The 129418-nt window shown below is 57.3% G+C and overlaps 1 protein-coding gene and 1 long non-coding RNA gene across 10 annotated transcripts; one reads left to right on the top strand and one right to left on the bottom strand.

The window, feature by feature from the left end:
- Positions 1 to 17561: 17561 nt before the first annotated feature.
- On the bottom strand, positions 17562 to 92162 carry SHISAL1 (shisa like 1). 3 transcript variants are annotated; one of them, XR_012039101.1, is made up of 5 exons: positions 66301 to 66396; positions 62500 to 62713; positions 52687 to 53004; positions 21405 to 23035; positions 17562 to 21312 (listed from the first exon to the last, which is right to left on the bottom strand). XR_012039101.1 is itself a non-coding variant. In XM_072843592.1 (5 exons), coding segments are annotated over exons 2-5 (600 nt in total). In that variant the 5' UTR covers positions 66368 to 66396; positions 92065 to 92162; the 3' UTR covers positions 17562 to 23034. The 3 variants fall into 3 exon arrangements, 2 of the variants coding, with proteins under 2 accessions (XP_072699693.1, XP_072699692.1); XM_072843592.1 differs by adding an exon at positions 92065 to 92162 and having other exon boundaries at positions 17562 to 23035; XM_072843591.1 differs by adding an exon at positions 91436 to 91590 and having other exon boundaries at positions 17562 to 23035.
- An 11775-nt stretch (positions 92163 to 103937) lies between these two features.
- LOC140642685 (uncharacterized) lies at positions 103938 to 114858 on the top strand. 7 transcript variants are annotated; one of them, XR_012039100.1, is made up of 5 exons: positions 104024 to 104513; positions 105369 to 105734; positions 106282 to 113136; positions 113372 to 113940; positions 114052 to 114858. It is a non-coding gene; the product is annotated as an uncharacterized lncRNA (long non-coding RNA). The 7 variants fall into 7 exon arrangements; XR_012039098.1 differs by having other exon boundaries at positions 104025 to 104513; positions 106282 to 110486; positions 112425 to 113940; XR_012039097.1 differs by having other exon boundaries at positions 104027 to 104513; positions 107380 to 108939; positions 110312 to 113940.
- Positions 114859 to 129418: the final 14560 nt, after the last annotated feature.

Below are 129418 nucleotides of genomic sequence, written 5' to 3'. Positions count from 1 at the left end.
CAGGCTGGACGCCTGGGGGTCCCAGCTGGTGCTTGGCTGTCACAGAGGAGACCAGGGAGGGGGACAGGGAGCCCTTCCCTCAGTTTAGCCTGCTATCTCCAGCCCTGACCCCCCACCCCCTCCACCCCGGGGGAGTCCGACTCCTGCAGAGGTTGCGGGGGAAGTAGGAAGCAGGATGATGACAGTGGCTGAAAGGGAGGACGTGCAGGCCTGAGAAGGAGCTGGCAGTCTGGGGCTGGGTGTGCAAACAGCTTCAGAGTGACGGGAAATGCCTCGAAGGAAGGCCGGGGTGCTGCGGAGTTGAGCCGCTTCCCAAAATAATCCAGGGGGCAGCTGTCTCGGATTCTGAAACTGGGTCTGGCTCCCTGAGCTGCAGGAAGCCCCGGGCCCCACACCAGCCCCAGTCTGGGAACAGATGGCTCTGGGAATATTTTTTCTTTTACCAAAGTCAGCTGGTAAGCGAACAGCTTGTCTGGAGACAAGTGTGTTTCTCCCCTCTCTCTCTTTGGCAACAGATCAAAGCTGCTGCCTCCCCTCCTCCAGTCCCGGCCCCTGTGGGCTTTCTCTCCCTGTAGGACCCGGGTGCCGAGGCTGGGGGGCATCGCAGGCCTTCCTCACCTGGGAGCTCACGGGGTCCCCACCCACGGGTGGCTCTGACCTCGGGAGCGGCCAGGGCTCCTTGATTCGTGGGGGCCTGGGCTGAGCTGAGGCAGCAGGTTCTGGGAGGCCTGGCTGGTTAGAAAGTGGTTCGTGGGGATGTCCCAGACATGATTCTTCCAGGAAGAGCCAGCCAACTGCTCTGGCTCGGCCAACAACTGCATGAATCCATTCATTTATCCACAAGCGTGTCAAATCGATCGGTATGCTTATTGCTTGTAAAGGTGATGCATTAAGGCACTGGTGAGATTTTACATCTGGACAAATCATCACGCACAAGCCGTTCCTAATAGACCCTCCCCGGACACCTACCAGTATGTGGGGTCTGGGTTCAGAGCAGGGGATAGAGGAGCCGTCTTGGGGGCCCTGTCCTAGAGGAGCTCAGCGGCCCATCCGAGGAGGCAGGGTGGTGCAGGGGTTACAGTGCAATGCTTGAGTCAGATTCTGGGGTGGGAATCCTGGGTGCATCCTTCTCCTGCTCTGTGATGCAGGATGAATCACTCACCTCCCTGGGTCTCAGTTTCCTTCTCTGTCAAATGGAAGCAAAAGAATCTGCTTTTTTGTCAGGTTACAGTGAATGTTAAAGGATTGATTCCATCTAACATTGAAGCATTGCTGGACAGATAGCATTCAATAATGTCAGATGACATCACCACTGTCACCACCACCATCACTGTCCTCACCATCACCGCTATGACCATCACCACCGCCACCATCACCATCGTCATCACCATCACTCCTGTTATCACCACCACCATCATCACCATCATTTTCACCATCACTACTATCATCATCATCACCACCATCATTATCACCACCATCACCATCTTCACCATTATCATTATCACCATCATCATCACCACCATTACTGTCATCACCACACCATCATCACCACCATCACCACCACCACCACCACTACCACCATCATCACCATCCCCATTACCATCACCACCATCATCACCACCATAACCATCATCACCATTACCAACATCACCATCACTATACCAACAAAAGCAGAACGGAAAGTCCCTCCCTCTGTGGATTTTGGTGAGAATGCCATCACATGAGGTCAGAGCCCCAGCACATAGTCTGAGTTTAGGGCTAGGCACTCAAGAGCTAGCTCAACAGGTACCCCGACCTGGATTTTGCATGTCTCCAGCTCCCAGGGTCTGCTTTTGAAACCCACAGCACTACTCAGCACCCCAGAGGCGCTGGATAAATCTTTACTGCCTGACCCACTCACAGGAACCTCTTAGCTGTACTGTGGTGAGGCAGATGCAGACCTGCTGCCTCCACTTGGGCCCACCCTCGGGCCCAAGCTGGCCACCCTGATGCCCCAGGAAGCCACTGTTAAAGCTCAACTCTAAATGTCTAGAGTGTCTAGAGCTCAAATCTAGACTCAGTGCTCTGACCTCCAGCTGGTTTCCTCGGCCTCTGGGTTCACTGGTCCCTAGGCTGCTGGGTTGACTGGCTCAGCTGAAAACACAGAGGCATACGGGGGACCTCTGGCTCCATGATCTCTCCCTCTCCTTTCCCCTTGTTATCTCCAGACAAAGGCAACAATGTGATGTCGAGGGAAGTCCTGGACTCCAATCCCAACTGGTACATCTCAGCAGCAGGGTATGCCTGGGCGAGTCATGCCCGTCTCTCAGCATGAGTTTCTTTCTTTGTAAAATGGGAAAGATCTTCCCTGCTTAGCTTAATCCCCAGGGTGGGAGTCAGGAGGATTGACTGAAATAATAATGGGCTGGGCTTTCAAGAGTGCACTTAGCGCATTACTAGCTGTGGCTCACATTGACTGGACCTTCAGACTTCTTCACCTGCTGTGGTCCAGGTGGCCTGGCTGCTCACCAAACCTGCTCTCTCTCCCTGCTGGGCACACAGCTAGACCACATTTCCCAGCCATGTAACTGAGTCCTAGTCACTGAAACGTGAGTGGAGGGAGATGCAACATGGCAGGGCCTGGTCCCCAAACCTGGTCCCTGTACGGCCCTTGGTGCTCCAGGATGCCTGGGAGCAATGTGGTGGCATTGGTAGCCATGTGCTGAGGATGGTGGAGCCACAGATGGACTCATTCTGGGGCGAGAGCTGCCTGCCGGTCAGGAGCACCTGCTTTGAACTGTACATGAGCAAGAAATGTTTGAACTCCTCTCTGATGCATTGTTGCAGTAGGTGGGGGCACCTTGACCACAACAGCTCCATCGAGTCTGCTGGTCACTCCATTCACTTTATTTCAGTGACATAGTTTTTTGTTGCTACAGGTTTTATTTGCTTCCTTTTCAGAATTTCATGGCCATTTTATAGTCTTTTCTTCCTTATTCATATTTTTTATCTCTTCTTTTAATTCCTTAGGCATCTTTATGTTAGGACCTGCGTCTGATGAGCCCGTCTTTGCCGTCTCATGCTGCTGCCCGTTGTCTTGCGCTGACACTTGTTCATGGTGCTTTTTTCCCTTACGTGTCTCCTGTGAGCTTTGCCGGTGGTCCTCTCTACCCAATCATCAGTAGTAATTCTTCGAAGCCTATGTCGAAGATGAGAACCTCCAGAGATAATTCACATCTGCTCGAGTCAGATACCGATGGTCGCTCCAATTGGGCTCCCTTTAAATTAAAGTCTTAAGTCTGAGTTTTGAGGGCCACACAGCTGGTGTGATACCCACATTAGGGGCTGGCTTGTGGTTATGACTTCAGGGGAGAGTTTTTTCCTTTCTTCCCATGCCAGGATTGATAAAGGCAAGCGTCCTCTTTAGGTTTTCCCCTTAACTTATTTCAACAGTGACAGCACAGCCTTTTGGAGACCACAGCTTTACGTGGACCCCTTGAGCAGGCTTTGCTCCCACGCCAGAGCCACACGTGGTCATGACGAAGGAAGGTCAGGTGACTGGGCTGAGCAGCTGCGGCCTACCTCTAGGAAATTCCAATTCTACTTTTAGTCCCCTGACTCGTGAGGGTTAGCCCTGTTCTTGCTTGCCCCGCGTGATGTGTGTTAATCCGTACATTACACATATCTGTACGTGTATAGGCATATATATTAGAATAGCTTCGTACATGCATATACACACATGACTTTTCTGTTGCTCTGCAGGGTGACGACTGCTCAGTGGAATGGTCCATCATACTGTGGGACATGGGAGTCGTTCTCTGGCTTCACATCATAGATTTCTAACAGGCAACGATGCATCTTTACAATTCTCTCTCTCCATTTCAGGCTCTTCCTCGCATCCCCACCTGGAGGTTGTCAAGATCCCCCTTGGCCCTGTCCTGTCTCCCATCCTGGACCCTGACCCGGGCAGCATCTTGTCCATGGATCAGCTTCCCCGCCACACCAGTAGATGCCACCGGTAAAAGCCTTTGGGTCTCTTCTTCTAGGGACAAAATTTGTGTGGGTCTGCTAGGGAGAGGGAATGTTCTAGGGGACAGGACCTGCCTGGAGGCGCAGAGTGGGCCTAGAGTTCCCAGGCAGAGGGCAACAAGAAACAGGTGCAGAGGAGCTGATGGCCTGAAGTGGAGGCAAGGCCCCAGCTGCTTACCTGGGGGAGGCAGAGGCCCCAGGTGCCAACGGCCAAGAGATTCTGTATCAGATCAGATGGAGCTTTCTAAGAGGCCAGGCCATGCCAGGGTGATGTGGGCTGCCTTAGAGGTGCTGCCCACCATTGGGCTGTCTGCACAGGGTTCCGGCATCCTCCGGGAAGGTGGAATAGAGCATTCCTAATGGGCTAAGTGCGGCACACAGGCCTTGCTCAGACCACCAGGGTTGCCAAAGTCTGGGCCTACCAGCTGATGTCATCCACCACACAGGGCCGACGGGGACAGTAGACGCTGGGTCTTATACACCAGGCACCTGCTCAGGATTTACATCATCTGGGTGCTTGATGCAGATTCGGCCTTGCTAACAAGCTCTGGCCATCTGGATGCTGCTGGTCCACGGACCACCCTTTGAGAGGCAGCTCTAGGACAGTGGTTCTCGTCCTGGCTCCACTTGGATTCCCCATCCTGGGTCTCACCGTAGATGTTCCCAGTCCCTGGTCCAGGTGCGGTTTGGACACTGGGAGGTCTAGACCCCATTCAGGTGATTAGAATAGGCAGCTGAGTCTCAGAACCACAAAGAAATGGGAGCCCGTAGGCCCTCCTGTTCGTCTGTCATTTTGATGGAGGTGTGGATATGGAGAAAGGCCTGTCCTCTCTGGGAAGAACAGCATGGTGCAGCGGTAAAGCAGAGACAGGCTGGCTAGGATAGGAGGCCAGGGAGAATCGGAGGCACAGAGAGGGGGCCCTCATGGACCCTCCAGAGCCTCGGGTGGCCACTGTGAACAGAAAGGAAAGGGAGGAAGGGGCCCTCAGGTCTGGCTGGGGCTTATCTCCTTGTTGCCTGTTCTAGGCTCCCCTGACCTGGTTCCGTTCTTGTCCTACCATCTCTGGGCCAATGGTCAGTTCTTGCTCTCCTTCCTTCCATCCTCTTCCTCCTCCTCTCCCCCCTCTCTTCCTTCTCCCCTCTTCCACGCCCTTTTCCTGTCTTTCAGACTCCTTCCCCCCTTTCATGCAACAACCCCACAAGGCATGATGTTAGGGGAACGCCAAAGCAGACAGACTAGCCCCTAACCTCAGGGGTTCTTGGTCCTGGGGACAAGACCCTTCCCCTGAGGCTCCCCACCTTTAGGGCCAGGTGCTCTGACCTCGGGACTCCAGTGGGGTCCCTCTCCCTGCTCTGGAGCTCTTAAACAGGCCCTCCCACCCCATCTCATGTACTGTGAATGGCCAAGTTTCCCAGACCCAGTGTTGTGGGGAGCAGCAGGCCACCAGCCGGATTTTTTTTGGGGGGGGGGGCAATGCCATCTGTGATGTGGTTTAGACAGTGTAGTGACAAATCCTGGGTGACACAGTGATGGTTTCTGGAACAAGGGGCAGCCTTTTAAAAAAGGCAGAGTGGATTTCCTGGGAGGGAGGGCAGGGGGGAGCCTCATGGTCCACCCCTTCCCTGGGTGCCTTCCAAGGTGCTGGGAGGGTCCTATGTCTCAGTACAGTTTGCAAGCGGAAACTACTTTCATGTTCCTTTTTGTTAAAGCACCCCTGCCCCCCACCCCATAACACCTGGACTGGGCGCTGCTGAAACGGGGCTGCTCCAGAAAACCGAGCCTTGCGACCCCCAGGCCTGGCGACCGCTTCCTCTGCATGAAAGTCCCGCCCAGTCTGGCTCTGGGCCTTCTCCGCCTTCTGCTCAGAGCCCCCACACCCTGCCTTCCCACAGCCTAGTGGGGTGGGGGGGCTACACACCTAACCCAGTCCCTTGACTCAACCATCAGACTGGAGCTTTCTAAGTCCTATTGCCTCATTTTAGGTGGTGGCGGGGGTGCAGTCTACTGATAACACTTCTTACTGGCCAGGTTCCGGAACTGTCTGGTGAACCCCAGCTTACCCGCCGGTCAACACAGCAGCAAGCGAGAGCCCCGTTGTGGCGCTCCTGGCCTCTGGAGGGGGTGGGGGGCAGCTCAGCTCTGCAGTGTGAGAGCCCCAGGAGGAAGGCTAGGGAGGCTGGGGTGCTCAGAGCTATGCAAGGTGTCCCTCGGGCTTGTCTGGTCCCAGGCCGGGCCTTGCTGGCTCCGCTGACCGACCAGCGCCTGAGTACTGTGGCTGCTGGGTGCACCTCGGGCTTCTCACGGCAGGAGGGCCGGGCTCTGAGTGTCCCAGGAGGAGGCTGGTGGCCTTTGGTGACCCAGACTGGAGGTCCTGCGGCGGGAGTCCACCGTGCTCTGTAGCTGATGCATCACAAGCTGCCGTGGGCTCGGCCCTGCTGGGCCTGAGATGCGCGGGGCAGGTGTTTCTCCAGGGCGCAGGCAGGAAGGAGCAGAGACCCCCGGGGACACACGCAGAGCAAAAGGGGCTGGAGGCAGTCTCGGCCTGAGATGAGCCAAGCCAGCGAGCCCAGCAGGGGAAGGCGCCTCCGACAGGACCCATGGGCAGCTGAGCTGTGTCAGGCTGTTTTCTGATGGGCAACAACCCAGGTCCTGTCTTGGGTGAGGACAGAGAAGATTTTATTTTATTTTTTTAAATTTTAAATTTTATTTATTTATTCATGAGAGACACAGAGACAGAGAGGGGCAGAGACACAGGCAGAGGGAGAAGCAGGCTCCATGCACGTAGCCCGACGTGGGACTCAATCCCGGGACCCTGGGCTCATGCCCTGGGCTGAAGGCAGATGCTCAACCACTGAGCCACCCAGTTGTCCCAACAGAGAAGATTTTAAAGGTGGCTTTCCTCGACAGCACGGCTTCTCCTGGGCCAATTTGGCACGTCCAGCGGGAGCCAGGAGGAGCGGGATCGGACGCCCACATGGAGAGAGAGCCTGGCCTTGGCGGGTGCAGGGGGTCAGGGTCTGGGGCTACAGCCTGTGGTCAGGTGTGGCGGCGACATGTTCCCCTCCCCGCCCTCCAGGACGTATGGTCTGACAAAGGACATCCCCACTCCAGTTTGTGAATGAGTTTTCAGAGAAAGCCTCACACAAGTGTAAAATTCCTTAAATACCTTTAGCTACGCATCCTACCAGCTGCCACTATTGATAAGAATAAAATTGCATATAAGAAGTATCGGTTTCAGGCAAAAAATACCCTCCGATCAGCACATGTTTGTTTGGTCACTGGCTGTTGAGACTTGAAGGCGCCCCGAGGGGCTTGTACTTAGCAGCAGCTCCCTGGGCGTCTACTGGGTGCCGGCTCCTAGCTGTATGGCTGGTAACGGCTCATATCCTCAGGATACCCTGAAATGGGGGTTCTCACCCAGTCATTTGGCAGGAGCCCAGAGAGGGTGATGACATGCTCCGGGCCACACAACTGCAGCCTCAGAGCCAGGAGAGCCGAGTATGAGAGCCCGTGGGTGGCCCAGGCCGGGACTGGGGGCTGGACCCAGCCGCTCAGAGCCACGTGGGCTCGGGGTGTTGGCAGAAAGAGGAGGCCCGGGGAGAGGGCCCCACGCTGCCCTGGGCCTGGTCCCCATCTTAGTCCCTGCATCTTGCACGCTCTGCAGACTCTGCACCTGAACGGCCGCCAGTCTTTCCGGAGCTCCCTGGGGCTGTCCTGCGGCACCGCCACCCACGGGGTGGCTTAATACGACAGGGGTGTCTTGTCTCCATCTCAGATCAGAGTCCTGGAGCAAGATGCGGGTGGCTGGCTCCTTCTGGAGGCTCGGAGGGACAGTCCGCCCCAGGCTTCCCGCGGTTCCCTGGCTGTGGCTGCGCCCCCTGCTCTCCCTGCCCCCACAGGGGGTTCCCTCTGGGTCTCTTCTGTGTCTGCGTCTCAAATATCCCTCTTCTTTCTCTTAGGAGGACGCCGGTCATCGTGGGGCCCAGCCGAAATCTAGGATGACCTCATTTTAATTATATCTGCAAAGACCCTCTGTCCGAATAAGGCCACATTCACAGATCCTGGGGGTTAGGACTCAGACGTATCCAAAAACGGGACTCTCTTCAGCACACAACAGGGGCAGGACCTTCTATGGGGCTGACCCACAGCAGGAACTAGTCATGAGGGTCCCCGGGGAGGGGGGGTGAGGCAGCTGGAGCCTGGCTTGATGCAGGAGAGGCTTCTAGAATAGTCCAATAAGCCCAAGCTGGGGCTTCCAAGGCTGCCGGGAAGGGGGTTCTCCAGGGGTAGGAGTGGGGGCAGGTTCTGCTCAGAGGGAGATCCAGAGGGGGTGGGGTCGGGGATGCCTGGGGGTGGGGTGCCTGGAGAGGAAGAGCATGGCCCGCAGGTAGCACACAGTCCCTCTAGGCTCAGAAAGGAGGTGCAGCGCCCTGCTGCCAATGGCCCAATGGGCCCCATCCCATTTCTGCTCCTGGGACTAACCCTCCCCCAACAAGGACATTGAAGATAACCATCCACATCCGGGGTGGTCCCCATCCTCAGAGGCTGCCACGGCCCCTGGTCACCCCCGTGACCTGCCCTGTCACTGTCTCAGCCGGCCCTCCCGCCTCTGCATGAACTATGTCCTCCCTCGTCTCCTGCTCTCTGTGTGGGTTCCTGTTGGTCCACTGAGGGCAGGGACCCTGGAGGTCTTAGTCACTGCATCCTGTGTCTAGAACAGTGGTCAACACGGTTTGTCCAATGGAAGAACTTTGTGACATTTTGAGCCATCTCACAGAGAAATGGGCTGCTTGTGATAGTGAGCGCCCCGTCGTTGGTGGTATTCAAGCAGTAGTTGGATGAGTGCTTATTGGGATAGGAAGGATGAAAGCAGCAGGTAAAGCAGAAGCTGAGGGCGGCCCCACATGCCCTCCAAGGGGCTCTGACCCTGCCCAGCTCCCCTCCCTGTCCGTGGCCACCTTTCTGTGCGATGCTGGGCGCCAGCCTCCCCTTCCGGGACCCCTGCCTCCCCACTGTGCTAGAAAACAAGAGGTGGCCGCGTCTATCTGATTGAACCACCCAAATGGAAAAAGCTGCAGAAGGAAAGACCAATATTTATTCGTTACATATGCAGAAATTAGGCTCGGGAGCCACCAGTAGACATTTTGAACAAGCGCCCCTGGGCCTCGCCTCTCGGATTCCTCGTCGTCGCTGTCGCCCTGTCAGCCCTGTCACGTCTTGCTGCCTCCTGTGCTGGAGTTTGGCTCAAATATTTGCCAGCCGCTCCGGGTATTTTCTGGGGCGATGAGTGGGAAGGTGGGAAGGGGTGGGGGTCGAAAGCCATGCGGGGTGCGAGCGATCCCTGGCAGGCCCCCCCCCCCCCCCCCCCCCCCCCCCGGGTGCTGAGCCTCTGTGTGTGGTCCAGGGCCCCCCCCCCGCCCCCCGCCGCAGGGCCCCCCCCCGCCCCCCGCCGGGAGGGGATGAACCAGGGCAGGTGGAGTGAGGGTGCGGCTCGGGACGGGGGTGGGGGGGGCGGGGGGGGGCTCAGCATGCAAGCTTCCAGCTCTTTCTCCCTGTCTCAGCAGGCCTTTGGCCCCACGTCCGCCCTCCACGGCTTTCTTCTTCCCTCCCTTGATAGCAGAGCTCCCCGAAAGAGCAAAACCCTCCCCATCTTTCTTGAAACCCCCCTCCCCAGGGCGCTCCAGGCAGGCTCTTCACCCCACGGATTCCCTGAAAAGCTCTGGATGAACTCAGCAGGGCCCCATCCCTACTGTCACCCCTTGGCCTCGGACTCTGTGGGTGGGTCCCCCTTTCCTCCCGGCTGCCCCCCCAACCCGGCCCCCCGACTCACTCCCTTGCCATTGCTTCCTGTGTGCTTGACCTTGAGCACAGGGCGGTGTCCGGGGACTCAGCCCTCGGACGGTGCCTCCTCTCATGACCACAGGTTCCCTTCGCGATCCGGTCCCATGGATCTAAGCACCATGGAGATGCCAACGACTCCCACCTTATCCTCCAGCCTGGTCCTCTGTCCTGACCTCCAGCCGGGTTTTCCAGATGCTTCCATCATGCTCCTCTGGGATGTGAGCCGCCTCTTCCCAAGCTCAACACGTCCACCGCTGACGTCCCACTGAGGTCCCACAGCCTCGCCGCCTTTCTTGCTCTGGCCAAGTCCCTGCGCCCGTCTCACAGCCCCTGTGCGATCTGCAGGAGGTCGTGTTGTCTGCCTCCCAGGCTCTCCACGCCGCCCGCAGCCCCATCCTGACGCCCGGCCATCTGTCCTCAGCACGGGGCTCAACAACCCTTTACAAACAGGAAGCAGGGGGCACCTGCCTGGCTAAGTCGGTCGAGTGTGGACTCCTGACCTTGCCGGTTGTGAGTTTGAGCCCCATACTGGGGCGTAGAGTTTGCTTAAAACATAAAGAAATAAAATATTTTTCTTTAAAAAAAGATTTTTAAAAAGATTTTATTTATTTATTTATTCATGACAGACACAGAGAGAGGCAGAGACACAGGCAGAGGGAGAAGCAGGGTCCCTGTGGGAACCTGATGCAGGACTCGATCCAGGGATCTCGGGATCACGCCCTGAGCTGAAGGCAGACACTCAACCGCTGAGCCACCCAGGTGCCCCCTAAATAAATAAAATCTTAAACAAAACAAAACAGGAAGCCAGAATTAGTCACTCCTTTGGTCAAAACCTTACAAAATCCCACATTTCACCTGAAATGCAAATCGAAGCCCTTGCAAGCCCTGCAAATCCCCATATAATTTTCCTGGACTTTCTTCTGCACCCCCCACTCCTCCTCTGCACCCGGTCACCATGCCGTGAGGAAGCCCGAGCAGCCACGTGGAGGCAACCACGTGCAGACAGCTTGTGGCCATCCTTGGGTCAGGGTGGGGTGACCGTGCGTAACTCCCCAGCCTTCCCAATGCCCCAGAAAACCCACACTCTAAGCCTGGGGAATTGTCACAGTGAATGTTATTGGCTTTTTAAGCTACTACGTTTCTGGGGGCAGGTTGTTACGCAACGATGGGTAACCTAACAACCGTCCCGCCGAGGACCTGGTTTAAAGTGTACTTTAATGACATGAACACATACGTGCATATATTATGCATAAATGCCAGAATGTGTTAGCATATGTGCAATTTGTTTTATTGGCAGTCTTTTTGTTCTGTTTTCCTATTTTGCTTGGCTCCCTTCCCTCTCTCCTACACATCACACCCTATGTCCTCAAACCACGTCGCCTTATTCTTCAGAAGTACTCGTGCAACCACCAATTAAGGTGTACACATGCAGGTACGCCGCTTTCGTTGGGGGCGGTCATTGTGCTGCAAAAATGGGATCGATATTATACTCTCTTGTCTGTATTTTGCTTTTATTTGGCAATTCTTTGCAAAAATCTCTCCAAATCCTCTGTGGAACTCCAATTCATTCTTGTGAATACTTGCATAAAATTCTACTGCGTGGCCACTCCATGGTAGTCAGCCATTCCCAGGGGTGTGCTGGAGCCAGCACATACCGCCTCGTGAGAGTCTATTGTTAATTTTTCAGGAATTTTGTGAGCCGGTTATTAAATGGAGTCGGTAAAAAAAAATGAAATTCCAAAAAATACATATTAAATACATTCTATTAAAAAACAAAGATGATAAAACCATCACTTCCTAATTATTTTACTAGCACTAATGCTCAGGTTATGAGCATCTATTGTCATATAATACAACAGCATGCTCTTGTGTGTCTCTCTCCGAGCTGTGATCGGACACGTCACACAGGTTGTTCACAGGTGGCCGTGGTGAGAGGGTGCACACCACGGAAATTGCCACGCATTACAAATTAGGGCTTGATTTATTGTCTTGTTGGTCGTCTAGCACTTAAGAAACACTAACATCGATAATGTGAATCAATATCGAAGTGTGTCAGGTTTGTAGCTCTTGTGTTGGGAATAGCGCACACACACACACACACACACACACACACACACACAGAGAAACATTCCCCAAAGGACTTGAAAGCTTATTTAACTGGACAAAGAGGGCATTCACGCCATGGACAGGAGAGTGAAGTCTCAACACGTCTGGGCCTCACTTCCTTCTTCCTCTTTCATGAAAATGGACCCATCAGTGAACGTTCCCGTTGGAATTACGCTTGCTCGTTGGTTGCAACCATCAGTGGGCGCCAGGTACAAGACTTTGGCAAAAATCAGCAAAAGCACTCTGAGAATTATTAGACTGTATAAAATTGATCACCAAGAGTGTCGTATATTTTATTATTACTTGTAAACTGTGCCACACGTCCTTTATGTTAGTAGATTTTACGATAAATAAAAAAATGCGTGCTTTTTTGTTCCCCCCTTGGAGACTGGATGGTCTATCACTTAGCAGCGTGCCACGGAGTCTGTCCCCTGTTGATGAGCATCATTTTGTTCCTTTTCCCATGTGGAATTCCATTCTAGCCACGCTGGGTCAAATGGGGTATGGCTTTTTAATTTAATAGATATTTGCAGATTGCTTCCAACAAAGGTGAGGGTGGTTCCCTTTCTAGCATCAGCGCATGACAGCACCCTCTTCTCTCAGGGCTCCCAACGACAGATTTATAGATTTATTTTTTGCCAGTCTGATGGGGGTGCAATGGCAACTCTTTATTTCACTTTGCTCCCCTGCCCCATGTCTGTGTGTCTGAAGGTCTTTTCATATGTTTGTTGCCATTTGGATCAGTTCCGTGAATTGCATCTTGGTGTCCTTTTATCTTTTTCTAGAATTTGGGTTGTTTATTCCCTCTCTGTGGATTTGTCCGTACTGTCTATAAATTAAATATAAGCCTTGTATGTGTTCTCCGTGATTAAATCTCTTGTTTACATTTTAACTCTGTGTTGTCTTTTGCCAAAAAAATTAATTTTTTTGTTTTATTAATCGCTTCTTCTTTAGCTTTACCAAGTATCCGGTCCTGGGTGGGGACTTTCCTACATTGAGAATTTCTTGCTGAATTGTTATTGTTTTATTTCAGTCTCTAATAGGAAGTTGGTTTTCACATATGTCTAAAATCGGGCTCCACTTTTATTTTCCTCAGGATGGGTAGCTAGTCAGTGTCACTCATAAATACTATGGCTTAGTCAAACAGTGATAATAATTATATATTAATTAATAATTTCTCACTGTATTGAAGCACTACTTTTGTTATATTAAGTAGCCTATACACTCACTTCTATTTCTGTATTCTAATCTATTTGTCTATTCTCAAGCCAGCAGCATATTGTTTTGATCATAATGTCTTTACAGGATGTTTGCATATGGAGGGCTTTAGGAAGACAGTACATAACACTGGGATGAGGTCACCAAGAATGCTTCTTTATCTCGGAGCACTTGGGTGGCTCAGTTGGTTAAATGTCTGCCTTTGGCTCAGGTCATGATTCTGAAGTCTTGGGATTGAGCCCCACATTAGGCTCCCTGCTCAGCTGGGAGTCTGCTTCTCCCTCTCCCTCTGCCTGCTGCTCCTCCTGCTTGTGTTCTCTCTCTCTGTCAAATAAATAAAATCTTGAAAAAAAAAAAAAAAAGAATGCTTCTTCATCTCTCTATTCCTTCCCAGTGCATTCATATCCAGAAAGCTCCTAATAAAAACCATAGAGACACAAGATGGAAGTGGTTGGATCCCTGAGTCACTATGTGGAGTGGAGCTTCCCTGCAACATGGTCTGATTACATCACATGTGCACGAGGGATGGATAGCCCTTTATTCTGACTTCCATATAGCCTTATCCTGTCCTGACTTACATCAGTGTTAAGGCATCAAAAAGCTAAAAGATACAGCATTAGCTTAGCACCTGGTGGCAGGTGCCATGGAAACACTGGATCTGAGGGGTGGGGGTCAGGCTGTGGATGGTGACACAGTCACTTAAATCAGTCTGCATGAACCTACAGCCTGTTGAACTTGCAACACTACAATGAGAGGGGAGAGAGCAGGAGAGCAGACGTGTGTCTTGGCTGTTGATGACACTCAACAGGATATAGCAAGAAAGAAGTGAGCTCAGGAAAGAAGTGGCTATTTGTGAGCAGAAATAAAGAGAATAGAGAAATTCCAGAAATCTGGGGCTTAGCAAGATTGGAAAGCCAAAAATAACTTGATAAGGGATTTAGGAAGTGTTTGAACAACAAAGGCTTGAACTATCTCAGGGCAAAATGCAGATTAAAAAGATCCAGATATGGGCACCTGGGGGTTAGTGGTTGAGTGTCTGCCTTCGGCTCAGGTCGTGACCCTGGGGTCCTGGGATAGAGTCCTGCATTTGGCTCCCCGCAGGGAGCCTTCTTCTCCCTCTGCCGTGTCTCTGCCTCTCTCTCTCTCTGTGTCTCTCCTGAATAAATAAATAAAATCTTTAAAAGGAAGTATTTGACTGTTGACTGCTCACTGGCCCCCAGTCTTCTGGGGTCAGAGAGCAGCTGAGAATTACATGGCCCCCAAAGTGCATACTCTCTCATGTCCATTTCAAGGTGTGGCCAAGGAGCCAGATGGCAGGACATAGTCAAGGGCCAGAGATAATGACAAGATACTTTCTTGGGTGAAGCCTAATGAAGAAAGCTTGGCCACCCCAGGGTAGGGGCCTTGGCCCCAGGTAGATTCTACAGAGCAGAGATGGCCACGGGTCTCCATTGTCTCCGCGTGGAAGTGTTCATTACACTTGTCACAACCCTGCTCCATCATGGAATATGGGGTCAGTATAGGAGGCGGGGAATGTCTCTTTCAGTTTGTAGGCGCCCAGAGCAAGAGGAGGTGGGCACGGCCTCTCTGGAGAGCACTGTGCTGGTCACTTGCTCCAAGAGCAGAGATTTCAAGCTGGATTCAGTGACCATGGCAGTTGGGTTGTCTCTCTTGAGGGGGTATGAGTGTGCCCTGGATGTGGGACAAAGCTTGACTTGAATATTTTGGGGCCCACAGGAAGACTACTCTTCTTAGCTTCCTGGCAGTTAAGTGGGGCCGTGTGACTGGTTCCAACCAATGAAATGTGAGCAGAAGTGACACTTATTATCTCCAGCCTGAAGTGTTGAAGAGCTGATGAGTTACCCTCACAGTCTAGTCCTTCCTGGTCGTGGTGATCCTGGAGGCTTTTGGGGTGAGACAATGATGAACAGGTCAGAACATTCCTAGGCCCCTGAGTGAGATGTACAATAGAGTGTTCTCAGCAAACCACATCAGATTTTGTTTGAATTATATATAACATGCTTGGCTGCTGGGTTTAATTTAAATTAGATTATTTTGGATTTCCTACCTCTACAATCGTAACATTTTGAAAGGTGGCATTTTAATTTATTCTGTTTTAATCCTCACAATCCTTTGATTCCTTGTCCCTGCCTCACAGTACTGCTGGGAGTCCTTATACACTGTTGGACACAAGAGCTGAGAACAGGTGTCAGGGGCTCGTTTCTGATCTGAAAGGAAAGCTTTCAAGATTTTAAGCTTCAGAATCCATAAGGTGTTTTCTGTACATTTGTCATGGGTAGCTGCTATCTGGTTCAAGGATGTCCTTTGTGCCCCAGCATTTTTAAAATTGACCCGATGTTGACATTTGTTTTTTTTTTTTTCTGTGCCTATTGAAGTGATCATACATTTTTTTCTCTTTATGCTGCTGATGCTGTGGATCATAGCTATTATAGTCTGATGTTCAACCAACCTGACATTTCTGGGATATAGCTGATCAGGTCATGCTTGATGCCCTGTGCTGCATTTTGATTGGGATTTTTGCATCTGTGTTGATGACTTTGCCAGGTTTGGGTATCAGGGTTCCTCTGGCCCCCCCAAAATGAATTGAGGCCATTTCATACTCTTGTATACTTATTTTTCCCCTCCGGTTCTCCAGAAGAGCTTGCATAAGATGGGCTTGCTTTCTTCCTTGTAGGTTTGGTTGAAATTTGCAGGGCCCGGAGTTTTCTTAGTGGGAATAATTTGCTTATGGATTCAATTTATCGAATAATTATAGGGCTCTTTAGAGTTCTATTTTCTACTGTTGGTTTTGGGAACTTGTAATGCTTTAAAGAAAATTATCCATTTCTTTTCAATTTTCAGGTGTTTGGATACGATTTTTCCTAAGTTCATTATCTTTGATATATTTTTTGAATATGTAGAGGCGACTTCTTTTTAATTTCTGGTATCGGCAACTGAAGACATCTCCTCTTTGTTCCAAGCCTGCCCATGGCACTCCATTGACCAATGGAGTCCAGACTGGGCACCCGAGACCCTGAGGGAATCTGAGGCCAATCTCTGTCCCTTCGCCTGTGGTTACCCTGCTCCCAGCAGAAGAGACAACTGGGGGGAAGAGGGCAGCTTTCCAGGAGGATAGTCTTCATTCAGAGAGGTTATCCTAACCCCGCTCTAGAGCCAAGCAGGGAAGGTACATGAGTGTGTGTGTGTGTGTGTGTATGGTGTCTAGGGATGGTATTTTGAGATGACCAGTCACAAAGATGTGGGGGGCCTGCAGGGAGAAAGGCATTGGCACTTCCTTCCTACTTGGTCTGCTCAGCCAGTGGACCTGCAGCCCTGCCTGAGCCCCCAGCCAGGGGCAGAGAGGATGGGAGGGCCAGGGGCTGAGGAAGGAGAGGTTGGAGACAGGGGGCCTTCTCACCTAGCTCTGCAGAGGGCAGGAAGCTTCCATGGGGGACTAGGTGGCTGCCTGGGAGCAGGGGGGGGGGGCCTCAACAGTGAGGCTGGTTTGCCATTGGAAGACCACAAGTCCCGTGTGTGAGTGTGAGTGCACGTGCACAAATGGCTGCATCCTGGCCTGGTCCTCCTTGCTGGGAAGAGGGGCAGGGGGAGACCCCATACGGCTCTCCCAAAGAAGCCTCAATGCACCCCAAGAACATGCCCGCAGAACGTGCCCGCAGCAGCAAAAACAGTGACATGAAACCAGCTCCCTCCCACCCCCTTTTTTGGTCCCTTAACTCCGCTCCAGCCCAGACCCTGGCCACCCTGGGGAGCAGGGAAAGGGTGGGAGGCAGAGCTCTGAATGGTGTTTGAGACTGGAGCTTTGACTTGAACTGGACATGGTCCTAGTGTCTGTAGAGCCTGTTCTGGCCAAATTGTTGGTAGGGCTGAGACCTGGCGGGAAGAGGGTCCGACGTGGCCCCCAGGGGCGGCAGTATCGGAGGCACAGAGCCCCCATTTGCCCAATAAGCATGTCTGTTGCTCCTGGAGAGCAGGGGCCTGGCCCTCCTCTGAGAACCCGCGGGATGGCACTCCATCATGTAGGGCCACCTTCCAAGCCAGGTACGAGACTACACCCCCCACCCCGGGAAGGGCGGCCTCCGCTGCCCCAGCCCAGGCCCAGGGTTAACTGAGGTAACAAAGCAGCAGGCCAACACACCAGGCAATTGTCCCCGGCCGGCCTGCCTGCGTGCTCACAGCTCCTGGTCCCCGTCCGGCCTCCTATCTGTCCTTGGGGCCGGACCCCGAGCGCCACCCTGGACGACTCCTCAGCCCTCAGGGGAGGGCCTCAGGCCCTCCTCTGCCGGCCTCCCAGGCTGAGTGTGACCGACCACGAGGGCAGGTTCCCTCCAGTGCGTTTGGACGCATTAAAGCAAGTTTTCACACGGGGAACAGTTGACAAGACACTCCTTTATTAAAACCTAAGGACATCTTTATAAAAACTACTGTATATAAAGACAAAAGCAGCGTAGCACAGTCAGTGTAAAATACATCATTATTATTACATTATTATTATTATCAGGAATATTATTGGTTTTTGGTTTTCCCAGTTATCAGCTCTCAGGGAGACCCTGTGCCTGCCCAAGGGAAGTCGGGGTGCACAGGAGAGGGGATGTGCTCGGGCCCACCCTCACCTGTGTGCCCTTGTGTGACGGACCCCAAGGTGGACATGCCAGCCCGGGGGGGGGCATCCTGCCTTGTTACCGAGACCGAGCCCCTCTTGGCCGGCGCCCCACGGGTTATTGCACATCACCCAGACTGCTTGCTGACCTGGGGCGCATCCCACCAGCGTGAACATACAGAATCGGGGAGAGACGGAGAGAACACACGCGGGAACCCAGGCCAGGTTCATTCAGGTCACCAGTTTGGTCCCACTGGGGGCCCGCGGTGGCAGCGCCACCCGCGACTTGCAATCACGAGCCCCAGCGATCCCCCCGACCCGGGTTCGTCTGACTGCCGTGGGCTCCTGCACGTTTCGGAGGGTGGTGTGGGGGCCATTCACAGGGCACCCCGTTGCACAGACCCAGGGGATGCTGCTCCCACTGCAGTCCAAAGAAACGGGGTTCCTGGGAGCCCATTACCATTTCTATGACAGCATTGCCAGTGGTGCCTCCTGGAGGGGGGCCCCTGCATTTCACTGTGTGAAGGGCAAGTACATCGGGGTTTTAATGTAAAGGTAGGAGTTTTGGGGGGCAGTACAGTGTGACTACGGGTGAAAGCGGCTCACTCACCAAGCATCTATCTAGCACCAACTATCTGGTGGGGTCTGGTACTGGGAATTTGAGAGCTGGGGACAGTGCCACCTCCAAGGTCACTATCAGGGAGGGGATAGGGAAGTGTCGCCTATTTGCTCTGTGGATCTGGGTGTTCGATCTGTTAGGCACCGCGAGTCACTTCTCAGGTGATCGCAACCTCTCCTACGGACACGGCGCGTCCCCGGACACCTCCGTGATTGGCAAGTGCTCGCAGAGGCGCACTGGGTTCAGAGCTGGAGAATATTAGTTGGACAGATGAATGAACGCATGCATGAACGAATGGCTTTGCTAGGATGTTCTCTCTCGCGCGCCTGACTGACTGCTCAGCAACCACATCTGCGTTCACCGGACTGCCATCTGGGGCGGTTTGTGCCGCGAGGCAGGCCGGGGAGCCCCGTGCGGCATTGGTCACACCGCTGGTGAGCGGTGTCTGCGATCTGGAGGGTAAAGGGCATCGCCCCAGCTTGGGGATGGGCTCTGAGGCCACAGGTAACAATGAGCATGGTGTCACCATCCCTGGAGGGGGGCAGGGGGAGTGGCTGCCCCCCTGACCTTACAAATGTTTCCTGGGGACCAGATAAGCGGTAAGCTCAAGAATTTCCGCAGGTCACTCCTATCATCCCAGCCTTCGGGTTCCCATAGCAGACGACAGGGGCGGACAGGGCAGGGCACGGACATGTCCTGTGATGAGCACTGACCAGAAATGCCCCCCCAGTAACTCTACTTGGGGCTGTGACGTGAATCTGGATAGTAGAGGGAGCTGCGTAAACCACTAAAACACTTTTTGGACGCCTGCTACTCTGGGAAACTCGTCCCCTTTTACAGCAGAGACTCCAGGAGACACAGTGGATGGGGTGTCAGCTGAGCGGGCAGACGGGGCCCCGGGCGGGAGGGATGGCCCAGGGCCAGGATCCCCACCTGGTGTGGACAAGGGTCTGGGGGGCCTCAGGGGGGTGGGAACAGTGCCAGGCACGGCCACGCACACGGCCTCGTTGTGACTGAAATGATCTCAGGAGAGCTTCGGATTGGATGGCGAGCCGGGAAGTGTCCCCTCGCAATCTGTCACCCCCACTCCTGACCGTGTTGTCCTGGATCCCGTCACCTCCAACCCGCCCCAGCCCTTCCTTCTGGCCCCGGGGCTCCATGTGCCTGAGCCGTGTGTTCTGGGAGATGAAGGGGAGCACCACCCACCTTAGCTAGCTGCCCACCTGTTCCTTCTAAAGGATCAGGGACCGCCAGAGGGACTGGATCCCGCTGCGTGTGCGCACGTGTGCATGGTTGCCTGTGTGCGTGCACGTGCGTGTGTTTTCCATTAAGGCCTGTTTCAAACTGGTCCTGGTCGGTGTCAGATGCTCCCCTGGGCGGCTCCTTGAGGCTCAGGACAACTGCGGATGTTAAGGTGAGGGCGGAGGGCCCGAGGGTGCACCGGGTACTGGTTCTGGGTCGATTCCGAACCACACCAATCACACCAGATGCAGGCGAGAGTTAAAGCGTTGAGCTGCCCGTCAACGCCAGGCCGTTCCCAGTGGGAGGGGGTGCTTACCGACTGGGGTCAGGACACAGACCGCCCGGCGGGACAAACCCCCCAGTAAGGTACGCTGTCGTCTTCTTCCTCTGCTATTTATTTCTCTTTTTTTGTACTGTTACTATTGTTATTTTTACATATTACGTGGTGATAGCCAGAAGCTCACAGTAAGAAGTAAACATAGGCAGCTTGAAAAACCGGGTTTGGGAGTCACTAGGAAACACTAACTCTGTAAATCTCTACTTGAACTTGTCACGACCCCGTGTCTTATTCTCAGGGACACTCTACTGACTGGCACGGGAGCCTGTCACAGTAGGGTGGGATGGGTTTTCGCTGGGCTCCTGCAGGGTTTTGAGGGGCCCTTGACATGGTGGGGGGATGGCCCTGTGCACACCTGCCCTGCACTCAGGGTTCTCACACCTGGCGCCCCGTCTCACCCCTCAGCTGGCCCCCCGTCTGTCTGCCGAGCCACACGTGGGAGGCCCCCACACAAACAGGATGTTCCATCCTGAGCCCCATAGGGTTTACTGGTCTCCCCGGTGAGACTGCTGGCAGGGGCCGGATGCTGAGTCCTACAAGCTGCAGCTCTGTGAGCGTCACCCAGGACCACAGGAAGCCAGAGGTGCAAGCCCCCTAAATACCTGGTCTGACTCCTTCCTCTTAACCCAGGGGGATCCTGAGGACAGAGAAGGCACAGGACTGGCCCGAGGTCACACGGCTCTTAGTGCAGAGCTGATGTCAGAATCCGGGTCTGGTGCCTCCCCGTCCCCCTCTACCCTCCCCGCTCTCAACCCTCAAGTTCTCCGGATTCCCCAGGCTCTGCACCCCAGATGCAGGTGACAGCTGATCCTCCTGGGCTGGGCGGCTGCCAAGCCCCACTCCCCAAGGCTCCCCACAGCGGCCTGGGCAAAGGAAGACAGGCCCATCCCTACTCAAGACCCCAACAAAGTCTTCCCCCTCTGCAGCTGCGAGCCATGTGCTTGGGTGCCGCTGTCTGGGGGAGAAGCACGAAGCCGCGGGCTTGGTCCGCCACAGGTGAACGGGCGCAAGTCACGGGGCCCCTCTGCATCTTGGTTTCCTAGGCCATGAAATGGGGAGCTGGAGAGCCAGGTTGCCTGGAAAATCCTTTATCAGAGGATGGGGAGTTGTGTCTGTGCGGCCTTCCAGAGCTGGACTCCCTGCCTTCAACTCCTTCTGTCCTCCCTCTGGGTCCCAGCCATCCTGGATCCCGGATTTCTTTGGTTCTTTGAAACACTCAAGCGTGCTGCTGCCCCAGGGCCTTTGTGCTGGGATGCTCTTCCCCTGCCTTCCAGGCCCATGGCTGGCTCTTGCTTATCATCCAGATTTGGGCTTCCGGTCACCTGCTCAGAAAGGCATTCTCAGACCCAGACTGCGCAACCTCAACACCCTCCGCAACAGATTGTTCTGGCTGAAATCTCGGCGGGGCACTCACCACTACAGCTGCATCCTGACTCTCCACTCACTTCTCGTCCTCTCTCCCCAACTGGAAAACCAGCCCCACGAACAGGAGCCTCGCCGCTCACTGCTGCGCCTGAAGAGCAGTCTGTGTGCAAGAGCACTGGGTCTGGCTAAGCAAGGAACACGCCATCAGAGGGACACACGTTTATTGAGCAGGGTCCCCCGTGCTAAAAGCTGGGGGGAGACCTGGTTATTACTAACACAAGTGGAATGAGTGTGTCTACACTGGCAGTGTGGCCCTTGAGGATTTATGACATCATTTCCCGGGCAATGCCCTTCCATGTGTATGCCCTGGGCCCGCGGGGTGGGTGGCGGGTGGGGGAGCTCTGGGGAATGGATGTTAGAGGCATCCGGGTTTGCATGGGACCCTGAAGTGGAATGGTTTCTAGACACTTCCCCCTGGGGCTTCTGCAGAACCTCATCACCGTATCCAGCACAGATCTGTCTGTCTGTCCCACCCCCCGCCCTCAGGGCAGGGACAAGGCCTGCCTGACTCAGGGCTAGTCCCCATCACTGCCCAGCCTGGGGCCTGACACAGCAGATACATAACCAGAATGCGCCGTGTGGATGAGGGCTGCAGGGCAGTGACGGCAGAGAACGCAGGGCAACGGCCAGTCTGCTGAGAAATCACTGGGGAGATGTCCCAGGGACTGTGCGGGGGGTACCTTGGACTTTGGGTTCTACACCCCTAAGATCAAACAGAGGGGCTGGTCTCCTCCTGGCTGTGTGACCCTGGGCACCTTCCCTGCTCAGAGCCATTTCTGCAAGGGGTTCACCACAGCCCTCTCCCAGGCGGTGAGAGAGGGAGCGCATGAAGACACGCAGCCCAGTGCCTGCCCCATGGACGGCCCAAGATGCGTGGCCTCCTTTCATGACACTGCTATGGGAACAAATTCCATAAGAACAAACCCTCATGAGCATTTTCAAATCCCCAGCACCCTCTGAGACCTCGGGGGGCTGTGCCCCAGGCTCGCTGGCTCACAGCTGCCAGCTGCAGCAAGAAGCTTGAACCGGGACGCTGGCAAGGGCCCCCACTACCGGTGACCTGTGCCCATCAGAGGACTCGGGGGGACTCCAATAGAAACCAATCAATCAAACAAAAAGAACACCTCAAATCACACGCACACGCGTGCACGCGTGCACACACACACACGCATACACACGTGCACACACACACTCACATTTGGTATCCTGACACAGGCCCACAGGCCACAACTGGACGGAGTAGAGACAAGGGGCCCACAGGAACGATGCACAGGCCTAATCCCTACGGCTTGAATTAGCCAGAGCAGCTTTGTGTTGGTCATCCTGAGTCCACAACGGCATCACCTCTCAGAAGCCACCAGCCCAGAATGGGACTATTGCTTGCAGACGGGTGGCTCAAGACCCCCTCCCTTACAACCCCTGGCCCCCACCCCTGAGTTTGCTCCTAATCTTGGAAGTCCATGGAAGGGGATTGTGGGCACAGGTGGCATTTCTTCCTCTGCCACTGCTGCAGCCACCTTGGCTCTCCCGGGGGTCTCTGTTGAAGCTGTTCTTCCTGGAGGCTGGGCCGGTTGCTTCGGGTCTCACCTCCCCCATCCTGAGGCACGGCAAAAGGGTTTTCTGGGGAAGCAGAAGGAAACAAAATATCACATGGTGTCTCCTCCATGGGGACTCACTGAGGACATTTCTCTTGGGCCTCAGTGCCCGGAGAAGCCAGGTTTTCCCTGAGTGCATGACTTCTGGATATTGAGAGCCATTTTTTTTCCTCTTCTCAAATTATTTATTTGAGAGAGCAGAGTGAGAGTGAGAGCAAGAGAGAGCACAGGCTGGGGTAAGGGGAAAAGGGAGAGGGAGAAGCAGCCTCTCCACTGAGCAGGGAGCCTAATGCGGGGCTGGATTCAAGACACCAGGATTATGACCTGAGCTGAAGGCAGATGCTTAACCAATTGAGCCACCTAGGTGCCCCTGGATATTGAGATCGACTTGACTTTAAGACTGGAAGCAAGATAAGCAAGCCTGCTGCCACCATGGCTCCATTCTGTACCAGCACTCGTGGCCCATGTAATAAGACAAGAAAAAAATATAGCATCTTAGGAGTGGAAGAGAAGAAACTGAGTTACAATTAATGGCAGATAATGTACACAGAAAATCCAAGAGAATCAACAGGCTAATTATTAGAACAGAGTGCAAATACAGAGATACGATCTTCAATCCAGGAGATAATCAGATTAATTTACAAAACCCAACGGTGTTCATCTATCTCAACAATTACCGACTAATTATGTGTCTTAGCTTGCGTCATTCCAGTTAACACCTGTTGTCCTGACATAATTTTTAATATTGTTCCCCTTATCTGCTAATAAGTATTTTGATTTGGATTTTAAATGATATGGTCACCCTTGCTATAAAAAAAAAAAAAGAAAATATTAGGGTGCTTAGTTGGCTCAGTCAGATAAGGGTCTCCCTTTGGCTCAGGTCATGATCCTGGCATCCTGGGATCCAGCCCTGCACTGGGCTCCCTGCTCAGTGGGGAGTCTGCTTCTCCCTCTGCCTTTGCCCCTCACCCCCCCCCCATGCTCTCTGTGTCTCAAATAAATGAAGTCTTTAAAAAAAACCTAGAAAATATTAACAGATACAGATACCATTCATAATTATAATAAAAACCATTATGAATCTTGAAATCACATCACTGGATTGATCGTATCCTACAAAGCCATGGAAGGGAAACGAGGGTGCTCTTAGCACAGGGATGTGCTCAGGAGACCAATGGAGCAGAGCCAGGTTGGTAAACACTGGCCCATGGGGCGCTTGCAGCCTCGACTGGCAGAGTCGAGATGGCACTGTGAGTCCCCTGTCCTATGTCCAATTATAGGGGCAACTGCTCAGTCACAAATACTTACCTTTCCAGACCTCCTTGCAGATGGGGTGGTCACATGACCCAGTCTTGTATAAGTACAAGTCCACTAGGAAGGGGACATGAATCCAGATAAGAGCATGAGAAGGAGAGACACTTACTAATGCAGGTGAAGTAGAAAGCAGGGAGAAACCTGGTTCTGGTGGTGGCATCACCACCTCTGGTGGAGGTGACTGCTCATCTCCATATTAGTGCAGCTGGATCTCTGCTACTTGCATCTCATTATAGCTCTTCACTGATAAACCATCTTCAACCAAGCTGCAGGGCATGTTAGGAGGGGCGGTGGCGGGGGCAGCGGGGAGTGGATGGAGGGGCTCTGACAAAGCCAGCACAGCCCATCTTTCCAGAGCAGGTGAGAATCCCAGAAGTAGAGCCAACCTCCCCACTCTGCATCAGTAGGAACGTGTGCATGGGCTCAGGGCTGGGATTCCACAGAGCCTTCTCTGCTCTTTCCCAGAACAAAGGCAGGTCCAGTGATCCCCCACCATCTGCTTTATCTTTCTCCATAGCTTCCATCTCTGTTCAGGACACCACAGATTTTACTTCCTGGTCTAGTTTGCTGTTTGTCTCCCCCAACTAGAAAGTAAGCTACAAGAGGGCCAAAGTGTGTGCTTTGTTCTCTGCTGTGTTGCTGGGGGCTGGAGCAGTAACCTGCACATAGATAGCAGGGGCTTCATAAATATTGGCTGAATGAATGAATGAACCAGGAACTTAAAACCCAGATGGACCATCTTTCAAGTTTAACATCAACAGAAACACTTTTTGAGCCTATTTTTGAAATATAATCCCCATGATTACAATATACATTGTATACATTGTATACAATATAAATTACAAGAGGACACACTTAGGGTAAACCAAGGCCAAACGGGCTGAGTTTGGTGAGGGCACAAGCAGTGAGAATCTATTCAACGGTAGGACTGTCTGAAACAAATCCAAGGACTGTGACTATCCTAGGCAAGATTGGGAGAGAAAAGCAGAGGCCTGGTGTAAATAACAATAGGATGGTAGAGGTTAGAAGGAGGGAGGGAATTTAAGATTATGTCTTCATCGCTTTTATTTAGGGATCTCAATCTTTCAGAGGTTTAGGTAAAATTAGAGGTAGGACAGTAAACAGAAAAAATATAAAATAGAATGGACTAAAGTCATTTGGTGGAAGGGAGAGAAGGAAGGAAAACAGATATATTCTAATTTGGACATTCTTCATATGTAGGGAGAAAATAAACACTGTCTAAAGAAATAGAGAATTAAGGGCATCATATCACAGTATAATTATAAAGATAACCACAGGATTAAAAACACAGCTTTGCAAATTGTCAGAAGACATATACACAAAAAATAAAACAAAGAAAACAGAGACCATATGGTGAAAATTGACAACCCCCACAAAAGCTCTAAAAGCAGAAAGCATATCACAAACCATGACAAAAGTAACACCAAATGTATCTGTCATGTCCGTAAATGTTAATGAGCCATACACACTTGCTTAGAAAAAAAAAAAGACTCTCAGTCCAGATTACAAACAAAATCTACTGAAGGTGGGATGAGTCACACAGGTTTTACATAAAAGGGTGGACGGATGATGAAAACATCCCCTGGACTGTCGTACAACAGCGGCGATGTACTTAAGGCCACTGACCTTTACACTTCAGGTGGTCACCATGGTAAATTTTATATTATGACATTTTTTTTAAAGATTTTATTTATTTATTCATGAAAGAGACAGAGAGAGAGAGAGGCAGACACACTGGCAGAGGAAGAAGCAGGCTCCATGCAGGGAGCCCAATGCAGGACTCGATCCCGGGTCTCCAGGATCAGGCCCTGGACTGAAGGCAGCGCTAAACCGCTGAGCCACCTGGGCTGCCCCTGTTATGACTTGTACCACAGTTATATATATATGTATATATATATATAAAAAGATGGGTAGAAACATAACAAACAAATGCAAATGAAGAGAATTCTATTTATTAGATAAAGCTGAAGTCAGAGCAAGAAACAGTGAATGGGAAAAAGAAGGGTGCTGTATGGGGATCAAGGATGAGAGTCATCATGAGGATCTCAAATTAATGAACGTCTGTGCACCAAATAACATAGCCTCTGCATTGCAGAGCAAGAACTGCTGGAAATGAAGGAAGAAAAAGACGGAGTATGCTGGTATTTGTGTATTCTAGGTCCTTCACGGATAAAGTTGACCAAAAACATGAATAAAAACATAGCTGGCCAAATATCTAATTAATAACATACTGTGTGTGCACGTGCACACGTGTGTGTTTGTGCACCTGTGTATGCGTGTACATGTGTGTACATGCAGGTGTGTGTGCAGGTGTGTGCATTAAACAGAATTCAATTTGAATCGAATCCTATTCAAATGTTCTTGAAAAAAAGGACACACAGGAAATGCCTGTCAGGCCACAAAGAACATGAATTCCAAAATTTAAAAACTGGATAACGTTCTCTGATCACGATACACTAGAATTTGAAAATACTTATAACAAAAACCGCACAACAGAACAAACTCTACCACCAAGAAGCTTAAAAACTCTAAAATAACTTGTGAGTCCGAGAGACAGCCAAAAAAATTAAAATCTCAGAGTATGGAGATAATAATAAAAATAAAAATACCATATCTCGGAATCTGTGGGATGTTTGGGCAATGCTCAGAGGAAAATGTATGGCTTTAAATGCTGATATTCATAAAGAGGACATGAATTAACTTCTCCAACTCAGAAAGTTAGAAATGGCCAGATAAGCTCAAGGAAGGCATAGGAAAGCGAGCGATAAATTAAAACTGAAATGAAGTTAAAAACAAGGGAAGGAAGGAAGAAAGAAACCCGATTTCTGGTTCTCTGAAAAACCATGGAACGTTAGCTGTTGGTGGATCTAGGGGCGGAAGGAGGAGGCGAGCACGTGGCAGTGGCCTGTGCTTCCGTTTTCTCCTTCTGCTTCTCCACCGTCCCTCAGTCCTTCCACACGGGCTTCGACTCCAGCGATTGTGCAGAATTCGCCCTTGCCAAGGTCACCAAGGGCCTCTGTGTCACTAAATCCAGCTGTGAGATCTCAGTCCCTTTCTGGCTCGGCCCCCTCGGCACCGTTGACCCAGGGGATCACTCCTCCTGCCTCCGGGACCCGGCGGACCCTCTCCTGGTTCCCCTCCTGTTTCTCTGGCCACCGCTGCTCAGGCTCCTCTCTGGGAACCTCCCCATCTGCCCGTCTCCTTTCCTCTCCATCCCCGCTCATGTCCTCCCAGGGACCCAGAGGCTCCCTCCGTCGACGACTCCCTGGCCTCAAGCTCTCACATGATCTCCAACACTGTCCGCTTGACGTGGCCAGTCGGAGACTTACCACCCATCTCAAACTTAACCTTCTCAGAACTACAACCCGGATCTTCTCTCCCAGTCAGCCTTCCCACGATTGTCCCGACCTCACTTCTGGCTGCGTGCATCAGAGCCCCAGGGCCACCTCCGGCCCCCCTCTTCCTCTCCAAGCCCACTGCGATCCATCAGCGAGCCCCGCTGGCTCTGCCTTCTGCTGCATCTGTGAACCGCTGCTTCCTGCACCCTCGTCTCCCACCACAGGCCAAGCCCACGGGGCTCCTGCAGTGGCTCTGGGGTAGCCGGGTTATGTCCCTGCTCAGCTCAAAACACCCAGTGGCCCTCATCCCACCACAGGGGAAGCCAAAACCTTCCTCTCCATCTTCTCTGATCACGTCCCTGTCTTCTCTCTTTTATTCACTCCAGTCCATCCCTGGTGGCTCATTTTATGGGCCAGCTTGACTGGGCCAATGGGCGTGGGGCCAGAGAGCTGGTCTTGTATGATTCTGAGTGCGTCTGGGAGGGTGCTTCTGGGCAGGAGACTCACATCTGGATCAGATGACCGTGTAGAGCAGACAGCCCTTCCCGGTCCGTTGAAAACCGGAATAGAACAAACCGACTCTGGGAAAATTCCCTCTTTGCCAGGCTGTCTTTGGACCGGGATGTCGGTCTTCTCCTGCCTTCAGACTTGGCCCATACTGGCTGTCCTGGCTCTCCTGATTGCCAACTGCACATCGTGGGACTGCCCAGCTTCCAAGACTGCATGAGCCAACTCCTTCAGTAAATCTCTTTATACACACGTACGTATACCTACGGGGTGTCAGTATCTATCTCTACAGCATATCTACATACCTAGAGGCTGTCTATATCGACATCTATGGCATTTCTAGGTATCTACAGCGTTTCTAGGTATCTACAGCACGTCTATATCTATGGCATGTCTGTATCTATATCTACAGCATGTCTATATCTACATCTACCTGTCCCTATACACGTGTCTATATCTGTAACTGCGGTGTGTCTCTATCTACAGTGTACTTGTATTTATATCTACAGCGTGTCTATATCTCTGGTGTGTCTGTATTTATACCTACAGCATACGTATATCTACAGCATATCTGTATCTATATAGTATATGTATATCTACAGCGTACCTATATCTAAGGTGTGTCTCTCTCTATCTACAGCAGGTCTATACCTACAGGCTATCTAGATCTGTAGCATGTCTGTATCTACGTGTCTCTATACACGTATCTATATCTGTAACTGCAGCGTATCTCTATCTACAGCGTGCCTGTATTTAGGACTACAGTGTGTCTATGCATCTACAGCAGTCCATGTCTATAGTGTGTCTGTATCTATATCTACAGCGTGTCTATGTCTACAGCGTATCTATGTCTAAGGTGTATCTATCTATATTCACTGCATGTCTATATCTATATCTCCGTGTCTCTATACGCGTGTCTATATCTGTAACTGCAACGTATCTCTATCTACAGAGCATAACTGCAGCGTGCCTGTATTAAGAACTACAGCGCGACTGTATCTATATCTACAGCATGTTTATGTCTACAGCACGCCTGTATCGATACCTACAGCAGGTCTATATCCACAGTATGTCTATAGCTACAGCTACAGCGTATCTATATTGGCATTTCCAGTGTATCAATATCTACTTCTACATCTGTCCACTAGTTTTGTGTTTCTAGAAGACCCAGATTAATGCACCACCTGCACCCATCTCTTCTCTGAGATAAACACATGGCTTTTCCCTCACGGACTTCAAGTCATCTGTGGCTACCCCACCAAGTTTACACTCTTTCTCGAACTCCTTCCCCGTTCTCATACTGCTTTTCTCTCTAGCACATACAACATCCTAACAGTACACAGGTTTGCCATACGTATTTTTTAAAAAATCCTCCGTACATAATAGTAGTACTTTTCATTGGCTTTTTGGTGCATGACCACATCCCCAGGGATGCTGGATGCAGACAGAGCAGGTGCTCGTAAAATGAAGTAACTGGACAAATAGCGAGAGAAGAGTGAGGGACCCTACCCACTCAACTCTGTCCGACTCGATCAGAAAACCTTGACGAAATGAGTGAATTTCCAACAAAAGAGAAATTATCCCAAGGATCCAGGAGTTGAGAATCTAAACAGACCAATTGCCAAGAAGGAAAACTATCAGATCGCAAATCCAAAGTCTAAAATAAGAGCAATGCCAACCAAAGCCCTCACGAGACGGCGTTCTGGAGCACGAACAACAGGACGCTTCCACATCCTGCCCTCGTCACATCGGCAAAGCTCTAGACGGCTGAGCGCTCCGGGAGTCGCCTGGGTTGTGGGGCGGGGAGAGCCTCTGCTTCACGGCTCCTGGGAGGGAAGCAAGGTCATTTCTGGAAGGCAGTTTGACGCGCGGCAAAGTTACGGGTGCATGTGCCCTCCGACCCAGCGACTCCACTTGACAGTCATCCTCCAAATATGCGCACAAGGGCAAAGCGCACACGGGCTCGCTCGTCGCAGCGACGCGGGCAATAGTGGAGATTAGGCCCAGTGGAATGTCCGCCCGCAGGGCGCTGCTGCCAAAGCAAAGGCTCCCCATTCGTGATGGACGCAGATACCAGGAAGGCCCAGGCAGCTGTCCGGGAGCGCTGGCAGCCCCATCCTCACACGCCTCTCGTCCCGCTGTCCAGTCCCTGTCCCAGCTGTCCTCGGGATTTGTGACTCTAATCCTGTCCACACACCGGGGACTCTTCCCTGAACTGTAGTCTCTCAAACACCCAGCCACCTCTGGGATATCCTCCTCGCGTGCCTAGTAGGCAGCTCATTCCTGACACGGCCCGAACCGAACTCCTATGCTACCTTCTAAATCCGTTCCCCTTCAAGACCCCCCTCTCAGCTGATGGTGGCTCCATCCTTCCCGTAGCTCAGGTCAAAAGACTGGGAGCTGGCTGTCCTTGACTTGCTTGCTCTCACGCCCAGGTCCAACCCCTCAGCCCATCTCACCATTCAAAACACACGCAGAATCTCACCACTTCTCACCGCTCCCACCATCACCGCCACAGTCCAAGCCACCGTCCTCGAGGATTTCAATCCTCTTAACCGAGTTCTCTGCCCTCGCCTCCTTACAGTATATTCTCAACACAGAAGCCAGAGTTCTCTTTTTATATATTTTTTAAATATATAGAAAAATTTTTTACATATTTAAAAAAATATATCTTAAATCTTTTCTTCTTGAAACTCTCTAATGGCTTCTTATCACCAAAGCTCTGGTGACTCCCTCCATGCTGCCCCCGCATACTTCTCTGCCATGGTCTCCTGCCATGTCCTTTTGTCTTCCTCTCCAGCCACATGGGGCTCTTTGCTGTGCCTCCAACATTCCTGGGTGCTCCTGCCTCAGGGCCTTTGTACTTGCTGTGCCCTCTGCCTAGGCATCTGTGCACAGCTCATTTTCTCAGCAATCTCAGGTGTGGGTGCAGACGGCTCTTTAGGGAGGCCTTCCTGACTCCCCTGCACCCCCCCCAACGCCCTGCTCACTGCTCACTGCCATGCTCCTCACAAGCAGGGAAGTGCTGAGACAGAGGAAGCCCCAGGGACTAAGGGAAGAGGAAAGTCAGGGGAAGCTTACAGAGGAAGCCCAGGTACTTGCCTAGACTTTGCTTGGCTCCCCCCGGGGTGCAGGAACCGAGGGTGTGAAATGATGCTCCCAGGCACTTTGCAGGTGCCCTGGCTCCTCATCGCCAGCAGCCCGGAGAAACTGGGGCTGGGGCCGCCAGCGTTCCTTTCACTCAGGACCAATGTCAGGGCCTCCTCCGAGGCCCTTCTGGAAGCTCTTACTGCTGGCATCTTTTGCTGGGCCTGGGTTGGGTGCTGGGGGCACAGGCCTGAGTCAGGTGGGAGCCCTGTCCTTGAGGGCTCTCCACTGGTGGGGGAGCCACGTGGGGACTCCCAAACAGGAGCAGGAGGTGCATCAGGGGTGAGTGTCTGGGGCCCAGGGGTGTGGCTTGGACAGAGGCGATGGGATAGGGGTTGGGGGTGCTCGGGGAAAGCTCTCAGGGAGCTGGTGGCGAGAGGGGGCCTGAGCAGGGCCGGTAGGACGAGGAGGCCGGCCATTCGGAGGCTCTCAGCGGGCGGCATGAGATGCTCCTGGCGGCGGCGAGTCTGGAGAGTGGCAGCCACCAAGCAGTCCCCCCGCCAGGCAGAGGCCCTGGACGTGATCCTAGGGCTCGGGGCACAGACCTGGACGCTGCTTCCTCATTCTAATAGAGGCTGGGGTCTGGGCTGATGTGCTGGGTGTTTCTTCTGTGCACTCACTTTCCTTTTTTTTTTTTTTTAAGATTTTATTTATTTATTCATGAGAGACACAGAGAGAGAGGGAGAAGCAGGCTCCTCACTATGAGCCCGATGCGGGACTCGATCCCAGGACCCTGGGATCACGCCCTGAGCCTAAGGCAGACACTCAACCGTTGGGCCACCCGGGGGTCCCTGTGCACACACTTCCCACGCACGGTCTCCCGGAGCTCTCAGCCCTGCGAGTCAGGCACGTTATTCCCCCCACGTACAGATGGGGACACTGAGGCTCGGCGGGGGTGGGGGGGTCACGGGTCCGGTTAGTGGCAGCGCTGGGAGCGTGGTCTGGGCTGCCAGCCCCTGTGCGCGGCTGTGGCTCTGGGGCAGGGCCGGGGCCTGGTGGGTTGGGCGCAGGGAGGTGGCTGGGTGGTGGCCCAGGGGAGAGGCAGGGGAGAGGTGAGGGCCTGGATCCCGGGGGCCCACCGGGAAGGATGAGGGGTGTCCCAGCTGGTGTCTGCAACCTCACTGGGGAAGATAGAGAAGCACCTGGTGATTTGAATCACAATGCAGGCTTCCAGAAGGCTGAGTGAGTCTGTGACAGTGGCAGTTGGCTGACAAGAGCAGACGAATCACAAGGCCCAACATGACTAATTGCCAGGTGAGATGCAGACAACGTGCCCCTCAGCAGTGATGAGAGCTCAGTTTGTGAGGCGCTGACTCTACGCCAGGCGTGGGGCGGGGAGCGTGCAGCACGCCTTCCAGCGCATTCCCACGGCCCCCAGAGAGGTGGGGACTCTAGCATCCAGGTCTTACAAGGAGCAAACGGGGCAGGCATCCCAAATGAACCGTGCTGGGTAAGACAGCAGTCCCATGGAGGTGACGGCAGCGTTCCCCCCCCAACCCCCACCAGGGCAGAGCTCTTAAGCCACGAAGGAGGCGGTCTTTGAAGGCTGCCTGGAGGAGGTGCGCTTGTGTGACACAAGCGTTGGGATGATGTGACATAAAGCTACGATGAGTTGCCCCTGCGCACACCCCCCGGAACCAACTGACATGTAAAAGCCTGGCCACCCGAGGGCTGGGGAGGGAGCCTAGCGGCGGGACGTCACATCCCCCGACTCCCGGGGCCGGAGAGGGTACAAAGTGGGCCGCTTGGGAAAGTGGCTGGCAGGACGTCCTATCCTAACGCGGAACATAGGCCTACGCTGTGAGTCTGACCTGTGCACACCCGGGCAGGCACGACGGGCCCCAGAAGCGGCGAGTGTGGCCTCACACCCGGAAAGGGAGACACTGCTGTGGGAGCTGGGGACCCTGAGATGGGCAGATGGTCCCGGATTCTGCAGGCGGGCCTGGTGGCACAACCAGGGTCCAACAGAGAGGGGCGGCGGCAGGGCCAGAGTCAGACAAGCAAAGGTGGGGACAGAAACAGCTCAGAGCAGAGCCACGAAGCCACAGAACCCAGACGCTTCTGGAAACGGGAAAACGGGGAAGCAGGTCCTCCCCTAGATCCTCCCGAGGGAGCCGACACCTGGATAGCAGGCATCCCTAAGACCCACCCTGAACTTCGGGATTCCGGCTTCACGTCGTCCTCCCTTGCTTTAGGCGGGCGCCGAAGGCGAGCACGGGCGCGGGTCCCGGCTCCGAGTGCCCGTGTGGACCCAGCCCGTGGCAGGTGACACGGCGGGCGGCCCTCCCCCTGCAAAGTGCCCCTGGGGAGCCCAGGTATTTGCTGCTCACTGGGGCGCCGGGAGAGCTGAGAAGCTGCCCCAACAAAGATCTTCTCGTGGACGAATTGGAATAATTTGGTGTTGTGTAGGACGCTGTGTCATTCAAAAGAATTTAATGTGAGACCTCACTTTCCTTCCCTTGGAAAGAAGACGGCTGTCATCCCGGGGAACGGAGAGGCCAGACGGAGGGCGGAGGGAAGGACGATGCTGCGGTGTCGGCTTCCACAGACAAGACGCTGTGTCTGTGTTTCAAGGAGCACACGGACGACATTGGGGGGCAGGATGGGGACACGGGGGGTGTGCATCGTGGGAGCGACAGGCAAAGGGCAGGGCATCTGGTCCTGGCATCCGAGGCCAGGCCCCCACATCCCTTTGGCTGCCCCCTGCTCCTCTCTTTCAGCCCCTGGACCCCGCGACTCCGGGCTTCCTCCTGCCTCAGGGGCTGCCCCTCTCACCACTGCGTCACCTGTCCCCTTCCCTCCCCCGCCAACAGCACCCACACACTTCACCAGGCGACCCCAGCCCCTCAGATTCCATGACCAGCACCCTCGGCTAAGTCCAAGCTGGGCTGCAGCCTGGGCCGTCGTCTAAGATCCTCCTCGACGTGTCTGTGGCCCTAACGTCATCCTTGATGCTCACGGGCATCTCTAACTTAAGGCGTCCCATGCAGCTGGTACCCGAAGCCGCCCCCGCCTCTGGGTTCCCATCTCAGAAAATCCCATCAGTATATCCCCAGCGGCTGGGTCCAGGGTCCCCCCTCTTCCTTACCATCCCACAGCCAGTCTCGAGGGTGCTGCCCCTGCTTCACCCCCTCCTCTCCCTACACTCCTGCGCCCCGACCTTCCTTCTGATGCACGAAGGCACCAGCTCTCTCTGCCTCAGTGGCGTCGGGGGGCCTGGGAGGGCTGGTGGCCCAGGAGGCGGACGGGGCCGGTGCCCCACAGACACGGGCTAGGGGCTGCTCCGGGGGATAGGGGGTGGTGAGGGTCCCCGGGGAGCTCAGGGATGCTTCATTATCCAGGCCCCGCTCGCAGCCTTCCTCCCGGCAGTTCGCCCTCCTGACTTTGGGACATTTCCTGGGGGAGCTTGGGGTCTTTAAACATCTCCAACCTGGGCAGCCCTGGTGGCTCAGTGGTTTAGCGCCGCCTTCAGCCCAGGGTGGGATCCTGGAGACCGGGGATCAAGTCCCACGTCGGGCTCCCTGCATGGAGCCTGCCTCTCTCTTTCTCTGTGTCTCTCATGCATAAATAAATAAAATCTTAAAAAAAAAATAAACATCTCCATCCTGAAGGTTAATGTTTAATGCTGCTTTGGTAAATATTTGATGCCAGTGCTTTCACGAGAGATTGGAGTTTTGCATTAAATGCCACCAAGTGCTGGAGGCGCGTCCTCTGCGGCCTCCGTGGCGGCCCCACCTCCTCATGCTCCACAAAAGTAAAGACTCCCCCTTAGCCTCCTGTTAGGAATTTTTCAAGTGCTTCCCACATCCATTCCGGGCCCTGATCAGCGCCTCCATTAGCCAGAGAGAAGGTCAGAGGGGTTTTAAGTTGGAAGATACTGTAGAAGCATCAGGTCGCACAAGGAGGAAGCGGAGCCTGGGGGGGTGGGGGTCGGGGGACAAGGCTGCCCGGGGTGCAACCACAAGCCAGCGGCGGGAGGACGCCAACAAGCAGCCGTGACTCCCGGCCCTGGGCTCTGTTCCGGGCACGGGGATCTGCAGGGGACTGTCCCTGGCTGCACCCCAGCCAGTGGGCACAGATATGGTAATGGACCATGTGGGCCTGGCTGTGATGGGAGTGGGGAGAAAGAAGGGGACCCCTCTGGAGGAGGACGGGAGGCCTCAAGGGAAAATCCTGCTCAGCCTGAGCAGGATTTTGAGGGATGAGTAGGAGCTCGCCGGGGAGCCGGAGTGGGGAACCCAGTGAGGTGAGCAGGCGTAGATGCGAGTCTCATGGGCAGAGATGGGGTCAGATCCATTCCGTGTACCCAGCCCTGGCTGGGAGCCCAGGCGTTGGTCCCTCTTTTGTAAATCCTTATGAATTAATGCACCTCCAAGCTCTGGGGCTGTTTATACTTTGCCCTCGACCATCCATGGGTCCTGGTCCCCTGGCCCCAGCCCTGTCCAAACCTCTGTGCTCCCTCCTGGGGGCCGCTGACCTGTTTTCATGTACTGCACCCCTGGGCTGCCTCAATACCCAGCCCATGCCCCACGCCCTTCCTTTGCCTTCTGGTTGGCGGGAGGGGCCGAGGCTGGAGCCAGGGTCAAACCTGAGCATGTGAGTGTGCACATAACACACACATTCATGCACACACACACTACACACACAATACTACATATGTATCATACACAAGGCCCAAAGCATATATGTGCACTACCCATGCACACACACATACATGCCCCACAACAACACACAGCACATGCTGCACACGCCCACACACCTGCTACCTACACAGGCTACATCCTCTCACACACACACACACACACACACACACACCCTAGTCTTGGCTTTCCTGGCTGGCCCCAGAGCCAGGGAGAAGGCTATATATGATGGGAAATATGTCCCGAGCACACCCTCCCTCCTGCGGCCTCTGGCTGCCCACCTGGCACACACTTGTCTGTCCTGCACCTCTGGCTCCCGACCACCTGGGACCCGCCCCAGCCTCAAGATGCACACTCAACCTTTAGAGGTCCTCTCCCGTCACGCGGTAGCCAGCGACAATAGGCCCCACTGTGCCGTGCTTGCCACCCCTGCTCCATCTCTCTGCCAGCGGTGTCCTTCCTACCTGTAGCAATACGGGTCATCACTCACATCAGACCCTACAGCTGCCCAGGGTGCCTCCTTTCCCTGCCCCCAGGTCCAATCCTTCCATAATCCTGGCTCCAAAATATTTCCAAATCCGTCCACAGTCCCTAGCCTAAACCCCATAGTCTCCTCCCTGGAGCACAGTAACAGCCTCCCCACGGCCTCCCGCCTCCTTCCATTGGCCCTGCTGACGGCGGGGGTGGGGCTCTCAGCAAAGCTCCCATCTGACCAAATCACTCCCTGCTGCAAGTGCTCTGCTGCCCTATGTTTTCCTTAAACTAACCAACACGATCTCCCCATCAGGACAGCCACCCCATGGGGTCCTGTGTTTCCTCCCTCGGCCGATGCCATCAATCATGAGATGCACCATAGCGTAAAGAATGGCTTTTGGGGTAATAAGTAGGCAGTGCTCCCTAAATTGACTCCTCGGCTGGGGGATACGTCTGGATGCCAGAGGCGATGAAGATGTGCCCCTTAGAGCCACGTAAGCGATGGCATGGGGCCGGGCCCCAGCGGGGACACAGCCGCTGAGCTGTCACGGAACAAGGCATGTATTATAGGAAGTCCTGTTTCCTCACTCTGGGGCAGGGGAGGTCAAGAAGGGGGAGTCGAAGGCTCGGAGGAGGATTACTCAGCTACACTGGATGGGAGAAGGGGACCTACCTGCAGGGGGCTGGGAGCGGAGGGGCAACTGAGGGGGCCCGGGCTCCATGGAAGGGCCCCTGGGGCGTGTCTCCGGGACCTACGGCCTGCGGTCAGCAGCCAGGAAGAAGGGCTGGACACAGACGGGGAATGTGAGAACACACTGGGGCCCGGGCTCCTCTGCCACCACGCCTCCCGGGCCCCGCGATGCTGGTGTTGGGCTTCCTGAAACTCAGAGCGCTCTGGCCGGCCTTACCAGGGATGTGGATCCTGGGATGTGAAGACCCCAGGGTCACCAAGCTGATAACAGAACAATCCAGCACAACATCCTTTTTCCTTATCTGGCTGGAGGAGCTGTGACATAAGCTCTCAGCAACCTCAGCTTTGGGGGGGGGGCAGGGGGTGGAGGAAGCCTTTGGCAGGGGGCCCTGTTCCTGCTCACAGAGCGGACGGAGACAGGGAAAGGGGACCCTTTGTAGGTCCTCCGCACATCCTCAGATTGCATCCCAGTGATTCCCCTGCCAGGGGGGATTATTCCCTCCCCCGCTGATGTCTCAGGGAGGTGAAGCAGCTCTTGCCCAAGGACACACAGCTGGGCAGGCGCCTCGGTGGACAATGGGGTCCTTGGGCTGCCACACCAAGAAATTCCTGGGGCCATAGGTCCCAGCACTTGAGGCTGGCTGGAGCCATACCTTGAGTCGGCAGCCCAGGCACCCTGGCAAGGAGCTCCCCCTGGTACCCCCCAGGCACCTCAGAAACATCAGGGCATTTAGGAGGGGTGGGCGCCCTCCCGGCCCACAGGCCAGCCTTGGTTTCCATCATTCTGACGGCGGCGGGATGCCCAGGCTGGGAGTGTTTCGCGGCGCCAACGAGCATCTATTCTTGGAAGCAAATATTTTCAGGGTTAAGGCCAGAGTTTTAATGACGGAGGGAATAAAGAAGGAAAGCTTCCCTGGTCCTCCCCGGCCTGTGCTGAAGGAGACGAGTTCCTGGTTCTCTCGCCCGGAGCTGCCTGATTTGGGAGCCAGGCCGATAAGAGCCCCCGAACTAAATGCTTTGGGGCCACATAACAGCTGTGAGCTGAGCCGCGGCTTCCCTTCGTGGCAATCGTGAGGCCTCCACGAAACCTGGGGGGGGGGGGCAGTGGGCAATGGGATGGGGTTCCTGTCCAATTGACATGAAGAAGCTTCCTCCTTTCCCGCAGGCAGGGTTCCCCCAGATGTGCCCAGGCCTCCGTGCAAACATCTGTGTGCTGATTGCTCGCTCAGACTGGCATCTCTGTTTAAACAGGAGCTGGCCGCAGTCACCGGGTTAGGGAATCATAATTGATTCCAAACTAGCGTGCTGACTGGGCGCGGCGCCCTGGGGCCAGGCGGCTGAGAGTGTGGACAGGACTGCAGGAGCCCCCTCCAAGGATGAGGCCCCCTGGCAGATGCCACCGGGAATGGGGCGCCCCGTGGCTGAGCACCTGCTCTGTGCCAGGTTCCTGGGGGAGGGGCTCCATCTCTGTCCCCTGAACGCCCCCATTTTCATAGCCAGGCAAACGGGCCCAGGAGGGGCAAGTGACTAGCCCAAGGTCACAGGCCTGCAGATCTGGTTGGCTGTCCCCCCCCTCCGGCTCGTCCACCCCACAGAGTTGCATCCGGGGCCCAGAGGCAGTGCACTTCTATCTGGAACTTGAGCTGGAAGAGGTGTCTGCAATCAAGTCCAGTCTAGTTCATTCTGGATGTGCATCTTCAAAGAGACTTTTCCAGAACCTTCTCTAAGGTCTATCCGCCCTGTGACTGAATACATTGATTTTCCAGGTGAAGTAAGTGGCCAGGATTGATTTTCTGTACATCACTGGCTGGTGTTCCTTTCGGAGGGTGAGGGGGCTGTGCCTTTTTTATCTTTTATTTCCTGTACTTGGCGCAGGGCATGGCCAACCCTCAGCAAGCACAGTTGAAGGAGTGACTTACGGGTGTCCCGCCACAGCCTCACAACAGTACACACTGGCGCTGAGAAGCAAAAGCAGACGGGGGTGGCGAGTTTGCAAAGGGGCGGCCCAGGATGTTCCCTCGGGGGACCGAGGGCCAGATGCACGACAGGTAGTTCTGACCAGTCCTCCTGCCTTCTCATCTCCCTTTGTTTCTTTCCTCCAGAAAGAACCAGGAACTGGAAAAAGTTGATCAATCTCCTTTCCAGAACTACCTTGCCTTTTGCTCCGGATACAACTGCCCAGGATGCCTGTCTATGGGTGTTCCTGGCAGTACCAGGATCCAGTTTCGCAAACATATAAGGACATGTTCGCTTCTCTGCACAAAGATTCACAGACCATGGGGCAGGCAGATGGTCGGAGGTGCTGAACGCACAAGCGTTTGAAATGTTACATGCAGTGGCATGCCAGTCAGCAAACATTTAATGACCAAATCTTGAGAGCGAAAAGCCCTGATTTGTAACATCTGCTGCCCATTTCCATGGTGTAAATACTGTCAACGTGATGTCAGCGTTGGGAAGAGATGCACAAGAGTCAACATTATGTAAGCTTCATGGCACAGACACGAGATAAAAGCTCAAGAACACAGATGGTAAGAAATGGAGCAAAATCATGAAGAAGTGATGAGTTGCGAATGCCTATTACTTCTGTGTTTCATAGAATTTATTTAATTGTCGGCTAATATCATTTAATTTTTATAGAGGCTGTATTCAACAACAAGTTCACGGAATTCCTAAAAAATTAACTACCAGTTCCTGTGAGCCGGTGCAAGTAGGCCCCGGCACACCTTGGCTATGTTTGTACTTTGTTTTAATGCATATTAGGAAAACTATAACCCTTAAACCAAAGATGTGATTGCTTAGAGCAAGTCTGAGTTTTCGAAAAAGGCGACTTGGGATCCCTGGGTGGCTCAGTGGTTTAGTGCCTGCCTTCCGCCCAGGGCGTGATCCTGGAGTCCTGGGATCGAGTCCCACATCGGGATCCCTGAAGGGAGCCTGCTTCTCTCTCTGCCTGTGTCTCTGACTCTCTCTCTCTCTCTCATGAATAAGTAAATAAATAAAATCTTTAAAAAAAAAAAGGCGACTTAATTTAAAGTCATTAAACGTGTATTAAGTAAACAGCACAGGGGAAAGAGATACCGACAAGAGGAACACCCAGAAGCTGAAGTCTGGAAAAACAAAAGTTGCCTCATTGATATGCCTTCAATTACCACCGGCCTTGGGGTCACAGTAACATAGATGGGCAACCCACAAGAGAGGAAATGCAGTTAATAATGAGTGAAAGGAAAGGTGTAAAGCCTCGCTAAAAATCAAAGAAACGCAGACCATATAAAAATGAGGGCACCCCATCCTCACAAGCTGCTGCTGGGGAGGAGGCTGATACTGGCACAGAGAATCGTACAGCTGTCACATGCCTCGGCTCAATCACTGCCCTGCCTGGAATGTATCCAGAGGAAATAATTCATAAAAGGGAAAACTGTAAACACTTAAAGGTGTTTATTGCTGCCCCTGACTTTCTGGAGTATGTTTACCCTCTTGCAACATTATTTGTCATAGCAAAAACAATTTGGAAGTGGCATGAATGCCTCACCATAGGGGGACAATTCAGTTAATGCTAGCATGTGGGACTTGGGCTACTGGGTAGCTACTAAAATGATATTTAGAAAAATTAAGTGAAACCACAGGGTAATGGCTAATTGAATGCTATGCGAATATAATTAGAATGCAAAACGATGTGCACGTCATTACTAGAAAAGTATTAAACCACGTGCAGAAGAAAACAGAAAATGCAAAACACCCATAGTTGTGTGTGTGTGTGTGGGGGGGAGTGCTATGTGGCCATTCTTCTCTAATTTACTCTGATCGTAATTACAATAATTACGATCAGGATTTATTGAGGCACCTGGCACCTGCTGGGCCCTGTTATAACCCTCGCAATCATCCCAAGGCAAGTCTACTTGAGTCCATTTTACTGACAGCGAGAGTGAGTCTAAGTTAAATAATTTGCCCGAGGTTCCCCACTGCCAAGCGGAGGCACGGTCTGAGCCCAGCTCTGACTCCAAGACTGTGTGGCTGGCTCCTCTGCACATTTGCTGGAGTGCGGCTTTGAGAGCTTTCAAGTAAAGTTTTATTTAAAAACAGCCTGTGTGTTGCATTTCACCTTCTACGCGGCTGGGTCCCCCTCCAATGGGGCGAGGTTTCTACAGGAAGGCCACAGATAGGGAGCCGCCAGGTGGATGGATGGGGTCACTTGGGTGGACAGACAGGATCACCTGGCTGCCTTGGCCCCTCCTTGGGGCTCCAGAGAGATTCTGAGGGCCAGAAAGGCCTTCACAGATGATGCAAGAGGGAGGACGAAGACCCTGCCGCCAAACCAAACCTACCACATGTCCCCTGGAGGCTGCGATACAGCCTGTTCTGGGTCAGAACCTGCGAAAAATTTCCAGTTGGTGTTGGGCCGAGGCCAGAGAGGGTTTGGTGTGCCAGGCCTCATGCGCTTTGGGGGATCCTCAGCATCCTGTGCCAAGGGAGGGAAGGACCAGACTTGTGCAGAGAACCCCTGTCATCGGGTCCAGCATGGGGCCATGTGCTTTGTGAGCACCATTTGGGGTTTATTCTCTTGGCGGGAGAAGTACAGGCCGACACTGCTTCCCACTCCACAACTGTGGGCTTTGGAGTCAGCTGGACTTGGGTGTGAATCTAGCCCAACTCAGCTGCTGTGTGGCTCAAGACAAGCGGCTCTCTCCTCCGAGCCTCATTTCCTCCTCCACACACAGAGTTCACGATGACAGCTGCTTGTTGCAGCTGCTTAGCTCAGAAGATCCTCAAGAAGTGGGAGGACCTATTACCAACAATAATAATATAATTCATTCACTGATCTGGCACTTAACAGGTGCCTACCACAGGCCGGGCACTGGGCAGATAAGGACACATCCATTCAACACTTGGTGTTGAGCACCCAGTGCTGGGTGCTGGGGTATGGCTGAGCACAGACAGACCAATCCCAACTCTCTTGGCATCTCCTTACAGCAGAGACAGACAGCAGACAAGAAAACAAACACAGCAACAGGTGGTGAGCACCAGAAGATGAGAGAGGATGCGGGTGGGGGCGGGTACAAAGGGATGGCTGTGGTGGGGGCTGTGCTATTTTATAGATCTTGGCCAGGGAAGGCCTCTCTGATCAGGTGACATCTGGGCAGATGCCTAGTAGAAGGGAAGGAGGGAGTGGAGCAGGGATCTGGGAAGGGAGAGTTTCAGGCAGAGGGAATGGCAGGTGCAAAGGCCCTGAGGTGGGACTGAGCTTGGAGAGCTCCAGGAACAGCAGGGAGGCCAGTGTGGTTGGAGTAATCCGGGGAGATGAGGACAGAGGGACCGGGACGGGTATCAGATGAGGTTGTGGGCCATTGAAAGGATTTGGGATTCATCTTCTAGAGAGAGGGGAGACATCAGCAGGCCTTGATTTACATTTTTACAGGATTGCTCTGCTGCTGTGGGCGGCAAAGGAAGGAAGCAGGACGAGACTTTGAAGGCCCCGCCTCAGTCCGGCAGGAGGATGGGCCAGGTGGGTGGTTTTGGTAGAGGGGAGTGGAGGGTGGATTCTGGGTCCGTTTTCCCAGTGTCCCGGCTAGGATGTGCGAAGTGGCAAAGAGTCAGGGATTCCGTCCCGAGGAGATGGCGGGAGGGCAGAGGACGCTGGGTGTGCCCACTGAATACCCGAAGGGGCCGCCTGTGAGGACTCAGGGTTCACAGGGCCGAGTCTGGAGTCGGTGGCGGGGGGTGGTGGACACGGCAGTGGAGACAGACCCAGAAGGCAGGTGCAGAGGGACAAGTCTGGAGCTGTCAGGGCAGGTGGGGCTCCCGTGGGTGGAGACAGAGAGAACAGGGTCAAGGTGGGAGCCCTGGGCCCTGTGGTGTGGACGGCTGGGGAGACGAGGAGGCGGCAGCAAAGGGGAACCAAGGTGGGGCTGAGAACCGCGAGGAGCGGGACCCAGGGGCTGGAGGTCCCCCGGGGCTCCCCACTTCTTACTAGCCTCTCCCATCCTCTGCGACTTAGCTTGAGCTGCATTCTGCCCACGTGGCCATATCTCCACTTCCAGAAAACTCCTACGTGTCCACTGAAACCCTTTCCAGTGTTGACTGCTCCCTGGGCAGCTAGCACTCAGCCCGGAGGGCTGGGGACCCTGGGACAGCTGACCGCTGTCCTCAACATCACAGAAAACCCGCCCCAGTCTGACACAACGCCGGGGGTGAGAGGAGGAACACTGGGGGGGGGGCGGTTTCTGCGTCTCCTCTTGCTGAGCCAGACGGTGCTGATTCTATCGTTCTGCGCTCCAGGTGAGGGGACTCTGGCTCCCACACCTGCAGGAGGGATTCCAGGGATCCAAAAATGGGGGCGCAAGATCTGAACCCAGGTCTGTCTGCCTCTAACGGGTTTTGCATCTAAACACTGTTTCCTGCCCATAAAGAAAAATAATATAAATAAATAAATAAATAAATAAATAAATAAATAAATAAATAGAGCATCGTAGCAGGTGGGGTCGTTCCAACGAGGCAGGAGGCTTTGGGAGCGAGTGAGCCAGCGCTCCATCATGGGCTGTGGTCGCCTGATGCCCACATCTGGAAACCCTCTGGCCCTGGAGGCGCAGGGGCCCGGCTCGAGGCAGAGCGATGCTCCGAGGGGTGGAGGGAGAAGCACTGTGCATGTGCGTGTGTGTGTGCGTGTGCGTGTAGGGGGTTCAGAGGCCTCTGGTGGCCTGAGTCAGGGAAGTGGGTCACCGACTTATGAACCATCATCTCTCAACGGACGGCTAAAGCAGCCAGTACAGCAGCGTTAGGAAGCCTCCCCAGTAATGCAGCGAGCTCGCCAAGACACAACGTTAAACTAAAAACCCAGGATACGCAACCTGATGTGCAGATGGCAATGGCGTGGACAGGGCGCTGCCGGGGATGACGCGCTACGCCGCGGGGAGGGCTGAGAGGCTGATAGCTAGGCCTAGGCCTCAGGACCAGGTGCTCTGGCTCCGGGCTGCCCAGGCCCTCTTCGCCCTTTCCGGGTGACCCCGGAGCCTATGAGGACCCCGGGGCAGGGTGGGGGGTGAGAGGTTGCAGGACCTGTGTGGGTTCCACAACTCAGGAGGGCAGACGCGGGCTTTGAACCTTGGTTGCCCGTGGCTTTCCATCCAAACTGCTTCCCTTCCTCCGACCCCTCCCCTCTGCTCCAGTGGTGTGGGGTTTGCTGGTTGTTACAAGCGGGAAAGTCCACCAGCCTCAGCCCCGGTCGCTTTGGATGTGGTCTGGTCCTTTCTCCTGGACCCTGGGGCCCGGTCTGTCCTAAGACCCCTGAATTGGGGTCTGTGTCTGGGTCTTTGGTGGCCCTTGGGGCAGGGAAGGAGCAGGAAGAGAGAAGACTTTCAGGGGGGCCTTTCTGGCCTCTTGTGCAATAGCATCAGTAAAGAGGTTCTCACCAGAGAAAGGAATGTGATTATCCTGTTAGAAGGAGAACGTTGAGATGCACTCTGTCCCAGGACGGCTGCTCCCTGCGGGGACCCCGAGTGTCCTGACCCTTACCCAGGCCTTTGCACGTGTTCTTCCTCCCACCAGCGACACCCTCCCCCCTTTATATTTTTGCCCAATTATTACTCATCTGTGAAGAGCATTCCAGCTGTCGCCTCCTCCAGGAAGCTCTCCCGATGCCCCGTCTGGACTGGGTACCCTCTGGGCTCCCTCCTGTCAAAGGAGGCTGATGGCTCACTGCCATTATCTGTCCCTGGGTCAGCCCAGCTGAACGTCCAGGTGCCCGGCCCGGAACAGGGGTGGGAAGATGGGCTCCTGTCCCTGCTGGTCTCTGGCCCAGGATTGGACCCCACACCTCATCGTCCTCCCCCTCTGCCCCGCGAGGGGCTGAGCACCTGTGGCACAGCCAGCTCCCAGCCAAGGCTGCCTGGGGCATCCGAGGCCCTCGGGCTCTGTCTCCTGTGTCCTGCCTGCCTTGTCGTGTCTGGCTCCCTGGCCGAGGGGACCAGGGGGCGGACCTGGGCCTGAACGCCGCGCAGTCCTCCAAGCTGCCCAGTGTCCCGATGCTGGGTGCGCCTGTGACCAGGTACCTAACCTCACTGTGCCTCGCTTTTCTCAGCTGTGAAATGGGGGGTTCATCAAGTCAGCATTGGAGAGCTGGGGACACAGCGGCAGACCAAGCAGACAAAACACTCATTCTCACATTCCCGCGGGGGGTGGGGGGTTGGAGGACACCCTGCCTGAGTGCTCCGCGTGGCACCTGCTGGGCTGCGATCTTAAATGTGCTCCCTGGCACCAAACCCCAGCATCCCTCCTTGGGCCAAGCCTCCCCCGGGGGCTGAGGAAGGACTGGCGGGGTGAGGGCACGGCTCCCAGAAAGGAATCAGCAGCAGCCTGCGACGGGCTCAGGGGAAGTGCTGAGACTCAGGGAGGGCCGGCAACCTGTCTGAGGACACACCGCACGGTCACCCCCGACTCCGTGCTGCCCGCTGGTCGGGGGGCAAGAGGATGTGCCTTCCCTGCGGACGGGGCCGGGGTGGGAGGAGCGGGGGATCCTGGGGGACAGGCTTGGGATCCTGGGGGACAGGCTGGGGGCCTTCCAGGCCGGCTGAGAGCCACGGGGCCTGAAACTCCACCCGCACACAGACACTCCCTGCCTCCTGAGTTCCAATCACTGACGCCTCCTTGGTATTTGATGTCATGCCAACCGTCTCCCTGTCTGCCTCCTGGCTTTCTGGAATTCCTTGCCGTTGGCCCGTGGCCTCCCACGGAAACCACATTCCAAGAATCTGGCCGCGGGGCCGGGATCCCGAGCTTTTTGGGGAGGAAGGGTGTGGGGTTGGGTGAACTCCGGGCACCCATGGCGAGGCCTCTGAAGAGTTCTATCGAGAGCCAAAGGGTTCGGGTTTGGGGTTAGGGAGGAAGGAGGTGGGACAGGCTGCTGTGGGGGCTTTGCTGGCAACAGGGGCCTTGGGGCTGAGAGGCGCCCCACGCATCGGCCCACAGTCCAGTTCTGCCTCGGGCCACATGACATCTGCAAGCCTCTTGCAATGTCCAGGGTCCCTGTGGTCTTTACTGGTGCTGCTTCCTGTCTGAAGCGGCTTTTCCATTTTGTTCCAACCCAGTGACCTCCCCTTAGCTCCCCAGGTCTGGCTCCACCTTGCCTCTGCCTCCTCCAGGAAGCCTGCCCTGACTCCTCCCCACCATGCAGTTCGCGGAGGCCTTGTCCAGCTTCTCCAGGCACTTTGTGTAACTGTGGCTGTCCTCTGTCCTGCCCTGGGAGCCCCTTGGGCGCAGGGCACCCCTGCTGCCACTAAAGGAACCTCCAGGACCCGTCAGAGCCTGATGCAATTTGGTTCTACAGGATCTTGAGTGATCTGAGATCCTTCTGTGCCCACCCAAGCCCCGCTCTGGCTGGGGCTTTGCTGGCAGGCCGGGCGGACTTCGGGGAGCTGTTCCTCTCCTGTCTAAGGGGCCAGACCCCCCACCCCAGACTCTCTGTCCTCCTTCTGTCAATCCGGGCCCAGGAGTCTCAGAGACCACCCTGCAAAGTCGCTCCCAGCTCTGGCCCTGCCACTCGAGGGGCGGCCCCCAGGCCGGCAGCATCGGTACCTCCCAGGCCCAACCCGGACCAGTCACACCAGAACTGGCAACTCTAACAAAACCCAGGGGACTGAACGGCCATTCAAGTTTGAGATACGCAAACAACACTCTTCCCAGGCCAAGTCAGGAAGTTTGCCCTGAGTTCTGAAAGACGGAGAGGCCACGGGGCCCGGGCGGCCTCCTCTCCTGTCACTGCCTCATCCCTCAGGCCCGAGCAGGGCTGGTGACCTCAGGAAGGTTTTGAAGGATGAATAGGAGTGTTCCCCAGAGAGGTGTGACTCGGCAAGGGCCAGAGGGGGCGCCAGGCCTGCAGGGGAAGGAGGGAGGCTGGGGACAAGGCAGGAAGAGGCTCGGACTTCTCCCTCTGTCTGTGTCTCTGCTTCTCTCTCTCCTCTCTGTGTATTCTCATGAATAAATAAAATCTTAAAAAAAAAAAAAAAAAAAGAAGAGGCTCGGAGGCAGGTAGTGGCCTGTGGCAGTTGGCTCAGGGTCCTCCTTGGTCCTGGGAGACCTGGGACAAGGAAGGTCTGGCTCAAGCCCAGGGATTTACTGTGTGGCCTTGGGCAAATCGCTTGCCGTCTCTGGGCCTGTGTTGGCTCATCTGTAAAAGGGGATGATAACCCCACTGTGCTCAGTTCCCACTGCAGGAGTCAGGGGGCAGCCAGTGGAGACAACTCTGGAGGGCAGCGTCTACACTGTGCACGCAGCCACGGCTCCCAGTGCTGTTCACAGGGAGGCTTCAGAGAGAGCAGTGGGGTGGGGAAGGCTTTGGGGGCCAGGCCAGGGGCTGAGGCCCTGCAGGAGGGGGGTGGGAGTGGGAGGGAGCCTGGGGTTTCAGGTGGGCACTTGGTCCTCAGGACGAGACAGCAAGGATGACAGCGCTGCACCTTGGAGGGTCTCCTGGCAGCGCAGGCAGGAGTGAAGGCCAGGGCATGGAGGCCCCAGGGCCCCAGGGGGTGCCCTCTGTTCCCCTTTTGGCCATGAGGGCCCCTGGGGCGGGCAGGAGTCCTGAGTCCCAGTGTGAGGGGACAGAGGGGCGTTCCAGCTCAGTGGAGGAGAAGCTGTGCACCCACTGTGCACCCTGAACCCAACACTGAGGTCCCTGCACTGGCCTGGGCTCGGGTTCTGGCTGAGGGAGGGTGTGGCCCAGTGTCAGTGATGGTGGGCGGGGCGGGGCCAAGGACAGACGGGGGGGGGGGGGGGGGGGGGGGGGGGGGGGGGCGCGGGGGGTGGTGCTGGAGCCTCAGAGTGTTGGCTGAATGCTCAGTCTGAGTAGGAAGTGAGGGAGTGAGGGAGGGAGGAGAAGAGGGAAAGGGGAGGGGAGGGGAGGGGGTGGACAGGGAGAGGGAGCGGAGGAGGAGGAGGGGAGAAGAGGGAAAGAGTGGAAGAGGAGAGAGAAGTGAGGGAGGGGGAGGGAGGGGAGGAGGGAAGGGGAGAGGGGGGAAAGGGGAGGGGAGGGGGAAGAGAGGGAGGGGAGGAGGAGAGAGAAGGGAGGGAGGGAGAGGGAGGGGAGCTGAGCTGCAGCCCAAATTTCAGGTCCTGCTGCTCCAGGAGCTGGAGGAGGGCAGCGTGACCCGAAGTGCACCCCCCCATGTTTGAGAGACAAGAACAGCAGGCAGGTGCGCAGAGAACCACAAGGGCGCCTTGTCCCCACTTTGGGGAGGACGACGGGAGTCAGGGGAGGGGGAGCTGAAGGCAGCACCCCGCAGGCTGGCCCACCACATGGATGGGGAGAGCCTGGCCATCCTGCTGCAGAGGCAACCAGGCCTCGGGCTGGTGGCCAGAACCTGGCATTGCTGGGGTGGGGTGGGGGCAGGGGCAGGGGCAGAGATGGGGGCAGGGACAGGAGCAGGGGCAGGGTCTGGGGCAGGGTCTGGGGCAGGGTCTGGGGCAGGGGCTGGACAGAGTGGGTGTCTGGGGCCACAGAGCAGAGCCGGGCTGGGCAGACATGGGCCTCCTCCGTGGAGCCCCCGGGGCTGCCTCTCCTGGGGGCTGCTTCCCTCCTACCCTCCGGCCTGGGGTCCTGACCAGAGCCTCAGCCCCCCGCCACCGTGGCCGAGTCCCCAGCAGAGGCCCACTGGCTGTGGGGTGACACTCAGCCCTGGGGTGGGGCCCTGCCTCAGTCTCCCCTTTGCTGGGTTACCCGGGGTGACCCATTGACCTCCCCCGAGCTCCCAGGTTCCACATCCAAAAATGGGGCACAACATCCTTGGCGCGCAGGGCAGACAGGAGAGGACAGTGGCCGAGGCCAGCCATGTGGGGCGCTGGGTGAGCAGGCAGGACCCTGACCCCCTTGACCTGCCCGCCTGAGAGGCCACTCGGGCTGATGACATCCTCCCTGAGGATCCCCCCCTTGAATTCTCAAGATGGTTGTGACCTCTGGTGTCTTCATGGGGAAACTGAGGTGTGGACAGTTGAGGTCGCAGAGCCTACCACTGGTGCCAGTGGCTCGTGAACCCGGGGCTCAACCGCAGCCCCAGGCAGACCTGCTGCTCCCAGCCTCCCTAGCGGGGCTGCTAATACCGACACCACCCACTTGGTAAGAGTGACGGCCCTGGTGGCGTCGGTGCCAAGCCCCGCACAGAGCCTGCGACAGGAACACGGCGGCGACCGCTTCCCTCTCCCATCCCCCGTTTCTGTCCCTTCCTGCATCCCTGGACCCCGAACGCCTCCCTCCTCCCCCAAATAAAAACTCCGAATAAGCACATGGAACCCCAGGGTGCCATGAACCTAATGGAGATGCAGGAACCCAGGTGATGCGTGTGAGTTCGCACCCCTCCTCCCGCCCCCCACACGGGGAAGGGTCTGGTGTGCGGGTGCCCCGGCCCCTGTGAGGAGAAACCGGGGGCCACGGAGGGAGAAGCGTCCAGGCGCCGGAGGTCCTGTGATCAGTGCATGGTGCAGGGACGGACAAGGAGGGAGGGGCCGCCGAAGGAAGGAGTCCTGGAGTGGGGGACAGAGAGAGAGAGCGAGCCAGCCGTCTGCGGGGGCTTCTGGAAGGGGCCTGGGGGCTGAGCAGCCTTGTGCCCCCGAGACGCACTCGTGGTGACTGTTCAGCGCCCCGTGGTGGCTCCACGGCTGTGACACCAGGTCGCGGCTGCGTCATGCGGGGCTGGGCTGTCCAGCCGGGTTACGGTCAGAACGGCAGGCAGGGCAGTCAATGGCCTCGGCCGTGGCGGGGGGCAGGGGCAGGAGCAGGATGGGCCAGGGGGCCTGCCAACCAGGAAGTTGTGACCCAAGGGGCAAGGTGACCGGGGTTCCCAGGTGGTGGGTGAGGAGGGGAAGAGCAGGGCCTCTGGGCAGGAAGGAGGTCGCTCTGCTGCAGAGCTGAGTGGTGGGGGGATGGCTGGAGTGGGGTGCAGGAGCCTGAGGTCCCCGGGCCCTGGAGGTGAGGAGCAGGGGAGCCACTGGTGGGATCTGTGCCCCAGGGGGACGCATCTCTGCCAGGCCAGGGACGCAGCTCAGGCGGCTGTTTGGAGGACCCAGGGTGACAGTTTGGAAATGAAGCGGCACAGACTCCAGCTCTTGTTCTGGTAGAAGCTGTGAGTGAGAAGAGCCCAGCCCTGCCCCAGCCACACACCCGTGACACCCGGTGACACCCTGGGGGCCACACCACAGTGGGTCGCAGCCCGGGCTCTCTGCCCGGGACACCTGCTCAGACCCCCTGGCTGTGCCCTCCCCCATGCACTGGCTCCGCCCCCAGGATGTGTCCCATCCTCCGACCTTCCGAGCTGGTTCACCCATGTGTGGGGTCTCACGTGTCCCGTCCTCAGTGCCCAGCACACGGTGGGAGGTAGGGGGTCTCCGCCAGCACAGGGGTGGCAGCCAGAGCCCTGCTGCGTCATCGCCCCGTGACTCTGGGGAAACCACTCACCCTCTTCCCCACACCCCCCCAACCCTGGCACCAAGCCCGTGGGGTTGGAGCCAACACAGTGCCAGGGACACAGCAAGTGCTCAACAGATGCTGCTGCCACCACAGGCAGCCACCAGGAGGCCAGCAGCTAACCAGGGCTCGCCGCGCCCGCCCCTCTCCCCGCCTCGGGTAGAGGGGAAGCCCAAGCAGGGAACCCCTCGCCCAGGGTCACCCCAGGTTGTCGAGGGCAGAGCAGGAGCTGGGAGTCGCCAGGTGAATCCTTTATCCCACATCCCATCCTCGCGGGCTTCTGATGACCTGTTTTATGGGCGCTCACGCGCTTACAGGGGTGCCATCCTGGGTCCACAGGGTGGGAACCAGGGGGACACGAGGAGCCCCGAGCACCTAAATTAAACGTCTCCCACTTAGGCCACAGGGCTCGGTCCCCTGTTGAGACCTGATGCACAATCCCAACAAGCTTGGCAGGCTCAGGGGGGCTCAAGGCATTCCAAATGGGGGGGGGGTCAGGGGTAAGGGGGTGGGGAAAGAGCCATCGCTCAAATGAAAGGATCCCTGCTCTCCAAACACCTGGCTGCTTGTAACGATGCTTTCCAGCGGTTCTAACTCTGGTACCTCAGGCACGACCCCCAGGGGTTGCTGACCACTGGGCTCTGCGGGGAGGAGACCCAAGACCTCATGCTGACAAACACCCCAGGTGTGTCCCCTGCCACAGAAAACCCCGCTGCCGCCGGGTCAGGCCGGTTTCACGCGTAGCTCTGTGCGGGTTCATGCCCTCCTCTCTGCTCCTCAAGGTTTTCCACCCATTGCCTTGCCCGGGGGGTGGGGGTGGGGGGAGGACCCAGGGGACCGGCTCAGTCGGCATTTGTCAAGCTGAGCTGAACAGGGCTGTGTTTTTGTCTTCTGCGTGACAGATGGGGCAATTACTCGATCAATAAGCTGATTTAAGTGCATCTTATTCATTATTTAAGTCATTTATTATTGAAAAGGTCGCTACCTGCTGGCTATTCGGTCCGTGATCCTCATCCTCATCGAGCCTGGTTGCCTCCCCCAGCAAGGAAGCACCGACGGTTAACCGCGCACCTACTAGGTGCCAGGGGTTTAATTTAACCCTTGGGGGACCCTGGTGGGGGACCAGGCTCACTCTCTCCACTACTCCCCGAGGACTGGAAGGTCCCGAGGGCTGAGGTTATTTGCACACAGAGCTGGTAAACGGCAGAGCTGGAACTCGAACCCAGGTCGGGGTTCCCGCAAAGCTCATGGACTCAACAGTGATCGCTGTGCTGAAAACGCGTGCGTCTGCGGGCAGGCGGGCTCTGCGACGGATCGTGCAGCCTGGGCTCAGTGTTGGGGTGCCCCGGGGTGACGCGCCCCACGTCCCACATGCCTGTGGCTGCAGCTCGGTTTCCGACCTCTTGCCGGGGTGGGGGGTGGTGGGGGTGGTGGGGGTGGTGGTATCTGCCCTCTGCCTGGCTCCTTGCTGTCCTTTGTGCCGGCCTCCCTCCCAGGGGGCTCCTGCTCCAAAATGTACAGCCCTCCTCCCTCCCTCCAACTCTTCGGGGACGAGGCTGGTCATCCCCCACCCCCCAGGTGCCTGGGACTGGGCGGAAGTGAGAGCCACGCAGCCACGCTTCTAGGCTGACCCCCTGACACCCCACCTCCCTGGCCGCCTCCCTTCCTGTCCCCTGAGCCATCGCTAAGCAGCCTGCCTCAGGGCATGGGAACACAAGGAACCAACCCAGGAACAGGCTTACTTCCTAACTTCACGCTGAGAAAGCTTAGCCCCCGACCCCAAACACCCATTTGCCCCGTTTGACCCTGAACACTTGGGAAAGCCATCCAATTGCCCCCTTTGCCTCGGCAGCCGGGAAACTCACAGCTCCATCCACCGCTCGGGGGCCATCACCCCCACATCAGGCTCTCGGGCGTAAACCCGCACGCCTGGCTCCCCAGCTCCGTTTCCACCTCGCGTTGTTGACTCGGGCCCACGGGCAACCTCAAGTCCCGCTTGGCCAATAAGATACGCGCACGATCGGGTCATCGGGGAGCCAGACCCGCTGTTTTCCCAGCTTGGCAAAGCCCAGTGATCCACCGCGGCGCCGGGCCCCGACGGCAACCACTCACCAGGCGGACGAGCTCTGGAAGGTCATGAGCGGCGGGCTGTGGGCGTCTCCCTGCAGTGTGTGCACGGCCGGGGGCGCCTGTGGCAGCAGGCCTGGCGGGGGCTGGGGCTGCGGGGTGGGCTGCCCTGGCCGGGGGGGCCGGGCAGGGTTGCCCCACCGCCGGGGGTCCTGTTTCATCCATCGTCCGTGGATGCCCCACCGCGCCAGGTAAACCTTGCAAATGTCGTAGTTCATTGCCGAGTAATACAAAAGATCCAGGACCAGCAGCATCAACACGAAGAAGCCGTAGATCCACACTCCCAGCAGGGCGGTGTAGTTGCTGGGGGAAAAGGGAGACAGAGTTTGAGGGGCGAGAGGAAGCAGCCCCCAAAGACGGAGCTCACCCTCGGGGCCACCTGGGGGCACCAGCGGGGAGGGGCTGCATCACCCCCACCGCCCCCCTGAAGCAGGGAGTCTGGGTCCCCCCTCCCCACGCCCACCCTCCGCCCTCTCTCCCCCACCTGCCTGATAGCCTCCTCCCAGATCCTTGGAATCCACCCCCCCCCCCCGTCCCTCCTTCTGCCCCAGAGCATCTCCCCCAGGATCTCAGGGGGGCCCCTCTCTGGGAGAGGCTTTGGAGAGACCGTCACCCTCGGGTCCCTCCCGACGTGGGAGGGGCCAGCTGCCTCCTGTGCCTGCCCCCTGGCTCCTGGCTTAGGAGGTCTCCTGCATCCCTTCCTGCTTCTTCCACCCCTGGTCCCCCCACAGCTCCTCCCTAACCCCCTCCGATCCCCCACAAACATGGGACGTCTGTTGTCTGAGGACAAACCAACCCAACTTCCTGAGCCCGTAGGCCCCTGGCCCCCAGCATCCGCCCTGGGCACCCTGGGGCACCTCACACCCACCTGTGCTGCCGAGAGCTCACCTCATGCCCCCCTTCCCCCAGGGGGGGTTGCTGCGCCCTCTTCCCCACCCTCCCCGGGACCAGGCTGTCTGGCTCCATCTGTCCGCCTCCCAGGCCGGGGTCCGAGTGTCCCCTGGGTGCCAGGGGGGCTGTTTCTGGGGCTGGCCGGTGCAGCCGGGGCTGCTGTGCTCCCAACGGTGCTCACCAGGGCCCACAGCTACCTAAAGGGGCTGATTTATGAATCACCCAGACACCGCCTCCGTGTGCTCACTGCTGCGGCATCTGCTCAGGTGGGTGTGTGCTGGCGGGTGGCACAGGCCACACACTGCACGGGCAGAGCCAGTGTCCAGCCTCGCAGCCCCTGCTCGCAATGGGGGGGGGCCCCACCCCCAGCTCCTGCCCAGACCGGTCCCCTTGGGGTCCCTCTAGACCCTGCCTGAGGTGGGAGAGCACAGGCTGGTGCCGGGAGACCCGGTCCAGGGTCTGACTTGGACCAGCTGTGCTGTGTGGCCTGGAGAACCCCTATGTGTCTCTGGATCTGCAGGACATGACTGAGGCCTCTTCTGGTCTCAGTTTACCCCCTGCCCAGCTTTGGCCTCAGCAGTGAGGCAGGGGCTGTTGCCCTCTGACCCCTGGGCCTGGACCAGGGGCTGCTCACTTTTGCCCACATGTGCTCTTTGCCTGCAACACCACCCCTCATGTTACTTAACCAAATCCTCCCCCTTGAAAACTTGGCTCTGGTGCTTGCAGCCCCTCAAGTGGGAGGTCTCGGTATCAGGCACTCAGCGTGGAGCTGGCCCTGGTAAGTGCTCAGGCCTTGGTGTCTGCTTGAGGGCCTGGACGCAGCTGTGTATCTGGGCTGCCCCCTTCCCCTGTGCGGCCCCACCTCCAGCCACCACCCCTGTGAGGCCTGCAGCAGCCTGGGGGCTTGTTTACACTAAGGTGTGAATGACTGACAGCCAGGCCCCAAGCCGCCTGCCTTCTTCGCCTGGATACATCTGGGTGTGATTTCTGTAGGACAGCAGAGGCTGGCAGCCCGGCCTGGCTCGCGAGGGCAGGAGGCCTGGGGTGGACAGAGGACGCGGCCTGGCTCTGGTCTGCGGCCCTCCTGACGTCCCCAGCACCCTCTCTCCAGGCTCCCCAGAGCCCGCACAGCATGGGCATCTCTGCAAGCATCAGGCCTTTCCCTGGTGGTTCCCATGGCAGCAGCCTCAGGGCTGAGGGAGGGGAGTGGGAAGGGGGAGGCAGGGCAGCTGCGTGCAGATGCTGCCCCGCAGAGAGGGAGCGGAGGGAGCTGGGGGCGGGGGCTGGGCCACAGCTGGGCCTGGAGCCAGCAGGACTGAGACAGAACCATAGCGAGGACGGTGGCAGGCGTGCGCGCTCCGCACGGGAGCCCGGTCAGCACGCTGAGCAAACGCAGAAGGAGGCGTTACTGCTATCACCACCATCCCCATTCTAGAGATGGCAAACTGAGGCTCGGAAGAATTAAGAGGCTCATCTGAGATCCCTTGAGGCTGGGGTCAGGGGGCCACTGCTGACACACGTGGGGTGTAAGGTGAGCTGGCGACGATGGTGGCCTGATATAATTAGCTTCCCGACTACATGTTACCTTCCCTCTACGTGTTCGTGTTCGCTAATAGTTGATAGCCCTGCTGGCCATCACCCCGGCAGTGGTACCGGGAGGTGGCAAACGAGCCAGTCTGCCCCATGCACAGGCGAGGAGGTGGGCGCCGGGCAGGCAAAGTCGCTGTTGGGCTGGCGAGACTGGGGACCTCAGAATGGCCGACCCCCGGCCAGCATCTTCTCGCCAACGCCGCCCTACTCTCATCTTCCCACCATAAACTCTTTATAACCCCCCTGAGGTTTGCCTGGGTGCGACTTCCCTGACTCGAGCCTCTCCGAGTCACGAGTCACGGAACCTCACCCGGGAGTGCTCCCCATTAAAGCACTCTCGAACCTACCGCCTGGCTCTGCTGTCTTTAATTTTCTCCACCAATCATTAAAAGAAAACTCAACAGTCACCAGCCAGCTGGGAAGTGGCCGCACTGGGATTCGGACCCAGGTCCATGTATCCCCGGGGTGTGCTGAATCTTGGGAGAACCCCAAGGTCCTGGCCACGTGTCCAGGGAGGGGTTTCCTATAGTTGCGTGGTGTGGTCCTCTTGTCTGGCTCCCGTGTACCAGGACCTGAGGACCTGAGGACCTGGGGACCTGGGGACCCGAGGACCCGGGGACCCGAGGACCCAGGGACCCGAGGACCTGGGAACCTGAGGACTGGGGACCTGAGGACTTGGGGACCTGGGGACCTGGGGACCTGAGAACCTGGGGATCTGGGGACCTGAGGACCTGGGGACCTGAGGACCTGGGGACAGACTCCAGTCCCCGCCCCCCGAGCATCCTGCATCTCACTGTGTCACTGCCTTTGCATGTGTGCATGGGCCCTGCTGGGCCTGCAGGTCCCTGTCGCCGCTGGCTGCTCCAGCTGGCCTTTGGGGGGCTGAGGGGGGAACGGGGGAGTGGTGACTTGCTCCCTCTGCCCTCCCCACTCAGGAAACGAGGGGTGCACCTGTGGGAGATGCCGCATGCGTGGACTCCCACTTCCCTGCAAGGGAGCCCACGCGGGAGTGGCAGCTGGCTGGAGGGCCCAGGCCACAGATGCCATCCCCAGGCAGCTCTCCTGCCTTTCTCAGCCTGACCTCCCCCATGGTTGGCTGGCTGGAAGCATTCTGAGTTTTTTAATTCAATTTTTAAAATGTGATCTGGAAATTAATTCCATCCAGATGCAGGGGGCTTTGTGGTGTCCATGCCTATGTTGTGTAAAGGGCAGGAGATAAAACAGAGGCTGTTTTATGGGGCAAGATGTGAAGCCAGCCGAAAGCCACAGATAGCAAATTTTCAGTGGGTTTGGGGATATTTACTGAGTCACATTCTTTGGGTGTCTCCCAAGTGATAAACAAAAACCCCTGCTGGAGAAATTAACCGAATGCCTACTGTTACAGGAGCAGGTCCATCAGCCAGACGGGCGGCTGGGGCCGGAAGTCCCCCCACCAGAGTCCACGGCTACCCAAACACTCACTGTCCCTCCCTGCGTCGTCCTCATGCCTCTCACCAGCCTTACTGGTAATAGGCTGGGCCAAAGGATGTGCTTCGGCCAACAGACTGTGAGCAGCCGAGTTGTGGCTGCTTCTGAGCAGAAGTCTAAGAGCCGCCTCGTGCTTCCACCAGTGTTCTTTACCCTCTGCCACGGGGACATCCTGCCCCAGATGGGGTGCGCTCCATTGGCCTGGGCCACAGAACGCTGCACGCACAGAGCCGCAGGTGATCCCAGAAGGACACAGAGCGTGAGCCCAAAATAAGCCCTTGAGCCTGGAAGCATGGGGATTTCGGGGCTGCTCATCACCGAGCGTGACTGACCCAGGTGACTAATGCACCTGTCCCCCACCCTGCTGGGCCCTGTGTGTGCTGTGCGACTACAGGCGCCTTTTCACCCTGGTGTAAGGGGGCCAGGGGAGGACCCTCTCCCTAGATAACACCTCTATGTGGATCAAAGGTGCTGGGAGGCCCCTCGCATTACGATAAGTGCTCAAAATTGTTCATTTGTTTCCCTCCCCCTGGCTTGGCAGAGAGCATTCTGATTATGAAACAGCATGATTCTAGAAAGTCTTTGGTCTTTAGAAGGCTGCCGGTGGGCACTCGGGGTTGGTGCCTAATGGGGCCTGACGGGGCTGAAGAATGGACAAGAATATCCGGAAGCTTCGGACCACACTCAGGGGCTGCATCTAGCACTCGAAGTATCTGGACGGGGCTGTGAGGCGGGCAGGACGGGCCCCGCGGGAGGAGACCCAGGGCTCGGGGGCTCTCAGGTCCTCCGGCGCTGGGGAGGGAAAGCTCTGGGGGACGGAGGCTTCACGTGCGGCCAAGGGAAGCACGGTAATGCACGCAGGCCGCCCTTGGAGCCTCGGAGGCCCCTTCTGCCTCCCCGGGATCCCTCCCACTGTCCGCCTCTCGCAGCACCTGCCTGGCCAGGGAGCGCCCACTCACCGCCCCGCGCCTCCGCCGTCCCGCGGGCCCGGCTGGTCGGGGCTCAGGGTCCCCGGCGCCTGGCGAGGGAAGGGGCGCAGCGCCGCTCCTGAGGGCCCAGGGCCCGCGCCCGCTCGGCAGGAAGGGGCGCCTTGCGGGGCCGTGGGCCGCGCTGCTTCCCTCGCTCTGCCTGCCTTTCCGCCAGGCGGCGAGAACCAAAACAAACCATTCTGTTCCTCCAGAAAAACACAAATAAATAAGTCATCAGAAGCGCTCTCCTTTTCCCTGTCACCAGCCCTGCCTCCTCGCTGATTCACGGGCGGGGTGGGTGACGTGGGCGGGTGCCAGGCGCCACGGCTGCTCACGGACCCCGGGCATGTTCCAGAAGCCCAGGGAGGGTCCGTGCCGCCCGGGGCCACGTCACGGGTCTGGGAGAGTGGAACGTCCGGTCCCTTGGCAGAGACCGGCTGCGTACCCTGCCCCCCCCAGACAAGTCCCGGCTCTCTGGGGTAGCAGAGCCCCGAGGCCGGAGTCAGGGCCCCATCCGGGGGGCTCAGGGCCCCGGTGGGCAGGCCGGTCCCAGAGGTGGACACCACCCGGAGCTCCTTCACATCGGGGAGCCCCCTCTCTGCCGTGGGCTCTGCCTGGATGCAAAGTCCCAGTCTGGCTCCCTGGGCTCAGGCCTGCTCCCCAAGTCCCTGAGCTCGGGCAGCGGCCTCCAGGGCCTCTGAGCTGAGCTCTGAATCACCCGTCTCTGGGTGACGCTGGCCTCTCTCCTCATCATGGCTCCTGTGGTGTCCTCTGTCCTTGTCCCCAGCACCGGCCATGAGTACAGACTCAGCCTAAAGCCCTCAGGGCCCCCTGCCACTCCCCTCCACCCCTGCGGCCGTAGGAGGTCCCCAGCCCCTGCGGCTGCTCCCCCTGGCTCCCCTGGCACTTCAAACTCAGGCTGCAGGGAACCCTGCCTGGAAATGCTCATTCCTCTGGACCACGTGGCTCCCACCTTCGTAACAACTTCTGGATGCAGGGAAATCCGGCACCAGGCCTCCCTACAGGAAGCACAGGGACAACCGGCGTGCTACCGCCTGGGGGAGGAGCACAGCCCCTCTCTGGGCCTCCATCCACATCTGTGGGAAGGGAGGCAGGGGGAAGCTCGACAGAGAATAACAAGGAGGAATCCCTCCAGAGCAGTGGCTCTCCGCCAGGGCAATCCTGCACCCTACGGTTGGCAACATCAGGAGACATGCTGGTTGTCACAGCCAGCTGGTGGGGAGGGGCTGCTAGCAATGTCTCGTGGGTGGTGGCGAGGGAGGCTGCTAAACGTCCAAGGCACGGGGCAGCCTCCCCCCGCAAAGAAGGATCCAGCCCCAGGTGTCAGTGGTGCTGTGCTGGGGATCCTCACTCTAGGGCCTCCCCACTCAGATCTGCCTGGGCTGGTGGAGGCCCCAGATTCATTTAAGCAGCCTCCAGACCCGGCTTGGCGCTTAGCTCCATCATCACACAGCCTCCCCATGCCTCGCCTTCCCCGTGTGTGATGTGGGCTCAGGATGGAGCCCACGGGTGCCTTCCGTGATATGGCAAGGACAGAGCTGAACGCAGAGCCAGCCCCATGCCGCGCACTCTGTGAATGCTTTCTGAGATTAAAGAATTCGAGCTAAGCTAAACTTCTTCAATATTTCCATTCCTCCCCAGGGGGAATGGCTTTATCGTATGGCCGAACTTTTCCTCGCAGCAACCAGGCCCCACGGTGCTGAGAGGATGGAGTATTCTGTGTGAGATCCTGTGGAAATGTGCAGATTATAGAAACCTGTGGGCTTCAAAACAAGGATCCCAGACACCAGTCGCCAGAGCCTCGGAGAAGTCTGCTTGCTTTGCCAAGCCTCTGTCTTCCGTCTGGCTTTCGGCCGGCAAGGACTGCACTCCAGGGTCTTAACCCCACTGCTGGCACCTCTCTCCACCCTTGGAGAGTCAGTCTTTGGTCGTATAAAAGGCTTGGGTCAGATTCCAGGCCTGGTTCCAGCCCTTGTGATGGACAGGACTTGCTGAACGACTTCACACACAGAATTATTCTAAGGCCTGAGCAGATGGCAAGATATTCAGGGGAAGCACCCATGCATTTGAGGAAGGAAGGCTGGGGAGTCAGCCTCGGTGGGAGGAGGGAGATTTGGATGATAGTCAAGGAGTCTGCATCTCCTGCCTGACCACAGGGAAAGGAGATTTCCCCTGAGTGAGCACGGCACAGTAGCAAAGCATTTAAGCCCCAACATCAGACAGATTGGGGCTCAGGCCCCCCCACAGTGGTGCCACCACTCCCTTCCACAGTCGCTTAACAAAACTCTCCTTCCAAATGAACTTTTCCTCATCATGAAAAAAATATATAGCCACCCAAGAAGTCAGCCTCAGGCTTATTGGGAACGTATCTGAAGTGGCCCAGTCAATATCAGGAAGAAGATGAGTGCTTGATAATTCCAAAGATGGCTTTAGAGGTACTTGCCAACATGATTGGACAAGAAAAAGAAGTGAGGCACAAAAATTGGAAGGCAGATAAAATCATCGTTGCTTGCAAGTAGCATAATGGGAAACTTAAAGGAATCAACTGAAAAAGCATAACAAAGATAAGAAAGTTCAGTAAGATGGCTGAGTATAAGCTTCATATTTAGAAACTATTAGGTTTTGTCATCTATTATTTTTTTTAAAGATTTTATTTATTCATGAGAGACACAGAGAGAGAGAGGCAGAGACACAGGCAGAGGGAGAAGCAGGCTCCATGCAGGGAGCCCGACATGGGACTCGATCCTGGGTCTCCAGGATCAGGCCCTGGGCCGAAGGCAGCGCTAAATCACTGAGCCACCCGGGCTGCTCAGGTTTTGTCATCTAAATGAGAGTCAGTTGGAAGATGTAATGGAAAAAAAGGACCCTATCTATAATAACAGGGTACAAAGAAGTAAGTGGGAACAAGTGCAAAAGATATGCATACAATATCCATGAAGATACATTCCAAAACACTATGCAAGAACATCTGAACAACTGGAAAGACCAACAGATCTTCCTCAACTTACGATGCGGCTATGTCCCAACAAGCCAGTTGTAAGTTGAAAATTTCATTAAGTACATGCTGCATTTACTACACCCAACCCACCAAACATCACAGCTTAGCCCAGCTGACCTTGAACGTGCTCAGACGGCTCACCGTAGCCTGCAGTGAGGCAAAGTCATCCCCAGAAAGCCTACTTGGTGTAGGCTTGTAGACAAGTGTGGACCATGTCATGTGATTTACTGACCACGGTACTGAAAGCGAAAACCAGAATGGTTATACAGGGACAGAAACTAGCAAGTGAGTTAGATGTGGAGCCTCATGGTTGCCTGCTGACTGGGAGCTTTGGCTCGCTGCCACTGCCCAGCATGCAAATAAGGGTTGTCCTGTGTGCTGCTACCCTGGCACAAGATCAAAGTTCAAAGTACAGTTTCTACTGAATGCGTACCGCTTTCTTACCATCGTAAAGTTGGAAAGTCATAAAAAAAAAAAGCTGGAAAGTCATTACCTTCCCAGCCCCCCCCCCAAAAAAAGTTGGAAAGTCGTAAGTTGAATCTTCATAAGTCAGGGATTGTCTGTACTGTGTGCTTGGATTCAATATCAAGAAAAGTCCATTCTCTTTGAATTAATCTATGAATTCAACATAGTGTCAGTAAAAAAAAAATACCCAGTGGATTCTTGGAGGGGACAAGATGAAACAAGCTGCTTCTCAAGTTCATATAACCAAAGAACTGGGGGAACAGACTAAGAAGGTTTTAAAACATCAAAAGCCGCAGTAGGTAACACAGTGAGATACTAGTATATGGATAGATCAATGAAAGCCATGAAGACGTACCAACATCCATCCAGAGACTCAAATCTAGTATATCACAGTATAAAAGTTTGCGGTTTACATCAGTGGAGGAGTGATGGGCAATTCAGTGAATGGTTCGGGACAACTGGCTACCCATTTGGAATAATAATAATAATAATAATAATAATAAAGCTAGATTCCTAACGCAAATATTACATCCAAATAAATTCCTAACAGGTCAAAGATTTGAAGGCAAAAAACTAAAACACACAAAAAAAGTGAAAGAAAATGTAAGAGGATTTTTAACGATCTCCGAGCAGGGAAAGCCTTTCCCCGTCTGCTACAAAACCCAGAAGACATAAAAGAAAAGAAATGGACCCGATTTGACATAACAACTAAAAGTTGAGTATGAGATAAAAGCAACACAAATTTAAAGACACACAAAATATTTGCAGCTCATCGTATTTCCTTCACATATAAAGAGTCCCTATAAATAAATAAGAAAAAAAAAGCCAAAACTTCAATGGGAAAATGGCAAAGGATATAAACAGCTCACTCACAGAAAAAGAAATACAAGTGGCTCTCAAACCCACGGAAAGATGCTTAGTTTCTTTCACTCATGGTAAGAGAAATGCATGTAGTTTCAATCCCGCACGCCTTTACTCAGCATATTCCCCACTGCTTTTCTGCAGGGTACACTTCTCTTTACACTCTTGGTCTCTTCCATCAGGGCCTTGGTCTCCTGCGTTCTAATCCCCTTAAAGAAAGGGGCTGTGTAGGATTAATCTGTGGGTCGGAACCGGCACACCATATCTGCGGTACCAATCAACGCGAAGGAAGGAACGTGGATTCCAGGCCCACGCACCTTCCATTCCACGCCCTTGACTTCACCTAACATCTGCAGCGGCCCCGGGAGGGGGGCTCACAGGTGCCCATTGCTCAGAAGAGAAGGCAAATGTCATGGGACAGACAGGCCCGAAAACCTGTTACCTGAAGACTTCCCCAGAATCCTCCCAGGCCCACCCGGCCTGCTCTGGTTGTCCAAGGGGCTGGGGAGTTGTTGGGGGGCCCAGCGCGGTACTCACTTGTGCGTGTAGCCCTCGGAGCCGGCCGTGAGGTTTGCCTGCATCACCGCCTGAAACTCGGTCTCGTTGCAGCAGTATTTGAAAACCGTGTTGTTATGGTGACAGCAGAGAATGAAGGTTTTGTTGTCCGAGAGCCGGGGGCAGTGGAAGCCAAAGTGATAGCGGCCTTTGTGGTCCGTGTAGGGCTCACAGACTCGGAAGTGCGCGGACAAGACTGGAAAACAGAGTCCCCAGGGTCAGCGTGGGGAGAGGGGTCCCCAAGCCCCACTGCCCTGGGAGTCCATGAGCCTGGGGGGGCTGCGCGCCTCCTCCCTCCCCAGGAGGGCTCAGTGGTCCAGACCGGGAAGCTGTCACCACCCAGACCTCCCTCCATGCCAGCCCGGCTGGCACTGTGTCCCCCAGATGCATCTTAAGCCTCGTGGGGATCCCCTCCAGCGGCTCTGCACACAGCAGGCACTCAACCAGGACAGTGTTAACTGAGCGCCTGCCTTGCCCTTCATACACTACCTCTCATTTAGCCCACGTAGCCATCCTAGCAGCCGGGTCTGGGATCCCACTCTACAGATGGAAAAACTGAGGCTCCGTGAGCTGTCTGAGCTCGTAAGAGGTGGTAGGGGGACTCCAACTCAAGCCGGCCGGGGTCTGAAGTCCAGCCCTCTCCATTCCTGTCACCAGCTTTATTATTATTATTATTATTATTATTATTATTATTATTATTATTATTTTATTTATTTATTCATGAGAGACACAGAGAGAGAGGCAGAGACACAGGCAGAGGAAGGAGAAGCAGACTCCTTGCAGGGAGCCCGATGCGGGACTCGATCCTGGGACTCTGGGATCATGCCCTGAGCCAAAGGCAGACACTCAACCTCTGAGCCACCCAGGCGCCCCTGTCACCAGTTGATGACCTCTGCTACCGTGTGGACTGGTGACAACCTGCCAACAAGCCCAAGAGGCCCGGCTGGAGGGCACCACAGGTGCAGACACCCGGTCCCCCTCTCGAAGGAAGCAACATCTCGTCTGTACCACGGTTTCTGCTAAACCAGTGCCCTAGCCCCAGAGGTCCCCAAGGGCCTGCCCTGGCCACCCCCATCTCACGGTCACAGAGCTGCCCTGGCTTTGGGCCCTGCCTCCCCTGGCTCAAGGCGGGAGGCCTCTATTCAGCCACAGAGGCTGCTGCAAACCCAGGACAGTATTTACCAGTCGTGTGGATGGTGATAAATAGGAGCGAAAGCCTAAGCAAATATAACAATGGAAAAAAACCTGGAGCCCGCTGTCTCGGGCTTAATTAGTATCTTCATAAAAGGGATTGCTGTATCTAATTTGTATCGCTGAAAAGGGGCTTCGTTGGCTGAATACATTTCTCCAACCACAAAGGCTCTGGTTTTGCAAAAGCTCCTCAGCTCGTGGAAAGCTCTGTCTCTGCTGAGAGGTAATCAGAGAGCAGCCCACAGGGCTCCCTGGGCGCCCCGGGCTGCTGGAGGGGAGTCCCAGCTGGGCTGCACTGGCCAGTGGGCAGACAGGCCTCATGAGCCGGAGTGCTGAGGCTGGGCGGGGGGGGGGGGGGGGGGGGGGGGGGCTCATGAAATCCTGGGCCCCAAGTAAAGCACCCTCTCCCGTGGGGATAGACACGACCACTTTGGGAAGAAGGGCCCAGGGGAGCCCTCCAGGCCCCCTGCTCGACCTTGACCTTGGGAAACAGAAGACCCTCCTGGGGGATGACAACCCTAAGCATGCCCCATCTCATTTAATCTCACGTACTCCCACCGTACAGAGGATAAAATCGAGGCTCAGAGCAGTGGTTTCACAGTGCGGACCTGACCTGCTGCATCTGCATCCTCTGGGGACGCATCACAAACGCAGCGTCTCAGGCCCCTCAGCAGAGCTTCTGCATGAGCAATGCTGGCGTGGGAGGCAAGGCCTGCAGGTGATGCTGACGGCCTGGGGTTTGGGACCCACCGGCCCGGAGGAAGGACACGGCGGAGGCTGGATGTGAGGGCCAGAGGCGGGAAGTCCAGCGTCCATCCAGAGGTGAGGAAGCCCTGCTGTGGGCGGGCCTGTAGGCAGCTGGACAAGTCCACAACCCGCAAGCAGCTCGTCAGCAAGACCGGCTCAGGCCTGAGGCTGGATCGAGAGGCTAGGACCTGAAGTGGGACCCAGGGAGGGAAGGGATGGAGCGGGGAGGTGGCCTCTGAGCGTGGCTTCTGGGCTTCTGGGGTGGGGAGGGAGGCTGGGTAAGGCCGAAAATAGGAGAAATCCCACTGGATCACCCCGGCCACCACAGATGGTCTGGTGCCACTTGTTTTGCCACTTGGCAAAGATAAGGAGGCCACTGCTGCTTCCCGAGGAAGAATGTAGGAGAGCTGAAGTTGCCTAGAGCTCGGAGCCGGGGCAGCTGGGTCTGAATCATGGAGCATGCAGGGTGATCTGGCCCATCACGACCTCTGTGTGCCTCCTTGCGCTCACAGATGGGAGCCCACTGGCACCCCCGATGGCTGGGGCTCCGAAGACAGTAAACAGCAAAGCATGGGCCTTGCTTGGAGCAGGGAGGTGCGAGCAAGTGAGCGGCTGATACAGGGCTGCACCTGCTGGCTTCCAGACCCGCTGGGGTCCTCGGGCTGTGCCTGGGCCCCAGGGCAGAGGGACACTCTGTGAGCAGGCCACCAGTGGGTTCCAAGCCACCAGGAGAACTGGTCCGAGTGGAAAGGGGACCCCAAGGAGGCAGCCGCTCCCTTGGGTTCCAAGGGAGGACCACGGCGCGCCCTCATCATCAAACGGCCGTGTGACTGTGTGGCCTGGGGCAGCTCCCCGTCCTTTGAGCCTGTTCCCTCATTTGTGAAATGGGTGAGGACTTCCTCCTCTCTCCCAGGAGGCAGTGAGGACCACGGGCACTAACGCTTGGAACAGGAGTCAGGGAGGAGCTTGGTGAACAGTGGCTCCCAGACCCTTGGCCTGGCTCTGGCTCTGCATCCTGGAGCCTCCTGTCCCCCCTAGGGCCCTCAGGGCCTCCTCTGAGCCATGTTGTCCCTCAGCAAAGGGACAAGGGCAGGAAGCCTGTGTCAACAGGTCTGCTGGAGCGAGAGGGCATGAGGAGGTCCTGTGCACAAACGCACAAACGACAGAGGCAGAGACACAGAGACACCGAGAGATACAGAGAGGGAGACAGACACAGAGGGAGATACAGAGAGAGCAGAGGCCTGGCTCAGGCCAGGGCTCGTCCAGCCACCACTGCTGGCGGGCGGGAGGGGGGCTTCTCCAGGCGGCAGCTTCAGCTCGGAGCAGCTGAAGGACTTGCTTTATGCCCATCTGTGTCGACAGGAGTGTGGGGGCCCACCTGCTGCATCAGGCGATGCCCAGGAGGAGGTCGGGTGACAGCCGGCGGATTGGAACCCCAGTCCTCGCGCTGGCTGTATGGCCTCCTCCTACCCAGTTCGGCTCTGAGCCTCAGTTTCCTCATCCATACAATGGGATGACCACGGCATTTCGGCCTTGACTTTCAGGTGTGGGGTAGGGAATCCACGGGAAGGCTCTCCCAGGGCTGGCAGCGGCAGTTAACCCCCTCGTGCCTGGGGGGACACTCAGCACGGCTCCTGGCGAGGGCACTCGGGGGGCAGCACACAGTAGGCTCTCACCGAACAGCACTGAGCGTTAGCTCCTCACCAGGGGGAGGCTGGGGGGCCAGGGGCAGCGCCCCCCCCACCTGCCAGGACCCAGAACCCCGGCCGGGCTAGCACGGACCCTGGGAAGGGATCACCCGTGCCACCCCCCCACCCCCCCGCTGGGCACCCATGGAAGTTCTACCTGCAGAGATCAGCAACGAGAGGACGGTGAGCACGTTCAAGGACTGCTGGCCACAACTGGTCATCATTTGGCTGGCATCGATCCGTGGGGAGCTGCCTGTTTAACGAGATTCGGCAGAGGCTGGGTGTGGGCTGACACTGCTGCCCACGGCGGGGGACGAGAGCAGGGGCAGGGCCGGGAGGATGGAAGCGCGGCCATCCAATTTCCTTCTGGAACAGATGACCTCCCCCACCCGTCAACTGTCACCTCCTTTTCTTTTCACGGCAAAATGAGACTTAATCAAAAGCGGGCCGGTGGCTCAGGTGGTGGAAAATGGGCGGGCAGAGGCCAGTGGGCGGGCACCCCGGGGTGCGGGGGGCCAGCGCAGCTGCTTAGCACGGGGGGTTTGGGGGGCCGGGGTGTTGGACAGGAGCTCGAACACCCCCCGGGGGCCTGCAGGCCCCAGGTCCCCCTGCTGTGCCGCTCACGGGGACTCCCGTTAACCCCTCCGCCGGTCCGCACAGGGCCGGGCACCGTCCGGGCATCAGGGACACGGCAGTGGGCAGACCAGATGCGACGCAGCACGAACGCGGCCCGTGGCCCGGCCCTGCGTCCAGCGAGGGAGGCTGAGGGCAAGCGCACGAGCAGAGGAATGTCTGAAACGCTCCGAGGCTCCCAGGGTTACATCCTCAAGAGCTGCCAGCTGGGGCTTGGACACACACTGGCACGCCCGTGTTCGCAGCTGCACGAGGCGCGGCTGCAGCAAGTGCAAACAGCCCCCGTGTCCCGATAAACGGGGACATGAAAGATGGACACATGGCGGATGAGGGTTCAGCCTCTAAAAGGAAGGGGAGGCTGACAGGTGCCACCCACGGGTGAGCCCGAGGACATCGTGCTGGGGGAGACGAGCCTGCCATGGAAGGACACGCGCCGTGTGACTCCACTGACACGGGGTCCCCGGGGTCATCGTCACGTTCGTAGAAACGAGTAGGATGGTGGGCACTGGGGGCCAGGGAAGAGATGGGAGCGCGTGTTTCATGGGACAGAGCTTGTTCCCACCAGTTGGGAAGATGGAGAGAGTCCTGGAGAGGGATGGTGGTGATGGCTGCGTGGACTTAATGCCGCCCAACTATACTCTAAATATGGTTAAAACATAGACTCCATGTCATGTGTATTTTACCACAATAAACAAAGCTATGAGGGCGGAATAACACCAGATGTGTGTGTGAGGGGGTACACAGTGGTGCCAGGGGGCTGGTTCAGGAGAGTGGTCGGGGAAGGCCTCGGGCCGAGGTGACAGCCGGCAGACCTGAGACAGGAGTGAGCAGCGTGGCTGTTGGGAGGAACCGTGCTGCAGACCAGGGAGCAGCAGGTGCAAAGGCCCTGAGGCAGGAGCAGCTGAGAGGCCAGTGGGGGATACTAGGGAGTACATGTCGCAGGAGGCCACCTGAGGCATAGCCTTGGCCCTCAGTGGCCACCTCATATCAGGTTGTTGAAGCCCCAGGACAAACCTTAGGGCACCTCACCATCATCACCACCTCCCTACGGGGGTGTGGGAATGGAGGCAGGGCACCTGAGAAGGCCTAAATGTGCTCTGTGTAAACCCTGTGGTTGACCCCTTACTCCCAGTGGGCTGTAAATTGCATGTGGCTGCGGAGAGGTGTAGACACTCGGGATGGGGATTAATTTGCTGAGCACCTAATATGTGCCAGGCTCTGGTTCCGCTCATGGACCTCTTCCCTCGTGTCACACCCCGTCAGGGTGTATGAATTGTGCCCCCCCAAATCCTTAGGTCGCAGTCCTAACCCCCCACCCCTGGAACCTCAGAATGGGACCTTATTTAGAAATAGGGTCATTGGAGATATAGTTATAGGGGGTCATTCCTGGGGTCTGGGGAGACCCCAACCAAACACGACTGGTGACCTTATAAGAAGGGGATGTTACGACGTGGAGACATGAAGAGAGGAGGCCAAGTGAAGACAGAGGTAGAGGTTGGGGCGATGATGCATCTACACGCCGGTGAACCCCAAGACGGCCAGCAGACCTCGGGAGGCTGGGGGAGAGCCTGGGCCGACGCCCCGGGAGGCCAGGGGGGTCCAGCCCCGCCCACACCTTGGTCCTGGACTCCGGCCTCCCGCCCGTGCAAGCAGACATCAGCCGTGGTGCTTTGTTCCGGGGCCCCGGGACCTTGTCACTCCTCCTCCTGCGGGGATCACCCCAGGACAGGCCGGGATCCGCAGTGAGGTGTGAGGGGTGCGCGCGGCTCACTGGGAGCTGGGGCCCATGTGAGGACCCTGAGTGCCCTCCCAGCCAGGCCGTACCCCCACCTGCAGGGCAGGTTTTGACCCCTCCGTCCTGGGTCTGGTGCCGATGCCGTGTTGTCCCCCCGCCCCGTGAAGCCCTCTGTCTCCCAGGGGAAGGTCTGCGAGCAGAGCAGACTGCAGAGACCTGCTGCCAGAGAACACGGTTCTGGAAGATGGTACCGGGAAGGGCACGAGAGCCCTCCGGCCGCCTGACTGTCCTGGGGTACCTGCTCTGGGCCCGGCCCCGGGCTGGGCTCCAGGGGTCAGGACGGCCAGCTCGTCCTCGCCCTCGGCAGCTCACAGCCTGGTCGGGGGGGGCACAGGGGTGCCAGCTGGGGCCTGAGGGGGTCCCTCTGCGTGGCAGCAGGCGGAGGAGAAAGCCACCTGGGAAACCCAGAGGCTCGGAACTTCCGAGAGGAGACAGGACCGGGCTCCATGGGCCGCTCAGGCCTCGCTCTCACCCGGAGCACGGGCGGCGGGGTGGCCAAGGGTGCCAGGGGCTGTTCCTCTGAAGCGTGAGCCAGGATACGATGGGGGTTGGCATGAGCGTGCGGTGGGGGGCCCGAGACGCCGTCATTCGGAGGTTGTGCCCGCTGGCCCTCCCATCCCTCCCGCAGGCCCCTCTCCGCACCCACCGGCCCACCGGCTCTAAGCCGCTTAATTGTTCTGAGCCTGGGCCTCCGCCCGGCCTCCCTCAGGGCCCTCCTAGGAGGATGAAGGAGATTAAAGCATTTCAAAGTGCTTAGCCAGGATTTGCACCGAGGAAACCCAAAGATCGACCCTGAAAAGCGCATGGTGGGGCGTGGGGAGGGACAGGTCCTCTGAGGTGACACCCTCCATGGGAGCAAGCCCAGGCCCGCAGGTCTCCTGACCCTCTGGCTCCTGTAGGGTGGAGTCCAGGGCACAAACCCTAGGGCCAGTGGGTTTGTTGAATGAATATAGGGTGTGTGTGTGTGTGTGCTGGGTGGGGGGATCCACCCTGCCTTGCACCCAGCACTCCCTCCTGCTGCTCCAGCCCCTACAAAGCCCTCCATCTATGGGGGCTGGGGGCTGTCCCTCATACCCGGGTGTCCTCCTCTCACTCCTGAGTGCAAATCCCACACCGCCTTAGAGGCAGCTCCAGGAGGCCCGCCGTGATCCCATCCGCTGGAAGAAGCAGCACCTCACCTTCCATCTCTGCTTTCATTCCTGTGCTCATTCATTTATTCACTCGCCTGCTTTCCCAGTATCTTCTCATTAACCCCCACTCTGGAACAGGTTTGAGTGGGGTTCTGGGGGCGGGGACGCCCGTCAGCTCTACTTTATGGGCCTGGTCCTGTGCCCTCCTCTATGAGGCCATGAGAGCCAGCTGGGGGCCACGGGCACGGGGCTTGGGCTCCAGAGTCCCCCAGACTGGGTGTGACTCCCAGCCCGGCCCCCACCAGCCTCAGAGGCCTGTCCTGGCTCCTCCCAGAGGCCAGCATGCTGCAGGTGTGTGGGGCCAGGACACACTCCGGGGCTGCTCAGAGTCCACGGCCCGACCGTGCTCCCACTCCCACCCAGGGCTGCCTGGGCCTGAGTCAACAGTGGGGGGGGCGGGGGGGGTTCACGGAGGACAGAAGCCACAGCCCTGTTTGCTGGACAAAGGTCGGGGTACGGGGAGTCTGGCTGGGGCCTGCAGGCCTATGGGGGGGCCCTGCTCCCCAGGCGCTCAGGGCAGCTCAGGTGCCGGACCTGAAGGCCGAATCCACCGCGGAACAAAAGCCCACCTCGTGTCACATGGGAAGTTACGTAAAAATCCCATTTCTAATGAGACAGCAAAACTCAGAAGCCAGCTATGCCCCCCTGCCCCCGCTGGCAGGGTCAGAGTGGCTTCTGGAAAGTCGGTGCCTGGGGGCAGCCGTGTCCTAGGTCCATTCTCAGGGGTCACACGACTGAGAGCACCGACATTCACAAGGTGGAAGCCATCCCCTGGCGCTCGTGTGGGGTCCGCAGAGGGGCCACGGGCCCAGGGGCCACGGGTGCAGGTGGAAAGGGGACGTCACATGTCAGGTGTGGCCACCTGGGACCTCCATGGGTGACGCCTGCGGGACAGGGGAGACTCCCTTCCTCCCCGGGGCCTGAGTCCTGGACCCTGACTTTTCCCTGTGTCATCTCTGGGAACCCCATCACCCGGGGCAGGCAGGCCACCAAACCCCGTCTCGTAAAGAAGGAAACAGGCTCAAGGTCACCCGGCCCCTCAGCGACCAGGACGGGACAGGAGGCCAACCCCGCCGGGGTCCTGCTGTCTGCCTGGGCGCTGCAGGGTTTCGGGGCGTCGCCCCACCCCCCGCCCCTCCCCCTGAGGAAGCACATCTCCCACAGATGGATTAGATTTATCGTCCTGGGTTCTAGTTCTCTGAAAATTGGTAAAATTACCCCCACGAGGGTAGCTCGGGGCCGCCAATAAAACTCAAATAACTGGAAGAATGTTCTGGATGAGTAGGACTCCCCCAAGCTCTGATCGCATCCAGAATCACGGGTCCAGCACGCATCTCTGCGGTCCACCCCTCGGGTCAGCCGGGGACTGCTGTTCCCAGATTCGAGGATTATTTTTAAACACCGAATTTGGCGAGGCTGGAGAGGAGAGGAAGGAGGGCACGCGGAGAGAAAGAGCTGATGGATTATGCCCCACCGGGGACGACAGCAGATCTGCTCTCGTCAGCCCGGCCGGGCGAGGGAGGGACGCGGGGCAGGGCCTGGGTGCAGGCAGGAGGGGCTGCCGAGGACACCCCAGGCCGGGCACCCCTCGGGGGGCACCCCCTTCTGGGACCACCACACCCGGCCCCGGGCCTGGCCGAGCGCATCCTCCTGCCGGGACCCGGTCAAGGGCAGCATGGCCTGCAGGTTGGGTCCCGCAGCCTGGACCACACCGTCTGGGGCCGGGACTTGGCTGCACTTATGTCACCACACCCCGTGTGGCCTGGGACAAGTCTCCCCGGTCTCCTTGGACCTAGAATGGGAATAAAAATAGTATCTAATTCACAGGATCCTCGTGACTGTCCGTCCAATGAGGTGATGCATCAAAGTGCCTGGGACGGAGCTGGCAGGCAGTGGGTGCTGAGAGTGTCGGTGCTCAGTGTTCCTTGGGCTGCCTCTGCCCCAGCCCCCCGCCCCCCAGCACCTGCCCAGGTCCCCGTGGCCCCAGGGCCGGCTTTCTGACGTGCCCACTTTCTCAGGAGTCCCGGCAGCTCCGGGTTCAAGTCTATACCCTATCCTGAGGCCCCGCACGGTCTGGCCCCCACCCCGACTCCCTCCGCTCCTCCAGGGTCCGCCCTCTCCTCTGGGCGCCGGCACAGGCTGCCCCCCCACCCCGTGCCTGGGAGCCCCTTCCCCTGTCCCGCAGCTGGGCAGCTTCGACCCAACTTTCAAGGCTCAGCCCCTGGGTGGGCTCCCAAAGCTCCCTGCCCCTGCGCCTGCCCCGGGTTGTCTCAGGCTGTGTTGGATTCACCCACCCCCAGCATGGGCAGGAGCACGGCAGGGCACAAAGCTTTAGTGCAAACCGGGAGAAGAGACAATGAATGTGGCCCTGACCCCCTTTAGACCTGGCCACCCAAGCCCGGAATTTCCCGGCATTGGAAACCTACAAGGACGCCTGACTAGTGACAGGTGTGTCACCCAAACACATCCAGCCCCCCCCTCCCCTGCCGGGTGCATGAGGGCCCCACGGCAGGGCGAGGACAGGTCCTGCCCCAGCCTACTGGGTGCCGGGTGGCGGAGAGCAGAGCACGGGCGTCCAGTGGGGTCCTTCCCGGGTGCCCCCTTCCCCAACTCCTACATCCAAGTCAGACCAACCTACCAGGTCCAGCGCCAAGGCCACCTGGTCACCCTCCCACCCCACCGTCCGGGGAGTGGTTCGTCCTCTGGAGGTCCATTCAATGAATACCCAAATGGGCCGACCCCAGTGCAGGCGAGGGTGGGTGGGCGTTCAGACACAGGCAAGAGGGACACAGCCTGGCGGCCATGGGACTAGGATCTGGGGGGGCGACTCATGAAGCACCCGATTCCATGACGAATTAGTCACAAAGCTTGGACAGTCTTCCCACTACTACTGGCAGTAACAGGACTGCTGCGAATAGTAATGAAACAAGGGTGGGGCGCTTCAGGGACTCGCAGACCGTCCTGCGGGCAGCAGGTGCCCAAGAGACAGGTGATGGGGAGGCGACAGCCCTTGGGGCCCCTCCCCGAGCTCATTCACCGCTCGCCACACCCCAGCCCTGAGGCTATACCTCCCCCCCCACCCCGCCCCCAGGGAGCAGATGGAGGGTGAGGGCAGAGCCAGGATTCAAACCTCGTGCTCTGCTCCCTGTGCCCTGTCTACACTGACAGATGAGCGCGTCCACACCCCAGGCAACACACACATGTGCACACACATCCACACACCGTACCCGTCCGCACCCATATGGAAGCACACGTGGTATCAGCAGTGATGTTTAATCTCCAGCGCATTCCCAAGAGGTACAGACCCGACCCTGAGCTCACGAACTTTCGTTCAGGACGGCGCTCCCTTCGAGGTTATGAACTCTCACTCCGAAATGTGAAGTCTGGGAATAAACTCGCAGGGAGGCGGGACGCCTGCATGAAGCAAGATCAAAGTGGAGGGAGCGGGGCGGAGGGAGGAGGGACGTGTTCCCTCCCTGTGCTGGCCGGGGCCAGGGGGCCGGAGCACACGCGTGGAGGACACACACAGGCCAGAGAGCAACAGGTGCGCTGAGCCCCGCGCCAGCCCCCTCCCCACAGCTCCTCACCACCCCCTCACTGTGCTGGCCCCTGAGGTCCCGGGTTGCTCCCACCTCAAGGGCAGACCTGCAAGCCTGGGAGGGAGCCCCCTCCGGCCCCCCACTTCCTCTCCCTTGATCAGTCAAGCACCTCGGGGTCCCTGTGCACCACTGCTGTACCCCCAACCCATCCTCACCTGGAAGCCAGAGAGCTGGCTTTCAAAATGCGGGCCCCAGCGACCCAATCAAAACCCCCCAAAGGCACTGGCTGAAGAGCAGACTCTGGAGGGGTCCTGGCTCCTCCCTGGCCGGGAGGTCCCCCTCCAGCCTCACTGGCCATCTCTCCGCCCCTGGCACTTCCAGACAAATCCCCCAGGGCCTGTGGCCTCCAAGGCCTGACCCCTGCCGCTGCGCTCACTGCCCGTCCACCTTTCCCTCCCACGCAGAAGGCGGTTTCTAGTTGCATGCCTGGCGCAGGGGCTCTCTGAGCACATCTGTCTTCCATCGAGCTGTAGGCCGGACGAGGGCTGGGACCTGGGACCAGCGACATAACTTGCAGGGCCCGGTGCAAAATAAAAAATGCAGGTCTTTGTTTAAAAAAAAAGAAGCTTGGGCCCTCCTGAGTGCCGGGCTCGGCGTGACTGCACAGGTCCCGTGCCACCAAAGCTGGCCCTGCTGAGACCATGCGGTCGCCGCGTGTCACCGTAAGCAGCACGGGGCCTGGCACACAGTGGGCACTTTCTAAACACTCGCTGGGCTGGGGGATGACTGTAGGCATCATTAGCTCTGCTTTGCAGATAAATAAACCATAACTTAGCCTAAGTGGTTTGCCCGGACCTGGAGGGGGCAGGGCCATGACCTGAACTCAGGTCTGTCTGCTGGCAAATGGGCTGGTGGTGGGTGCGGGGGTGACATCACCTAGCCTGGGATCTAAGCTCTGCCGCTCACTAGCTGAGTATTCTCGGCAGCTTACTTCCCTGGCCTCTGGTCCCTCATCTGTAAGGTGGGAACCAGGCCCCCACCTTGCTGGGCTACAAAGAGACAGAAAGAGCCAGAAAGGCTAGTGCCAGAGCATAATGCTAACGCTCCATGAGTGCCTCCTATCCACTGTTGCCAATGGTTTAAGGACCCCAGAGTTTCCTGGGTGCCCCTTAGCAAATGAAAGGGCGTTTGAACACTATGCCTCCAGGTGAATTCCTCTTCGTGCTGCGCCTATGCCTTTAGTTGGCGCTAAGATCTTTCCACCCCGCCTGCTGGCTAATTGCTTCCCTGCCTGGTGCAAGCTTCTGGGGCAGAGGGGACTTCTGTGCCTCTTATCCCCCCACCATGCTTTGCATACAGTAGGTGCTTGAGTAGACATTTGCTGCCCAAAAGGGTGGGAACCCCGTCCACACTCATTGGCCTGGGTGCCAGGCCCACCTCATTGCAAGGAGCAAGCTCTGGGAGGAAACAAGGTGCATCAGGCGTTGGCCTTTAGGGCAACACGCTCTCTCCTCCGGTAGAGACAGGGTCTCGACTTCAACTGTCACTGCCAGCGACCCTTGGGCACCAGCCTCGCCGTGGAAGCCACTCGCCTTAGCCGAGAAACCCCAAACCCCAACTCTGGGGCCGGGGAACCCCCCGGGCCCCCTGCAGTCACCCACATCAGGCGGGCATGATCACACCTGCTCCATGGGGCCGCTGCAGGGTCAGAGGGATTTCTGCACACTATAGTATGGGGTGTTGGAAAGAGCGTCCCAATCCCTGCTTCCAGAACACACTGCAGCCTCTCCTTGATAGGGCTCTCTGCCCTCTGTGACACTCTCCACCCGGCCAGCTGGGCTCTGGGTTCAAGTCTTCACCTCGCCTTGCTTCCCTGGACCCCTTCCTTGACCCCTTGCCCCGGGGCCAGTTCTGCACAACCAAGTCCTCCCTGCATGTCCCTTTCTCCAATGCTGGAGGTAGGCACTGCTGCTCGACCCACGTCACAGGTGAGGAGACCGAGGCGGGAAATCCCAGCCCCTGGAGGTTCTGTTCTCCCCCTTGGGTCACAGGGCAAGCGGCTCTCCCGCCTCAGCCTCGGTTTCCTCCCTCGTTAAAGGGAGAGCTTAGCTGAAGCCATCGAGGGACACTCTGCAACCTGACATCCCTCCGCCTCTGTCTGTTCCCTCGAATTATTTGGCCGCACCATGGAGATAAAACAACCCCTGGAAATCCCAGCGGCATTTTGTCTTCCCCACTGGAGAAACACAAAAATATCACATGAAGAATGAATCACTGGAAGTGTCAGGGCAGGAAGAGGAAAGACAGGCCCGCAGAACGCCTGTCGGAGGGTGGCCCCGATTTCTTTCCTGACACCCAGGCCTCCCACCGTGCGAGGGACCCTGGCCCTGGGAACCCTCCCCATGGGGGACGACAGGAGCCAAGCCTCAGTTTCCTATGTGTCAATGAGGCTCACACACCCGCCCTGCTGGGGTGCTGGGAGGGACCAGGGAGGCATGCCTGAATGTATTTGTTCACTCATTCCCTGCAAGGTGGGACACCGGGTGCTGGGCTGGGGACAGCGGACATCGCGGTGAGCTGAACAAACCCGCCCCACCCTCAGAAACCAGCCAGATACCCATTTGTGCGACCCAGGGCAGCGGAGCCAATGGGAGGGCCCTGACCTGGTCTGGGTTGGGGGCACCCCAGGGCAGCTGAGACCTGAGGTCGCTGGGCCTTACCCAGACCAGGAGAGGGTGGGCCTCGGGGATGGAGTGCGCCAGCATTGAGCACAGCTCGGGGAAAGGCCGAGAGGTGGAGCAGAGCCAGGGGAGGATGAGGCAGGTGCCCTGGGAGAAGGGGGAGGGGAGGCCGAGGTGGGGGAGGAGGCCCTGTTTACCTATCAGGACCGTGGTGGGCACTCCGGGCACAGAAGGGGTGCTGACGGGCTCACTCCTACGATTTATAAGGCCCACCATAAATGAGGGGTGCTACACTCTTGGGTGGGGAAGGGACTGAGAAACAGAGCAAAGGGCAAAAAGCAAGGGAAGTGGGGTGGGAGGGAGCCACTTGAGCACCTACTGTGTGCGAAGCCCTTCTGGGCATTCTTAGGGCTGCATTCAATGGGGGAGGGAGGGAGGGACCCCTGCTCACACAGGGGCCAGTGTGACCCGGCGGGGGGCCCGAGTCTGCCCACTCAGTCCTCCGTCTGGCCAGCTGGGTGTGCACACAGGCCATTCCGGGGAGCTGGGTGGACAGGCGGGAGGTTGAAAGCACTTCGAGCCGGGCCAAAAAGGAGGCCAGCTCCCTCTCCCTCCACTCTATCCCCTGCCTATCGGAGCTGGGCCGGAGATTAACCCCCTTCCTCACCCCCTAAAGAACGGGGGCTCTGCTTATCACGAAGTTCAGACTGGCCTGGGTTCTGGGTTCCCCTTCTCCAGCCACGGCCCCGGGGGGACAGTGGTCCCCAGGGTGACCATGGCATCACGGGGTAACCAGGGGCCGTGGGGAGGTGCCCTACCTGGCCTGGCGGGGTTGGGGTGGTATTTATTTAATCCTCGGGATTAGGAGACCCACCCGACCTAACCAGACACAGAAGCCCAATGCTGCCTCGTACCTGCCTGGGCGGCTCACCTGCCCCTGCGAGTTCAGTTTCTTCCCCGGGAGGCGGGTGCCCTGCCTCTCCCCTCTCCAGATCTGGGGGGACGTGGGAGATGAGGAGCATGCTGTACACAAGGTGCCCTTGATCATTCACAGTGACGCCAGGTGATTCAGGGATGGCAGGATGGGTGGGCTTTGTCTCAGGCGGGGAAATGACACCAAACGGATGTCGGTGACCGAACGCACCACAAACTGCCAGCCGTTCTGCAGACGTGGGGGGACGACAGACGACAAAGCCCTCACTAAGGGCCAGGTGCTCTGGGCCGTGCCCTTGACACCATGACCTTCCCTGATGGCGCTCCCCTCACCCAAGGGGGATGATGACACTCTGTGCCTCGCTCAGGTGTTGCTGACACTAATCGTAGGCCCCAGTGTGGAACCCGGATTCGAAACAGACCAAGCTAAGCAACTGTTGTACCGGGGTGTGTTCACCCTGGGGTGAGAGGTACCTGCGTCAAGGGTAGAGTATGTGCAGGGAAGAGCCAGCACTTATCAGCTCAGGACCTTGGACAATCAAGGGGCCTCTCAGACCGTCGCGTCTTCTTCTGTCTAATGGGGATGGTGTTCAGGGTAGGGCAAGACGTGTACAGAATGTTGTAAGAGGTGGCTAGACCAGGGTGCCGCGGTGTGGACCTGGCGCTCGACGCGAAAGCTGGCTAGGAATGCAGGATCTCACAATCTGTATCTACGTCGGCTTTTCAGGGGACTCTGACACAAGCTCAAGAATAAGGACCACTGGGCTAGTCAGAGGTCAGGAGACGTTTTCTAGAAAGGGCCAGACAGTCCCTATCATTGGCTTTCGAGCCACTAGGTCTTGTTGCCATGGCCCTGCCTTCGTAGCAAGAAAGCGGCCATACACGCTAAGCACGTGGGTGAGGCGGTGTTCCAAAAAACTTTATTAACAGAAACAGGCAGCCCAGCCTGTGAACCCCTGCACCGGAGCCTGGATGCCCACTGGGCAGTCCACGGACAGCATCCAGGGCACCTCCTGGGAGCTGGTTGGAAACACAGGCTCCCGGGCCGCCCCACCTGCCGAATCAGGGGCTGCGCCTGCTAATCGGTGCTGGCTCCTGCTACCCAGTGCCGCTAACCAGGCCCGGTGCCTGCTAACTGGTCCCGGCACCTGCTAACCGGTCCCAGGGCCTGCTAACCAGGGCCTGCTACTAGTCCTGGTCTCTGCTAACCAGTGCCTGCTAACCAGTCCCAGGGCCTGCTAACCAGGCCTGGTGCCTGCTACCTAGTGCCTGCTCACCAGTCCCAGGGCCTGCTAACCAGTGCCTCCTAACCAGTCCCAGGGCCTGCTAACCAGTGCCTGCTAACCAGTCCCAGGGCCTGCTAGTCAGTGCCTGCTAACCAGTCCTGGGGCCTGCTAACCGGTCCCAGGGCCTGCTAGTCAGTGCCTGCTAACCAGTCCTGGGGCCTGCTAACCGGTCCCAGGGCCTGCTAGTCAGTGCCTGCTAACCAGTCCCAGGGCCTGCTAACCAGTCCTGGTGCCTGCTACCTAGTGCCTGCTCACCAGTCCCAGGGCCTGCTAACCGGTGCCTCCTAACCAGTCCCAGGGCCTGCTAACCAGTGCCTGCTAACCAGTGCCTGCTAACCAGTCCCAGGGCCTGCTAGTCAGTGCCTGCTAACCAGTCCTGGGGCCTGCTAACCGGTCCCAGGGCCTGCTAGTCAGTGCCTGCTAACCAGTCCTGGGGCCTGCTAGCCGGTCCTGGCGCCTGCAAGGTTGTGAAGCCCCGGCCACAGAGCGGTTGTCCAGGCAGGTTGTCCAGGCAGGTTGCCCAGGCAGCCACCAGGCCGGCCAGTCCCTTCGGGTCTGATGAGCGGGGGTGGGGAGGGGAGGGGGAAGGGCCAGTTATAACAAACCACAGCACCAACGCGGCTAATTGGCAGCAGCTGCTGTTGCAACCAGAGACTTGTCAGCTGTGATTAAGCGAAGTTGCCTTTAGGCCAATCAACTTCAAAATTATGCAAATAGGGCCATAAAGGAGAGCACAGGGACCATGCGTGAGAGCTGGCTCCCCTGCTGGACCTGGCACTCCTAACCCTCACCCCCACTGGCCTGCAGGGGCCACGTCCACACAAATCACCCCCGACCCACTCCCCTTCTGGGGGTTAACGAGCCTCCCGCCCACACTCCCCATAATTGGCACCAAAGCTGCTGAGCGGGAGGTGAGCCAACAGCTGCCAAAAGCCAAGCTGGGCCCTGATGCCCCTCTCCAAAGCATCTGCTGCCACCCAGGTTAGCTGTCCTGGGTCCCTAGTCCACTCTGGCCCCCAGTGAGCCGAGCCTGGCCTCACCTGGGACCCTCCACACCCAAGAGGGCTCCCTGGTGGCAACGGCCAGGCAGCCGGGGGAAACAGGACGCTTCCAGAGGTGCCAGGAAGCAGCTCCTGGCCACCTTCCCTGAGCGCTTACGAACCTTTGCTCACCCCTGCAGCCCTCCTCCTGCTCATCTCCGCTCCTGGGGCCCCTGGCACCCCAAGCTGAACTCCTCGACCGGGCCCTGCCCTGGGGCCCCCACCCTGGGCTTTGCTGCCCCCTCCCATGGCTGAGCGAGTGGTCAGCCACGAGACTGGTGTGAGAGTTGGCGGTTCCAGGAAAGAGAGGAGACCCTCGCTTTGGACACACTCCCCCAGGCCTCACCCTGTCCAGAGGAACGGCAGTACCACGTGGTCTCAGGGGATCTGGAGGGAAGCCAGCTCTCCGGCCTAAGGCCTCCATGTCCAGGCACCATCAGGTGTCTGGTCAGGAGCCGCCTCTGGTGCTCTTCCCTTCCTGTCTGCCTCCCTGCTCTTCCCAGCCTGGGGGCTCCTCCCCAGCACAGCCAGGACCAGCCCTCACTTCCTCCCCAAACCCAAACCAGAGAGCCATTCTTCTGAGTTTGCACTCCAGAAACAAAAGAATCCCTAAGAAGCTTGTCTCCACCAAGCGGCTGGAGCCCTCGGACACCCCCCAGGTGGGCTCTCTGGTCATCTTGGCGCCAGAAATGCTTGAGAGGGAGCAGGGGGTGAGGGGTGGAGCACAGGCCCCTGCCGGCGGGAGGGCCCGACCATCAGGCCTACATTAGGCCATGAGGCCTAAACCCCCACCCCACCCCCCAACCCGGAGGTCCATCCTGGTCCAACAACCATCAGGCCTACGTCAGACCATGAGGCCTACACCCCCCCACACACCCCAACCCCGAGATCCATCCCGGTCTACCGGGTGGCAGGGCCTGGCCCTGGGAGGGCCTCTGTGGGCCCAAAGGACCATCCCAGCCCACCACAGCAGGCTTCCTGCTTTTCAAAACTGAACATCGCTCATAACGGGGAGAAAATTGCTCAATTTCACAGCATAGGTTGACATCTAGGTAAACAGTATAACGGAGGTCTAATTAGTGCGCTGCTTTGGGGAGTGTGGGCTCAGAAATTTCTGGGGAATGGAGAGGTAACATCAAAAAGCATTTATGAAAGAGCTCTGTCAGCAGGAAACCCCGTCGGAACTGGGGTGGGGAGGGTGGAAGTCCAGGAGGAGGCGGGTGCGAGGGGGCCGAGGCTGGCAGAGGGCAGGCGCAGGGAGGATGGGGAGCAGGCCAGCCAGGGGGAGGGCACACGGTTGTCCTATGACTCCGGACACACGACCTAGCCTGTCTGGGCCTCCGTCCTGCCCGCGAAGTGGGGTGCGCATCCCAGCCTCACAGGAGAGACCTGGGGGATTAAAGGAGGGGGTACCTGTCAACCCAGGACGAAGCTGGGGGAGCAGTCAGCGGGTGGTCAATAAACAGGGCTTCTTCCCTTCTCGGCCCTTCCTTCACTGGGGCTCGGGATTGGCTTCTAGCCACTCCATGTTCTCTTAGGTGAGCTGCATGTGACCCCGAGAAGTGTTCCAGCGGGAGGCTATTAGCCTCAGATACGGACACGGAGGCTCAGAGAGGCTGTCACTGGAGGGGGGGTACATAGCTCACATGAAGCCCACCTGGGACTGGCACCAGGATTTCCAGATTCTCAGCACAGGGCTCCCTCCAACAATGCCACGTTGGCCACACCTGGTTAGCCCCCCGGGGCATGGCTAAGGGTGGGCGCCGAGACATCCTGGGGCTCACGGGGCTCTGTGCCATGCATTTCACCCCCCTGCACCCTCCCCCCCCACCGTCCTTCCTTGGACGAGAGCCCGCAGCTCCAGGCTCTGGAAGCAGAACCCAAACAAGACTCAGAGTGCATACAAGACCTGGCCCTCTGTACAGTGGAGACAGGAGAGAGAGAGAGACTGTTTCCTGAGCACCTACTACGTGTCCAGCCCTGGGATGGGCATTTGATGAATATTTTTCTCCTTTAGTTCTCACATAGGGTGGGAGGGAGTGTGGCTACTGCTCCCAGTTTGCAGACAAGAAAAGTAAGACTCTGAGAGGTTGTCACCAGGCCAAGGCCCCAGTGCTGCTGAGCTACTGGCCCCAAGCCGACCGGTTTCCCAGTAGAGGTTCCTTCTGGGCCTCTGGCTCTTGGCCTTGGGCAATCGGTAGGAAGTGGTGGTGGGAGGGACCTGCCACGCTCCTGAAGCGAAACCACAGGGAATTCCCCCCTTCTCCCAAGGCCTGGGGGAAAGCAGAGGAGAGACCATTTTTGGAATAAGCTGGTCCCATTTCCCACCCAGCCGGCCCTCCGCCCACACTCAGGACTTCCCGGCAGACGTGGCCCCTGACTGAACTCCCTCCGTCCCCAGAAGTCAGCTCCCCACAGCCCCCGGGGGCCCATCCTCCTGGGCCCAGTCACCCTGGGAAGCTGGGGAGGAGGAATCTGCACTCCTGCCCCTCCCCTCTACGCTAGTCTGGCCTCACACTCCACAAGCTTATTTTAAAACAATCGGCATTTGGCTCAAGCTGTGAAAACGAAATCTGCATTTGGTTGTGTCAGGACGAGTGGGATAGGCCATGCCTGGGAAAGGAGGGGGTCTTTGGTGGGAGCACCCCCTCCCCAGCCCAGGGCCTCAGACCTAGCTCCCGGTAGGGGTGGAGTGTGGGTGGGGGACATCCAGGCGTTGGGATGACAGGTCCGGTTCTGATGCCACCACCACCACTATCTGACACAGGGGACTGCAAGCAGGTCCCCTCATCCGAACCTGCGGTTTTGTTCTCGCTTCTCTCCCTCCCATCCACTATTCAGCCTGGAAATTTTCACTGAGCACCTATTAGGTGCCACCCCTGACTCTCAGCCCTCCAGGACTCAGGAATTAGACCCGGGCAGATGCCTGTCCTTGGCACCCAGAGCAGAGGCCTCGGTCCGGCGCAGGCAGGGGGGCCCCATCCATGCGTCCCCACCCGCTGTCTGCACAGGACGGACCCAGCCGGGCTGTGCATCTTGGCGATGTCCACGCCTGCGGCCCCGGCGGACGCTGGAGCCGGGGCTGATGCCCCCCTGAGACCCTGCCCTGGCTGCCCAGCCCTGCCCCGGAGGAGATGGGGGAGGAGGAGGCAGCGAGTGGGGGGATTGGGGGGTTCCCGTGGTGGAGGGGCAGCGAGGAGGTAAGAGGCCTCGGCCATGGCCTTGGACAGTCCACAAATAAACTGCTCATCCCTCTTCCTAACTGAAAGAGAGAGAAAATAGCTTTCACACTATATTTTCTGATTTTTTTTCCCACTTCACTGCTTCTAAATCGATCCAGAACAGATTGTCCAATTGTTTGAATTTCAGGAGAAAAGTCTCCTAATCTTTCCCTCACCCTGCCCAGAAATCTGCCAGGAGGCCCTCGCCCCCTGCCCCGGGTGACCGGGCTGGGACGTCCCACCTGCAGGCCTGTGGGGCCGCGGGAGACAGCCTGGGGCTCACCCTGGCTGGGGGTCTGTGCTCCCAGGTTGAGCTCAGGTCCAGGACCCCCTGGAGATATCCTGTCCCTGGAAGAGAAGGCTTTGCTTGCCCAGGAAGAACTGACCTGGGCTGGGGGAGGGGGTGTTCCAGGCAAGGGGGCCACAGGGGAGCCTGGAGGCCTGGACGGAGCTGGAGGCTGCAACCTGCCTTCCTCAGCAAAGTACGCCGGGTGCTGAGCTGAGCCGCAACGCAAGCAACTGTAAAGGGCCGTCATGATCTCTGGTGACCACGGCAAAGGACAAACACTCCTTAACATTATCCCTATGACCACAGCAGGGGACAAATGCTCCTTAACTTGCAGAGACCTTGGAGGTCAGCCCACCACGAATGCTACAGCCTCACCTGCTCTGCTTCCACCAACACCCGGGACGGCCCAGCCCATGTGCCCAAAGTTTGCCAACTCCCTTTCTGCGCCCCATGTGCATCGTCCCTTCTGACTCGATGCCCCTCCAGCCCTCGCTCATTGACCTGGTCATCTCATACTCCACCTCCTGGGGTGCCACCTCCTCTGGGAAGGCCTCCTTGCTGCTCCGACCCCTTTTTCCATGCAAAACTGCTCCTCCAACCTCTGTCATCACCCACATTGGCTCGGTCCCTTACCGAGCGGGGCTCAGACCCCGGGCAGGATAGGCGACTGTGCCCAATCTTCCTGCAGGCCACAAGCCACATGCACCCAAGCAGATGGTTTGCACACCCCTATCTGACACCTGACTCCTTTGAGGAGGTCACGGGTGGCTGCAGAAAGCAGGTGCTAGATATCAAAGACCCCACTGCCCTCATCTCTGGGCCCAGATGATGCTGGGGCAACCCCAGAACAAGCCCACCCAGACCCCACCCCTTCCCCAGGGTCTCGCTCCCCTGCATCTCTCTCCTCCAAAGAGAATGAGCTCCATGATGGTGACAGATGAGTGCAACGTGTCAGGGGCTAGCTTCTGGAACACTCTGCCCGGCCCCTCGAGGCCCTGCTGTGGACCCCATCTCACAGAGGAGGATACTGAGACAGAGGGGAGGCGGCTTGGCAAGGCCACACACTGCTGAGGGGGTGCCCAGGACTGTGGCCCCCACGCCCGCACCCCTCCTGACTGCTGTGCATAGCCAGCCTCGCACTGCGGGGGAGAGTCCACACTGCCAGATCCGAGTCCTGGCTTTGCTACTTAGCAGCTGTGTGCTCGCAGGGAAGTCACTTCTTGGGTGGGAGTGGTAACCTGTCCTTGCTCACAGAATGTTCCGGGGATGAAACCGGGTGGGGTCTAGAGGGCACCCAGCGCGGGGGCTGGGGGGCAACTCATGGGTCTCCCCAGCAGGTCGGGGCTCCCGCCGGCCTGGGATCCGGTGCTCCGGCGCCCAGGGTCGGCAGGCCTAATTCTGCCCTGGGTTGGCGGCGCTCTGGTCCTGCCCCTTCCCTGACCCCGTGTTTTGGGCCCCGTCTGGAAGAACTCAGATGGCTCGCAAGCTGGTGTTCCGAAATCTCTGCCTGCAGCGTGCCACCCCTGCTCCAAAGCCTCCCGTGCAACCTGTCCCCCACCGTATGGAGTCCAAACACCTCCTCCGACTTCCAGCGTAGCTTCACAGATTACAAACTACGCTCAAACACGTTATCTCTGCGCATCACCATCCCCCCAAAGGCAGGCAGCACTCGGCCCTACTGTGGAGGAGCGAGTGGAGGTTCAGAGCTGCCCTGGGACTCTCCTGTGCAAAGGCCTGAACTCAGCTCTGTCCAGCTCACAAACTGTCAGGGGCACCAGGTGGCCTGGGCCCCCCTGCCCGGTGCCCTGGAGCAGGGGACAAGAGACATTTGTGCAGAGAAGAGAGATGCCTATAAAACTCATCCCACCTCATTGCTCAAGGCCCTCAAAGGGAAGCCCCTCCCCAGCTGCCCTGATCCTAGGCTTGTGACGTGTCCTCACGGCTGTCCTCCTCCCTCCCTTCATGTTTCCCTTCACTCATCCATCCATCCATCCATCCATCCATCGGCCCGCCCATCTGTCCATCCTGTCCAGGCACACCTGAATGAGGCCCGGGTCACAGCGCTAAATCAGGAGTGACGTGGTCTCCACCCTTGGAGGACAGAGAGAAGCACCACTGCAACCGTGCCTCCTGGGTGTCTCTGTCAGTAAGTGGAACGGTGGTGGTAATGACAGTAACGTTTACTGAGCACCTAACTACGCGTCAGCCTCTGCACCAAGCACGGTCCTTGGATTTACTCAGTTCTTGAGAGAACCCTGTGAGGTAAGTGCTATCCCCATCTTCAGAGGAGGACACTGAGGCTCAGAGAGGTCACGTAACTTGCCCAAGGTCATCGCACAGCCAGCAGGGAGGGACACTGGGATTGGAGCCCTGATGGTCCCTCCAGAGTTCTGGGATAAGGAATCACGGACATCACTGTGATGGACCCGGGAACCCGGACATTATGATTCTTACCTGTAACCCTCAAAGCCACCCTTGTAACTTATTATTCTTATTATCAACATTATCACCCTGATTTTTGCAAATGAGGACACTGAGGTTTGGAGTGAAACAAGCGGCCTGATGCTGGAGCTGGGGTGTGAGCCCAGGAGGATGAGCTGGAGCTGGCCCCGGGCCACCCTACGCTGCCCCCACCCCCCCTGGGCGGGCCGGGCACCACCAGGTCTGGTGGCTCCCTGGACTCATTTTGTCATTCAGTCAACAATCACTGCCATGGAGTCCCCTGCGCCAGAGGTTCAGGGACGGGCGGGTGCGGCTGCTGCAGGAAGGGCCGGAGCAGTATGAGCAGTGCAACACGGACAGTCCTGCTCCCCGTTACAAAGTGAGAACACAGATTGCTCACGTGTCTGTGGATGCACGCTACGTGCTCACGAAGCACCTCTGCAAATCTTATCTGGTTCCCACAATAACCCCTTTTTGCAGATGAGGAAACAGAGGCCAGGGTGGCAGATGGAGCCCCAGCACCCGCTTTCCAGCCATCTGGGCCAGGAGCCTCCCTCCAGCCCCGCCGTTGCCCTGACGATGGGCCTCAGCTCAGAGGCTCAGCTCATTCCCCAAAGGCCCCGGGATCCCAGGGATCAGATTCCAGGCAGTCATACCCTAGATGATGCCACATTCCCCACCTGCTCCCAGAACTAGAAACGCTGCAACAGCAGAGGCCGCAGAAACCAGCCCCTGGGGGCATGCTGGACCCTCGAGGCCGGGCCTCTGGGGCTCAGTGACTACACCTGGCTTCCTGCAAACGGGCAGAGAGGCTGTCTGCCCCCATTTTCTGGATGTAGGGACTGAGGTTCGGTGCTGGCAGCCTCTAGCACAGGCATCCCAGGCCCCACGTCCTGAAGCCCAGCCTCTGCTCCAGGCGGAGGAGGAATAGGGCTCAGGGGGAAGGAGGAAGGGGACTCTCTAGACCTTGGTATTAATGTCTGTGGTTCTATGATTTCATGTTTAGGATTTCCATTTTTGGTGGTTTAGACTTATTCCCCTACCCCACAGAGCCCACGGGACCCACCCAAAACCTTGAGCTCCAGAGCCCTCTCTGGTTGTGACTCCAAGCACCTGCTTCCTCTCTGGGCTCCATTCTCCTTAGGGAGCGGGAGACTCAGAGGTTGGCCTTGGGGTTTCCCAAGGGTGCCGGAAGGTAATGCATACGAAGGGGCAATCTGCCAATGTGAAAATTGGAAGATGCCACTGGGAGCCCAAGGCTGTGAGAGACTCGCATCGGGCTGTTCCTCTTTCTGAAATGCCCTCTACCCACTTCTGGGCCAGGCACGCTCCTACAAACCCTTTAAGACCCAAGCCAAAAGCTACCTCCTCCAGGAAGCCCTCCTTGCCCGCTCAGGCAGGGCGGGACCTCGCAGATGCCTGTTTTATTCTGTGCTGCCCCCCAACAAACACACTCCTGAACCCACCCACCGGGGCCCGTTTTCATGGTCTCTGGTCCCTGGGGCCTGGCACCGTGTCCGGGGGGGGCACACAGGGTAGGTGCTCCGGGAACGCGGAATGGATGCAGCTAAACTCATTTGCTGTGTGTCTACAAATCCAGCTGCACGCGGAAGATTCTCCCCGAAAAGAAAAGGAGCCCGAAGTGAAAGCAAATCACCCTCGTTTCCGTAACTAGCTCGGGGAGCCGCGGAGGAAATTCTCACGCTGGATAATGGAAGGAATTTGCCTTTATTTTTAATTTGTGCCCGTATCCGAGAAAGCGGCACTTTATTCGGAGCCCATCGGGCACCGAGGAGCCTCGAATCTGGCGCAGGAGGCAAACTTTACCCGTGCAGATCCCGCGGCGGTGGCCGAGCCATCTCTGCCCTCCGCCGGGCACTTCCCTGACGCCTGCCAGCCAGGAATAATCAGATTATGTAGCTGGGTTTGAAAAGATCACGGTTTGTCTCATTTTCCAGGGAAGTGTGAACAAAAAAAAAAAAAAAAAAAATTCCCTCCCAGGGCTCTGTTAAGAGCTTCCAGAACTTAATTCAGTGTTAAATGGGTGTAATTTGGGAAACTCATGCATTATTTCTTAATTTCTCGAGGCGAGTCTGCACGCATCTGCCGAGGTACGCGTGCGTGGGGACAGATGGGCGGTGATGGGAGCGCGCCCCAGCGGGGGGCGGGGAGGGGGCAGGCTGGCAACCTGCAAAGCAAAGGCTCCATTCAGGGCCCAGGTCCGGAAATCCGGGATGGGAGGCATTTGCATTTCCTCTGGCTCCTGCTTTTCTGCTCCAGTGGCCATGGGTCCCGGTGGGGCTGGGGGGTGGGGTGTCTGGAGCCTTTTTTCTAAAGGGAGTAAAAATGCCGCCTGCCGATCCCCCATCCCAGGCAGCCTGGGGGCGGGGGGGGGGGGGGGGGGCTCCGAAAAACACCTACCAAGTCTGCATCATGTTCTGAACATCCCTGGCCTTCAAGGACGCCCGTTCACTGGGACCATGAGCTCTGGACTCAGTGTCCCCGTCTGTAACCGGGTACGCGGGCACGTTGCCAGCTCCCTCTCGGGACCCACAGCAGCAGCTCCTCGGGCTGCCCCTCTATTTAGTGTGGCACATGGGCCCCAGATGTGCTGGGGTCCCCGTCTTTGTCTGATTCCCCCAACTTTAGGCTATGGAGAATGGGGGCTCCCATACCCAAGACCCTACCAGTCCGTCCCCCCGCCGACAACCTTCGCGTCCTGCAACCTTCCCGTCCTGCATCGGGAAGACAGAGACTCAGAGGGCGAGTGACAGGCCAGGGAGTGGCAAAGTCAGGAGGCCCAGAGAAAGCTTTCCAGAACATTTCCAACCTGATCACAGTCAAGGGGAAGAGGACGGAGGGGCCTGTCACAAGTGGGCCTAGCTGACACTTGGGGTGTATGTTAATAGGGTCAGGGGTGCCAAAGCAGCCATGGTCCCAGAGAATTATCTATTTCAGTCGCCACACAAACTGAACCCTGGTCATCTCTAGGCAGGGACTCCATGGGGACAGGACTGAGGGGCCTTGGGATCTTCTCTATGTTCCTGGTGGGGGTGGGGGTGGGTATCACACACAGAGAAGGGGTCAAGGAATGTGCGAGCTGGAGGAAGGAAGTCAGGAGGGAAAAAAAGAGAGGGATGGAGAGAGGAGGAGATGGGATTTCCTTCCTGCCTGGCTTTGTGCAGTGAGACCAAAACCAATAGAGTAGGGGGGCACCTGCGGTCCCCGGGAGGGTGTGGCCCAGGCCTCTGGTCACCCTCCTTGCTTTTGCTAGCTCCAGGTGTTCAGGACTCCACCCTACAGAAGAGTGTTTAGAACACAAGGCCCTCCTGTTCTTCGAAGTTGACTATTATTTCAGTAACTTCTAGAAAGAGCAGCTGGGCTGGGAAAAAGCCACTTTTTGCAGGGAGCTGGGGATGGGGCTCTCAGTTCACCCTAGGATCAACGTGAATCTGTGGTGTGACTCAGCTGGGGAGAAGCAAACCAACAGGGGCCGAGTGAATAGAGGGAGCATGTCCCTGAGACAGGAGGTGACGGCTGCCATCTGAGCATAGGATGGGGCCACGCTCCGGCTCGGTCCAGAGCAGAGTAAACAGAACGATGTCTCGGAAATGAGACTCCAGAGGCCCTGACTGGCAGCGGCTCGAAGGACTGCTGTGGGGCCTGGGCCGGGCTCCGGGAGGAGTAGTGGAGCCATTGTGAGCAGGATCCCAGCTGGGTTATTCTGGACCCTTCCGAGGTTTTGTCTGCAGTCACATCCGTAGTGACCAGTCTACACAGATGGCGTGAGGATCAAAGGGGGCGCTGGGGCTCGGAGCCCGCTCAGCGCAACGCCTGGCACGTAGTAGGCCTTCTGCTCCCGCTACAGGTGCCGGCCCACTGCCGTGGAGGTGCCACCCTGCGCACGTGTCAGCAAAGTCGTGTGTTACACGCAGACAGCAGAAGCGGCCCGATCTGGTGTCCACTTGCCTCCCTCCCTCCCTCCCTTGGAAGCCCCTGGCCCTGGGCACTCCTCTCCGCAGTGTGGCCGGAAGCGGGAGGGCCACTGTCCTAGAGGGCTGGAAACCAGACCCATCTTGTCCTCCCAAACTACCCTTCCCTCTAACCATCCCAACCCTGGGCTCCCCCCCGCCGCCCCCACCCGGGAACCGCACAAGTGTCCCAGCTCCAAACCTACCCACCCTCCCCTCCTCGATGCCCCACCCCTGCCTCTGAACCCTCCCGCACGCCGGGGGCAGGGGGGGGGGCGTCCAGCTCCCTGGCGCCTGGCCCACATGGCTGCACCATCTGCCGCCTGTCTCCCTCGTCCTGCAGCCCTCCCTGCCCCCCAATCTGCATCATCACCCACCGAGGGTCTCTGCCCAGAACACCTTCTGCTCCTCCCTTCTGGCTGATTCAGGCCTGCCTTCTGGACCAGGCTCCCCTGGCAGCCCTCCTGCCCCGGGTCTCTAGGGCAGGTGCTCCCCACCTGCGCCCCCACCGCCTGGGCTGCCCCCAGGCGGGGCCCTAACCCCTTAGCTCGTCAGGGGCTGTGTCCTCAAGAGCTGCCAAGGGCAGAGCTGATGCCCTTCGGCAGCAGCCACGGGGGCTCGCTGGGCGGTCTGCGTGAAGCAATGAGTGGATGGACGATGGGAGGACCCGGGAGTGGCTCTCCGCGTCTGGGGGGGCGCAGGCCTCCCTCCCCCTCTTTTCTCACCTGCCAAAGTCTGAGCAGCACTGGCCCTGCCCCCACCCCTCCCATCCATCGGATAGGCTTCAGGCTGGGTGGCCCGGGATTGGGGGTGGGACACATACTCACCCTCACACAAATACATGGACACACACACCACAGATGATCACACTCACACATTCATGCCACAACGTCTGCACACACACCACGGCTGCTACAAACTTTCACAGCACACACTCTCACACGTTCACATTCTCGCACACATTTACACACTCTCTCTCACACACATACACCCGCAGCTCCAAGCCAAACGGCTTCTCCTCACCTCCCCGACAGTCCCGTTGCTCCCAGATGCCTGAGACAGAGCCAGGAACTCAGCGTGACAGTGACATTAAAGAAATTGGCAAACCCCCTACCCGGGGCTTTCACCTTGAGCCCCGCCCCACATGCGCGCAGGAGCCACCTGGCCAACGGAGAACTTTCTGGCCACCTCCCGCTCCAAAGCTCAACCGCAGGTCAGGCCGGGCGTGGCAAACGGCCTCCCTGGAGAGATGGATTGATTGCTTGCAGGAAGGTGTCCTACCCTGAGCAGTGACAGATTCAGGGGCTGGGGGGAGGGGATCCTGCAATTCTGGACAACCCTGATCAGCATGGGGCTTGTCCTGAGCTGGCACCAGGGACCCAGGGTTTATTCTCATTCTGGTTCAAAAGCCATTTCCAACCATATCCCGAAGACTGCCTGTCGGTGCAATGTTCCACTGGACCACACGCTTCCTGGTCACGGTCAGACCAACTGACAGGTGAAGAAACAAGGGATGATGGAGGGGAACCCTCCCCCCCAAGTCTGGCTCCAAATGGGGCCTAGCTTGCTGGCTCAACAGCATTTCAATCACAGCTCAGCGGGAGGTTCACAAGACACCAGTGACTAAAGCCATCTTAGCTACAGGGGGGGGTCAAGGCCCTCATTCTATAGACGAGGGGACTGAAGCCCAGAGAAGGACAGGAAGCCACCTGGGGTCACACAGCCAACAGCACACCATCAGAACAGACAGGGCCTTCTCAGTGCAACCTTCAGAGGTGGCAAAGGCTCCCGTGCCACTCTACAGATGGGGAAACAGGCTCTGAGGGGTCAAGCACCCCCCCCCAAGGTCACCCTAGCCAGGGAAGAGCAGGGCTCCAGGCCACCTGCTATGATTGCCCGTGCAAGGCACTTTCTGCTCCTCCCATCCAGGTCTGGGGTTCCTGGGGCAGGAGCAGTCACTAAGCGCAGGGATCAGAGAGGCCCAGAGAGGCAGGGGAGACGCACAGAGGTACACAGACAGACTCCCACGGCAGATTATGTAACTCCCCGTCCCTGGCCCCACCGGCCCCACCGCCCCGGGGCGCGGCCTCCCCCGCCCCCCCAGGGCACAGCCACCCAGCGGGCCTGGCCCACCCGCCCGCACAGGCTCTTTCTCCAAAGAGAGGACAGCTGGAGGCGCCAGGACGCGCTGGCATTTCCTCCTCCATTCTTCTTCCTCCGGCTAACAAATACTGATACTAATAATGATAATAATAATTAGAATAAATATAACCTGAAGAGGCTTGGGGTCCCGTTGCCACGGCAACCGCTGGCGCTAATGAGCTTCGGAGGCCGCCGCCGGCCGCCCGGCCCCAGGCGCGGGATCAATACTGACTCGGGCCCCGGGAGCGGCGGCGGCTCCAGCGGGGCCACGCGGCCGGCGGGGGGCCAGGGGCGCGCTCCTGGAGAGGTCCTCCCGGTGGCCCGCGCCGCCCCGCGGGGTCCCGGAACCGGCCGGGTGCCCGCCTGCCTCCGGAACTCCGTCCGGCGCGCTCGGGGCTCCCGGCTCTGCGCTCCGGGACGCGGTGCCCAGCGCGGGCGCGCGTTCTGGCCCCAACTGCCGCGACCCGCACGACGCGCTCCGGACCGCTCCCTCCTCCCCGGGGTTCGGCGACCCCGACCTCGAGGGGCCCGGGCGCCGGCGACCCCCCCACGGCTCCCGCCCCCGACTCTCCGCCCCGCGGCCCCGGCCCCGCTCCGAGGCCCGCCGGACCCCCCCGGCACCGAACGCGCCTCTCCCGGCGCGCCCAGCGCTCCCGGCCCGCGCGCCCGCACCCCTGCCCCGCGGGCCCCCGCCGGCCCCTCCCCCGCCGGGACCCGGCCCGCCCGCCCGCCCGCCCGCCCGCCCGGGGCGCCGCTCACCTCGTGCCCGCCGCGCGCTCGCTCCTCGCTCCGCCGCCGGGAGCCGGCGCCCGCGGGGTGAGCCGCCTGCCGGGGCGCGGGGCCGCCCACGCCCCCGGAGCCCCCCCGCCGCCGCCGCCGCCGCCGCCGCCGCAACAGTTGTCCCGGCCCCGGGGGCTGCGGGGACTCGGCGGCCGGGGGCTCGGGGCTCGGGGCTCGGGGCTCGGGGCTCCTGGGCGCGCGGGGCGCGGCGCGGCCGCGGGGCTGGGGCTGGGGCCGGGGCCGGGGCCGGGGCCGGGGCTGGACTGCGGCCGGCGCCCCCCGCCCCCGCCCCCCGCCCGCCGGACCCCGCGGCTACTGGGCGGCCCGCGCCTGCCGCCCGCCCGCCGGCCCCGCGCCCCGCGCCGCGCCCGCCGCGCTCCCCGCCGCCGCCGCCGCGCTCATGCCCGCCGGCCCCGCGCCCGCCGCCGCCACTTCACTCTTGGCGCTCGCTCCGCGCCCTCTGCTGCCCCCTCCCGCCGCGCTCCCCGCCGTCCTGCCCTCGCCGCCGCGCTCCCCCGCGGCCGCCGCGCCCGCCCCCTCCGCCTCCCTCGCGCTCCCGGGCTCTCTCCCTCTTTCTTTCTCTCCCTCCCGCTGCCTCCTCCCTCCTTCCTCCCTCCGGCGCGCTCTCCCTCTTCCTCTCCTCCTCCTCCTCTCGCTTTCTCTCTCGCAGTCTTTCTTCTCCCTTCCTTTTGTGGCTCGTTCTTTCTTCTCACCATCGTCTGTCCTTCCCTCCCTTCTCTCCTTCCTCCCTGCGTCCTTTCTACTTTTTCCTCCGCTTCTCTCCTCCCTCCTGCCGCGTCTCTCTGCCTCCCCCACCCTGTCTCCATCCCCGGCTCCCCATCACCTGCCTCCTCCCGGGTGCTCCCCCTACTCCTGTTGCCTCCGGTAACACAGACCCCCTTCTGGCAGGTGGGCCCCGTCCTGGCAGATGGCCTGGCGCCTGCAGGTTGCTTCCCTGGGCTGTTCTTGTCAAGGGAGGCATTCCTTCCTGCCAGACCAGGCACCCGGTGGTCAGGGTCAGGCCCAGGTGGTCAGGGTCAGGCCCAGGTGGTCAGTGGCAGGGTCAGGCCCAGATGGTCAAGATCAAGCCCAGGTGGTCAGGGCCCAGGTGGTCAGTGGCAGGATCAGGCCCAGGGGGTCAGTGGCAGGGTCAGGCCCAGGTGGTCAGGGTCAGCCCCAGGTGGTCAGTGGCAGGGTCAGGCCCAGGTGATCAGGGTCAGGCCCAGGTGGTCAGTGGCAGGGTCAGGCCCAGGTGATCAGGGTCAGGCCCAGGCGGTCAGTGGCAGGGTCAGGCCCAGGTGATCAGGGTCAGGCCCAGGTGGTCACTAGCAGGGTCAGGCCCAGTTGGTCAGTGGCAGAGTCAGACCCAGGTGGTCAGGGTCAGGCCCAGGTGGTGAGTGGCAAGATCAGGCTGGGGCAGGAAGATCCATCTCATCAGAGAGGATGCTCTGTTCAGTTTCTGATGGGAAAACCCAAATTCCCTGACCACTGTGACCCCTGCAACCACTGCACAGGCTCCCCTCTCCTGTTCCAGTCTTTGTCTCCACCTGTCATCCCCAGCAACCCCTCCTTCCTATTGGCCTCCCATTCTACTCCTCCCCTGTACCCCACAGGTGTGCTACACCCTGCATGGCCTCGAGTCAGAGAGCCAACCTCAGTAAGCCGGTCTCCCCCACTTTCCTCTGTCCCAGACCCCCTGACCTCCAGTGGTAGGGAATGCGGGGGGGGGGGGGGGGGGTACATTGCAAGGACCCTGCTGAGGGAGTAGTGTTGAGGATGGCTGTCAGTTGGTCATCTGGGGAGAGAGAGTGCATGTAAGTGCCCCGAGGGCAAGTGAGTCCCCTCCAGTGCAAACTCCTCTGGCTTCACGTTTACAAATGTTTACAGACATTGATTGAACCTCACCAGAAACTGGCCTGAGCCCTTCCTGCACTGTGTTTTATTTATTCCTCCCCACAGCACTGGGTGGTGTCCCTCCTGTTTTAAAGATGGGACGAGCGGGAGAGGTTAGGACACCTGCCCAGAGCCACACAGCCCGCAAGAGGCAGGGCTGCCTCCACGTCACCCTGACTTCCCATCGTGGTCGCAGGCTCTCCACCTGGGGCACTGTTCTTCCCTACGGAGATCACAGCAGCAGTCCCCTCACAGGATCATGTGAGGATTCAATGAGGCAGGATCCTCTCCTGGTACCTGCAGACCCCACCGAGAGGGGGCCCGTGATCACCCCGTGTTGTGGTGGAAACCAAGGACAAGGAAGGTTAAGAAACAGGCCAAAGTGCTCGTGGGGGAGGTATTCAGGTTTGAGGCATCTGTCCTCTGTAGCCAGAGGCTGTATCCTGGGGGGCACCGAGGCTGTACAGAGTGGGGTATGCGTGTGTTTATGTATGTGTGTGGCATTTGTGTGTATGTGGGGTGTGGTGTGTGCATGTACAATGTGTGGTGTGTGATGCTTGTGTGTATGTGAGGTGGGTATGATATATGTATGGTGTGGGTGTGTGTGTATGTGGGGTGTGTGCGGTGTTCGTGCGTTTGTGTGTGTGTGTGAGTCCATGTGTGTGGGATCTGTGTGCCTGTGTGGTGTGTTCAGGGTATACCGATACCGCAAAGCCTTGTTATTCAAGACGATCCCTCGTCCCCTCTCACGTCACTGAGCAGGGCTCTGGGCCTGTCCCTTGTCTGGTACGAGACACCCAGAGGTGAGATGAGCTCACTGCCCCAAAGAGGCTCACAGCCCAGTCCAGTGATGACTCGGGATGTTAAACCTCCATCGACCCCGATTTTCTGCTTGCTGATCAAACACAAACCCCATCACCCCTTCCTGGCACTGGGGGCCCAGCCCGCCTTCCCAGCCCTGTCTGCAGCCAGACACGCACGGAGGCCGCTAGCCGCTGGGGTTTCCCTAGGAGGCCTCAAACCCACTCCCCACCACTGTGTGCGGTGGGGCTGCCCTCACCTTGCTCCCTGGAGGCCGTGCTTTCCCCTTCCCTACGGTTGGCTCCCCCACCTTGGGCAAAGTGAGGCTGCCTCCCTGAGCCTCAGTTTTCTCATCTGCAAAATAGGGGTGATTTTATCCACTACAAAGTGTCAACATAAAGATTAGATGGGAGAGTATATCTGGAAAGAAATGTGCACCTGGCACTCGGTTGGTACTCAATCTGCCTCAGTGTCCCTTCTGTTTTTCCAGGAGGTCCCGAGTGGGCAGGGAAAAGCCTGGGCATGTTGGCACTGACCAACTGTGACCCCTGCAACCACTGCACAGGCTCCCCTCTCCTGTTCCAGTCTTTGCCTCCACCTGTCATCCCCAGCAACCCCTCCTTCCTATTGGCCCTTCGGACTTGGGCTTGCATCTCTGCATGGCTGTTCCCGGCCGTGTGACAGAGGGCGAGTACATTCACTCCTCCCAACTGCTGTGCACTGATTTCTGATGGCTGCCACTACCAGTGACCCCAAACTTGGTGACTTAAAACAACACATATTATTCCTTTATAGTTCTGGAGGCCAGGAGGCCAAAAACCAGCGTCACTGGGCTCAAGTCAGGTGTGGGCAGGGCTGCCTCCCTCTGAGACTCGAGGGGAGGACTGGTCCAGCTCCTGGTGGCTGCCAGCTTCCTTGGCTTGTGGCCGTGTCACTCCGGAGCCCTTCAAGGCCAGCATCTGTCCATATCTCTGTGCTCCTCCTCGGGTGGCCTGCTCCTCCACGGACACCAGAGCTCCCTTTACAGAAGGTCCCCCCTGGGATCGCACTTGGGGGCCTCCAATAATCCAGGATAATCCCCCATCTCAAGACCCTTCCTAAATCACATCTGCAAAGTTCCTTTTTTTCCTTCTTGCCATATAAGGTAACATCCCCAAGTTCTAGGGGCACAAGAAGGTATCTTTGGGGGTGGGGAGCGTCTTCAGGCTTCAGAGCCCCAGCCAGCAGGCTGTGCATCTGCAGGAGCAGGAGGAGTGGGCTCCGAGGGCCACTGGGGGCTAGGTGAGCTGAGCCTGGACGCCAGCATCCGGTCCCCGGACCACAAATATTTGCGTCCCCTCTGGGGGCCGGGCTGGGGGAGGGAGAGGCGAGGGCGAGTGTGCAGGTAATTACAGACTCCCCATTTCTGAGCCTACTGTGTGTTGAGCTCCACATGCACTGTCGCCTTTAATACCATCCCTATTTACTATTTCTCTGCCTTCGGGAGGCCTGCTCCCCCCGCAAACGCTGCTGCTCACCAGGGCGGGCGGGAGGGAGGCCTGTGGATGACTCACACTCTCTCCGTGGAGAGCAGCCTTTTCAAAGGGCTGGCTGGGGAGGGAGCTAAATTTAAAGCCAGGCCTCCCGAGAAGATCACCTGCCACGTCAAAATCACTGCCATTTAATTAGAAGTTGGGGGCACGAGGCATTCAGCAGCAGTCTGTACAGTAAGCCCCCCTTTGGGGAGGGAGCAAAGTAATTGGCGGCTGAGTGGGGGGGGGGTGCCAGCCAGAGTGAGCACCACCAGCTGGCCCCCAGCCTCTACACTGTCTCCCCTCAACACCCCTCCTTTGGGGAGCAGCCTCTGCCCTCCCAAGGGCCTCTCCTTCGTCAAGATCTTATGGTTCCCACCCCGAGGCCCGATTTCCAGAATTCAAAACAAGAAACTGGGGCTCACAGATGATTGAAATCCCACCCTCAGAGTCACCCATGGAGGATGAGGCCAAGCCAAGATTTGAACTGCTGGCCTGGCTCGGGGCTTCGGTTCTGGGCCATCTGGCCACTTGGCCCCTCCTATGGAGTGGATGGGGGTGACGGGCAGGTCACTCACTGCCTGCAGCCTGTTTCCTTCTCCATCCAAAGGGGCTGAAGCACCCATGCTGCCTCCACCTCTGGATAAAGCACTGTGAAGGGCGGGGGTGGGGGGAGGGGTGGGCATCAAGTCCCATCACTTTATTTTCAGAGGACACAAGCCCCTGGAGGGTGGGAAGAGGCAGCCAGCAGCCAGGCCTCTGCCGCCCAGCCCTGACCCACCCCCACCACTGCCCAGGTGGGAGGCCAGTTAGGTCATGGCCACCCTGTGACCTTGCTGCTTATGCTCTCCCAATGGGCAAAAAGCTGCAGCCTCCCCGCAGTCGCAGGGCCGGGTCCGGAGGGCAGCCCAGGGACGAAGAGGACTTCGCACTGAGCCTGCGCTGCCTGTGTGTGCTCATCTGGAAGGTGTCTTGACTGCTCCGAGCCAGGCACATAGTAGGCGCTCAGTGCATCAAAGCCGCTGCTGTGGTCACTGTCGCTTGGAGGAGACTCGGGAGCCTGGAGGCAGGGAGCTGGTCGCCGGGTCCAGAAGCCCGTTCCGTGGACCAGAGGTGCTGCGGTGACACGGATGCGCGAGCCCCGGGCCAGGGGTGCCTCTGCACAGCCCCCCCGCTCCTCCCTGCTCCTGCCTGCCTCCCTCCTGGCCGCAAGGTGCGAACACAGCTTCTATTCTGGCCCTGGCAGGGAGCCCGGCAGGACCACTCACTGCCGAGAAGAGACCGGGCTTCTGTCTGCATCAAAAGTACACATGGCAGGCCCAGTTCTAAAGTGGTCCCACCCCCTTCCCTCCTGGTGTTACTCTGAGATCACGTTATGTGGGGCTTGACAGGTTTAATGAAGATGGCTAATCAGCCGACCCCAAGATAAGGAGATTATCTGGTGCCTGAGCTGCTTACACCGGCCTCCGGGCTCCGAGAGCTCAGGGCTTTCCCGGCTGGTGTTAGAAGAGAGTCAAGCCGAAGCCAGAGGGGAGCGAGGCTCCTGCAGAGTGCGGTGGTCTCGGGGCCAGGAGGTGAGAGCAGCCCCCCACCAACAGCCAGGAGGAAACAGCCACCGGGCACCGCGTCCTGCCAGCATCCTGAAGGAGCCCCGAACCCGGCCCCCAGAGTCTCCCCACAAGGGCCCACCTTGGCCGATGCCTTCATTTCTACCTCGTGAGACCTTGAGAGGAGGACGTGCTGAGCCCGCCCAGGCTTCTGACCCCCGGAGCTCTGGGGCAATAAGTGGGCGCTGTCTGAAGCTGCCACATTTATTAGGTGGTCATAGAAATACCAATCTAGGTATATATATATATATTTCTTTATATATATATAAAGAAAAACCAATATACTGAGCAAACACTCAGGCCAACTACTTAATTTTTACGGGGTGAAGATCCTGACAGCCCATCGCTCCCACTGCAGAGCCCCCGGGGTGGTCTCGGTACAACGGGATCCTGACCTGGCCATCCCTCCGCCTGTGGCCCTTCTGTGGTTACGCCTTTGGGATGAAGTTCGAGTCCCTAGTTTGGCATTCAAGGCCCTCTGGGTTCTGGTCCCTGTTTTCCCACATCCACGTGTGCTGTGGGCAGAGGGCTGCCTTGGTCCCTGGTTGGACGCACCTGCTGGATCATGACAGCTCCCTGTCCTCGGGTAGGGCACCTACGTGTTCCCAAGCGTTTCCATTTCATTCAGTGTGCCCCCGTCCCTGACAGCAGGGATGTGGATATCGGGGAGATCTAAGCCAATGGGAGACACAGTTGAAAATTCCACATTTTAGGAAATTCAGCCCAGGGATGAAAAGACAGAGTCTTCATCCATCTGGAGAAAGCTGGCAGCGAGGTCCCTGCTACAGGCTCAGGGCAGCCGATTCTAGCAACGGGCCTCGTGCCCAGGGAAACATCCAGACTCCGGAAGGTGGCCCTTGCACACCTGCCTGCCCCAGACCCTAAGGCTTGGATTGGAGCCTGTGAATGCCCAGCAGTCAGGAGCCGCCGCAGGGGTGGGGGTGGAGGGGGTGGCAGGAGCGTGTCTGCCGCAAGGGGGCAGTGGTAGCCAGGAAGGGCTGGCGGGCGACACCCAACCTGGCTTTTCAAACTGCAAAACAAGAGTCCCCAGGGGCTCAGTTTACTCATCTGTCCACGTCACTGATAATAACCTGCCTTCAGGTCGTGACAAGCCTGTGGCATTGGAGCCGGTGTCCTCTCTGTCATTATGACAGTCTCGCAGGTACAGAATTTAGGAGTGACAGGCTGTGACACTGGGAGTGGGGAGGACCCAGGGAAGCAGAGCCCTGGCCTCGCGGCGTGGCACACACTAAACCTAAACCCTGGCTCCCCCGAGTCCCCGCTGGTGGCCATGGACACGTTGGTTCACCTCCTGCGGGGGAGGGGGGGGTCTAGGGAGCTCAGCCTGGCCCTGCTCCCAGGAGGCACAGCCCAGGTCCCTGCGGAAGACAGAGAGGCCAGACTGGGTGGGGGGTAGTGGGAGGCCTCCGGCCAGGCCTGGGACACCCAGTGGGTCTGCCCCTGCCCCCTGCGCCCATCTGACCCAGAGGACCCCTTTCCTGCATCCGCCTGGGTTCTGGCTCGGCGGCAGCTGGTGGCTCTGGGGCTCCCCCGTCTCACCAGTGCCTCCAACCCAGAGTGCAGATGACGAGGATTAATATGATGCAAATTGGTAGGTTGAGCCAAGCACCCTGAGCGGAGGCCTAATTTCCACGCCATGCAGCCCTCCTCGCGGGCACGCCCTGGAGTCATCACAACAACAGTGATAATCCGGATAATTGGCCTGTGCAGAGCCTCCTCAGCTCCAAGCCTCTGCGGCCTTTGCACCTAGAGCCAACGCGGGGTGGGGGGCAGGGGGCCACCCCCAGCTCAGAGCTGCAGGAGGGGGCCCAGCCAGGTCACCGGACGGCCCGAGGGCACACGGCCTGTAAGAGCCTGGGCGGGGGGGGGGGGCTCTGTGAGGGTCTCACTGCCCTGGCGGCCCCTCCTCAGCAGCTCTGACTTGGGGAAGTGGGGTGAGGGCCTTGCTCTGTAGAACCAGCGTTGGAAGGAGTCTCCACTCTGCAGCTGCTCCGCCCTGGATAGGTCACAGCTTCCACTTACTGGGTGCTCAGCGCCCCCTGGCATCACTTGGATGGTCTCCCTGTATCCTGGTTACCATCCCGGGAGTTGCTTCTCTACATTCCTATTTACAGTTGACAAAACAGGCCCAGAGAGGTTAAGTGACTAGCCCAGGGTCACACAAGCTAAGAAGTGGTTAAGGCTGGGATTTGAACTCGGGTCTGTCCTTGCCCTGCCCCAGCCCAGTGCACTCTTGCCCTCAATGCAGTGAGGGGCAGAGGAGAGAGCCCTGGACCGGGAGCATGTCCTGGCTCTGTCTCCCCAGGCCTCCATCCCCCCACCTGCTCCAAGCTCCACGCTGGTCAGGGCCTCTTCTGGCTCCGATGGTGTGAGGCTCTGGTGGGCTCAGCCCAGCGCTGCTTCCTGTGGGTTGAACCCAGGCCCTGGGAGGTGGGTGTCTGGGGTCAACAGGCCCCCTGTGACCCGGGTTGGAACTCCAGGCTTCTTTGATTTTTCTGAGCAGCCTCTCCAAATATTGTAAATTGTTTGGCTTAGCCTCACAGAGCAGCCTATTATTGCAAAAATCTCGGGTTTTGGAGCCTTTGGTGGTGGGTTCCAACATCTGTCTGAATTCTGTTCTGGGGGGACCCCCCGCTGTGGGGAAGCGGGCCCGGCCTGGACAGCTGGGTGGAGCCCATGACCCTGGCCAGGTAGCCCCTGCCGGTCTAGCCCTTTGGCAGCCACAGCCTATTCGTAGGTGGACATCTAGTGAGTCAGAACCCCCGAGGGGCCGCTAGGAGCCTGGGGGGGGGTGTGCCTGGGGGAGGAGAATAAGGGGTGTGGCTGTGGCCATAGGCTCTGGTGCCCCCCAGGCCCTGCCCAGGGCTTGTCTGGCTGAGCAGGCCTAGCCCACCCCCCTGGTTCCTTTGGAGGAAGGGAAAGTCCAGCTTCTGGAACATGACTGTACCCCTGGGCCAGGCCTAGAGCTTGGCAAACACTTCCTCATGAGCTCCCCCACCCCCCCTAAAGGAAGCACTGTTCTCTTAGCACCTTCTCAGTTGAGGATAGGATCAGAGAGGTTCAGTACCTTGCCCAGGGTCACACACCAGGTCAGTAGAGACCTGTCCACCCCGTGTTAGATTCCTGAGTTCAGGACCATTCACACCAATATCACTTTGTTAGAGAAAAGGTGACCTCCCTTTGGTGTCCTGGGGGACAGGCCTCTGTGTCAGTCCTGCCCACTGGGACTCGACTATGGGAAGGGCCAGGCCCCCTGCAGTTGGTTCTATTTCCGTCACCCCCAGAATGCAATGCCTCGTACTGGACCCCAGGCCAAAGAGAGGATGGGCTGCCTTCTGCTTGCAGAGCACGATGGGGTGTCCTGGGCAGTGACACACCAGCAAGGATGCATCCCAGAACCATGGCCCACACGGGCCGCTTTCCACCATCAGCAGCAGGACCCCCCAGTGCAGGCAAGGAAGCGGAGGCTCAGAAAGGGCCAGTGAGCTGCCCAACGTCACACAGCACGTTAAGCCTTCTCGCTGCCTTAATGCATTTTCGTTACAAAATAAGCCCCAGCGTTGGAGTAAGACTCTTGGGCCTGCCTCCTCCCGGGATGGCCGTCAGATAAGTCACCTTCCCGTCTGAGCTTCAGTTTCCTTGTCTTTGAAATGGAGACAACAGCTCCTATGTTTCAGGGACCCTGTGAGAAATGGCCAGCTGAGGCCACTAAGTTAGCGAGCGCCTCAGTGCAAAGCCTGGTGCACAGGGGGGCTCTACTCGATGAGCCCCGCCCTCTCCCCCTGTCGGCAGCCAGCGCCTGGAGTTTGGCATTCACTGATCCTACTAGCAGCTGTGGATTAGGCACCTACTGTGTATGAGGCAGGACACAGGCACTTTGCATCATCATCTGTCCTCCACCCACAGGGGGCCACCCGAGACAGCTTGGGGGCATGCAGGAGGGGGACGTGGGGTCATCAAGCTCACCAGGGGCTCTGGGTACTTCCCCACTGGGTGGAGTCCACAGGGCCCATGATCCATGAACACCCTTGGTCAAGGCCCTGCCCCAAGAGCATGGGGCTTAGCCGGGGAGAAGGATAGGACTGGTGCCATGGACGCTGAGGCCAACCGTGTGGGGAACTCTGTCCTCAACGATACTCACGCCTCCACCCGTCCAGCACCAGCTGGGCTGGCTTCACCGGGCAGAGCCCTGAGGGTCCCCTGGCTTCAGCCTCCCGGCCATTCCTCCCAGTACCCACCGGTGCCACCCAGTCCAAGCCTCACTCCCTCCTGCCTGGACTCGAGCAGCAGCCAGCAGCCTCCCTGACTCTGCCCCCCTACCCCAGAGCCAAAGGGATCCTCGTGAAACCCAAATCTGACCCTCACTCTCCTGCTCAGGACCCTTCCCTGGCTCCCTGCTGCCTTCAGGACAAAGTCTGGATTCCACAGGCCGCCAAGCTCTGTCTGCTGCGCAGAGTCACCCTAGGCTCGCTCAGGCTCTCATCTTTCCTGAACCTGACTCTATTTCATGCCACCTGCCTCTGGCTCTTTGTTTTCTGATCCCAGAGTGTGTGTCTCTTGTTCCTTCTTTATCCTTTGCGACCTGGTCACTTGTTTCCTCCTCCTGGAAGCCTTCTCGGGCCCAGGCTGCCGTCCTGCTGCCTCTGGGCTTCCCGCCCATCACAGCGCTGCTCACACTGAGTGACACTGTCTGTCTGTACTCCTGTCACCACCAGGAGCTTCCTGAGGGCCGGCCTGGGTCTGACCTGGCTCCCGGTGCCCCCCCCCCCCCGTCTCCCCCATCCCCCAGCACAAGGCCCAGCCCGAGCCTCAAGAGGTTGCATACCTGGTTCTAACAGACCTGGGCGGAGCCAGCAGGTGCCTGACACCCTCCCGCCCCCGCCCCCGACTCCAGTGCACAATCCGGCCGCCTCTGCAAGTTTGCCCCAAAATTTTATTAATAAGTATATTTGGCACTTGCCTCGTACCTTTCATCCGCAGCTCTCTGAGGCGTCCCCAACCTTAATTAATTCTCCCCGCACCCCAAACAAGCTGCTCATCCCCGGCAGATAATGATGTGTGAAGTCCTCTCCGTAAAAGTGCTGTGATTAATCCCACCCTGTAATTAGGTTCCCATGCTCCTCCCTCCCCCAGCTGGCAGGGAGACTCGGGGCCATCTCCACCCTGACTTCAGGCCTCACCAACTAACTCCAGTCCCCCTTAGCTTTCCTGCTGGCCCCCCCCCTTGCCCCCTCAGCAGGGCAGCCCAGGGGCTCTCTCCAAAGCACAACCCTAAATCCTGCCTCCTGCCAAGCCCTCCCCTGCGCCCCCCAAAACCCTGGGACATGCAGTCTTCTTAGTGTGCCCAGCGTCCACAGTGGAAGGTTTTCTCCATGACAGGCTTCCGGGTCATGGCTTATGTGCCGCCTCTTCTAGGATGCCCATCTCCACGGTCCATCTCAGGGTCCACTGAGATGGCCTTGCCCTCAGGAGCTCCCACCTCAGCCTGCAACTTCGGGATGGTTTCCAGCCTGGGGACTGGAGTCACTGCCCTGGGGACCCCTGGCTCCCCCACAGCCGATGTCCCAATGCACAACATGAGGATGAGCCAGTGCTCTGTCTGTGCGGTTGTCACAAGGACTGAGGTACAGGGGTCCTTCCTGGGAAGGCTGACAGGGAGACAGCACCTCGTAGATGTGGGCCATGGCTTCGGCCATTGCCTCCCCCTCCCCAGGTAGCATAGTTCTCGAAAATGAGATCGGGGCTTCCTCACGGATTAATTAATCCATGTGTTCCATGAGTATTGATGGAGCCTTTTCTGGGTGCCAGGAGCTGTCCTGGGGGCCCCAGATCAGGTCAGCAAACACAGGCACCCGGGGGCTCAGGCCCCGGGCACCCACAGGCAAAGGCTGGGGTCTCTAACTGTCTCTGGGCCGGCTTTCCACCTGGCTGCCCGCCCCGGCCCAATCCCCGAACCAGGAACGGCCCCCGCCTTCCCGAGCAGGGCAGCCCGTGGACCACACGCTCTGCCAACTTGTCCAGATCAGAGTACTTCTCTCTCGGGACAGCAGGGTGACCTTGCCTGTGGGCCCCAGGAGCTAAGAATAGCTGGGGCAGCTGCCCTCCCAGCCCCCAGCCCCGCGGGAGGAGCTAAAGGACCCTACCGCCCGCAGAGGGGACAGCTGCTCCTGGCATCTTCGGGCACAGGGCTGAGCCCTGCCAGCTGTTTGGAGGAGGAGAGGAGCCAGAAGAAGGGGGGTTTTCCACCTCCGAAAGTGCTGAACTCACGCTTGGCTGCTGGGCTGAGGTCCCCCCTGGAGTCTGGGGAGGTGTTTGAACCCTGGCTCCGCTGCTTCCTGGTGAGTGACCTTCAGCGAGCCACCTGTCCTCGGAGCTGGGCTTCCCAGGGGAGGACATGGCCATGGCCCGGCCTCAGCACCTGGAGCTGGTCCCCGGCCCCTCCCGGATCCTGCCCGCTGCGAGGAGCCTGGAGACCCTCGTCCCAGGGCCCTGCGTGCACCCTCCAGCTTCGCCCAGTGCTTGCTCTCCATGGCTGCCCAGTTCTAACAGCCCAGAACATTGCTCTGGAAGCTGACGGCCTAGGGACAAAGCCCAGGTGAGCCACTCACAGGCTTTTGATCTCAGACCTGCGGCTTTACCTCTCCCGGCCTGTGTCCCCCTCTGTGAGATGGGGATCGAGGCTGTGATGGAGGCATGGCTGCAGGGTGAGCTCTGCACAGGGAGGGGCGCACAGTAGGTGGGGCTTGGTGGCACCCAGCTCTTCAGGGTCATCCTAGCAATGGCGCTTACAGGAGTCCTGTGGGCTAGGCAAGGGGCCCAGGGCAGGAGGGATCCTGCCCAAGGATGGCATCTCTCCCACCTGAGAGATGAAAGGAAGCCAACAGTCGGTCTTCCAGGTGTTTGTGTCGGAGAATTGGGCTCTGTCTGGGGTTGGGGCAGTGGCAGTAGCCCGGGGACAGGGCCCTGTATTTATTAGAGAATTCCTCATGATGAGCACACCTTGCAGGTTTACTGGAGGGTATGAGATAGGCAGCAATGGGATGGGGTTTGCGTTCGGGGCCCCGGGGGCTGTGGTTCAGCTGACTGCTTCCTTGTTCAAGGGGAGACGTAGCAGAGTTCTGACTGGGTCCAGGGTCCTTGGTCCCACTCCTCATCCTGAGGCCAGGCTGCCTGGCCCATCCATCAGGGTGTGTGCATGGGGAGGGGTGCTTCTTCCTACCTGGGCCTGCCTTCTGAGTCTCAGGGACCGGGAGGCATCTATGTCAACATGGAGACGCATGAGCCAAGCGTGGAGGTCTTTAGACTGTGGGCAGGGCCTGGCACGGTGCCCTCCCAGCCCCAAGTCTGGCCTCGGGGGCCTAATGAGACCCATTGCTTGCAGCTAAGTTCCTGTTTGTGGAGAGCTCAGGTGGCCCCAGCCCTCACCTCGACGCCCTGTGCCTCCCGACAGGTGTGTGGCAGGTGCTCTGTGGGTGCACGTCCATCCCATCCCGTTCTGAGGACTTGCCCGGGCCAGTCAGTCACGGCCACAGGACTCACAGGGGTGCTTCTCCAAGTGCAGAGAGCACCTGCATGGGGTCCAGCACATTCTCACCCACTCCCTAAACTACGGCTCACGGCAGCCAGACGGCCCACGCGGTGATTATGGCCAGAAGCCATCCAGAGGCTGACTGACTTGTCCAAGAACGCCCAGATGCAGGGCTGTCAGGAGGACCACCTTTTGCAAACCTCAATGGACCATTGTCTCCCTGACCCCCGGCCTGAGCCCCACGGAAGCTTCCAGGTCGTTTGAGGAGCACAGAATCACACAGTTGAGGTATTTGGGGCAGAGCTGCGACTCAAATACCCCTCTGCCCCCCAGTCTGCTCTCAGCCAGCAGCCCAAGGGACCCACCCCACCCAGAGCCAAGGCCAGCTTCGTGGCCCCCCTTCTCTGCAAGGCTCTTACCCTAAGAGACCCACACAGCTAACTGGCTCATTCCGCGGAATCTTTTCTAGGATGCCAGCACCCTCCTCCTCCTCAGGCCTCCACGGGCTCTCGCTGCCCCTCCCCCTGCCCCTCCGTCCTAGTTAAGACTCCCCTTTCCCAGGGCCTGTCTTTGCTGAAGCACCTCCTACCCATCTGGGCACTTTGCTCCTTTGTCACTTTGTTACAAATACTCATTGATCTGGGAGTCCGCTCTCATGGATCTGCTTGCTTCTGCGGTGCCTTCTGGGGGCCTGGCACACAGTAGGCCCTTCGCAAAGATTTGCTGAACGAGGGGGGACATTTTGCAGCAACGTCAGGCAGAACACGGGCAGGGAGCGCGGGCCTGCTGTTTCCAACTGTGCCCGCTTTCTTAATATTTTTGTTCCATTTATCAGAAATCAAGCCTGTGTCAAGCGCGGCAATACATCTAAATTGGTTGATTAAAGCATCAGGAAGAAAGTGGTGCTCGGCGGCAATTAAAGCAAAGCCATGGGAAGATTTGGAAATATTGTGATCCCTTCTGCGATTTTTGCAAATGGGCTTTCTATTCATAGCGAGTCCGTTGTCTTTATTTCATTATTTCTAGGGGTTTTCTTCCCGGCTCCTCCCCAGGCTTTCATGATATTGTTACATAAAGGGATTTCCATCATGACAAGCATGCTTGTTGTGCAGCCAGGACAGGCCTGGGGACCTAGGTGTGCCTCGGGGTAGGGATTCAGGCCGTGAGGCTCCTCTCACCATCGAATGCGGAGGTGGAGGGGAACCAGCCTGGGTCAGAGGCTGCGCTGGGCCGGGGGCACGCGAGGTAACCCACCCAGCTCCAAGACGGCCTTTCCTGCATCTTCCCACCTGACCCTTTCTTCCATGCCACTGTCCTCCTTGCTGCTCCTAGGACGTGTCAGGCACACGCCTGCCTCAGGACCTTTGTACTGGCTGGTCCTGACTACTGGCTGGTTCTGCTGTCCACTCCCACCCTGGCCTCCTCCTTCCTGCCTGCCTCGGCTGACACACTACCTCTCCGAAGCACCCTCCCCTCCTGACACTTCCTACCTGTCTTCTCAGCTTTTTCCCCTGAGATGTTCCCTGCCATCTGCTATAGACTATATACGTATTCGCTTATTTCTGAGGAGTGAACAGATTTAAGGGTTCTTGAGGTGGTCAGGGTCCAGATCTGAGGGCTCATGGTGTGAGGATGGGGTTGGAGGGCTGTGGAAATGTTTGCCCTGCTGGGGGAACCCAGGCAACACTTCCCTGACCTGCTGGTTTCCCCGGGACACACGGGTGTGCGCAGTGCCCCCATTGCCCCCTCCACCTGCTGGCCTGTCCCCAGTCCCCACCTGGCACTCAGCCTCACCTCACTGGTTCCACAGCCCACCCCATTTCCCGGAGCCCCACCTGGAGTCACTGTTACGGGTTGAATTTGACCTCCAGAATTCATGGGTTGACGTTCTGACACCCTGTAACTCCAAATGTGGCACTTTATTTGGAAATAGGACCGATGCAGGTACAACGAATGATGTTGAGATGAGGTCATCCTGGAGTATGCCCTAATCCCATATGGCTACTGGATGTCCTGATGAAAAGGACACACTTGGACCCAGGTATGTGCACAAGGAGCAGTCCACGTGAAGACAGAGGCAGAGATCCGGGGACGCGTCTGCAAACCAGGGAACGCCGTGCATTGCCAGCAAACCCCCAGAAAGGGAGAGAAGCCCAGGGAAGATTCTCTCTCTCACAGTCTCAGAAAGAGCCAGCCTGCCAACACCTTGATCTCAGCCTTCCAGCTCCTAGAACCTGTCGTCGTAAGCCCCCTGCCCTCGCCCGTCTGTGGCCCCCGTCACAGCAGCCCTGAGACATGAACCAGGCTACCCAGCTCCCCCCGCGCACCCCTTCTTTCCCCTCCCTGCCCACACCCGGCTCCTCCAGGGCCGCCGCCCTCGCTCATCAAAGGAGTCAGTTCTCTGAGTCTCTGGTTCCTCATTTGAGAAATTAGGATAATAATACCCACCTCCCACGGCTGTCACGAGTCTTCAGTAAAGTACACTGGGAAATGCACCTGGTTCGTAGTAAGGCTCAGTAATTGGTGGTGGCAGTAGTGTGGTGGTTATTTTTATTGTTGTCATATTAATAGTATTATTGTAATTAACCATCATTTGCCAGGTCTGAGCTGGCCCTGGGGGGATAACAGCGCCCCGCGTACCACCGTGTGCACAGGAGAAGAGGCTGCCCATCAGAGAAGGGAAAGGCTTCCATGCGTTCCTGCTTGCAGGAACGTATTGCTGCCACCCCTGTGCTGGGACACACCGGTCCCAGTAGAGGGAGCTACGCTGAATGCCATGGGGCACGATCAGGGCTCCGATGAGGGACCCTGAGCCAGCCTGGGGTGAGGCGGGGGTGGATGCAAAGAAGGCTTCGCGGAGCAGTGGACTTTTGAAGTCGGTGTAAAAGGAAGGGAATCCATGCCTCTGGCCCCAGCTCCTGCACGTATTCATCCCATGACCCTGCATGACAGACGAGAGCTGGCCTGTCCCCACTCCCGGGAGAGTTTGGGTGTCACATTCTCTAGGACTCATTGCCCCCCAGGCCCTCCCCTCGAAGCCACTCCAGGTCAGGACGCAGGTTGCCAGCCAGGTCCCGAGAGAGCTGCGGGCCTGGGGTAAGAGAAGGGAAATGCCCGATGAACACCTAAAACATGCCCTGCCCTGTCGCTGAAGACCCATACCCCGCCGGGGCTGAGCCTGGACTGTCCCACACCTTCCCGGTTCTTTTATTCAGTTTCAGCTCTGCGGCTGGCCACCTGCCTGTCCTTTTGAGCACCGAAATAGAGAGATAAATAGGGAAGCAGAGCTGGGCAGATGTCACCATTTCTGAGAGTTGCCGCTCGCTCGCCACCTGGGATTTTGTTTTCCCCATCGGAACACAGAATATCCCAGCAGCGTGGAGTCTTTCTCTGCTGGCAGATTTAAGGCGTCTTATAAACAGGAGCCCGAGAAGGACAAAGGAGCACATGTCTGCCAAGCACCTGTTCTGCTCGGGGAGCTGCCTTCCGTGGTGTGCGTGTGGTCTCTTCTCTCTTCTCTACCCATTTTACAGATGTGGATGAAGGTGGAGGGAGGGAGCGCCCACCCGGGCGGGGAGCCAGGAGGTGACGTTGGGGCTCCGAATGCCACGCTTGCCCTAGACCAAGACACAGAGTAGGATTTCAAGGGTGAGGGGTGCCTGGGTGGCTCAGCAGTTGAGCCTCTGCCTCTGGCTTAGGGCATGACCCCGGGGTCCTGGGGTCAAGTCTCGCATTGGGCTCCCTGTGTGGAGCCTTCTTCTCCCTCTGCCTGTGTCTCTGTCTCTCTCTGTGTCTCTCATGAATAAATAAATAAATCCTAAAAAAAAAAAAAAAAAAGATTTCAAGAGTGAGCAGCATTGGGGCGGATGGCCAGGCTAGCGGAGGTTAGGCGGGTGCTGTTAAAGAGAAATTTGCACCAGATGCTTGCTAAAAGCAGCAAGGAAGGCTTTGTTCAAGATTATTGCTATAAGGGTCAAGACTATTGCAAAAAGATCAAGAGATTGAAGTCAAATCCAAATACAGCCAAGACGGCTGGGGGTTTATAGCCATGGAGCAGATCAAGGGGTCAGTGCATGGAAAATCACTGACAGGGGCTTGATTAGACACCAGAGGTTGGGGGATTCCTGCCAAACAGCCTCATAGAATTCTTCCTAAGGGCCAAGGACTCAGACACCAAGGATGGGGGCTGAGGAACTGGGGGATCCTTGATGAAACGGCTTAGTGGGATTCTCTGCTGGAGTAGGGCGGGGTCAAGGTCTGGTCAAGGAGGAGAGCTCTCAGAGGAGCCTCATGGGAGTTTGGACAAGGTGGGGGGTCATCACATGGTAGGGGAGAGGGGAAGGAGGTCGAGGGCCGTAGCGTCCCTGGGGACTTGGCAGGGCTCAGAGGTGTCCCGAGACGTGGAGGCAGGGAGGCCAGGAGGAATGTGAGGCCACGCTGGGGCCACGCTGAGCACCCAGCAGATGCCGGGCCCCAGATTCCAGGGGGGCCCAGCGTGCACTGACAGAGCCGGGGTTTCCAGCCCCCGTTTGGGTGAGCAGAGCAAGAGCAGCAAAAGCCTAGGGGCGGGTGTTGGCGGGTGACCATCCGTATGCCTTCAGCCTCCAGAAAGCACAGGTTTTGGTGTTGATGAAGGGTCTGGCCCTGGGGGTGGGGGTGGGGGCGGTGGGCATCAGCCAGGGTGAGTGATCTGGGAGCAGTCGGTCTGGGCGGAGCTCGGAGCTCTTGGGCTGTCTGGGGCACCCACCTGCTCCCGGGTGGGGGACACGGCATGGTTGACCCCAGCACTGTCGTGGCTGTAGAGCTGAATCCCAGCTCAGCCACCTCCTGGCCTCCTCGCCCGGCTCAGCTTCCTCATCCCCCAGACAGGTAACCAGAATACCCAGTCCTCGAGGAGCCTGGCCTATCATGTGAGCAATGATGATGAAAAAGAAGGACGAGGAAGAGGAGGAAGAGGAAAGAACTAGGTGCCCCCACCTCAACCACTGGGGTGGCTGAAGGAGAGAGATCCTCACCTACACTCCCATGAGCTGCCAACAGGTATGTGCAAGGGCCCTGGGGCTGACTGGTGATGACACATTGAAAGATTTTCCTATTTTTGAAAAGGTTTTCTCATCCTACATCTCACTGACCCTCACAGCCCTTAGAAGGACCCAAATCTGTTCCTGGTCTATGGACACAGAAACGGAGGTGGGGAGGCTCAGAGAGGTGAAGGGACCCACCTAGATCTCAGAGGAGATGCACACCTGGGCCTGGGGACCTTGCACCCAGCTCCCAGGTCACGAGTCTCAGCAGGGCCTGCAATAAGGTGGCCTTGGGAAGGCATTTCAGGGAGTAGGAACAGCTTAGGCCAAGGCCCGGAGGCTGATGGGACCTGGAAACGTGGCGAGGGGGAGGGGGTTGGCAGTGAATGTTGGGGGAGCACAGAGCACAACTGGGAAAAGCATCCCTCAGGGTGGAGCTGGGACGGCCCAGCCACACGAGCGTCAGAGCCCCAGGCGTGAGCGGGGACTCCTTGCCCTGCCCCTCCCTGCCTGGTGCTGCGTGATCGGACCCTGACTCAGTTTCCCAGCTGTTATGTGGGGCTGTGGTGCTCCCTGAGCGAGTGCCACGGAGGCACGGCCCCAGCACACAGCAAGGCGCGGGGTCCTAGGGCCTCGTCCTAGTGGAGCGCCACCTGTCACCTGGGGCGCGCACTGAGCTCCTAACAGGAGGCCCCTCGCATCCGATGTGATGTGGCCACACGACTCCAACGGGACACAGACCCGTGTTCTCTGCTGCTGTGGCTCCCTGCCCTCGGGGGCTGTCTGGTCACGCTGTTTGCAGCTGGCAGCTGCCCCGGGGACCCCCGGGGGGAGGAATTCAGAGCTGGGGCTTTTCACGGCACCCAGATGTGTCCTCCGTGGGTACTTCTGGGTGACGAGGGGACGGGCTGAAGCCGCTGTCGTGGACGGAAGCAAGCGAGAACATGTGGGGGCCAGATTTGCCCCCCTTCCCCCACTCCCACCCTGAGGAGTCCTCCCAAGCTCTGTCATGACTCAGTTCCGGGACAGCCGAGGGCTTGGGACAAGGGACAGGCTGGCCCCCACACGCGGCCCAGACCAGAGGGGAGCGGTGGCCCGGCTCTTGGCTGGTGTCCTGAGGGGTCACATGTGCAGCGAGCTGCCTTCCTGCCCAGGGCACGTATTCCTAAAGGGCAGCGACTGTGCCTTGTGTCGCCCCCATTCGTCCCATGGCTCCCGGACCACAGCTGCGGGTCAGGTAGGGGCCACCGCGGGTGCAAGACAAGTAGGTCTGGAGTCTCCAGGGCTGGGCAGCGGACAACCTGCTGTAGAGCCGTGTCGTGGCCCCTCGCAGGTGGCTTCTGGGGAGCCCAGAACTTTCCTGGACCATTTTGGGAGCCGTTGTAACAAACAGGCTCTGGAATGAGCCAGGCTGGGGTCTGCTGGCTGGCCGTGTGACCCCGGGGAAAGTCATGGTGTCTCCCAGCTTCAGTTTCCCTGGAGGAGACAGAGCTCTTGCAGGGGTGGAGGGGCGGCGTTCTCACGGGGATTACCAGGTTCCGTGTGATGGGTGCTCCAGGAATTCCAGAATTGTGATGAGTCCGCAGGGCTCTGGGCATCACTGTGCACCCCATCATTCGTACAGTGAGGTCCTAACCCCTCGTGCCGCGGAATGTGACTGGATTTGGAGACAAGGTCTTGGAAGAGATCATGAAATTAAACGAGGGCATTAAGGCGGGCCTTAGTCCAACATGACTCACGTCCTTATAAAAGGAGTTCAGGGGCAGCCTGGGTGGCCCAGTGGTTTAGCGCCGCCTTCAGCCCAGGGCCTGATCCTGGAGACCCGGGATCAAGTCCCATGTCAGGCTCCCTGCGCGGAGCCGCTGTGTCTCTGCCTCTCTCTCTCTCTCTCTCTGTGTGTGTGTGTCTCATGAATAAATAAACAAAATCTTAAAAAAAAAAAAAAAAAAAAAAGGAGTTCAGGACACAGACCCACACGGGGAGAGGACGGTGGTCTGCAGACCAAGGAGAGCAGACAGGAGGAGCCAGCTCCGCAGACACCTTGACCTTGGACTTCCGGCCTCCAGACAGCGAGGCGACAAGTGCCTATTGTCGGCTAAGCCGCCCCCTGCCCCTGGCACCTGTTACTGGACAAGAGGACACCCTGGCATTTCAGGAGAAGTACTTATCTCTCCCCCCAAAGGCTCCAGCCCACCCTGCAGGAGCCCCAGCCCAACTTGACCTTGTCCCAAAGAGTTCTCCACCCCTGGGGGGCTTCACGGGGAAGCTCTGGGCACATAGACGTTGGCGGTGCTTGCGGTGGGCGCACACCATTGGCGGAGACGATCAAGGGAGCCACGCGGGTCCGTTCCAGGGCGTCTAGAGGGGCTTAAACTGGGCGGCCCTGGAAATGCGAGGGGAGGGCAGCGTTTGTTGAGCGGCTCTCCGAGGCCTGGCCCCATAGACACTCTTTCCGGGTTATCTCGTTGGTTTCTCGTCTCATCCTAAGGAAGCAGAGAGTTTGTCTCTACTTCGCACGGCTGAAGAGCAGGCCCAGGACCACGGGGCCACAGGGTGGCAGAGCCCGGGGCAGGCCTCAGAGAATGAAACACCTGGCCAGGGCGCGGGGCACGTGGAGCCCGCCGCGGGTCGGAGCAGCGCTGGGCGGCCCGAAGACGGCCCTGCGGGTAGGGCAGTGGGGTCCCGGGAGTTCCTCCTCAAACGCTCCTTCAACTCCCGCTCCTACTCGCAATGGAGAGAAAAGGGGCGCCTCCTGTCTCGGGGGAAGGTTGGGTTCAGTGTCCCCTCCGGTGGAGGCCCCTCCTCTGGGCACCTGCTAGCCTTGGGCTCGGGGGCGGCTGTGGTTTACAGCCCAGGCGTCTTGAAACCGGGGATGTCCACCCGCCCCCGGCACCTCCACAGGGCTCCACACAGGAGGTGCCTGTCACAGTGAACGCCGGCATCGTGGGCCTGTGCCAGCGCGCCACGTCCCCTGTGCCAACACCGGCAGCAAGCACTGTGGTCAGACCCATTGCACAGATGGGCAGATAGCGAGCAGAGAGGCCGAGGGCAGGTCCACCTGCAGCACTTCGCCCATGGAGGCGGGGGGGGGGTTGACCAGGGGCCACCCTGCCCCGCAGTCTGCTGTTGAGTGACCATGTGCGCGAGGGGTGTGGCATCTGGAGCAGTCCTGCTGCCGACAGGCTGCGCTGGCTTCCTCCGCCGAGAGATGGGCGCCCTCCCCACCACGTGCGTCGGGTGCTGTGGGGATGCAGGACAGCGGGGTGGGCGCCCAGGTGTGGACCTTCCACCCGGGACAGCCGCAGCCCCCTGGAAGGGCCAGCCACTGCGTCGGGGACACTGGCCCGGCTGCTAACAAGGCTTCCCTGGCGCGGCCTTGGCGGTGGCGCCCGATGGCACCCAGCTTCCCTCCACGGGCCTTCCAGGATCCCACTCCAGCTCCCGTCTGACGCTGAGTCCGTGCTGGGCCGGTGAGAGGCAGTGGCTGCCAAGTGTCACAGGAGGGGCGGGGACCCCTGGAGCCCCGTGAGCTAGAAGCCTCTTCAGTTAGACAGACCTGCTTCCCTGCTCCCATTTCACAGATGAGGACTCGGAGGCCCAGAGGAGGAGCCTGCCTCCACCCGTCGGTCATCAGAGTGGCTGAGCTCCTGCGGGGCCCCCCACCAGCCACTGCTCGCCCTGTCCTGCCCTCCTTCCAGATCCACCTGCTGCTGGGGACGGGCCCCCGCCCGAGGCAGGTGCAATAGGGCTGACCCTGCGGCCTCGGGCCTGGGAGGGGTAGTAAGGGGGTGCTTCCCGCAGGGGTCCCCATCCCTGGAGATCGCCAGCTGCCATCTCCCAAGCCCCCACCCCGAGGTGGTGACGGGCCCTGCCTCAGTTCGCAGGGAGCTTGGCTCCTCCCCAGCTCACCACTCCGCTGACGGCCCTGAAGCCCCAGTGGGTGGAGGCTGCCAGCAAGGAGGCACGGCCTGCCTTCGGGACGGTGGGTGGGGGGGTGGTCTCCAGGCCAGGTGCTGGGTGCTGACAAGGGGGAGCACAGGGTGAAGGGGGCTCGGGGTGGAGGCGTTGGTGGTGTGCACTCCCAAGCCAGCCTGGCCCTGGGGACAGGTCCCACGGGATGCAAACGGGACTAGGTTCCAGGCAAGCCTCCATGCCAAGCTAAGCCAGGGGGTCCGCCTGGAGGAAGAGGCCTGACTCTGGGCAGCCCCGGTGGCGCAGCGGTTTAGTGCCGCCTACAGCCCAGGGCGTGATCCTGGAGACCCTGGATCGAGTCCCACGTCAGGCTCTCTGCATGGAGCCTGCTTCTCCCTCTGCCTGTGTCTCTGCCTCTCTCTCTCTCTGCATCTCTATGAATAAAAATAAATAAAATCTTAAAAAAAAAAAAAAAAGAGGCCTGACTCTAATTTGCACAAATCTGCCAGTCACTGCTTGAGGAGGATGGGTGCAGGGACCAAGCAAACAAGTGTCCCCTGGGACCCCTCGGGGATGTAGGTGTGGGAACAAGAGACTGCCTGGGGGGAGCCAAGAGGCAGGGCCACCCTTGTCCGCTGCCAAGGGACAAAGGGGCTCATTCTCGAGACTGTATTAAACCCTCAAGGATGGGTTCTAGAAGCTGGGGCAGAGCACAGAGCATGGCCGAGGGACTGCAGCCCTAGGGGCCTGTGGGTGGGTCTCCAAAGACTGTTTAGGGGGCCTGACCCCAGCTCCGGCTGCCCCTCCTCACTGCTCTGCCTCGCAATGGGGACGGAGGGGACACAGAGGAGGAACCAGCAAGGCCCTGGCCCCTAAACCAGCTGAGCTGGGGCAGGCAGGAGCTTTCCATTCCATGAGACTCTCCTGGAAGGGGCTGGATTACCCAGACCTGCCTGGAAAAGCCACAGGAAGTACCTGCAGTGTTGGTGCAGATCTGGGAAGAATGAGTGCTGGGGGGTCCTGCCCCCGAACCCCAATCCACACTGGACCCATGGTGAGGGCTCCTAAAAAGAGCATGTGAGGAGGACAGGGTGTGTGAGCAGCATGGCGGGGGTGCAGGGAAGGGGCTGCCCAGACCCTGGGGGAGGGTGCCGGGTCCCCCGGGGGTGGGGGCACTGCAGGATGGAGGAGGTGCAGGGGGCACGGGGGGGGGGGCGCTGACCCCAGGTGAAAGGTCAAGTCACCAAAGAACCTAGTCCCTCCAAAGGGAGATTCAGGTTGGGCTGTCACGGTGCACCTGCTAGAAACACCCCTCCTGATGTCAGCGACCGTTCACAGCCACCCCACTCCCGTCCTGGCCTGGAGGCACCTGTGTCCTGTGCCCCTCGGTGCCCTAAGTCCTGCAGCTGTGTCATCACAACCTGAGTCAGGGTGCGTCGGAAAGGGCGCCTTTGTCTTCAGGAAGCTTCAGAAATAAAGACATGGCACATGGATGCTTGAAGAAGGTGGGCTCGCACGTACAGATGTCGACTCTCACACTCACACCTACCTATGTGCATGGACATTTCACATGTGTGCACGCGCACATATTCACATTCATGTATGTGCAGTCACACACTAAAAATCACATGTGTGCACTCACACACTCGCATGGGTGAACACACTCACATCCGTGAGCTCACACACGTATGCACACACACACACAAACACTTCCCGGGTCTCCGAGGCCATCCTCTGCAGGGGGCAGCCTCATTCCCGCGGCACCCGAGGGCTACATTAGAATCATTGGTCCCTCATTCTTCCTGGCTTTTAAGAAATTGAGCAGTTTGGCCCCAGGTGGATCCTAAAAAGGATGATCTCTGAAAATTGAGTAAAGCCAGAGAGAAGTGCTCGTGCCTCAAGACTTTGCTCTCGCAGATGGCACCCTAGGGGTGCCCTCCCCAGGCCTCGGGCAGCTGGGCGTCTACACGGCTCCCAGCAGGTATAGACCGAGCCTTCAGATCTGCAGGAAGGGACCTTGGGGTCTCATGTCTCTGGGTCCAGCTCAGGGGTCTTGTGCCTGGCTGAGCCTTCCCCAAGCACCCTCTGCAGGGCTCTTAGCACTGCTGCCCCAGATTCCTGCCGCGCCGTCCCATGTCCCTTGGCATGAGGTGCGAGTGTCAGATAAAGGGATGTGGGAGTCCCACCCACCGCACAGATGGGAAACTGAGCTTCAGGAGGGGGAGCCACCTGCACAGGGTCACACGTGGACGTGAGTTGACTCATCTGAGGCCCCTTCCAGCCCCGGGCTCCCTATGTCTCAGCCCCAGGGACCCAGGGGGAGCTCTCTGGGAGCAGATGCTGGTCCGGATCAGCTTGTAACCCAGAGACTTGCAGGACTCGCTCCAACGAGAGCATGAAGGAACGGATGGATGGTTTTTAAGGAGCAGCGATAATAATAAAAGGATAAAACGGACTCCTTCCAGCACCCACCATGGGTGGGGTGCTTCTCCCACTGCTTTAAGGAGCTACCATTTGTCCTCACAGGGCCTTTGAGTGGAGCTGATTGTCAGGCCCACGTTCCAGAGGCCACTGAGGCACGGGGAAGCTAAAGGATGTCCGAAGGTCACACAGCAGAGCTGGGACTGGCCCCCGCGTGGACCGCAAGCCCCCCCGAGTGACCACGATGCTAACATCTAATGGGGACATCTGTGAACCGGCTGCATTCTGCAAGCCGCCCCTCTGCCCCCAGCCTCCCGCACCAGCACACGGAAGCCCCCCATCAACCTGCGGCCTCAACACGGGGGCTTCACTCCCAAGAGAGGCAGATGTGAGATTTTCAAAGAGAGGGCCCCAGGCCTGAGGACTCGTGCTGCCAGGAGCCGCCCCATGGCCACAGAAGAAGCTCGGGGCTGGGAGACGGGAGGCCTGTGTTCAAGTGGCGGCAGCAACAATAAATGGATGAAGAAGATGTGGGGTGTATGTGTATATGCAATGGAATATTACTCAGCCATCAAAAGATGAGATCTTGCCATTTGCGACGAAGTGGATGGTTTTAGGCTGAACGAAATAAGTCAAAGGAAGACAATTATCATACGATCTCACTCATGTGGAATTTAAGAAATAAAATAGAGGATCATAGGAACAGGGAGGGGAAAACAAAACAAGATGAAATCACAGGGACACAAACAATAAGAGTCTCTCAATCATAGGAGACAAACTGAGGGTCACTGGAGGGGAGGGGGGTGAGGGGATGGGGTTACTGGGGGACGGGCATGAGGAGGCAGGGGATGGGATGAGCACTGGCTGTTCTATGCAACCGATGACTCACTGACCTCTACCTCTGAAACTAATAATGCACTTTATATGTTAATTAATTGAATTTAAATTAAAAAAAAAAAAAACGAAAAACAAAAAAACAGTGTGTCCCTAAGCACGCCCTGCACGCCAGACCTGGTTGTGTTTCACACAAATCATTTCACTAAATCCTTCCCTCAACCCTAGGATGGGAGGACAGAGAATGGACCCACCTTACAGACAGGAGACCCAACCCCAGGAGGTCAAGGGCCCCACCCCAAGGTCACAGAGAGGGAGGCAGCTAGAAGTGGAAGAGGCCACCCCCTTCCCTCCCCTCGGCTATCCTGGGCATCTGTGACTCAGTTTCCCCATTGTGAAGGGGCTGGAGGTCGTACCAGGCGTCTCGGGTCTCCAGCACTCTGAGACCCTCCCCTCCGGCTCCTTCCTCTCTCCCGATTCACCCTCTGCTCACTGCTCACTCCTGACTGCCCAGCACAGCCTCCTCACCTCACATCAGATCCTCTCTCAGAGTGGAGCTGGTCGGGTTTTTGGTTATTTTTTTTTTAAATAGGTGTTACTTTTTGGAACATTTTAGGTTTACAGGAAATTAAGTGGAAAGTACAGAGATTTCCCGTATGTGCCCAGCCCCCTCACATGCATAGCCCCCTCCATCATCAATACCCTGAGTGGACATTAGTCACAACTGATAAAGCTACATGGACACAGCACCCAGTGCCATCCATTTTGGTGGCAAAGCCCATGAGGGTTCGCTCCTGGTGTTGAACCTGCTATGGGTGCAGACAAACGTACAGTGATGTGCATCCACCATTACGGGAGCACACGGAGTAGTCTGCTGCCCTAAAAACCCTCTGTGCTCCCTCCCCACCCCCGCCCCCTGGCAAACACTGGTCGTTTTAGTGTCAACATAGGTTTGCCTTTTTGAGAATGTCATAGAGCTGACATCATACAGCATGCGGCCTTTTCAGACTGGCTTGGTAATATTGGCTGGCTTTCAATGGTACCTTGGCTGGGCGTTGTGAGCATGTGTCCCCCTCACCCCAACACCAACCGACAAAGACAGGAGGCCCATGGCCACTCGAGAAGCTGGCTCACCTCCCACTTCTCCTATTTTTCTATAATGAGTCCTACCTTCATCATAGAAATAATAATGATCTTCGATCGCCAAAACAGCCACCTATACGTCCCCTTCCTCATCCCTTGATCTGGGTGGGTAGTCCTCCCTCACCAGGGCTGGGCTTGCCCATGGGACTTGCTTTGGCCAAAGGGACATTAGCAAGTGTGATGCAAGCAGAGGCTTGGAAAGCACATGTGTGCTGGGGGCTTCCTTCCCTCATGTTGCACCTGGTGAATTAGCCCCAGATCACCTGCCAGAGAGGCCACATCGAGGAACCGAGGTGCCCCAACCAGCGGTCATGTGAGTCAGGCCTTCCTAGATCATTGTTTTTGTTTTTGTTTTTAGATATTTTATTTATTTATTCTCGAGAGACACATAGAGAAAGGCAGAGACACAGGCAGAGGGAGAAGCAGGCTCCCCGTGGGGAGCCCCATGGGGGACTTGATCCCAGGACCCCGGGATCACACCCTGAGCCTAAGGCAGACTCTCAATCACTGAACCACCCAGGGGTCCCCATCCAGATCATTCTATCACCAGCCAACCTGCCAGCTGACCACAGACGCATGAGAGAGCCCAACAGAAATAAGCTGAGCTGACCCAGACCCAGAACTTCTCAGGCAACCTGCGGCGTCACAAGCAAAGTAAATGGTTGTTATTTTCAGCCACAAAGATTTGAGATGGTTATAGTCGATAATATCTGATTTGAGAATCCGGTACTGGGGATAGGTGTTCAAAACCTGCGTGCATTAGGGGAGCTGCTTATAGTGCAGGCTTGCCCGGAAATTACTCTTCACATCAAAAGCTTCTGCTGCTAAGTGCTCGGCGCCCAGCACAGGCCTCAGACAGCAGCTGCGCCAATGCAGAGCGTCCAGGTCACTCCAGATGCCTTAGATCGGGGGGCAGGCATTCAGCAGAAGTCCATTAGGGGAGGCCAGCCTCCCAGCGATGTGGCTGGTGGAGACCATGTGAACAGCTGCGACTGACCGACTGACCGAGCGCCCAGATGGTGTTCTCCGCAGTGAAAAGCCAGGATCCTGATGGAGGACGCAACTACCGGAGCTCTGGACACAGAATAGAGCGGCCTCGCTTTTGACCTAGAAGTACTTCTCTTAGCTGAGCCATTTCCCCAATCCCTCCGTGGGGAGGGAAAGCAGAGGCTAGAGATTTATTATTATTTTATTATTATTTCTTCTTCTTTTAAAAAAGATTTTATCTATTTATTTGACAGAGCGAGAGAGAGAGAGTACAAGCAGGGGGAGCAGCAGGGAGAGGCAGAGGGAGAAGCAGGCTCCCTGCCAGGAGCCCGATGCAGGACTCGATCCCAGGACCCCGGATCACAACCTGAGCCAAAGGCAGATGTTTAACTCACTGAGCCACCCAGGCGTCCCTATTTATTATTATTCCTATTTCCTGTTGTTTGTACCTATGCCCAACTACAACAGGATGTCACATATATTTATGAGAATATCAGTTAGTGGCCTCCTAAGCCGTATACGTCATTCTTGCTCTAGAGCAGACATCTTCAAAATACGTCGTTTCCTTCATAAAGTCCTAACATGAGACACACCCTCAGCTGCTCTTACAGACACAGCCACCCGCCACCTGAAGTTAGGGCTCCTGGGTGGGCAGGGTCAGGGGCCCCTTCACCAGCTGAAGCTGACGCTCAGGACAAGGCGGTGACACAAGTGGGAGCCCATTTTACAGATGAGAGCACCGAGGCTCGGGCAGAGGAGCTGGGGTGTGTCCCAGCTGGTATGTGGCAGGAATGGGCCTTCAGTCAAGCCGGTACCTCGGACCGCACCACCAGTGAGCTTTCCCAGAGTCCCACGTACCAGAATTGACGCCAGGGCTCCCCACACGGCAGGGGACAGGTCCCCACTCCATCCTGGGCCCCTCGGCCGGCCCCTGGCTCTGGCGCTCCTGGTGGGGCACCTTTCTCGGGCAGGGTCTGCGTCGAGCCCCCTGAGGATAGGTGCCAGTAAGCACCTGGCTTGGAATTGCTCCTGGGGCCGGTGGCAGGGAGATAATTGGGGTCGGCTGGGGCCACCTCTCGGGAGTGACACGGTGTCTCGGTCTTCGAGGGCTGTATCTGTGTGCCCGGGGCAGGGAGCCTGTGAGTTTATGCAGCCCGTGGCTGCGCTTGGCAGCCCCTTCCCACCTGATTAGTTCGTCCATGTCTTGGAGAGACCCGAGGCCCAGGCCGCAGCTCGGCCTTCCTGTTTCTCAGCCTGCAGGGGTGCAGAGGGGGTCGGACAGGGAGGCCTGGGTGTGGGCATGCTGGGGTCTGGCCCCCCCTTCCTCCTGCCCACGAGGAGGGTTGGGGCAGGGCAGCTGAGATGGAAATCTCCGTGGGATGCGTTGCGAGGCTCCACTTGCCAGTCCCGGCTGGACAAGGTCTGGGGGTTCGCCTCCCCGGGGGCAGCAGCCAGAGGGCATCCGGGCTTCTCTTCCAGCCTCAGCCAGCACTCGGGGGACCACCCAGCCTTGTGTGGCCGCACAGGCTGCCTGCCCCGGGAGGGGGGTGCCTCAGTCAGCTTCAGGATCTGTCCTAGGGTGTTGGCGCCCAGCCACCCTGGCAGGCTCGAGCCAGCGCCTCCTGCAGGTCCGCGGCGGGTGACGCCCGCAGCCACCCCCAGCACCCTCCGCCACCTGGGCCGCCCTACCTGCTTCACTGTTAGTTTTCCTGATGGCACTTACACGCCCTGTGTCCCCCACCCCACCCCACCACTGTCAGGGGGTTGGCTGAAATGAATAAATCAGATGTCCAATGACAGGCTGCAAAGTCTCCCCATCCCCTGCCCTTCCTCCAGCCTCTCCCCTTCCACAAGGACTCCTGGGAGCCCCAGCTCTGAGCCTGACCCCATGCTGGGTGTTGGGAGCTGGGGGTGGGGCTGGCCCAGGTGAATCAGACTGCCCCCATGATGCTCAGGTCTGGGTGCGGGGCAAACAGATGCAAAGACAGCTCACCCAGCATGAAACTGAGCAGGGAGGCAGTCTAGAGAAAGGATGGCCTCTACTCAGGAGGAATGGGAAGGCTTCCCAGAAGAGGCAGCCTTATAGTTTTGAGGGGGGAATAGGAGTCTATTGGGGGCCAGGATCTGGGGGAGGCAATGGGTAGTGTTTAGGAGCTTGGCTGTAGCGCCAGAAGCTTCTGGAGCTTTGAGAGAACCAGATCCTAGTGTCTGATACCCCAGCCCCATTACCTGCCCACACAACCCTGTATCCCCCCTTCTCTGACCCCACCTCTCTGCCCAAACCCATCCACAGCAGGACAGAAAATCTCCATCTGAAACCAACAAACGGCTCCTGGGAAGGCAGCTTCTGCCCACACTGTCACCAGCCGCCTCTCCCCCGGGAGTGCCTCTGTCCCGCAGACCCTTCCCTGCAGGAATTTTGTCCCAAAGTCAGAGGGGTGTGGCACTTACTGGACCAGCTCTTTCCCATGTGGTGTGGAGAGAGGAGCAGGGGGCAGCTGGGAGGGGGGTTGGCACAGTGGGGGTGGGGGTGCTCCAGTGGTGGGTGCAAGGGATTGTCCTGTTGTTGGCTTAAATCCTGCACCCACCCCAGGGCCAAGGGAGGGCCAAGTCATAACAATCAGTATTTACCTACCTCTAGGCTACTGTCAACTCCTGCCCTTCCACTGCCAGGGAGAGGCCCACCTCCAGCACGCACCTGCTCTGACCTGAGACAGCGGAGGGGCGGGGAGAATGTGGCTTGGCCAGGATCAAGTGAGGGCCAGAGACAGCCAGGAGCCCAGGCATCAGCCTTGGGAAGAACCTTGGGACTCGTCCAGTGACCCAGTTAGAGCTGGGTGCAGGCGCGCCAGCTGCCAGAGGAACAGATGGCCTGGGGCCTAGGGAGCACCTCTAGTGGAAACCCAGTAAACCCACCGCCCCGCTCAAGCCCAACTGGGTGCAGGGCAGTAGGTCCCAGGTGCCTCTGGACCCAGGAAACTCTAGTTTCAGCATTGCTCATTATTAACCAAATTCACATTTCTTTAGTTAATTTATTCCCTGTGACCATCTCCCTGCTAGGCAACACTGGGGGAACATAGGAACAAGCAGAAAAAGCCCCTGCCTTTGAGGGAAGTGGACAAGGACATGGATGATGACCACAGAGTGGTCAAGGCTCTAATGGGGAGGATGGACAGGGAGGTTTGGGTGCCCAGGGGAGACGGCTGTCAGAGCCTGGGTGGGAGCATCAGCCTGGCATTACTGAATATGTGCTCGGTTTCCCAAGGGACAATCTGCATTCCCCACTGACTCCTCCCCCCTCAAATAAATCAGCACGTCTCTCTATTGCTGCCATCTCTGCTGCCACCAGCATCGCCTCTTGCCTGGCCTTCTTCCTGCCCTAACAAGGAGAAAGGTGAGATAAAATGCAGGAAACATCTGTTTTGAGATGTGAAAGAGCAACAGGATATCCAGGACTGAAGGAGCCAAGATCCCAGAGAGAAGGGAAGCTCATTTACGTGAGGTTGATTGTCCACCCTGCTCTTTCCCCAGAGTCACCTGCCCATTTGTAGGCGGTGGTTCCAAGAGGCCAAGGGGCTGAGCAGAAACTGGCATCTCTTGGAGCTTTTGGAAACCTCCTGGGGCTGGGAGAGGAAGTTTGGGACTGACAGCTAGCAGGCCATAAAGGACTTGAGGGTTTAGGTTCCAGAAGCAAAGCACAGAGGAGGGAGCCCTGTGCTCTGTCCATCTCCCCTTTGAAAAACTTGCCATTTCCTTAGCAGAATGAGCCCAGCACAAAGTGGCTGCCAACATCCTGAAAATCTTAGCAGAACTTTGCACAGATTTGTGGTGGTGGGAAAAAAATATTGGAGTTTGGGGACCAGTGAGGAGAGGGAAATGCCATCATCTCAGCAGGATCCTGAAGTTAGCTATCCCCAAAGAATAAAGCTTAGTCAGAGGTGAGCATCCCCAAGAAAGACTTACAGTTACCTCGCTGTCACCTAAATGCCTTCAGAAGCTAAACCCTCTCGAAAGAATTTTAACATTATCTTTAAAGAGCCGAAAGAAAATCACTGCCAACCTAGAATTATATCCCTACAAGTTTGTGTCCAATGTTCAACATTCATTAAAGAGAATCCCCAGGCTTGGGGCACCTGGGTGGCTCAGCTGGTTGAGTCTCTGCCTTTGGCTCAGGTCATGGTCTCAGGGTCCTGGGATCAAGTCCCACATCAGGCTCCCTACTCAGTGAGGAGCTGCTTCTCCCTCTGCCTCTGCCTTCTAATCCCCCTGCTTGTGCTCTCTCTCTCTCTCTCTGTCAAATAAATGAATAAAATCTTTTCTAAAAATGCCCAGGCTTGAAGCAACAGGAAGAGGAGGAAAAAAATGCAGACAAAGAAATGACCCACTGGCTATGCAAATATTAGTGTGATCTGATGTAGATGTCAGTATTATTACAGTTAGTATGTTCAAGAAAATAGATGACAATGCAGAGAATTTCAACCCGAAGCTGGAAAACACAAAAAAGAAGCAAATGGAAAATCTGGGTCTGAAAAATGTGATAACTGAAAACAAGAATTCTATAGTTGAGGGTTGAGAGCAAAGTAGGCTAGGCTGGATAGAAAATGAGCTAATTGGAAAATAATGTTTGGGAAGTATTATAGTAAAGCACAGAGGGACAAAAGAAGGAATGATAAAGGACACAGGATGAGTTAAAAAATCCAACGTGGGGGATCCCTGGTGGCTCAGCGGTTTGGCGCCTGCCTTTGGCCCAGGGCGTGATCCTAGAGTCCCGGGATCGAGTCCCACGTCGGGCTCCTGGCATGGAGCCTGCCTCTCTCTCCTCCTGTGTCTCTGCCTCTCTCTCTCTCTCTCTCTCTCTCTATCATAAGTAAATAAATAAATATTAAAAAAAAATCCAACGTGTACATGATTGGAGTCCCAGGAGGGGAATCTGGGGGTGAATCAAGCAGAAACACTACTTGGAAGAGTAATTTCTAATGAGTTTCCGAATCTGATAGAAGACATCAAACCAAGATTCAAGGAGCCTGACCACACCTCCAAACCACACGAGGCGTGTCGTCGCAAAACTGATGACCACCAAAGAAAATGAGAAAGTCTTCTAAGTCAGGGAAAAAGAGACCCATGACTTTCAATAGAGCAACATTAGGACTGGCAGGTGGCTTCTCAACAAAAATGATGCATTCCAGAAGACCATAGATTGGTCCCTCCAAAAACTGGTGGAAAATAACCACCAACCTGGAACTATACCTCCTATCAAAATACCTTTCAAAAATAAAAGTGAAGTAAAGATATTTTCAGGCAAATAGAGCTTAGAGAATTTATGTTGAGTAGACCTTCAAGAAAGGAAATGCTGTAAAAGAAGCTCTTCAGGCAGGAGAAAGTGAATCCCAGGCATACTGAAAAAGGAACATAATAACACTGGGAGAATAGAGGCAAGAGCAAAGGTAAACCTATAAATGTGTGAGTATAGCAGAGCAACAAGGAAAGTACACTTGGGGGCAGATCATGTTAAAATGCTCTGAGGCCCTTGCGATTTTGCATTTTCTAGGAAGTGGTAAAAATAGTACCTTCAATTAGACTACGATAAGTCAAAAATGCATGGTGTAACCTCTACATAACACTAACAGACTAATTTAAGAATGTTTAACTGACAGGCTAATAGAAAGGAGAAAGTGGAATAAAAATAATTCATTTTTCTAAAATAAATAAAGTAAGAGTGGGGCACCTGGGTGCTCAATAGGTTAAGCCACTGACTCTTGATTTCAGCCCAGGTCATGATCTCAGGGTCTTGAGATCAAGCGCCCCGTTGGGCTCTGTGCTCAGCACAGAGTCTGCTTGTCCCTCTCCCTCCTTCTGGGTGTGTGTGCTCGCTCCTCTCTCTCTCAAATAAATAAATAAAATCCTTTTTTTTTTTTTAAAGGAAAGGGAGTAAAAGAACACAGGATGTCCAGAGTCAATAGAAAATACTTTTATTAAAAGACATCATCTCACAATTTTAAAGTTTTATTGTTTTTTAAAATTTTATTTATTTATTCATGAGAGACACAGAGAGAGAGAGAGAAGCTGAGACATAGGCAGAGGGAGAAGCAGGCTCCATGGGGCCTGACGTGGGACTCAATCCTGGGGCCCCAGGATCACACCCTAAGCTGAAGGCAGATGCTCAACTGCTGAGCCACCCAGGCATCCCTTAACTGGTTTAATTTTAACCCAGGTCTGTGCTGCTTAGAGGAGAGGTCTTAACTATGAGGACTTCTAGGATAGGCTGAAAGTGGAAAGATCGGAAAAGATCATGCAAACTCGAATCAGAGGAAAGCAGGTTTCGTTAGCTATGGTAGTATCAGGCAAAGTAGAGGTTAGGGTCGAAATCCTAAGTAGAGATAAAGAGGGACGATTAACCAAGATCAATGATAGAAGGTCAATTAGCTAAGACGACAAAACAATTCTAAATGTGTATGGACTTCATAACACGAGCCCAAAATAAATGAAGGAAAAATGAGCAGAATGAAAAGGAAAGATGGATGGAGTTGTTATCCTAGTGAGAGATCGGTGCATTTCTCTCAGTAACTGATCAAATAAGCAGACAAAGACGTAGTCAGGATACAGAAAATTTTGGACAATGGGATTGATCAGCCTCATCTCACTGATACGTACAGAACATTGTGAAAGTAAGCACTTGTTCCTACCAAGTGTACCTGGAACATTTGCCATAACAGATTATATGATAGGCTGGAAAGGAAGTCTCAACAAATTTCGAATCATTAAAATCATAAGTTCTTTGGCATTAAATCAGTGGAATTAAACCAGAAACCATTAACAGAGGCAGTTAGAATATCCCCGCCAGTTGTAAACTAATAAAAACTCTTCTAAATAACCATTGAGTTGGACAATGAAGATGGGGAAATATTTTGAAATAAACAATGGTAAAAATGAATCCCCCAAATATGGGATGCAGCTAACGTGTGCTTAAAGGAAAAAATAGGGATCCTTGGGTGGCGCAGCGGTTTGGCGCCTGCCTTTGGCCCAGGGCGCGATCCTGGAGACCCGGGATCGAATCCCACATCGGGCTTCCGGTGCATGGAGCCTGCTTCTCCCTCTGCCTGTGTCTCTGCCTCTCTCTCTCTCTCTCTGTGTGACTATCATAAATAAATAAAAATAAATTTAAAAAAAATTAAAGGAAAAAATATAGTCTAAAAATCTATCATTTGGGGGGAAAAACTGAAAAGAAATGATCTAAGTATACACCTTCAGAGGCAAAAAACAAACAAGTGAATAAAAACAAAGTAAAGAAACTAAAAGGAAAGAAAAAAGAGGGGAATCTTAAAATAACAAAACAGAAAATAAACATGTAATAGTGAAAAATCCACAAACCATTAGAATTTTTCAAATGCCTAATAGATTGACAAACCGCAAGCATGACTGATCAAGATAATAAAAAGCAGTATCAAGAATAAAAAGAGGACATCTTTACAAACCTTACCAAGGTTTTTTAAAAAAGGATTTTATTTATGCATGAGAGACACAGAGAGAGGCAGAGACATAGGCAGAGGGAGAACAGACTCCCTGTGAGGAGCTCGATGCGGGACTCGATCCCAGGACCCGGGATCACTAACTGAACCAAAGGCAGATGCTTAACTGAGCATCTGAGCCACCCAGGCATCCCCACCTTATCAACGTTTTAAAGAAGAATAAAGAAGGATATTATGAACCCCTCTTCATGCCAGTAAATTAAAATTTCCAGTTGAAACAGCCTGACTCTTAGAAAAACAAAACTGAACAAAACTGACCAAAAAGAAATAGGAAGTTTGAATGATCCTACATCTATTTTAAAAATTTAATCTGGAACTTAAACCCTCCCACAGGGAACTCTCCAGGCCAGCTGGCCTCCCTGGTGAGTTCTTCCAAACACACAAGGAAGAAATAACACCAGTCAGATATAAATTACAGGCAGAATAAAGAAGTGGGACTATTTCCCTACTTGTTCTGGAAGCAGCGCAGAATGTGCATAATTAAATCTGATAAGGACATAACAAGAAAAGGGTTAGAATGCATTTTCCAAAGGCGATATGCTAATATGTTCACCCCATGCCTCAGGCTCCTCTTACAATGATGGGGTGGACACTCTTCTTACTCCCTTTGAATCTGGGAGGAGCCAGGGCACTTCTCTGACCAATGGAGGGCTGCAGAAGTAATGGTGTATACTTTCCCAGCCTGGTCTATAAAGGATAAGAGAATACAGTGTATGCGTCTCCCTCTTTCTCTCCCTCTCTCACTCTTGGGACACTTGCTCTTGGAATCCAGCCACCATGTTGTGAGGAAGCCCAAGCTGGGTCCCCAGCCAGCAATCAGCATGGACCACTGGGCATGTGAGTGTCTGAGACCTCATGTGATTCCTGCCCTGTCCCAGCCTTTGGGTCTTACAGCTGAGGCCCCAGACATCATATAGTAGTCACAAGAGGTCCCCGCTATGCTGCATCTGAATTTCTGACCCACAGAATCCATTAGAGATAATATTACTGGTTTAAGTAAGCCAAGATATTTGGGCACAATTTGGGCAACAATACATAACTAATACACGAGAAAAGTGAGTGACCAATTTAAGGCCAAAAGTTAAAGATGCAAAAATCCCAAATAAAATGTTAGCAAAGTAGAATCTGGTTCTCTATACAAAGAACAATACACCATGATTGGGGTACTTTGGAAGTGCAAGACTGATTAGGCATTTGACAGTCAGGAAAATTCACTGCATTAGAAGAAGGTAGGACATAATGGCGTTCGCCCAGTGGATGTAGAAATTGCACGTGATACAATTCAAGACTCGTTCAGGATTTTTACAAACTGCTTTGTGGTTTACGAGTAGGAGAAACTTCTCTCATCTGATCAAAATATCTATGAAACCTTTAGGGAACATCATACTCCATGATGAAGGATTGAAAACATCCCCCACCTGAGGTCAGGCACAAGTCAATGGGACCCAGGGTCACCGCATCTGTTCAACATTAAGGGTTTAGCCACTGCAATAAGGGAAAGCACAAAGACTGGAAGAAAAGAAATGACACTGTCAGCATGTACCAGGGAATGGTTTGTGAGGACAGACGATCCAAAGGAATGTACACAGAATCTGATAGATCTGATCAGTTTAGCAAGATTGCTGGATTCAAGGTCAAAAAGCCCAAACCAGCTGGATTTCTAGATAACCCCCTCCCCCACAAAGTTAGGAGATGAAATTTTAATAAATCATTTGCAATAGTATCAAAAACAAAGTACCCAGGAATGACTAATGGAAGATGTACAAGACTCCCATGCAGGAAAAGTACCATTGTTGAAGGAAATCAAACAAAATCTGTTTTAAACAGAGATAGACCATGTTCATGGATGAGGACCTCAGCATCGTAAAGCTTTTGGTTCTTTATTTTTTTAAGATTTTATTTATTTATTTATTAATGAGAGATGCAGAGAGAGTGAGAGAGAGGCAGAGACACAGGCAGAGGGAGAAGCAGGCTCCATGCAGGGAGCCCGACTTGAGACTCGATCCCGGGTCTCCAGGATCACACCCTGGGCTGAAGGTGGCACTAAACCGCTGAGCCACTCAGGCTGCCCACGCTTTTGGTTCTAACCCAAACTAATCTATACACTGAACATTGAATGCCATCC

The sequence above is a fragment of the Canis lupus genome, chromosome 11 (assembly GCF_048164855.1).
Source record: "Canis lupus baileyi chromosome 11, mCanLup2.hap1, whole genome shotgun sequence".
In the NCBI taxonomy this organism is placed as follows: Eukaryota; Metazoa; Chordata; class Mammalia; order Carnivora; family Canidae; genus Canis; species Canis lupus.
This window is presented reverse-complemented; position numbering and strand designations above follow the sequence as displayed.

Bases quoted from the DNA above. Each gene is read 5' to 3' on its own strand.
- SHISAL1 (XM_072843592.1), bottom strand. From the start codon at position 66,367: ATGATGACCAGTTGTGGCCAGCAGTCCTTGAACGTGCTCACCGTCCTC. The intron at 62,714-66,300 runs GTAGAACTTCCA...TCTGTTTTCCAG, and splicing joins CTCGTTGCTGATCTCTGCAG to TCTTGTCCGCGCACTTCCGA. The intron at 53,005-62,499 runs GTGAGTACCGCG...CTTTTCCCCCAG, and splicing joins TCCGAGGGCTACACGCACAA to CAACTACACCGCCCTGCTGG.